General features: G+C 43.7%; 11 protein-coding genes and 1 long non-coding RNA gene across 25 annotated transcripts in view; 10 read left to right on the top strand and 2 right to left on the bottom strand.

Moving 5' to 3' along the window:
* The window catches only part of COL22A1 (collagen type XXII alpha 1 chain), a 185,145-nt gene extending 151,139 nt beyond the window's left edge, over nucleotides 1–34,006 (bottom strand). Inside the window, exons 1-3 of the mRNA XM_083516504.1 lie at nucleotides 33,901–34,006; nucleotides 11,980–12,144; nucleotides 8,976–9,542 (exon numbers count right to left, since the gene is read on the bottom strand). Coding sequence (XP_083372630.1) covers nucleotides 8,976–9,542; nucleotides 11,980–12,070 — 658 coding nt within the window. The 5' untranslated portion in view covers nucleotides 12,071–12,144; nucleotides 33,901–34,006. The remainder of the gene's footprint in view (nucleotides 1–8,975; nucleotides 9,543–11,979; nucleotides 12,145–33,900) is intronic.
* Nucleotides 34,007–46,156: 12,150 nt separating this feature from the next.
* On the top strand, nucleotides 46,157–49,805 carry LOC310713148 (proto-oncogene Mas-like; the record flags this gene model as incomplete). 4 transcript variants are annotated; one of them, XM_083516972.1, is made up of 3 exons in its annotated part: nucleotides 46,157–46,478; nucleotides 46,582–46,650; nucleotides 48,770–49,805. In XM_083516972.1, the coding sequence occupies exon 3, from the start codon at nucleotides 48,813–48,815 to the stop codon at nucleotides 49,803–49,805; it is 993 nt and encodes a 330-aa protein (XP_083373098.1). In that variant the 5' UTR covers nucleotides 46,157–46,478; nucleotides 46,582–46,650; nucleotides 48,770–48,812. The 4 variants fall into 4 exon arrangements, with proteins under 4 accessions (XP_083373098.1, XP_083373096.1, XP_083373097.1 ...); XM_083516970.1 differs by having other exon boundaries at nucleotides 48,767–49,805; XM_083516971.1 differs by lacking the exon at nucleotides 46,582–46,650.
* Nucleotides 49,710–64,725, bottom strand: LOC310713243. Its single transcript, XR_014529135.1, has 3 exons — nucleotides 64,690–64,725; nucleotides 50,293–52,419; nucleotides 49,710–49,841 (listed from the first exon to the last, which is right to left on the bottom strand). It is a non-coding gene; the product is annotated as an uncharacterized lncRNA (long non-coding RNA).
* Nucleotides 54,702–61,158, top strand: LOC310713547 (mas-related G-protein coupled receptor member H-like; the record flags this gene model as incomplete). The annotated part of the gene is made up of 2 exons (XM_083517831.1): nucleotides 54,702–54,779; nucleotides 60,112–61,158. Exon 2 carries the CDS (start codon nucleotides 60,151–60,153, stop codon nucleotides 61,156–61,158), a length of 1,008 nt encoding a protein of 335 aa, XP_083373957.1. The 5' UTR covers nucleotides 54,702–54,779; nucleotides 60,112–60,150.
* A 5,140-nt stretch (nucleotides 64,726–69,865) lies between the features above and the next one.
* LOC310713127 (mas-related G-protein coupled receptor member H-like) lies at nucleotides 69,866–112,948 on the top strand (the record flags this gene model as incomplete). Its single annotated transcript, XM_083516940.1, has 2 exons — nucleotides 69,866–70,040; nucleotides 111,948–112,948. The coding sequence occupies 2 exons, from the start codon at nucleotides 69,866–69,868 to the stop codon at nucleotides 112,763–112,765; spliced, it is 993 nt and encodes a 330-aa protein (XP_083373066.1). The 3' UTR covers nucleotides 112,766–112,948.
* Nucleotides 78,322–80,440, top strand: LOC310713154 (mas-related G-protein coupled receptor member H-like). The gene is made up of 3 exons (XM_083516978.1): nucleotides 78,322–78,340; nucleotides 78,459–78,600; nucleotides 78,831–80,440. Exon 3 carries the CDS (start codon nucleotides 78,870–78,872, stop codon nucleotides 79,851–79,853), a length of 984 nt encoding a protein of 327 aa, XP_083373104.1. The 5' UTR covers nucleotides 78,322–78,340; nucleotides 78,459–78,600; nucleotides 78,831–78,869; the 3' UTR covers nucleotides 79,854–80,440.
* LOC310713809 (mas-related G-protein coupled receptor member H-like) lies at nucleotides 83,736–84,728 on the top strand (the record flags this gene model as incomplete). Its single annotated transcript, XM_083518378.1, has 1 exon — nucleotides 83,736–84,728. A coding segment is annotated over one exon (993 nt), but the record flags the coding sequence as incomplete, so codon positions are not given.
* LOC310713808 (mas-related G-protein coupled receptor member H-like) lies at nucleotides 89,354–94,287 on the top strand (the record flags this gene model as incomplete). The annotated part of the gene is made up of 2 exons (XM_083518377.1): nucleotides 89,354–89,371; nucleotides 93,538–94,287. The coding sequence occupies 2 exons, from the start codon at nucleotides 89,354–89,356 to the stop codon at nucleotides 94,285–94,287; spliced, it is 768 nt and encodes a 255-aa protein (XP_083374503.1).
* On the top strand, nucleotides 97,567–98,559 carry LOC310713807 (mas-related G-protein coupled receptor member H-like; the record flags this gene model as incomplete). The annotated part of the gene is made up of 1 exon (XM_083518376.1): nucleotides 97,567–98,559. A coding segment is annotated over one exon (993 nt), but the record flags the coding sequence as incomplete, so codon positions are not given.
* On the top strand, nucleotides 107,047–108,120 carry LOC310713561 (mas-related G-protein coupled receptor member H-like). The gene has a single exon (XM_083517856.1). The coding sequence runs from the start codon at nucleotides 107,102–107,104 to the stop codon at nucleotides 108,068–108,070; it is 969 nt and encodes a 322-aa protein (XP_083373982.1). The 5' UTR covers nucleotides 107,047–107,101; the 3' UTR covers nucleotides 108,071–108,120.
* LOC310713158 (mas-related G-protein coupled receptor member H-like) lies at nucleotides 110,603–137,055 on the top strand. Of its 11 annotated transcripts, none has more exons than XM_083516989.1 (4): nucleotides 110,614–110,695; nucleotides 119,939–120,080; nucleotides 134,893–135,057; nucleotides 135,486–137,055. In XM_083516989.1, exon 4 carries the CDS (start codon nucleotides 135,808–135,810, stop codon nucleotides 136,771–136,773), a length of 966 nt encoding a protein of 321 aa, XP_083373115.1. In that variant the 5' UTR covers nucleotides 110,614–110,695; nucleotides 119,939–120,080; nucleotides 134,893–135,057; nucleotides 135,486–135,807; the 3' UTR covers nucleotides 136,774–137,055. The 11 variants fall into 11 exon arrangements, 9 of the variants coding, with proteins under 9 accessions (XP_083373115.1, XP_083373114.1, XP_083373116.1 ...); XM_083516988.1 differs by lacking the exons at nucleotides 110,614–110,695; nucleotides 119,939–120,080 and adding exons at nucleotides 124,009–124,162; nucleotides 130,129–130,270; XR_014529099.1 differs by lacking the exons at nucleotides 119,939–120,080; nucleotides 134,893–135,057; nucleotides 135,486–137,055 and adding exons at nucleotides 111,371–111,512; nucleotides 111,743–111,888 and having other exon boundaries at nucleotides 110,603–110,695.
* LOC310713806 (mas-related G-protein coupled receptor member H-like) lies at nucleotides 124,374–126,406 on the top strand (the record flags this gene model as incomplete). The annotated part of the gene is made up of 2 exons (XM_083518375.1): nucleotides 124,374–124,407; nucleotides 125,418–126,406. The coding sequence occupies 2 exons, from the start codon at nucleotides 124,374–124,376 to the stop codon at nucleotides 126,404–126,406; spliced, it is 1,023 nt and encodes a 340-aa protein (XP_083374501.1).
* Nucleotides 137,056–143,363: the final 6,308 nt, after the last annotated feature.

Here is a 143,363-nt window from a genome sequence, read left to right as displayed (position 1 = left end):
GACTTGACTTCGAGGAGCAACTCATAGCACACCGTGTGGTAGACTTTTTTGAGGTTTTTGAAGACTTTGATGATTTTTGAAGCTTTTCCAAAACTTTTCTGACACCGTGCTTCGCAAGACGAAAAAAATCGCAAGACGACAAAACTCGCGGAACGAATTAATTTCGTCTTGCGAGGCACCACTGTATATGGGAATTATTTCCTTCATTTCTCTGCAACCTATCCAGCCTCACAATATGGAACACCCTTTTGAAAATGCACCCATGTGGCACAGCATACCAAATTCATGACAATGGTACCTTGGCTCCTGAACAGTGCAACCCCGGAAGTGAGTGTTCCGGTTTGTGAATGTTTTTCAGAAGCTGAATGTCCGACATGGATTCTTCAGCTTCCGATTGGCTGCAGTAAAGCTCCTGCAGCCAATCGGAAGCTGCGCCTTGGTTTTCGAACCATTTCAGAAGTTGAATGGACTCCTGGAACGGATTCAGTTCGAGAACCAACGTACCAGTGTATCTCTGATTCCCTACAACCAACCATGTCAAAACAACAACAATGTGCACATTTGTATCCCAGGTTGTTGAGACTGTCAGTTTGCTCTAGTGACCTGTAATAGGGTACCCTGCTACATATCATTTTAGTGACATTTTACAGGAAGGAGATACCCCATTAATTATTATTACTACAGTGGTACCTCGGGTAAGTACTTAATTCGTTCTGGAGGTCCGTTCTTAACCTGAAACTGATTTCTGTTCTCATCCTGAAGCAAAGTTCTTAACCCGATGTACTATTTATGGGTTAGCGGAATCTGTAACCTGAAGTGTAAGTAACCTGAAGTATATGTAACCTGAGGTACCACTATATTATTAATTAAACTTGCATATCACCCTTCACCTGAAGATCATAGGTCAGTTTACAACATAAAAATAGAAACGAGCACACAAAAATACATAATAAATACAGTGGTACCTTGGGTTAAGTACTTAATTCGTTCCGGAGGTCCGTTCTTAACCTGAAACTGTTCTTAACCTGAAGCACCACTTTAGATAATGGGGCCTCCTGCTGCTGCTGTGCCACCGGAGCACGATTTCTGTTCTCATCCTGAAGCAAAGTTCTTAACCCAAGGTACTATTTCAGGGTTAGTGGAGTCTGTAACCTGAAGCGTATGTAACCTGAAGCATATGTAACCCAAGGTACCTCTGTAAATACAAATACTAACCAATAACCAACCCCCTCCCACAATCACATTTCAAAGGTCATAGAAGGTTTAAGCAGTACAAGGCCAGATTGAAGAGTAACGTTTTTGCCTGACACCGAAATATATGCAATGAAGGCGCCAGGTAAGCCTTCTTGGGGAGAGCATTCCCAGAGAGGGGAGCCACCGCAGATAAGGCCCATCCTTGTGTTACCACCCTCTGGATCTCTAGCAGAGGAAGCACACAAAGAAGGGCTTCAGGAGATGATCACAAGGTCCAGGTTGGCTCATATGGAGAGAGGCAGTCCTTGAGGTATTGAGGTCATGTAAAGCAACAACAACAACTAGGATAGGTGGCAACATGCTGGTTATTTGGTGGGCAGGCGGCACTTTTGCCCATTCCCACGATCCCAGCACACCTAGTTTCCTTCTAGTCTCAGAACAGTTCCCATCAGATATCTAAACTACTCACCCAGACTTTCCAAGTGCCCTTATTTTCCAGGGACGCCCCTGATTTAGAGAAGCCATTCTGTTTCTGATATGATCCTGGAATGTCCCATTTTTCCTTAGGATGTCCCTATTTTCATAGGAGAAATGTTGGAGGGTATGGTGGGACGTTCCTATTTTCAATGAAGAAATGTTGGAGGGTATGGAGTTATCCAACCCCTGAACTGTCTGAAGGCAATCCTGTATAGGAAAGGTTGTTTTTTTTAAAAAAAAAGTTTAATATTTTATTATGTTTTTATATATGTTGGAAGTTATCTAGACTGGCTGGGGCAACCAGGTAAGATGTGTGGGGTATAAATAGTAAAATTATCATTATGGAATGGGACATCCCTATTTACATTGGAGAAATATTGGAGGGTAAGCTCACCTAGAGTAAGTTCTCCCTACTCTAGACCCTAGGGGGACAACCATCTGTTTTGGAAATCTCTAACGTTGCTTACATCAGAGGGCTTGACTAGCTGCTCCACGAAGCTCTCTCCGACTCTAGGATTCTCTTCAGTAGGAAAACAGGAAGCTGCCTCATACTGTGTCAAACCATTTGTCCAATCAGTACTGTACACAGTGGCTGGCAGTGGTTCTCCAGGGTTTCAGACAGAGGTCTCTCCCAGTCCTATCTGGAGAGCCCAAGTATTAAACTGGGGACCTTCTGCAGAAGATGTTCTTCTTCCTCCATATGCAGCTTCCCTGGGTCCTAAGAGTCCATGACCTTCCAAGGGAGTCCGTTCCACAGCTAAGCAGCCCTTGCTGTCGGAAAGTCCTTCCTAATACTTAGTCAGAATCTCCTTTCTTGCAATTTGAATCCATTGGTTTGGGTCCTACTCTCTGGAGCAGCAGAAAACAAGTTTACACACCTCCCATGTGACAGTCCTTTAGATATTTAAAGGCGATTATCATATCACCTTTAAGGGACGTGGGTGGCGCTGTGGGTTAAACCACAGAGCCTAGGACTTGCTAATTAGAAGGTCGGCAGTTCGAATCCCCACGACGGGGTGAGCTCCTGTCGCTTGGTCCCTGCTCCTGCCAACCTAGCAGTTCGAAAGCACATCAAAAGTGCAAGTAGATAAATAGGTACCATTCCAGCGGGAAGGTAAACGGCATTTCCGTGCACTGCTCTGGTTCGCCAGAAGCAGCTTAGTGTCATGATGGCCACATGACCCAGAAGCTGTACGCCGGCCCCCTCGGCCAATAAAGCAAGATGAGTGCCACAACCCCAGAGTCGGCCACGACTGGACCTAACGGTCAGGGGTCCCTTTACCTTTACCTATCATATCACCTCCCGGTTTTCTCTGCTCAGCGTTGTTCCTTCTATTGCTGGCATTCCTTTCATTAGCATACCTAACTACACTTTGAAAATCCCAAGGAACTTTGCAAAGGAAGGATTTTTAATAAAATAATAATAATAATAATAATAATAATAATAATAATAATAATAATAATAATAATAGTGAAACAGGGAATTTGCATTAGTGGAGCATCTTTGTATTCAGCCCTTGGAGAAGCCAGGAGTGATATGCAAAACCCTTACTCCGTCTCAGTGCTTTCCACTGCACATATTGCTACGAAACACAACTTGGCAGATTCTCAAACCACATTGCCCCTCTGCAGCCTTATGCGCAAGCAAAGTTTTCAGCTTGTTGCCAGTCATCTCCACGGCCCCATGCCTTGCCTTCTAATCAGCAGTGGACGCTTCCACCCACTCCACTATAACCTCTGTTCCTGGGAGGCATCGATTCGCTACAGCTGCTTAAGTAATCAAAGAGACAGAATTACATGTCTAGACTTGAGCAGTACTCTTCCTCCCCTCACCAAGAGTCTGGAAGGTGGGAAGGGAAGTCAGATGTAAGAATCAAAATTTCAGGGGAAGTGACATCCGTTAGATGTTTGGTTAAAAGAGAATGTAGAATTGGAAAGTTCCATTAGAAAGCTGCAGTCCAAAGGGGAGCTGGGCTTCATCAAAAGCAGAATGACATCAGCTAACTTTTTTTATCTCCAAAGGGGCAGTCTTCCATTTTCTCCCGAGACAGACAGATGCCAGCCAAGTTCCGCTTTGTGACTAGGGATAGACAAATCTGTCAATTTGGATTTCTCTCAGTTTAAGTTTTCATCCCCAAATCTTAAGTTTGGTTCTCTACATCAGTTTGCAAAATTCTTTTTCTTTTTATCCTGTGAACTGCCCTGAGACCTGGGAGTACAGGGCGGTATATAAATTCAATAAAAAATACTATTTTTTTGAAATCCTTCTGAGGATTCATCAGCTTTCTATGGCGAATCCTAATATACACATTTTTGCATGCAATTTCCCCTAATATACACATTTCTGCACAACTGTTTCATCTTATACAATGCACTTTTGCATGTTATTGACATTGCTATGTTCCTTCATGAATACCCTTTACCCTAGTACATGCTTTTTGGACACATGATTTGGCTGGGAGACTGAATTGCAAAATTCTCAGAAGTGAAAATTCTGAAGGATAGTGATGTTTCAGTTCACATTTGTTTTGAAAAGTGCAAACTAGGCAAGTTTGCTCTTAAATGTGACCTGGATCATATTTTCCTGCATATCTCCTGCACTTTGTGACTACAAAAATAAGTACCAAACTTTTAGAAGACATTTGAAGGCAGCCCTGTTTAGGGAAGCTTTTAATGTTTAATAGGTTATTGTATTTTAGTGTTCCGTTGGAAGCTGCCCAGAGTGGCTGGGGAAACCCAGCCAGATGGGCGGGGTATAAATAATAAATTGTTGTTGTTGTTGTTGGTGGTGGTGGTGTTGTTGTTGTTGTCGTCATAATCATCCAGCTTAATGCAATCTAGTAGCCACATACTGCTATGCTGGATCTGGGAGAATGCTCAACTGGTATTGGAGTGCAGGGGTGCCAACTTGACCAAAATATTGGGGGCTAAGCCAGCCCAGCCCCACACAATCAATCACATGATGCAGCACATCCACAAAATTGAATGGAAATGCCCATAAACCTTGGAGGGAGGCTGACCTCTTCAAATATTTTATATTTGACCAAAGCGACCTTGACCCTCCAGGAGTCAGCTCCTATGTTGGGATGTATTTATGGATACCGCAGAATGAAATGGGGATGCAGAGGTTGTGAGTATTGTACTATTTCAATTGCTGTGTTAGCTGGTGTGTATTTTTTTTGGGGGGGGGGGCTGCATTTGCATGATCCTATAGAAAAAAACAAAAAGCTTTACAACCAGAAAATAATTGTTTTATTTGGTTTTTATCTCCCTAAGGAGCTGATGGCAGTATACAAGGTGCCATTAGGTTTCCTCCCCCCAAAAAAGCCTACAAGTCCAGGACATCCCAAATACTAGTTGACCAGTTCTGCCCATTAATAGGAAGCTACATTTTGGAGTTCAGCTTTTACAAAATTCCATTGGAAGCTACATACTTAGATGATGGTACCACTCCCATGAGATGGGAAGAACAAATGCTGTCCTCTGTTTCCCTTCCCTAACAAAAAAGCTGAACATCTGCAGTAAGACATCCTGAGATGGGGACAAATTCTTGACTCAGTAGCTCACTGACCCACCCATCATGAATAGCAGGGTTGGTGACCAATGTGACCCCGGTTTCTAGGTTATGTTTGCATTTTGTGGAAGGACAAATCCCATTTTGCACACACAAAAATAAATCCTCCTCTCATTGGAGCTATAAAAAGGGAAGCAAACTAGCCCTCTGGCAATGAGCAAACAAAACTCACAAGAGCCTGGTGTATCCTGGGATCAGCTATCGGTTTGGTACTTTCAAGTAAGCACACACTTTAAGAATGCCACGTAAAGGCAAAACCGGGAGAATCAGCGATTTTAGTTCCTTTTTCAAGTTAACATCAGAGGAACAATTCTAGGAACAACCCCATGCTCAGAATAAAATTTTGTTGGCCCACTGGTAGGAGCCCCACAAAGCTTGCTTCTAGCTATCGCTGCTACTATGATCCTGACATTGAATATTATGCTATGGCTTATTTATATATTGCCTTTTGGTCAACAGACCATTGAAAGCAGTGAACAGCATGTCAATAGGTTCCCAACAATCACAGAGACTGCATTGGCTTGATGACCAGAAATGAACATGAGAATTGGGCCACATGGTCAGCTGAACTGAGTCCCATTCCAGCTGAACAGGACAAACTAAAGGACATGTTTCGCTCTGCCACATTGCCTGTGGTACATGAACACATCTGGGAGAGTGAAACTGTAGAGCCTCAATTCACTCTCCAGATTCCTGTCGAGCCCTCAGGAATTCAGCTAAAATGAGAAAGCATTCATAAAACTGCAAAGCTCCTGGAGGGTTGAAATGAGATACGGTCAAGGAAAAGCCATTTTGGGACCCGCGAGACAGACAAAGATTTTGGACCATTCTGGTTTTGTGTGGGATTTTATGGCTTCATGAGTGACACTGAGGGGGCTGAAAAGTATGCAGAGCTGGGGGGGGGGGAATCACAATTTGTGACATTGCAAGAACTCTGAAACTGGGAGTGGAACTATGGAAAGAGAAGGAAGCCAGTCAGCCCAAGAGAGACATCATTCTCTGGAAGGGTGTCATGAATGAATGGAGCAGAAGGTTTCACTAACCCATAAACTATCATTCCTTGTTCATATCTGCATTATATCATCTAAAGCACCCTTATACCACTTTAAGATTCATGGTTTCCCCCAAAGCACCATTGGAACTGTAGTTGGTTCAAGGTGCTGGGAATTGTAGTTGTCAACAACCCTCACCCCTCTCAATGAACTACGGTTCCCAGGATTCTTTGCAGAAAGCCATAGTTTTCGCTATAGTTCACAGTGTGCTTCTAAACTGCCACTGTTTCCAGTGGGATTCAGTCACAAACAGGTAAATTGAGGTTTCAAAATCAAAGTTGACTTGCAGCTCTCACACAGAAACATATTCTCACACAGACAAACCAGACTTTGCAATAAGGAAAGGGAAACCTGCCCTGGAAAGTGTGGGATAATACTTACTTGATGCAATGGCATACTACCTCCCAGCAAACAATTCAGCATGAATGCTCAATAAACAACTTGTTTGCTAGTGACCGTGCACTTATCAGTTTGGAAGGAAATGGTCTTCTCTTGACATACAGGGTAAGATTCTCAAGAAGTCAAATCTCAGCTCTTCCTTCCAAGGTATGAATTTGCAAGCACAGACCAGGAGTGACGAAATGAATTTTCATCAAACAAAAGTAACTTGTGACGCCCATGGAACCATGATGGACCAGCCATCAATTGGATGCAGTGGTGGAGGAATCCTCTCCGGCACCTGGAGCGGGATGCCAAGGGGCGGGGCAAACCATTCGGCGGTGCATGCATGGCATCCCGTACGGACTGCGCATATGCAGCAGCCCGTACAGACACCATGCGAGCGGTGCCCTCCCTTTGTATGCCCCTGATTGGATGCATCAACCCGACTACACCAGAGGACATTTCAACGTTAAAACCTGAAGATGATCATACTGTAGGCTGAAAGCAGGAAATCCAGCCTTTTGAGTGGAACACCTTGATGTCAGGGGAGTTTGGGACACTAACCCTGCAATTTCAGCTAGAATAAATAACCGGCTGGTTCCAAAACAAGCAGTGTGCTGCACCACCAAGAGGAGAAAGGAATATTCTTAGCCAGCCAGCGCAACCTGAGCTACTTTAATGACCACGTCTCTGTGTTAAGCACATGTAAATCACAACGAGGTTTTGATATCCAGCTATTTTAGAATGCATTGCTGCAATGCATTCCAAAGGCTTACCCAGATTTCTGCATTGTTGAGATGGAGTCCCTGTATCTTCTCCCCATCAGCTTAGAGAGGGGGATTTTGCTGGGAAGGTTTAAAAGGGGAAGAGCTATTAACAACTTCTCTCTGTCACACTTCCTCTAGTCAGATTCTCAGCCTGCCCAGGCAGCTCAGAATACAGGAATGCAGAGGAAAGAATGGTAAGATTTTGCCCAATGTGTAAATTGAACCTCAGCCACATTTGTTTCCTATGTCTGCCTTAAACATCTTCTAGCCTCTCAGCTCTCTGAGAACTGACAACTGCCCAAGACCGAAAGTCTGCTGAATCCTATGACAAGACCTTGCCTGATTCGTCTGTATGAAGACGTCCAAGGAGCATATTTCTGAAACTTCTAAGAGAGCACACAGAAAGGTCTAAATCAGCAGGGACACCTCACACACAGAGAAGGGCAGAAGTTCAGTGATAGAGCATCTGGTTGGCATGCAGATCGTCCTAGGTTCAATCCCTGACATCTGAAGAAAGGACTGGAGATCTCAAACTCTGGAAAACCACTGCCAGTTAGGGTAGACAATACTCAACTTAACTCAATGGAAGACAGCTGTACATCAGGTATGGAAATATTTAGCCCTCCAGACATTGCTGGACTGCAATTCCAATCATCCCTGACCATTGGCCATGCTGGCTGGGGCTTATGGGAATTGGAGTCTAGCAATATGTGGAAGGCCAAAGACTGCTCTGGGGACAAGCCCTCAGATGCAAAATCCAAAGCATTTGGGAGATTCCTGTGGTCTATTTAATGGTGTGTGTGTGTGTGTGTGTGTGTGTGTGTGAAGCTTTTCAATTAAAATAAAATTTAAATGTGAAAAGCTGCTTTCTATCATATGCTGGAGGCTGTCTCCATAATGGCCTTATCATAATGTGCAGTCTGCTTTTTATCAAGTCAGATAATTGGTCCATTTATCTCAGTATTACCAATACTGACTGGCAGAAGCTTTCCAGAGCTTCCAGCAAAAGGTTTTCCCTGTCCTACCTGGAGATACCACAGATTGAACCTGAGACCTTCTGCATGCAGTGCAGATGTTCAACCACTAAACTGTAGGCCTTCCGCCCAACAGAGATCTCTAGATATCAGGCTACTATCCCCTAACTCCCCTAGGTGCCTTTAAGTGAACACATCATCTCTCTTTCAATCTTACAAGTCACATTGAGTGAAGAAAAGCTCATGTGTGATGGCATCATCACATATGAAATAGTCACATGCTGTGTACATTGCTAATTATAATTCCATCAGGTCCACATGAGAGCATGGGTCCAAGGCCACATCCATTGACTTAAATTCAAGTAGAATGCTAAGATAGAAAGAGTACATGTTAAAACATTCTACATAAAATTATTCATTCTTAATCTAAACCTGACATGTGGTGGGACTTCACAGTACCTTCATTTTACCACATCTAATGAAGCCATAGCTCTCCAAACCCATAGAAGATTTGCTGTGAATACCTTTGTGCCAAAGAAATGGCTTTCTTACTTACTTTCACAAAGTCTTCTCCTCAGTTTCCCACGTATCTTGTCAATAGCATTGTAATCTGAGACATGGAACACATGGGCAGACTTGGGCTCTGAAGCAATTTCATCCAGCTCTTCTTTGAGGGCCTCACCAACCCCTACAGCAAAGATCCTTATGCCCGCTTTATGAGCTGCAGTGGCTGGATCCAAGACATAATCCTGGCTCCGGCCATCCGTCAGAAGAATAGCCACTTTTTTGATGGCGCGGTCACTTGGCCTCCCACCAGCCTCCGTGGAAAAGCTGTATGTGTTGATGTACCGTAGGGCATCACCAGTATTTGTATTGCCCCCGTAGTATTTGATATTCCTTGCAGCTTCTTTGATCTCCTCCCGAGTCCGATATTTCCCAAGCTCAAATTCAGTAGTTGGTCTGTCGCTATAGCGGACAACACCAACCCGGGTTTTGTCTGGTCCGATCTCAAACGTGTCTACCAGATTAGCCACCCACTGGCGGACCTTCTCAAAGTCTTCTTTCCCCACGCTGGAGGAGGTGTCCAAGATGAAGACGAGGTCATAGTGGACGTTCTTGCAACCTGCAAGGGGAAAATGAGTATCTCCTGAGACATGGTAGAAGAAGACAGCCACCAACATCACAACATCTGGGGACATTTCTGCTCATCATAGCAATTTCTGCTTGGGGGAATGTCGGGTCAGCCTTCCACGGAACATGTTCCACCTTGGAGAACCATTACCAAGTCTGTCCTTAGAGTTTAGTAAGGCCCAAAGCAGATCTGAAAACAGATTTTGCTTTGTTATGCAAACTTTCTCTCTTTTCTCTCTCTGTTGTGGCTGCTGTGCTTTCGCCTACTCTGTCTGCATGTCTATGAGGCAACTATTTTCTTTTGAAATCTTAACAGACTGCTCTCTGTTCCCCCTCCTTCCATTCCCCTTTAACTCAACATGCTTAAGAACTTTTTGGCAGATCAAGAGTTGCCTGCCTTCAAACCTGCCTTCACAGACAGTAATAGCAAACAGTTGGCATTCCATGTTCTCATTTAAAAGCACCATTATATTTTATTTATTGTCAGCCTGGAGAAATGCTTTCTTTTACAGTGGTGAGAAGTTTTACAAGATTTGTTATATATATACAAACAACAAAACCTAAGTGTTGACAAGGGGGTGAATCACTGGACTGGAGATTGAGTTTTTTGACAACTGAAGAATTCAATTGGTAAGGAAGTGTTGCTACATGCCAGTGAAGAGCGAGTCAAGGATCAAACCGAGGACACCATTTTGAGAGAGCATGAGGGCATCTTGACCTCATATTTCAAAGCATACATGATTATCCCTGAATAAAGCATTTAACTTTGACCAAGTCAGTGCTTTCATGCACTGAATGAATGCAGTTTTAGACTAATGACTTTCAAACTATGTTCCAAAGAGCTTCTTTGGAGGTTTAGCAGAGATTCTTCAGAAAGGCTCAGCCAACATAATGTCCTTGAAGGACTCACTGGACTAAATTAAACTTGCACTGGCTGCTGATATGCTACTAGGCCAGGTTCAAGTTTTGTGAATTAATTTTCAAGGCCCTTAGCAACTTGATACCTTAAGGCTCATCTGATTTTTTTAATCCCTACCCAATCACTGAGGTCTTCTGCATATCTTATATCCACCAGGATCTCATCACTACGGGTCCAATTCTGTGAACTTCCTCCCAGCTGTGATCAGACAGATTCAATCCCCTTTTGATCCTCAGTGAAGACTTCCTTTTTATTATTTCAACTGGGTATTTTAAGGAAGTTTTCCTAATTTTATGGTTAACTGATCTTAAGCTATAAATGATTAAATAAATCAATAAATAAATAAATAAATAAATGCACTTTTGCAATGCATAGCTCCAGAGAAGCATGTTCTAGGATATGATCTCAGTAGTCATGAGGGCAACAGGAAGATTTAGGAGGCCAGGACAGTCTTCTGTGTGAACTGACAGTGCAGTATGGAATAGGCCCCAGAAGCTGTTGCAACATGCAGGGATTCCATACCAGAAACAAGGGACGTATTCAACAAACACATGCATTCCTAACCACAAATCATTTTTTGTCATGCATTTCATTCCTACTGCCAGTTTGTCTCAATCTTACATCTATGACTAATATCACAAGTGTTTATCAGATCATTCGACAATTAATCAAAACAGCACATCCCCCTCTTTCTTCCAGAAGTTTAACAGAGTCCTACATGCTGCCTACAAGATCTACAGTGGAGTAGTAGCTATGCATTTTTCTTTAAATGCAATTCCCACTGGGTTCAACGGAACTCACTTCCAAGTAAATGTACGTGGGATTGCAACCTGACCTACCAATTGAGAAGTCCTTGGTTCACCTGTCACCTTGGCCAAGAACTAGCCAAGTGGTCTTGGGTAAGCCACTAGGTCTCTGCCCCAGTCACCAGAATACAGAGGTAATAAATAATGTTGATCTACCTTATTGGGACGCGGGTGGTGCTGTGGGTTAAACCACAGAGCCTAGGGCTTGCCGATCAGAAGGTCGGCAGTTTGAATCCCCGCGACGGGGTGAGCTCCCATTGCTCGGTCGCTGCTCCTGCCAACCTAGCAGTTCAAAAGCACGTCGAGTGCAAGTAGATAAATAGGTACCGCTCCAGTGGGAAGGTAAACGATGTTTCCGTGCACTGCTCTGGTTCGCCAAAAGCGGCTTAGTCATGCTGGCCACATGACCCGGAAGCTGTACGCCGGCTCCCTCAACCAATAAAGCGAGATGAGTGCCGCAACCCCAGAGTCGGTCACGACTGGACCTAATGGTCAGGGGTCCCTTAACCTTTACCTTTCCTTATAGGGTTGTTGTCTGGATTACTGAAACTCTATATAAGAAATGGTTGGTTTTTTTTAAAAAAATGGCATGTATCATCCATTTCAGATTTTTGATCTGCACGCCACAACACGTGAAAAAAACAAAAAAAGCACAAAATAATTCCTTTGTCTACAATTCAATTACAAAGAGCGCCCCTCCTTACCTGCTCTCTGTGCCTGAACGTTCTCTCCACCCCAAAGGAGCAAAAGCAGAATCAAGGTGGAAGGTATCGAGTATCTTCCTGCAAAGGACATGACTCCCTTCTTCTTCTCCAATATAGTATTCCTTTTTTTCCTTCCACAATGGTAGTTATTCTACATATCCATGTCTAGGAGTGGGGAGAGAAAAAGACACAGGAAAAATTAGAGCAAAATGTAATTATTATGTGAAGGAATCACCAGCCCACAAGAGCAGGAGGAGAAAGGAAGAATATTAGAGGAGGAGAAAATAAGAAATGGTTTTACAACTGAACATCTTTTCATTGGAAAGCTGCTTCCTCTCCTGGTTTTCCTCGAGACGCTGCAAACTGTACACAGACAAAAGCAACAGTGCAGAGTTCACCAGTGTGCAAAAAAGCAGCTTAAAATGTCTTTGTTACAAGCACAAGCCCAGTTATCCGAAGGGAGAAGATTAGCGCATTATTTAGGTTGACACGAGTCCATCTTTGACAGTACACTCAAGGCAACAGACCGGAAATTATCCCCAGGGCTGGGCCCCTCCATGTTAGACTTGTGCTTCCCTGGGATATTTATTTACAATCATTCCCTCTGAACAGAACTGATTGAACATTGTGAGATTATACCCACAGCAGTGTCCCTGGCTGCTGTTGTATATGTTTAACCTAAGTTGCACCCTCCCTGTGTAAATCTTTGTGCCTCCTGCAAAATAAAATAAAAAATAAAAACAGTTTCTTCTGCGAAGTATTGCTGTAAATAGGAGGTGATGTAGGGAAGTGGAAGAGGCAGAATAGGAGCTGATTAAGAACATAATAAGGACTTAGGCCAAAGACCTATATAATTCAACATCCTGTTCTTCCAGTGGCCAACCAGATCCAAGCAGGAGCTACAGTAAGTCCAAATTTTGATTCTCAGTGACTGGTATTCGGAGACATATGAAAGTCAGGCTTGAAGGCTCATGCTGGGCCTACATGTGTAGCAGAACATGGTGGACAACTACATACCGCTCAACCACCAAATTTTTAAGCAGGACGTCCTGGAATTACAGAAGCCAATAAGCTTCTGGCTGGATCCCAGAATGTCCTGTTTTTTGGTCCAGAGCTTGTACCAGTGCACAAGGCCAAAAGATGATCATTCTGGAATGAGTCAACTGGGTTGCGCCGGAATGAAAGCCTCTCACTCTTTGGTCTCCCAAGACCAAAAAAAATGAGTGTTTTTGGTCTCGCACTCCCATGCAAGTGTGAAAGCTCAGAATATACAGTTTTACCTTGGAAGTCAAATGGAATCTGTTCCAGGATGAATGAATGAATCATTATTTGCACCAGCCATCGGCCATAGCAATGAAACAACAATACAATATACAAAGAATAGAAATAAAAAGTCAATTGTATAAAATACATTTTGAGGTTTTGAATCAATAGTCAAATGGTGGATCTTATTCTTATTCCGGAAGTCTGTTCGACTTCCAAAGCATTCGAAAACCAAAGCGCAGCTTCTGATTACCTGCAGGAAGCTCCTGCAGCCAATAAGAAGCCGCAGAACCCTGTCGGATGTTCGGTTTCCAAAAGAACGTTCGAAAAGCGGAACAGTCACTTATGGGCTTTAATCGTTCGGGAGCCAAAATGTTCGAGAACTAGGCTGCTCAAAAACCAAGGTACAACTGTAAAAAGGAGCATCCCAAATTTTGTTCCCAGGATGTTGTAGGGCATGTAATTAGATTGCACATAGTCCAGCTACAAGTGGCTGACTGCTTCTCCACACGCCCTTTACCTCTTCTATCTGAATCTGTTTTCTGTTTGTTTGTTTTAATGTAATTTCCCCATCTGAACTTGAGCAACCCATTCCAGTACTTCTAGAAGCTGTTATCCCATTTTACTCAGTGTATAAACCAGACACCAGAGCCCAGAGACCTTGTAATGAGTGCACTGTGTAGCCATGATCAAAGAGTCTGGAAAGGAAGAAGGCCCAGGGCGTAGCAGAGAAAAACAGAGGTGGTAGAAGAGGCAGTGGAATTAAAGATTCACTGATCACCTCACATCTAAAAAGATATTGTAGAGTCTAGAAAGGTTCAGAAAATGGAAACCAAAATTATCAAGGTCACTGACTCCCCTAATATATTCATTTTATGCACATTTCCCCTAGTATATTCATTTCATACACATTACTTGAGAACTGCAAAATTCATAGAATCATAGAATCATAGAGTTGGAAGAGACCACAAGGGCCATCGAGTCCAACCCCCTGCCAAGCAGGAAACACCATCAGAGCACTCCTGACATATGGTTGTCAAGCCTCTGCTTAAAGACCTCCAAAGTAGGAGACTCCACCACACTCCTTGGCAGCAAATTCCACTGTCAAACAGCTCTTACTGTCAGGAAGTTCTTCCTAATGTTTAGGTGGAATCTTCTTTCTTGTAGTTTGGATCCATTGCTCCGTGTCCGCTTCTCTGGAGCAGCAGAAAACAACCTTTCTCCCTCCTCTATGTGACATCCTTTTATATATTTGAACATGGCTATCATATCACCCCTTAACCTCAAAGAAGTGTCAATTCAGAAAGATGGCTTTGTTTCAGAAAGTGAAAATTAGGTAAGTTCACCTCTAAATGCAAATGGAGTCAATTTTGTTCCCAGTCCTTAGTCATGATATAGTGGCATTCTAAATGGATGTTAGCAGATAGGAACTCTAACTGGGTGTAGTCCAGCAATTCTCCACAAGGTGTCCAAACAGCATCATGAGATCTGAAACTCTTTTTCTAGTCGCAAGCTGCCTAACTCACCGAAACAGAGTTGCAGCACCATAATCCATGAGACAATTCCTGGTGTTTAATATTCTGGAAAACCCTAATCCTGGCTCAAATAAAAACATCACAAGGTTGGCTTCCATGTCATGCTCGTTTTTATAGCAAAGCCACTGAGAAGATCTACTACCCATCATAGCAGACAGGATATTTCCTCTGCTACTGGATACAGGAAAAGTCTGACGGAAACCAGAATGAGAGTTTAAACTCAGAAGGCTTTGTAAGATGGGGCAGTGTCAAGCTGCTTCTGATGCTCTTGGGAGTAAAATAATGAGAATTCTCTTGATTAAAATAGTGGGAGAGGGGACAAAACAGAGAGAGTAAGGGAGAGAGAGAGAGAGAGAGAGAGAGAGAGAGAGAGAGAGAGAGAGAGGTTTTAAGCATATCCAGCGCCGTGGTGCAAAGTTTCCTTCGCTGCTACCCCCCCCCCGAGTTTTTTAGGGAGGACGGCACTGCCGGCAGGGCTGGAGGCGGGCAGCAGCTGGAGGGTGGCTCCTCCGGCAGGGAAAAGGCAGAGGCTGGACATGGCGCCTCCCAGCTCAGCTGGAAGCTTTGTGCTGCGGTGGCCACCGCAGATGGAGGCTCTGGGTGCGGCGCTGCTTCGGCACGGAACGGCAGAGGTGGCAAGGGCGGGAACTGATGATGGGAGACACCGCGTTCAGCCTCTGCCTCTTCCCTGGAGCCCTCCTTAACTTGGCGCCCCGGTGCCCCATGCCAGATAGATTTTTATTTCCTTGACATCTGGTGGGAGGGCGTTCCACAGGGTGGGCACCACTACTGAGAAGGCCCTCTGCCTGGCTCCCTGTAACTTCACTTCTCGCAGTAAGGGAATCGCCAGAAGGCCCTCAGAGCTGGACCTCAGTGTGTGGGCTGAGCAATGGAGGTGGAGACGTTCCTTCAGGTATACTGGGCTGAGGCCGTTTAGGGCTTTGAAGGTCAGCACCAACACTTTGGATTGTGCTCAGAAACATACTGAGATCCAACATAGGTCTTTCAGGACTGGTGTTATATGGTCTCAGTGGCCACTCCCAGTCTAGCTGTTGTATGACTAAGGAGCAAGATACAGTGGTGCCTCGCAAGACGAAATTAATCCATTCCGTGAGTCTCTTCATCTAGCAGTTTTTTCGTCTTGCGAAGCAACCCTATTAGCGGCTTAGCGGATTAGCGCTATTAGCGGTTTAGCGGATTAGCAGCTATTAAAGGCTTAGCGGCTTAGCGGCTTAGAAAGGGGGGGGCGAAAAAAATTGGAACACTCGCAAGACGTTTTCGTCTTGCAAAGCAAGCCCATAGGGAAATTCGTCTTGCGAAGCAGCTCAAAAACGGAAAACCCTTTCGTCTAGCGGGTTTTCCGTCTTGCGAGGCATTCGTCTTGCGGGGCACCACTGTAGTTTTGGTGCATAGCTGTCAGCATTTCCCTTTTTTTAAGGGAAATTCCCTTCCGAATAGGATTCCTCGCAAGAAAAGGGAAAAGTTGACAGCTATGTGCCATAGAGAGGTGAATCCAGCAGCAAACTAAGCAAGAGATGTAGGTGTGGGAATGTTAAGGATGGCAGAAGAGGATATATTGATGAACCTTCCTAACTTATGCAACAAGTTCCTTATGTAGCAGAGTTACATTCCCCTTCTCACACAAAGCAGAAAGCTGGTTGCAGGCTCATTAGAACCTCTTACTATTATGCAATTCAATCTGCCTCAGACTGAATTGTATGTTCCTGGTAAGTTCCCTTGAATCTCTCTTAAAAGAATAAAGACACCACAATCCTATTCATAGTCAACAAAAAGTAAGTTGACTCACGTTCACGCAGTACACATTGTCAGTCCTGAAGGCAGGCTTAAAGACTTAAAGTTACAAATAGCAACATGTGGATTTACGCCATATGGGGGACATTCCAAGTGCTGCCAGGAGGAACAGGAAGTTTCAACTGGCTGGACCAAACATTCCCATGCATGTCCACCCCAGCATTACAAGGAATGTTGTACTTGACTGCTACCCGTGGATCACATCCCACAGTCTGGCCCTTCCAGAAAACCGATATCAATCTCTTGCTCCCTGCACTATGCTCAGGTTGCAATTCACACACATTGATCTCTTGTGTAGATGTGGTGGCTTTCAGAGAAGCTATAAATGCTCCCCCTAGCAGCCCTGAAATTCCAGAGCAAGGACCAGCTGAGACTTTGGAGGTGTATTTTTGCCTGCAGCAGACAGACTCATGGAGTCTAAAGGCTAAACATTAAATGCCCTGGAGTGTGCTCAGCCCAGCTTTTGTGTCCCCAGGGAAAGAAAATAGCTCAACCTTTTCATTCTCCATATATATTAACATCTCCGCGATCACCAGTAGTTGGCTGGGGAGCTAGAAAAGCACTAGTATATCCTCAACATGCATCCAAAACCAGTTCCCAAACCACTACCAGTGTTCAAATATGTTCACACCTGAATCACCATTCACCTGTCCATTAAAAAAAACAAGTTGTTCCAAACCATTTAATACGGGGAGCTATCCGGTGTTCTTTTCACTATATGCAGTATTTAATGACAAAGTAGATAGGTGATATTTTGATTTAGGTGGGAAAGGTGCCAAAATCAGTTTCCTTCCATTTCTCATTTTCTCCAGTCTCAAATTCAATCTGAAATTCTCCAATATTTGCCACATTTACATTTTGAATAAAAAACCCTCTTGAAAATTCACCAGGATTTTAGTACACATTTTTCCTAACTTCAGTATACCCGAAGGAGCGTCTCCACGCCCGTCATTCTGCCCAGACATTGAGGTCCAGCTCCAAGGGCCTTCTGGCTCTTCCCTCACTGTGAGAAGTGAGGTTGCAGGGAACCATGGAAAGAGGGCCTTCTTGGTAGTGGTGCCTGCCCTGTGGAATACCCTCCCATCAGATGTCAAGGAAATAAACAACTATCTGACTTTTAGAAGACTTTAAGGAGACATCTGAAGGCAGCCCTGTTTATGAAAGTTTTTAATGTTTGAAGTTTTATCATGTTTTTAGTGTTCTGCTGGGAGCCGCCCAGAGTGGCTGCAGAAACCCAGCCAGATGGGTGGGGTGTAAATTATTATTATTATTATTATTATTATTATTATTATTAATCTCATAGTTCTTCTTTAGGTGAAAATCAGAGTCAATTTGGAGCTGATTTCTTTATATTGTCCAGTTTGGGCAACATATCTCAGGAATGTTAAGGGATGCAAAAAACAAACAAACAAAAACAACAAAAAAAAACCTTCTAAAAGAACAAGCTAAATTCTTGGGGGGAGGGGGCTTCCCCACCCTTTATTCCCGTCTCGCAGTAGATCCTGAAACTCCCAAGTGAGGGGCTTTTAAAAAGAAACAGATTTCACACACGCCAATCGCTTCATGCTTTTTATATCGGCAAGGAAGTTATTCTGGCTCCATGGATGAAATCTAACCTTTTCTTTTTTAGCGCAGTACAGGATTGTGTTAATGAAAGAGCCAGTGTGTCATGCCTTTTTATAGGAATTGAAGAGCGATGGAGCAACAGGCCTAAATCTGGTTGGGGGGGGGGATACTTGCCTGTTTCCCCTATAAAGGGCAAAATATGAGGAGATGCTTGAGGGCACCTCACCTATGGGCAATACACTAATATCTATCTGTCTGTCTGTCTATCTATCATCTATCTATCTATCTATCTATCTATCTATCTATCTATCTATCATCTATCTATCTATCATCTATCTATCTATCATCTATCTATCTATCTATCTATCTATCTATCTATCTATCATCTATCTATCTATCTATCTATCTATCTATCTATCTATCTATCATCTATCTCTATCATCTATCTATCTATCTATCTATCTATCTATCTATCTATCTATCATCTATCTATCATCTATCTACAGCGAATTTGGTGGTTCTGATCTGAACAAGCTTTCCAACAGTGGACTGCTGCTCCCTCATGTCACAACCAGCGACAGCCCTATGAAGAGGCAGAGTGAAGCAGTTGCCTCAGGTGGCAGATACTGTAGGGACAAGTCGTCTCTCTGCATATGCTTTGGGGAAGGGCGCCATCTTGTCCTTTGCCTCAGGCAGTGCCAGATTTACGTATAAGCTAAACAAGCTGTAGCTTAGGGCCCCACTCTCTTGGGGGCCCCCAAAAAAATTAAAAGGGGGAAAAACCTGGATGTACATTTCCAAAATGTAAGATAAAAAACAAATAAAATAAAACCTGCTGTACATACAGCAACAGTGTTTTGTGTTGTGTTGGCTCCTATGATGTAAGTAATGGGCCTCGCCTGCTAGCCTGCTCCCTAAAATATCACTGTTTTGCTCATTTCTATATATAGGGTGCCTACATTCTGCAGGGACTGGTTGCATGGCAACCTGGGCAGATGGCTTGAGATACCTATTAGGTCCTTAGATAACCATATAGCATATATTCAACACAAAAAGCAGCGACAATTTGTTGTTGACAAAGGACAGCTGGACATATAAAGGGCCCTGTTACCTTCAGTAGCTTAGGGCCTTATCAGACCTAAATCTGGCCATCTTGTCCTTTGCCTCAGGCAGCAAAATGTCTTGAGCCGGCCCTGGTCAGAGCTACCTATGCATCACCAAAGGTTTTTGGTTTGGTTCGTATAAAAGCCAGTGTAGTGTAGTGGTTAGAGTGCCCCACTGGGACCTGGGACAACAGGGTTCAAATTCCCCACTCAGCCATGAAGATTTTGACCTTGGGCCAGTCACCGTCTCTCAGCCTAAGCTACCTCACAAGGCTGTTGTGGGGATTAAATGAGGATGAGAGAGAACCATGTACACCCCCTGGAGCTCTTTGGAGGAAAAAGGTGTGATATGCATGTGTTAAGTAAATAAAGTGTGCTCGAAATTATAGACAAAATTATCATTAGCATTATTATTTCAAGCTATCAGACGCCCTTCATCATTAGGCCCCAGGGAATGTTGCAACAATTTAAAATTCCATATTAAAAATGGTCTTAAACTAATTAAAGTTACCGTATTTTTCGCCCTATAGGATGCACTTTTTCCCCTCCAAAAATGAAGGGGAAATCTGGGTGCGTCCTATGGGGCGAATGCAGGCTTTCGCTGAAGCTTGGAGAGCGAGAGGGGTCGGTGCGCACTGACCCCTCTTGCTCTCCAGGCTTCAGGAAGACATCCGCATCCCCGACCTGGTTTTGGGGGGGAAATAAAGGGAAATTTTTTTCCCTTTATTTCCCTCCAAAAAAACTAGGTGCGTCCTATGGGACGGAGCATCCTATGGGACGAAAAATACGGTACATGTGATATGTGCAAATATAATACATACAATGCACGTATTACATGTGTAATGCATAAAAACGCACAAGCTTTGTGCTATACAGTGGTGCCTCGCAAGATGAAAAGAATCCGTTCTGTGATTCTCTTCGTCTAGTGGTTTTTTCGTCTTGTGAAGCCAGCCCATTGAAGGATTAGCGGATTAGCGCTATTAGCGGCTTTTAGCGGCTTTTAGCGGCTTATAGCGGCTTATAGCGGCTTATAGCGGCTTATCTGCTGATCGGATCAGCTGATAAGCGGCTTAGCGGCTTAGAAAAGGGGGGGGAGGAAAAAAAACCCAGCAGGAACTCGCAAGACATTGTCGTCTTGCGAAGCAAACCCATAGGAAATTCGTTTTGCGAAGCACTTCCAAAACGGAAAACTCTTTCATCTAGCGAGTTTTCCGTCTTGTGAGGCATTCGTCTTGCGGGGCACCACTGTACTATATTTCTACCATATAATTTTATAAATATGAAGCACATTTATACAGTTAAGCATATTGCCATATTTATGTGCTTATGTGCTGGTTGCTTTAGGAAACCTGGAGTGTATACTACTACTTCTACTACTACTAATATGATATACAACAACTGTTTGTATTTTTAGCAGAAATGGGGGGGGGATACTTGCTTTTTGTCAAGATCAAGAAGCAAGATGGGAATGTGGGGGACTTGTGAAAATAAGCCTGACATGGAGATTTAAAAATAAATAAAAAATATTTCATTCAAATCATCACTTGATGCAACATTGGCTTCTTGGCCGCTGACCTAGGCGCTACATTTGTGGCTCAGTGGCTGTCAGACTGCAAACAACAACAAGAACAATTGTGTCTCCATCAACTGTAGTCGCACACTATACCACGACAGCAAATTCTGGATGAGCACCCTTCACCTAGTGCCCAGCAAATGCCTCTGAGAGTCACACGAGTTGAGCGTTACACCCTGATGAAATTGGGTCACAACTCTAGAATTGTGTGCTACATGCAGTTGTGGGTGTGCTTGCTTTGTTTCTAAATGCAGATTAATATGGAATCAGGACAGAATGGATTTATGAATGAACACGTGTGAGATTGACACAGACCAGATATATACTAATCTGACTCTATCGCATGTGACCTGCTTCTCTGCTCAGCAAGCTCTTTGGATAATACAGCTGCAGCAGCTCTTAGTAGTGGTGATAATTACCCCTGCACTGTCAGGGACAAACCTATTATAAAACGAAAGAAGCTTAAGCTTCAGGGGCCCTAACCCTGGAGGGGTCCCAGAAGCAACTTTGATCCACATCACTTTTTTTTTTAAGAGTCTAGCATACCCAATTTGTGTCACACAATTCAAATTGATTCTTTTTTGTTGTTGTCTATATTTCAAAGTTTGAGATTTAGTAGCGTAGATGTTGTAAAGGTTTTGTAACCAAGCCCACTGAGGAAGATAACAATCGTTACCCAGTCCTGGCTTCTATAATAATAATAAAAAAATAGTGACAACAACAGCAATAACAATTTATTATTTATACCCCACCCATCTGGCTGGGTTTTCCCAGCCACTCTGGGCGTCTCCCAACAGAATATTAAAAACACAAGAAAACATCAAACATTAAAAACTTCTCTAAGCAGGGCTGCCTTCAGATGTCTTCTAAAAGTCAGATAGTTGTCAGATAGTCAGATGGAGAGTCAGATAGTCTCACTAAGTTCAATGGGGCTTACTCCAGCCTAAATGGGTAATGGATCGCATCTTAAATCGTGTAGAAGGTGTCAATTAAGTACAAAAAGTAATGTCATAGAAAGAAATGCAACACAATCATGAAGGACATTAGACATTAAAAACTTCCCTTAAACAGGGTTGCCTTCATATGTTTTCTAAAAGTTGGATAGTTGTTTATTTCTTTGACATCTGATGGGAGGGTGTTCCACAGGGCAGGCACCACTACCAAGAAGGCCCTCTTTCCATGGTTCCCTGTAACCTCACGTCTCACAGTGAGGGAATCGCCAGAAGGCCCTCGGAGCTGGACCTCAGTGTCCGGGCAGAATGATGGGGGTGGAGATGCTCCTTCAGGTATACTGGGCCGAGGCCATTTAGGGCTTTAAAGGTCATCACCAAAGGAGCTCCCATAACTGTTCAAGCTTCCAGGCCCCCCAAAATGTCACCAGCCTGGCAACTATAAATATCATGGAGACACGGAGAGAGGTAGCATTGCTGCCAAATCTCACCTAAAGCAAAGCAAAAACTGAAGCTATTTTGATGGTCCTGATCAGAGAAAACATCTGCAAAAACAAAAGAACTCCCACCCCAACCCCCAAAAGTTTCCAGTTAAATTAACCTATACTTAAATAACAATGGCAACTCATAGCTTTGTGGAATTACAGAGTTCTATAATTCTGTACATTGCAAATATGTCGGACTGTTTCTTTTGCCGTAGCTCTCAGAAGCTCTAAAGGGGAATAGTTAGACAAAAGAGTATTTTAAAAAGTCTGGGAACAGGCAGCAAAGAGAAAGAGAGGGAAAACAATACTTTAGAATAGGGCACCAATCTGGGGAAGAAGAAGAAAAAACCTTCCATGTTTATCTCCATGAATTCCTCTGGTTACCTCACTTGATTAAACAGGAGACAGTTGGGTTTCTCTCATAGTCTGGAATTTAGAGAGGAGATAGAGGGGAGAACGAGATGAAGGAAGCAGGAAGGAAAGCTTCTATGGCAAAGCATGTTACAGACAGGGAAAGGACTCCCTGAAAACAAAGTTCTTCTAAGAGCCCACACTGAGATTTCAAGGCCCTTGTTGCTACACAAACAGCATTCATGGAAGAGTCTGTCATGCTGGTAGCTTTGCAGAGGCCTGACCCCTCTGGCACAGGAGCCAAAAGGAGGGTCACCACAACTCATTCTCTGAACAGGCTCTTGGCCACGTCTTGCCCCCACCCCCTGTCTCTGGCAGGTGTTGACGCAAAGACCGGTCAATAGTCCTGACATTCGCTGGAAGGAATTCTAACCATCTTGCTATATGGTTCCATTTTCTATTTCCCTCCTTCTCTCCTCTTGTCCATTCTTTTACTTCTGATTGAATGATTTATTACAGTCACAGGCCAATACAATGAAACACACAATTAAAATTGTACAACTAGTTAAAACACTTAAAAACAAATAAACATATTATTATTATTATTATTATTAAACATTCCTCCTAATCTTCCTTGAAGTCAGTTTTCTTTTGCTTTTTTCAGTTGTCTCAGTGATATGGGAAGAGACATCCCTTGAGTAAAACAATTCCAAATCTACAGAAGAGTTTTTCCTGGGAGAATTCTTAGTTACAATTCCATAGAATGTGATCAACAGACTCTGTTGCTCTAGCTCCACACAAACACATACATATCATCATTAACTGGGATAATGTTGAATTGTTGATTTATCAATGCAGAAGGCGGCACATTAAAACAACTAAGCAATCTGAAATGGGCTTTCAGGGTTTTTAAAGCGAAGCTCGGAAGAAACAGCATCACTTTAATAGGCTTTAAATATCTCAGCAACACAGGGCATGGTTAAACAGTTCCTGTTTGTGATGAACAGAAGGGTCAATTAAAACAACGGGAGGAGGAGGAGAAGCTTAATGTGGATTTTTAGGATATACTTCCCTTGCAGGAAAATTACAAGGCATTGTCATCAGCCAGGGAATTCTGGAGTCTGTCTCACCTTAGAGCAGGGGTCAGCAAACTTTTTCAGCAGGGGGCCGATCCACTGTCCCTCAGACTTTGTGGGGGGCTGGACTACATTTTGAAGGGGATTCCTATGCCCCCCCCAAATAACCCAGAGGTGCATTTTAAATAAAAACACACATTCTACTCATGTAAAAACACCAGGCAGACCCCACAAATAACTCAGACATACATTTCAAATAAAAGGACACATTCTACTCATGTAAAGACATTGATTACCGGACCGTCCGCGGGCCAGATTTAGAAGGCGATTGGGCTGGATCCGGACCCCGGGCTTTAGTTTGCCTACCCATGCCTGAAGACTGAAGATGAACAGCACCAGTTTCCGAGCACCAAAACCACCCCACGTTCAGAGTTTACTGCAGAATTTGCTACTGCAGCTTCACAGATTAACAGAGATAATTTTTATATAATGGCTGAGCTTTACCATTCATAAGTCTGACAGCTTCACAGCAAGCCCACGAGAGAGGAAATTGATTCTCCCCATTTGCCATTATGCAACAAAAACAAATCTTGGGGATAGAAGTTGTCTTCGTGTACATCTCCAAGCATGTGAACTCTGCATTCATGGATTAGGGAGCAGGTTTTACTCTGCTGCATATTTCATGACTTTAAATCTCCGATGGTGTTCTTTCACCAAAGAGTACTTGCCCCAAACCCCAAACTTGCCCCAAGAATACTTGGCATCCAGGAATTCACCTTTCTCTATTTTATTCTTTCCACCAACAAGATTTTCAGTTGAACACCACTTCTTATTTTATCATTGTCAAGTATCTCTGGAAGCCTACTGTGTAAGTGGATTCTTAAGGTTTGTTTTCTTAATCTCATGACAGTATCATTTGTGAGAAAGGGTAGGAGTAGGGCAGTTTGCTCCTAACACACCTGCTGTCGAGGCCAAACCTGGAAGCTTAGCATAACTTATTCAACTCCAATAGAACTGTATCTATAACTGAAAACATTGTCCTTGCAAACCTGACTTGTTCTCCTATGTACGGTAAGTAAATGATCCAAAACAACCAAAGTCGGTTTTTAAGCAAAACAGAGATATCAGAGAAAATGGGGGGGGGGGGAGTTGTGTATCCTCTCATGCCATCCCACCCACCAGGAGACTTTGAACACTGCTACCATTTTGCTCATACTGTCTCATCAGCCTCCAGTCACAAAGTAATGAGGGCTCTCCAGTTGAGAAAAGCTGCTAACTTATTAACTAATGCAAAGTGTGCTTCTTTGAAGTAAGCAAATGATCTCTCACCACACTCCACTGATCACCACAGCAACTTAACCCTCCCTGCTTTGTTTAAGGATCTCTACAAACAATCTTTGTAAAGGCATTTATACCCGCTTCTGGGGATACGCTTGACGTCCCCATTCAACTGATGGTGACACATTTCTTCCTGGCGTGTGCTGCAGTCGGGTTACTGGGGCAACGCCCAAAATTCCTGCCTGGAATCTTGCCTCCTTTCCCCCCACCCACCCGGGGGGGGGGGGAAGGCACCAGATTTGAAACCAAAACTCTCAATCAGTCCTCAAACTTCTACAATAGGTGCTTTGAGAGATCCTTTCCCAGAATATTTAGACCTCCCTTCTCACACTGAGTTCAGACAGAAGGCTGAAGACAGTAATACCGTAAAAAGCGAGATAAATTTGTTGGTTTTCAGAGACTCTTTGTTATATTTGCCTCACGGTTGCTCTCTGTACAGTAATGATTTCTTCTAATAGGGAAAGATGCAATCCTGCCAGTTTTAGCCACGTTGCTCAGCACAGTGCAATCCAGTCTGAAATTGCAGAAGGGCCAATTTGGATGCAGGAAATGTTCAGTAAGAGTGGTGTGGCCGTGTGTAATTAAAATGTAAACCACACCCTGTTTAAAACAGGGTTTTAAATATATCTTGTATACACCCATGCATTTCCCCTCAAACACATGTTGTGCCATTTCCACCACATGCCCCAAACCACCAGTCCTCAGTTTTCATCCTACGCAAGCCTGCCTCACACCTGCGTGTGGTTTCCCCAAAACTGTGTAGAGGTGTCAATTCAAACTTACATTGGAACTGTCCCAAGTTTAGCTCTTGCACTGCAAGAGAATAGGAGGGGTGAGAAAAGAGGGTGAGGGACACAGAGGGAAACATTCAGATTGACTTGCAGTTTAATGCAGACCTCCCTAATTTACACATCTCAAAGCAATATTTGAACTGAAAGACAATTTTCCTTTGAAATTTGCAATTCTCTGAATTTTGCAATGCAGTTCCTTAGCCGTAGTATTTGCAAATAAAATGTGCATATTAATGGGAAGTGTGCAAAAGTATTCACAAACTAGAGACAATAACATGCACAATGCAGGATGGCTCAGTTAGAGTGTGGTGCTAATAACACTGAGGTTGCAGGTTTGATCCCCATATGGGACAGATGCATATCCCTGCATTGCAGAGGGTTGGACTAGATGATCCTTAGGGTACCTTCCAACTCTACAATTCTATGATTCTATGATTATATTTGGGGAAAGTGCTTGCAAAAATCCGTGTAATCTGCAAAACAATTCTGATGGATTTTCATGAGGTCTTTAAAAAAAAAAAAAAACCCACACACCTCATGAACGGTCACAGAATGTAGAGGACTAAACTTAAGGCTGGATAAACGAAGAATGGGAAAATGAGAAACAGAGCAATTAGCATAAATGGATTTGCCCATCCTGCGTGACAAAAGATTTTAAACAGGGCATTCATGGGACACATGAAATCTGCTGGCCATTTGGTCAGTACTGTGGACACTCCGGTTGTGAATGTGATCAGTGCAGGAAACACGTTTGCAACCCAAGCATCCGCAACCCACAGTGCCGCATCTGCGCATGTGCAGGTGTGATTCAGCACTTCTGCGCATGCGCAAAGCGTGATTTAGTGCTTCTGCGCATGCGCAAGCGCCAAAACCCGGAAGTAACCCATTCCAGTATTTTCCGGGTTCAGCGCAGTGCGCAACCCAAAATCGTGCAACCCAAAGCGTCTGTAACCCGATGTATGACTGTACAGTAGACCCTCCAGATACAAACTTAATTCTTTCCGGGGGTCCGTCCACAATCTGAAAAGTCTGTATACACTTCCGGGTTTGCTGTGTTCGCAAGCCGAAGTTTACATATCCAGAGGGATACGTAAGTAGAGGTACAACTATAATAGCTCACGCTATGAAAAGTTTTCTCCAGAGCTTGGAGGCTACCCCCAGATATTTCATTTCACCTAGAAATAATTCAATTCACATAAGTCTATTTTGGTATAGTGTTCTTTTCTCTGACATCTGCCATTAAGCGGCCTGGTCTCTGTGATTATGTGGTCTGTAATGCAGTTGCTAAGTTTGCCCAAATCTGGGAGGGGAAAGCAGGAAGTTCAAAACTCTGTCATTATGTTGTGCTGGATGTACACTTGCTTAAGAGCTTCAGGTGCTGCCCACTTTCAGAAATAGAATTCTGGGCCAAAACGACAATCAACCATCATCTTTGCAAAGCCATGAAAATGGTCCATAAGGAAGAATCACGTACGCTGCTATTGCTACCACCAGGTTGAGTATTGACAAAATTCAGTCTCCCCCAAGATGTAATTCTGGAAGAAGAGGGGATGACCAGCAGGCAGAGCAAAAAATATAGTGCAAACTGAGGGAGCACAGCAGATCTTGGAATTACATAGCAGTCAGGCTGGCTCTTTCTTGGTTGTGGTTGAGTTCTCCTTGGCTTCTTTGGAATTCATGTTATGGAGCTTTTACAGAGAAGCCTTTCAGAGCCTTTTGCAAGAAGGATCTCAAAAAACCAAGGTGAAAGAGTGATTTCACCCAGAATGCCCTCCACCCAAGTTTAACCTTGCAAAATAGTGGTGAGGGGGAGGCCATACCCTTCAAGTGTCCCAGTTTTCTGGGGACAGTCCTGGAATTACGAAAGCCATCTCAGCTTCCAATTTGATCCTAGAATGTCCCTGTTTCCTCTACCTGTGCTGCTGCCACCGAGCTCATGGAAGAGGATGAGCTGGCGCTTGTCCTGAGTGGCAGCTGTGGCTGCGATGGAGAATCCTGTTGTTTCTCCATGGCCTCACTGTGGCCACTGCTGCTGGCCTCCTCCTTTCGGCAGCTCATAGGACATGGGCTGTGATTTCATCTTAAAATAAGGAAGCCTGAAAGCCTTCTGTAGCCAGTCATTTGGAAATCACATGAAAATCTTGCCAACGAAAAACAAGGTAATAGAAAACCAAGGGGCATCAAGGTGAGTAAAAATGAAAATAGAACAGAAAGCGGGCTAGAGAAAAATCAAACACAATAACAAGAGTGATTAAAAATGGGCCTTCCTCCATTGTAACTGTGTACAAGCTTACAGGCCAACCCTGCTCTGGGAAGACTGTTCGCCCCCTTATCAGGTGGGCGGCTTTGCAGGCGGACCCCAGGCCTCCCTAGTAAATCAGCCTATCACAGGCCAGACTGTCTTCCTGCCGCCAAATGGACCAATAGCAGCAGGAGTTAGGGGGCATTCTCCTGGGTGCGGGACCAAACAACCAATTGCGATCCTTGGCACCATGCCCAGAGGAAGTTTAAATGCCTGGCCTGTGGGGGCTTTTGGTCACTCTCTTGCCGCACCTGTTCTCCAACCCACCGTCCCTCAGATTAGGGTTTCTTCCTGGATAGTACGACCTTGTTATAGACAATGTCAGTCACCTACTTTTCAGGGGCAGGGCAGGAATTTTTCCCACTTGGTTAATTGGCACCACCGTTTGGGTTTCCGCCTACCTCATAGCAATCATCATAACTTTTAGGCATTAGGTAAGCCTAGCTTTGGTTAGAGGGAAGGTTGTAGCCTCTGCCTGCCCCTCCATGGGTTAGGGTGTTCAGTTAAAAGGATCCAGTAAGAGTGACTCCTGTCCAATGCCCAGACGGGGGCTAGGGCCAAACCACTCCTCCAGCGGGGACCTCTTGGGGGACTCCCTGATTTGACATAGGGCAGAGGGCACCCCCCCCAGGCTAACCCTTAGAATCACTCCCAGCAGACAAGTGGGAGTGACATGTGCCGTTGCTTACCAGAATGCCTATAGTCAAACCTCACATATGTAACCAATAAAGTTGTGGCCTTATTTGATCCCCAAAACCAATATGCTGTGTGTTGTCTAGTTATTTGCACCTCAGTGAAGAAGGTGGTCATGGGGTCTTGATATGCAGCAAGCCCCGTTGACTTCAATGGGAGTAGACATGTTTAAGATTGCAGCCTGCCCGGGTTGGAGGGGAATGAATTTCAAGCCCAAATGATGCAGTTTTTAATTTCAGGAACTGGACACAAAAAGTGCTTACCCATACAAACTGGGAAGAGTCTGCAGAAAAAGACATAAAAACAGCTCTACGAATTACACTGCAGGGGACCGTGTAATTAAAGCAGGCCCAGGAGGAAAATTACTAAGCGAAGCATTAGGCAAGTTATGAAACACGAGAGCCAACTGTAACAAGTGTCCTCATTCCATCTGAATGAAGGGCTGTCCAGATGGAGATACACATCCTAGAATTTTGCCATTAGCCCGGTTTACTGTGACAATTTATTTTCTTCACCTCAAAGAAGACGAAGCCAAGAATGTCACTTTTGGCATGTCTGTTTAGTTATATGGAAAATTATCCAAGTTTTTCTGCGTCAGCTTTCCTCTGATACACTCCTGGGAGCATCCCACACTTTGAGAGTGGAATGAGCTGTATCTGAAGTTCTCAGAGAGAGAAAGAGAGGGAGAGAGAGCAGCTATCCTCAAGAATTAATTAATGGGGTGGCTTCTGGGTTCCAGTGATGTCTCATGTGAGGCCGCTGAGATATCCTCGAAAGCTGCAACTGCTTCTTCTCCTTTCTTGGGCAGAAGGGGTGGGCCAGGCAGGGGACTGTCCCTGGGATTCCACTGCCCAAGGTGACTGGCTTGTGGGATGTAATCCACTGGGAGCAGTCAAATATAACATTCCTTGTTTTCCTAGAGTAGACATGCAAGGAGATCTTTGGTCCAGCCAGTCGAAACTTCCTTGTTCCTCCTGGCTGGAGCATCCTTCCTTTTGCATGTGATAGAAGGTGGGTGTGACCTAACTTGTCCAGGTAACAAAAGGATGAGTCACGCAGCACACCTATCTCTTTTTCACTTTCTTCTACATTTGATCAGCTTCTAGGTAGGACTGCTCTGCTAGCTAGCAGAAGTTGGGATCATTCCTCCATATGGGGTAGATCCACATGTACATATTTGTAACTACGTCTGCCTTCAGGGATCACACTGTGTTCTGCCTGATGTAAGTAAACTTATTTTATTGACTTTGAATAAGATTTTGGTGTCTTTATTCTTTTAAGAGGGATCCAAGGGAACTTACCATGAATGTACAGTGGTGCCTCGCAAGACAAAATTAATCCGTTCCGCGAGTCTCTTCGTCTTGTGGTTTTTTCGTCTTGCGAAGCTCGGCTATTTGCGGCTTAGCGGCTTAGCAGCTATTAGCGGCTATTAGCGGCTTAGCGGCTATTAACGGCTTAGCGGCTTTAAGAAAAAGGAAACAAACTTGCAAGAACTCGCAAGACGTTTCGTCTTGCAAAGCAAGCCCATAGGGAAATTCGTCTTGCGGAACGACTCAAAAAACGGAAAACTCTTTCATCTTGCGAGGCATTCATCTTGCGAGGTACCACTGTACAATTCAGTCTGAAACAAACTGAATTGTATAATAGTGAGAGGCTTACACAAGCCTGCAACCAGCTATCTGTTATGCATGTAAAAAGGGGAATGTAAACTCTGCTAAGTAAAGGAACTTGCTAGTGCAAGTTAGGAAGGATATTAATAAACAACACATCCTCTCCTGCCACCCTTAACATTTCCACATGCCTCGGTCCACCTCATAGACAAGCTGGCCTTTTCTGAGGTCCTTCTCCTTACACTCTCTCTGAGGGAGGTGCAGAGGTAGCATCACAAGAAGAGGCCTTTTAAGAGTTGCCTCTCAGATGCCTGAGCATACCCAAAGTGATACCCAATCTAGTCTAGTGGTCAGAACAGCCTTAACCACCCTGGTGGTTTGCAGAGGTTTTGAACTATAAATCTCATTATGGTGGGCTAGCATCTGGTGGGCAATGTGGGGAGAGATGGTTTGGTAAGATAATCCCCCTGAAACGGAGATTATGATTCAGAAACCTGAGTCTGACTAGCCACAATGATCACCGAGTTACCCTAGACTCCTGTCAGCCTACTCCACAGGGCTGTTGTCAATAAAAATGTGGAATAGTCCCTGTGCATATTGCCCTCAGTTTTTTTTGAAGGAAAGGTAGGATAGAATCTTAATAGACAGACAAAAGGCAACGGTAGGCTGTAAAGTCAGAGTCAGGATCGAAGGCAAATACCTAATTTGGCTGATATGTTGAGCAGAACCTTTTGACAGCCCCTTCTGGGCACTGTGTTTGGAGGCTTAAAAAGAGTGATAGAGGACATATTGCAGATAACAAGAGTGGCAGGAAATTACAACGTTGATTTACTTTGTCAGCTCTGAGATGGAAGAAGGGGTTTTCCCATCCTGAAAAAAAGGTACTTTCAGGCATGTTTTCCTTAGCAGGGAAGCATGTGAGGGAAGATCTGAGAGTGATTTAAAATGTGATTAAAACATATGCCTCAAGGCAAAATATGACTATGAGACTTTTTAAAAAAAGCAAGTTCCAGGGGAACTTGCCTACAAAACATTCCACAACAAATAGCTATGGAGGAGTTCCCAGCAAAAAGCCACAAGTTATGTTCAAAATATCTACATCTTTCACACATCAAATGTTGCTCTGACATGCAGCACAGAAATGTTTGCCCTGAAACTATCAGTACTAGCAACAGGAGTCACAAAGGAATTTGCTTATAAAGTATTATTAACCCACACATACACAAAAATACACATACATAGTTCAAAAATTACCAGTTTCAGAACATACAGAGATGCTCTGTGGGATAAGGCTAAAGACCCATGTTCTCTATTCTTGCAGAGGCCAACCAGAATCCTGCAATCAGAAACCGAGTGCAACACAGTGCTCTTTCCTCTTGCAATTCCCATCAACTAGTATACAAAGGCATACCACCTCTGACAATGGACAATCATCACGCAGAACAGAAACCTTTTCTCATGCCCACTGCCATTGTTGACATAACCCAATAGGTTCTGTACTTATGCAGGAAGAACCAGATGCACAAAAGAGGATGGGGGACACCTGGCTTACTAGCAGTATATGTGAAAAGGATCTAGGGGTCTTGGTGGACCACAAGCTTGACATGAGTCAACAGTGTGATGTGCCAGCAAAAAAGAAGAAGAAGAAAGGCTAACACTATTCTAGGCTGCATCAACAGAAGTATAGTGTCCAGATCAAGGGAAGTCATAGTCCCACTCTAGTCTGCCTTGGTCAGACCCCAACTGGGTACCGTGTCTTGTTCTGGACATGAAAGGTTAAGAAGGATTTGATTTGATGGCCTCAAGCTGTTTTGCAGCTCTAAAGGTAAAGATAAAGGGCCCCTGACAGTTAAGTCCAGTTGTGAACGACTCTGGGGTTGCGGCGCTCATCTCACTTTACTGGCTGAGGGAGCCAACATTTGTCCACAGACAGTCTTTCCAGGTCATGTGGCCAGCATGACTAAGCCGCTTCTGGCGAAAACAGAGCAGCACACGGAAACATCGTTTACCTTCCCGCTGGAGCGGTACCTATTTATCTACTTGCACTTTGATGTGCTTTCAAACTGCTAGGTTGGCAGGAGCTGCAACTGAGCAACGGGAACTCACCCCGTCGCGGGGATTCGAACCAACTCTATACTGCAAGATATCCCTAGAACAATGTGACCCTTGCCAGATATTGCCAGACTACAATTCCTATCAGCCTCAATTAGCAAGACCAATGGTCAGGGATGATGGGAGTTATAGTCCACAATATCTAGAGGGCACAATGCTGGCTACCCTTGCCCCAATGACAGTGGGAACAGCACCCACATTTGCTGTCTCTAAAAGAGAGCTGAGTTTTTCCTATTTGGCAGACTGTTCTTACATTCACGTTGAAACCAAAGAAGGCTTCATATACAGTGGTACCTCGGGTTAAGAACTTAATTCATTCTGGAGGTCCGTCCTTAACCTGAAACTGTTCTTAACCTGAGGTACCACTTTAGCTAATGGGGCCTCCCGCTGCCACCACACGATTTCTGTTCTCATCCTGAAGCAAAGTTCTTAGCCAGAGGTACTATTTCTGGGTTAGTGGAGTCTGTAACCTGAAGCGTCTGTAACCTGAAGCATCTGTAACCCGAGGTACCACTGTAATTAGTTATAAGTGCAAGTGAAAACCACTTTTGAACCTTTAATAATCTATATTTTGCCTACTTTACTGTGGAACTTTGCTGAAGTGGTGGCATTACCTAAGGCGAAGATTGCAACCCATTTATAGCTTAATGTAGCTGTATGTATTTATTCTATTGGTTATAAGGGTCACATATCAGTTAGTGACTTAGCAGCAGTTGTTTGGATGGGAGGGAAATCTGTATTTTGCAAAAAGCATCCACTGAAAAACACTATCCTTAGACATCTCCTGTGTTTTCTTATACCAGAAACAATTTTGTTGGAGGAAAAATTAAACTAGGATGTTTCTCCTCATTGGTTCAATAGAAGTCACTAGACTTTTCCAGATTAACATTAGCTTGGCTACCTTCTGTTTCCACTCCTAGGCTGCTACCCTTACCACATCTACTCAGAAGTTAGTCCTATTGAATTCAATGGTGCTTACTCCTGAGTAAGCAGGGCTAGACATAGACTAGCAGGTATACACCCACATCTACTCTGAAGTTAGTGCTATTTAATTCAATAGAACTTACTCCCGAGTAAGTGGGATTAGGGTTCCACTCATGTCTACTCAGAATTCATGGGATATTGATTTCAACGGGGCACACTCCTGTGTAAATTGGGTTTGGATTACATCCTTAGACTTTTTTTTTAAACCCCTTCCTTCTAGTATCTAAAAAATTGTGGTTCCTATTTTTATCATCAAGACACACATTCACATCCACGAAGTACCACCTTGTCCCAAGACAAAAGATAGCACCAGCTAACAGTTGTCTTCTGGTTGTTCCAGAGGGTTTCACTTCTGTAATTACAATCGTTCCTCTTACCTGCAGGAGAAAAGGCAGCGGAGATCCTCCAGCCCCCGTTGAACTGAGTAACTTCCAGCACCGATAGATGATGCACTTGCAGCCTGGTCAGAAACTTGCTGTCCTAAAGGAGGCTTGGGGAATAAACTCAAGGCAAGCCAAACCCAGCAGGGTGTTGTGGGGAAACTTTAACATGAAAAGGGAGGAGGGGGGAACTCTCTCTCCATCCTACTTTCCAGAGACTTGAAGACGCTCTCTTGAAAAACGTATACTGAGTTAAGAGAGAGGAAGAGGGAGAGAAATGAAAGACGGGAACAAATGAAGTTGTTAAAACTCCAGAATTTCCACAGTAGCAGCAGCAGCAGCACCCGGGACGGAGCGCTGCGCCCTTGTTGCTCAGAGTGAGGCTAAGTTTGGAAGGATGGGAAGGCGAAGGGGCCAGGGAAGTGAGGAGGTGGTGTTTTTGGGAGGGGTCTGTAGCGGGAATGAAGGGTGTGTGCGAACCGATGCAGAGGGGAAGCAGGAAGGGACCTTGCGGGCGAGGAAGGAAGCCTTAAGAGAAGAAAGAGCCTGAAGGGACATCGGGGATTGTCTCAAATCCTAGGCTCCCTTTTCTAGGGAGTGAGCCTAATGAATGCAGACTTCACTTGCATTTTGCAAGTCCTAGGTTTGCCCTGAGAGAGATCGCAGGACAGGTAGAATGCGGAACAGAAAGGGCAGCCGTGAGGATTTGTCTCTGGGAATGGAGCGGGAAGGGAACTAGTAGCTGAGGAAGAAAGATAAAAGGAGAGAGTTTGGATTGGGGTGGGTGGGAATCATTAACTTCTATGCAGGGTCCCAAGTCAAGCAGTTCTGGGACAAGACCCTCGAATGTAACATTTTGGCTGCCAAGAGTCCAAGAGGTAGAGGATTTAGTTTTCTTTCATTTTGCACTGGGTGCCTTCTTAGTTAGAGGAAGCAAAGCAGGAGCCAGATCTCGGTTTGCATGGAGAAGGTCCCAGGTGTCATTCTTGGCATCTGCCAGTACGGCTAGGAAAGTCCCTGCCTGAAACAGTGGACAGGTGCTGCCAGCCAGTGCCAACCAGTATCTCCCACCTGGCATTCTCCAGATGATTTGGACTACAATTCTCATCATCCCTGACCATTAGTCATGCTGGCTTTGGATAGTGAGAGTTGGAGTTTGCAGGGTATCAGGTAGGGAAAAGGTGTGCAGCAGGTGATATCATATGTGATATCAATTCTGGGGCATGTAAAGAATACATGACTAGAAGGGAACATATGGAGCTCACTTACAGACAGCAAGCCTCTTTAAAGTTGTAAGAACACTCCCAAATTAGTCATAAGTATTATTTTAAAGTTTGACCTCAGTACCGCATTAAATAAAAGAGAAACAGCAGAATAAAAGCAAAAGTTAAATGTTTTCATCACATTCTGATATAATAATGTCCCATGTTTAGGGAAGTTTTTCATGACTGATATTTTAATGTATTTTAGTCTCTGTTGGAACCCAATCTGAGTGGCAGGGGAAACCAGCCAGATGGGCGGGGTACAAATTGTTGTTGTTGTTGTTGTTGTTGTTGTTGTTGTTGTTGTTGTTATGCTTCCAGTGTTACAGCAATAAAAGCAGCCACATTGCAAAACTTAGATACAATGAGCACAGAGGGGTAAAATAATCACATCTACAAATTTTCAAGGCGAAAAAAATTAAAATGCTCTTTGCTTGGTTCTCAGATGAGCCACTTTCTGAACCTCCCTGGGGAGCACTTTCAATACATTGGGTGCCACCACTAAGAAGATCCTTCCTTCCCCCAGGTATCACCATGAATGGTAGGACATCCAGGTCTCTGGTGTAGACCTGAGTGCACAGGTGGATGACATGGAAGTATATGTGCTCATTCAGTCACCAAGCCTATATCCGGCTTCAGAAGGTAAGCACCAGCACTTTGGATTGTGCTATGAAATGGCTCAAGGACCAGTGAATCTGTTTATACCATGGTGAGATAGGTTCACAATGACTGGTCCCACAAACACTGGCAGAGGAACGGGAGTGCGGAGGGAGCAGGCCACCCCTGGCACCACTATTCTGGTAGGGTGCCATCACAGTGCCCCCCGACATGCACTACACTCCCCCACGCGACAGGTGCCACACCCCCACAGGTGGGGCACTGCGCCCCAAGAATGCGTGCTACACCCTTGCGGGATCCATGCCATGCCCCCAGGGGTGACAGCTACCCCCCCAGCTGCCCTCCACCCCCAGTAGTGGAGCATGCAGCTTCGCCACTGCCCACAAAGCAGTGGCTAGTAGCTGTATTTTAAGCTGGCCAGTCTTCTATATTAAATGCATAACACAGGCACCCCCAAACTTGGCCCTCCAGATCTTTTGGGACTACAACTCCCATGATCCCTGGCTAACAGGACCAGTGGACAGGGATGATGGGAACTGTAGTCCCAAAACAGCTGGAGGGCCAAGTTTGGCCATGCCTGGCATAACAGTTGTCTAACTACAGAATAATCATAATGGCTAGGCTACTTGTGCCCAAGAGTGGTCCATACCTGGAATCCCAACTGAACTGATGGAAGACCCACCAAGCCACTGATATCACCTAATCCTCCATCAACTATCTAGGAGGACCCCCAGAGTCCATCAACAACCCTGAGTCCAACCTTGATCTTAAAGAGGAGCATGACTCAATCCAGAGTTGATCACCACCTTTGATCATCACCTTTCCCAGCAGATGTCTCACCTATCAACCAGGTGAGAAAGAACTGAGAGAGATAGAATTCATTGGTGTTGGTTTGAATCAAAAGAAATTAGAGAGAGGAGGAGGAAGAAACCAGCAAGCGGATGAAAAGAGAAGGGAAAATAAAGGAATAAAAGGCACAATTTTCTCTATTAGAGGAGGTGAAGCAGAAAAACCGAGACTGAGAGCTCCCAAGCCAATTTTAGCCCCACTTGGCTAAGTATTTTGGTCTTTTTATAGCTGCTTCTGAAATAACTTACTGTGCAGGGGAGAAGGAGGGGTGTTGGATGGATAGAAATATGACTCTAGGTCTGTAAAAAAAACCCCTCCTCCCCCTTTGAAAATACGGATTCAGGTATTTTGAGCTGAGGTTTAAGCTGAAGAGAGGAAAAACAATGGGGAGGCAGGCTATGCATCTTATCAGATTTGGAGAGGGGTGTGTGTGTTATTTTGAGATGAGAAGATTCTTACCAAATTGCTTTCTAGCTTGTGGTCTAAATTAAAAGGCCCATGGCAGGAATATTTTGGGAGGTAGCTCAGCTGTGGCTTGATGGCTGGAGCCGCCACTCCACCCTTGTAGAAAATTCCCAGGTTCTTATTTTTGGGGCAGCTTTGATCAGAGGCATCTGTTGTGAGGTGCAGAGAGATATCAGCTGGTGCCCCCTAGTTTTGTCTCGTATGTTTCTGCAAGCAGAAAGCAAGGATTAATGATACTTTATGGCCCTATATAATATCCTTTGCCTTCCAGAAGGAAGATTCTGAATAGTTTTTCCCCCCTGATGCAAGTTTGGCTTACCTGTTTATAGCACACACAAAAATGCATTTTTTAATTGATACAAAATCATTCACGCTCATTCTCAACATGCTTCTTTCAATCAAGATTCTGCTATCCAGATTGGTGTGTGTGGTTACTTGGAGCTGTAGTCAATTAACCTTTACCCAGAGCAGACCTATTGAAATTAATGGTCACAACTGACTTGGGTCTATTAATTTCGGTAGATCTACTCTGATTGAAATTTAGTTGAATACACCCCTCCATACATGAGTGAGGACCCTTTGACCCTCCATAGAATCATAGACCAATAACACACACCCCCCCCCCGAGTCATCTAAGGGACATGGGTGGTGCTGTGGTCTAAACCACTGAGCCTAGGGCTTGCCGATCAGAAGGTCTGCAGTTTGAACCCCTGCGACGGGGTGAGTTCCCGTTGTTCGGTCCCTGCTCCTGCCAACCTAGCAGTTTGAAAGCATGTCAAAGTGCAAGTAGATAAATAGGTACCACTCTGGTGGGAAGGTAAACGGCGTTTCCGTGCACTGCTCTGGTTCGCCAGAAGCGGCTTAGTCATGCTGGCCACATAACCCGGAAAAACTGTCTGTGGACAAATGTTGGCTCCCTCAGCCAGTAAAGCGAGATGAGCGCTGCAACCCCAGAGTCGTTCGCGACTGGACTTAACGATCAGGGGTCCTTTACCTTTACCTTTTTAAAGTCATCTAGTCTAAGGTTACCAAACGTCCCTGTTTCCCAGGGACAGTCCCCGGATTTACAAATCAGTCCCCTGACAAAATCCATCTGTTTAATAGGAAGTGAATCCCTGGAGTCACTGAAAAAAATCTGGTAACCTTAATCTTGTCCAACCCCCTGCAATGAAGGCATCTCAGCTTAAAGCATCCATGAGAGATACCACCCCCACACAACTCGCCTTTAAAACTCCTAGTGATGGAGAATCCAGAACTTCCCAAGGGAGTCCGTCCCTCTGTCAAACAGTTCTTAATGTCAGAAAATTATTCCTGATGCTTAGTTGGAATTTTCTTTCTTGTAACTTAAATCCATTGGTTCGAGTCCTATGGTCTGTAGCAGGGGCAAGCAAGCATGCTCTATCTTCCATGTGACAGTCCTTAAGATATGGTACAATTCCCATCATCCCTGGCCATTGGCCATGCTCTCTCTCTCTCTCTCTCTCTCTCTCTCTCTCTCCACACTGTATATATGTGATATTTATGAATTATGTGCATCTCTGCAAAAGGCTTTTAAGTCCAAAGGGCTCACCACTAGGGATGCCTACCCACCATCCATTTAATGCACAATTCAAGCACATGCCTTCTCCCAAACAATTCAGGAAACTGTAAGTTATCCCTCCCAGAGCCACAGTTCCCAGCACCCTCCATCGACTACAGTTTGGAGGATTCTTTGAGAGAAATTATGTGCTTTAAATGTGTGGTGTGCATGCAGCCTATGATCAGTGTTAAATGATACAGAGAGAAGAAAAGGTGGTAGGTTCAAGATCTGAAGGGAACATAATCTTCTTAAATATATAGATTTAATAAAGCATGGGGTGGAGAACTCAGAAATCAGAGGAAGCTTCAATCAGGAAAATCCCCATGGTGTGAATGCTCTCAAATAACACTGGGGAACAAAAATTTTGTTGCATTGGCACCTGCAGTTGTTCTAACCTAATTTCGATGTGCTCATTTCATACCTGAAGTTGATTTTGTTCTGTAAGCTCTAGGTTTTTTTGTAGTTCATGTGTTTCACTTTTCACCATAATCTTTGTTTTTCACAATGCAAGAATCCAATATTTTATTAAACACATAGCCAAAGTAGTACAATATGAGTATAAATGTAAGTGACTTATATAGCATTGAACATGACATGTATAGCATTGAAAATGATGTGCATATCTATGTACAGTTGGAGGTATGCAAAAAAAATGTGTTCCTTTGGAATACATAGTATACACATTACACTTTTTTGTCTACTTGAAGAAGCCATGGTCCGATCTAAAAAATACAAATATTTAGGTTACAAAACTATAAAAATAAAGAAAAATTAAGTTTGCAAAACAATAATTACCATGTGGTTAGGGTAGATCAATGTGTCAGTGTCCACTTATCCCCAGTGTAAATATGGTATATTGGCAAAAGTCAGAAATTGAAAGATAACTATAGCATGTACACGAAAATTGATTTCAGATTTGAATTCAGCATTGAAAGAACATATAAGATCAGTTGAAAAATCTCATGCAACAGAAAATGGAAAAAAAATTGTTTCCCAGTGATAACTCCAGTTTATAATTATCTGAGAATTAATAAACAAGTAAGAAACATAATAAGAGAAAACACTGATGCATAAAAATGATCACCTGGATCATCCAGCCAAGGCTGGATGAGGTACTGATCAAATATAATGCTGACCAATTGACATATACATGATTAAATGGTGACAAGCTTTATGCAGCCCCCTTACCCTGAATGTGGATCTGGCCCTCTGTTGGGTGTGGTGTGGAGACTGGGCACCCCCATCCCTAACAAGGGAGGAGGCAGCTCCATGCTGCTGGTAAACCCATCCCCCCAATGCCCCTCAACAAGAGGCCAGAGGTGGCGACCATATGGGGTACCATCAACCACAACCTAAGGCCACAACCTAAGAAGAACCCTAGGTGTAAGATTTGGTGGGATACAGAGGGAGGATGGCAGACCAACTGGTGATTCCCAATGTCTAAAGGTTAAAAAAATAGGTAAAGGACCTTTGGGCAGTTAAGTCCAGTCAAAGGCAACTATGGGGTTGTGGTGCTCATCTCTCTTTCAGGCCAAGGAAGCCGGCGTTTGTCTGCAGGTCATGTGGCCAGCTTGAGTAAACCGCTTCTGGTGCAACGGAACACTGTGATGGAAGCCAGAGTGCATGGAAATGCTGTTTACCTTCCTGCTGCAGCACTACCTAATTATCTACTTGCACTGGCGTGCTTTTGAGCTGCTAGGTTGGCAGGAGCTGGGACAGAGCAACAGGAGCTCACCCCGTCACGGGGATTCAAACCGCTGACCTTCTGATTGGCAAGAAGCTCAGTGGTTTAGACCACAGTGCCACCCACATGCTCCCCCCCCCAAGTCTATGACAAGGTGAGTGACCATGTGATTGGCCTTGTGGGGTCTGCTGGAGAATCCAGCGATTCGCCTCACTTTCCCCCTCCCCATCGCCAAGTTTTAATTCAGTTACTTTTCCTTTCGCTCTCTTCCTTTGCTCTGGGCTGCTGGTTTCCTTGGGAAGATAAAAAGGACTTTTTCATAGCACCTTCCTTACTCAAAAGTATTAAGGGAACCCCAACTTTAGCTAATAGGCATTCACGTGACAACCCCCCCCCCCCAATTTATTACATGATCCCCAGTGATGTGCTCTGTTGGGAGCTGGCTTCAGACACTTGGCCCATTGACAGGCCAACTCTTCATTACAAAGATGTCTGCAAACATGACACGAAGCCTGGCAACGTCAAACCCACCATGTGAGAGCCAGTGTGGTGTAGTGGTTAAGAGCGGTAGTCTCATAATCTGGTGAACTGGGTTCACTTCCCCGCTCCTCCACATGCTGCTGCTGGGTGACCTTGGGCCAGTCACACTTCTCTGAAGTCTCTCAGCCCCACTCACCTCACAGAGTGTTTGTTGTGGGGGAGGAAGGGAAAGGAGAATGTTAGCCTCTTTGAGACTCCTTTGGGTAGTGATAAAGCGGGATATCAAATCCAAACTACTACTACCTTCTTCTTCTTCTTCTTCTTCTTCTTCTTCTTCTTCTTCTTCTTCTTCTTCTTCTTCATCTTCTCTGCAGATGAGCTCAGTGCCTGGAGGCAAATAGCCAGGTTGTGCATCCACAGCAGTGACCAGAGGAAGAATGACCACCTGGAGGAGCACAAAGAGAAGAATCGCATCTGCAGCAGTATAACTGGATGCCTTCATCTGCCCCAACTGCAACAGAACATGTCCCTCCTGTATTGGTCTCTACAGCCGCAGCAGGCGCTGTAACTCTCCAACAGTTTGACTTCACCCACAAAGGTGAAATCTTCCATTGTTTCCTGGGACAGATGGGTGGTAGCAGCAAGACTACATCAACATGATGCTTGTCTTAGTCCTTTGATTATCCCTTTTCTCCCCAATTTAAAGAGTACCCTTTCTGAAATATCTTATAGCAGCTTGGAAGCAAAGAATGGGGTTGGTGGAATGATGAGGAGCTCCAAAGTTCTTGCAACAGGTGTGTTAGTTAAAAGTAAACATATGTGTGGGAGAGAGGAGGAGATATTAATTTCCAAGATATAGCCTTCTGCAGAATCATGCATTCAGGACACCCATTAACTTTCCAAGTATAAACCATCCCTTGGAAAACTATTTGGAAATAAATTTCCTTAAAACTTAATGATGTTGCTGAAGCAGCCAGGAAAAATAGCAGAGTCTGGCAGAGCAGGGCAAAGACATGTTGCTGCCAGAGGCGAAGGACAAGATGACATCCACTTTTCATTCCATGTGTTAGAAATTTGATGGTGGGATGATGTCTCCCACTGCAGCTGATCTCAGAAGGGGTATAGGCATGTCATATGACATGCACACAACTCTGTCTTCAAACATCCTACCCCTCTCCCCAGCACCCACCACCTGCAGCTGCCACCTCACCCTGTCAAATGGTAGGGCTGACCTTGCAATCTGTCAATGGCAAATGAAGGCAGGGGCCAAGGATTGAACCTGGAGCCTTCTGCACGCTAGGCAGTTGTTCTACCACTGAGCTATGGTGCTTTCTCCTAATCCCTTTCCTGGTTTTTAATTTTATATGGCTGATTTCAAGCAACTGCCTATGGTTCTTCAACATACTAAGACGTGTAAGCATCCTTGAATGTAAACTGCTGGTTTAAAATCTTTTAATGTATTTCAACTATTGTTTTTAACTAGTTTGTTTTTACTGCTTTGTATTTTATAATGTGTTCCTAAATGTTGCAAGCTGTCTTGAATCCCAGCTTGGGAGAAAAGTGGGAAAACAACAACAACAACAATTCAAATCCAGCCAGCAATAACATTATTTGGAAAACCTTGTAGCCGTACCAGAAGATGGCCTGTATTGGAATTGGTTAGTGTCTAAGAGAAGGAAGTTCCCCACAGCTATAGAAACAGTTGCTAGGAATGTCTTTGAGGATAAATTTTATTAAAAGTAAATTGCTATAGCAAGATAGGATTATATTCTGCCAACAATGTACTTACCGTAACTGTTATGATGAATATTGATACTGATTTGCTGATGCATTTATTATCTTCTTCTTCTTTTTTTTTTTTTACTATGCCTTCAGGCTTGCAATAAGCCTGATTGATTGATCTAGCAAAATGTCAGCTGATGATCTGCAGGGCTGATTGACACAATCAGGTTTCCTAATAGAATGGGCATTGCAATGCAGCCCTGCAGATGTCCGCTCAGGTATAAGTCTCACTAAGTTCAATGCGGCTTAAAAGGTAAAGGGACCCCTGACCATTAGGTCCAGTCATGGCCGACTCTGGGGTTGTGTTGCTCATCTCGCTTTATTGGCCGAGGGAGCTGGCGTACAGCTTCCGGGTCATGTGGCCAGCATGACTAAGCCGCTTCTGGCGAACTAGAGCAGTGCATGGAAATGCTGTTTACCTTCCCGCTGGAGCGGTACCTATTTATCTACTTGCACATCAACGTGCTTTCAAACTGCTAGGTTGGCAGGAGCAGGGTCCGAGCAATGGGAGCTCACCCCGTTGCGGGGATTTGAACTGCTGACTGATCGGCAAGTCCTAGGCTCTGTGGTTTAACCCACAGCACCACCTGCGTCCCATTCAATGCGGCTTACTCCACCCTAAATGGGTAGTGGATTGCAGCTTACAATTAAGTGCAAAAAGTATGTCATAGGAAAATGCAACACAATTACAAAGGATGGGTAGAGAACCAATAGTCCTATGAGAAAGGCATGGTCTCAAAGTTCAAAAATCATGTTCCGTATAAACTTAAATATTGGGAAGTTCAGTGACCTGCATCTGCTTAGGAGCTGGCCAAAATGCGGCTGGGGGGGAGTGGGTGACAAGGGTCATTTCAACAGGCAAATGCTGCCATCTACTGGACCCTCCATAATATAGCTTTCCATTGCACTTGGACCTAGTGGGCAGCACATAGGATCCTAGGGTCTTCTTTCTCTCCATCCAACACCCCTCCCTCTCCTCTGCACAGTATGTTATTTCAGAAGCAGCTATAAAAAGACCAATGTACTTGGCCAAGTGGGGCTAAAATTGACCTGGGAGCTCTCAGTCTTGTGCTCCCCCCTCCTCCTTCACCTCCTCTATTAGTAAAACTTGTGCTTTTTATTCCTTAATCTTCCCTTCTCTTTTCATCCCCCTGCTGGTCTCTTCCTCCCCCATTTTCTAATTTCTTTCAAATAATACTTAGGAATAAATGGGAAATGTTTTTACAGCTAGTTTCAATCCATTGAACACTTACTGTACAAGGTTATCACCCCCCCAAAAAATATTACACACACTTGGTAAAGTGATCCCTTGTCACTTTATTTATATTTATGTTTTCTATATCTGAATTTACAGTGTTTACACTTGGTTTTTGCTAGGGACTGTAGTTGGGTTTTTTGGATGTTTGTGTGTGTGTATTTAATAATAATAATAATAATAATAATAATAATAATAATAATAATAATAATAATTTATACCCCACCCATCTGGCTGGGCTTCCCCAGCCACTCTGGGTGGCTTCCAACAAAATATTAAAATACAGCAATGCATCAAACATTAAAAGCTTCCCTAAACAGGGCTGCCTTCAGATGTATCCTGAAAGTCTGGTAGTTGTTGTTCCCTTTGACATCTGGTGAGAGGGCGTTCCACAGGGCGGGTGCCACTACTGAGATGACCCTCTGCCTGGTTCCCTGGAATAATTTTTACATTGAGAGAGTGGTATAAAAAGAAAGAACAAAAGGATGGGATATAAATACAACCAGCCTACCAATATTCAGATAGGGCAAGAAAATTCACAAGATCATCTCTGTTACTAGGTGGGTATCCATTCAGTGAGAAGAGGACCTCTGGGCAAGGGTGGCTGATACCCATTAAAACCATTGAGGTGGATGCATTGAGCCCAATAATTGGTGGAGCCAGAACCAATGACAGGCCGAGTCAACAAATTTCGGTTTTCTGTTCCATCTTCCTCCCTGTTGAGTTCTACAAGGGTCAACTAAGGCGAAAGAAGTTGAAAGGCAGACAGAAATAGGTTGGTGGGGTATTGACTCATTTGCCCTAACTGAACAGCCTCCACTTTCTCCGGGGCAGCCACTTGCAGCTTCTGAAGCAGTAATTTTGTTTCCTGCAAGTAGCTAATAAATTAGGATAGAGGAATCTCCTTTATATCGTATACAATTATAGTGATTTGGATCCAAACTGTGCTGCAAACAGGCTTTCTTTCCCCTTTTAGACCGAGCAGAGCACGGAACTCGATCTCGTGGGTTTGAGCCCCATGCTAGACAAAATATTGTTGCAGTGCAGAGGGTTGGACTAGATGGAGCATTCCAGCTCTACAATTCTATGATTCTATGACTTTGCAGACAGGTTGGCAAGTGTGAAAAGGGGAGTGAGGAACCATCCATTTGAAGCCAGGATTTGCGGCCAAATCCTTCCAGCAAAGAGACAACTTTAAAGGGGCTTGCTGTCTGTACCAAACAGCTGACTGTGAGCTCCACATGCCAAACCTACCTCCTGATAGTTCCTTTCTAGTCATGTATTCTTTACATGCTCCACAGTTGATATCACATATGATATCATGTGTGTGACAGGCAAATGAGGTTTGGGAGAAACAGCCTTACCAGCAAAATTAGGTCTCGTCGTTTGGCCTGCTGGCTGGAGGCTCCTCACTCCTAGCACACCTTTTCTCTACCTGAAACCCTGCAAACTCCAACTCCCACTATCCACAGCCAGCATGACTAATGGTCAGGGATGATGAGAATTGTAGTCCAAATCATCTGGAGAATGCCAGGTGGGAGATGCTGGTTGGCACTGGCTGGCAGCACCTGTCCACCATTTCAGGCAGGGATTTTCCCAGCCCTACCTGCAGATGCCAATAATGACACCTGGAACCTTCTCCATGCAAACCGAGATCTGGTTCCTCCTTTACTTCCTACAACCAAGAATGTGCTCAGAGCAAAGGTAGCAAAGCTAATCCTTCACGTTTAGAAGCTAGACTCTTCACAGTCAAAATGTTACAGACAATGTCTCTGAACTGCTTTGCTGAGGACTGCATAGAAATTGACTATTCCCACAATAAATTAGATTTTATTTTTATTTTATTTTTAAAAAATCTCTCCTTTTCTCTTTCTTCCTCACCTGCTAGTTCCTTCCCTGTTCCATTTCCATTAACAAATCCTCACTACTCTCCTTTCGGATATTCGACCTGTCCTGGGATCTCTCTCTGTGCAACCCTATGACTTGTTCACTGCAAAGGAAGTCTGTGCTCAATAGACTCACTTCTTAGAAAGGGTGTTTAGGGTTGTCTAAAATTTGCAACAATCCCTGAGGTCCCTCCAAGTGCCTCTTCAGACTTTCTTCCTTACCCACAAGGTCCCTTCCAGCTTCCACTCTAAATCCTTTCACACACAGCCTTCATTCACGCTGCAGACCCTTCACAGAGGCACCGCCTCCTCACCTCACTTCCCTTCCCATTTGCCTGCCAAACTTAGTATCTTCCTTCCAAAATTAGCCTCACTCTGAGAGCAATGGGGTCGCATAGCTCTGTCCCGGTTGCTGCTGTTACTACCGTGAAATTTCCTGAGTTTGAACTATTTCATTTGTCCCTGTCATTCATTTCCTAACTCGGTCGGTATCGGTTTTTCAAGAGAGCGTCTTCATATCTCTGCAAAGTAGGATGGAGGAAGGTTTTTCCCGCCGTCCTCAAATACCCTGCTGGGTTTGGCTTTCCTTTCGCTTGCTCCCCAAGGCTCCTTTTGGATAACAAGTTACTGATCTGGCTGCAAGTGTATCTCTCAGTGCTGGAAGTAACGCAGTTCAACCGGGGCTGGAGGATCTTCGCTGCTTTTTCTCCTACAGGTAAGACGAATGGTTGTCGTTATGGAAGTGAAACTTTCTGGAACCACCAGAAGATAACTGATAGGTGCTTGATGGAGTTTCCTTCTATCTTTTGATTCCTCAGGGGGGAGAAATAAGACAAAATCACTATCCTTTGTGGATGTGAAGGAAGTACCCAACGTGGGACTTGATGGTACAGTACTTTGAAAAATAAAAAATAGGAACCACAAATTTTGAGATGCTAGAAGGAAGTTTTTATTCATGTCTAAGCATGGGTGTAGCCAGGGGGGTGTAGGGAGCAGCTGCCCCCCCCCACCCAATCAAGTAAATAAAAAAAAAACACCTAAATGACTAGTTGTATTGCAGATAACTTTGTTCTGGCACCTCCAAACATAAAGCCTGCCTCCTTGTCTAAGGATGTAATCCTAACACAATTTAATCTGGAGTGAGCCCCATTGTAGTACAGATGGCTCCCCATTTACACGGGGGTACCATTACTAGCCCCTGCGCGTGCGCAAAATCACGTATAATGGGGAGCACCCTGAAATGACCCACCCCAGAGCCCCAAGAGCCCCCCCAAGCCTCCCTGACCCCGTCTGTCAGTTCTGCCAGTCCAGCGAGCTGCTCTTCCTCTCCGGCTGGTGCGTGCAAATAGGAGTGACAGGGCAGCTTCCAGGTGGCAGAGGGACTCAGGAGCAGCAGCAGTTTCACCTGCGATACACCTCCAAGTGAAACCGCCACCTGGGAGCAACATGGACGGAGGAGGAGGAAGCGGCAGCATCAAATGACTCCGCTTGGTACTGCGATGCAAGCCCCCAGACTTTGCAGAGGAGCCCTGAGCTTCCGTGATGATGACGCACATGGCGAAAAGGAGGAGTACTAGATTCTGATGGGTGCTAGATCCTGATGGATCCCCTTGCCCACGCGTGTTTGGCCAAGTGGAGAACCAATAAGAATAATAATTGGAGAAAAGTTCAGGCCAAAGAAAGCTCTGCTCTGGCACAGTATAGGGCCATTGTTTTGTTCAGAGGGACAAACAGAGGGAGAGAACATTAGATCCAGAATCATTGAGTCCTTTGAGTGTTAGCAGATGTTGCAGAATAAACTGGGTCAGGTCAAGGGTTGTAACGTTGGGTGAGAACCAAAAGAGGACAAAGAAGAGATACAATGTTTTGTCTCACTGTATGACCTCTCTCGCTCATGTGGCACTCAGCAATCTGAGCTGAGGCTCCTTGGACTGAATTCTACGTAAGTCCTAGAAAAGGCATGTTCTGGGGTTCTTCTCAGGATGGGGCCAGAGAGCAGGGATTTCAGCTGGATCCTAAGCCCATCCAGCTCAGTCATGTAACTGGGTAACTTAGCATAGAATATGTTCTTAAAGGCTTGTTTTCCTTCTGCCAGGCTTAGAAAGTGCAGAAGCAGCACAGCTGATGGGCAGGGTTTGAATCTGACATAACTTTATACCAGCTGAATTTGAATCTGCTTGATTTACGACCGCTTCTAGTCCAAAGAGTTGCTCCCTAAGATACTAACGTCACTGAAGCGAGATCTCAGCGCTCCACAGTGATGTCTCCCCTTTCAATTGACAATGAGAACAAAAGTGAAAAATTTATAACCAACTGCAGGAAGCAGTGAAATATTTTTCAGCTTAATAATAATAATAATAATAATAATAATAATTTATTATTTATACCCCACCCATCTGCCTGGGCTTCCCCAGCCACTCTGGGTGGCTTCAAAAAAAATATATAAAAATACCATAATGCATCAAACATTAAAAGCTTCCCTAAACAGGGCTGCCTTCAGATGTCTTCTAAAAGTCTGGTAGTTGTTGTTCTCTTTGACATCTGGTGGGAGGACATTCCACAGGGAGGGTGCCACTACCAAGAAGGCCACTGCCTGGTTCCCTGTAACTTGCCTTCTTGCAGTGAGGGAGCTGCCAGAAGGCCCTCGGCGCTGGACCTCAGTGTCCGGGCAGAACAATGGGGGTGGAGACGCTCCTTCAAATATACTGGACCGTGGTCATTTAGGGCTTTAAAGGTCAACACCAACACTTTTAATTGTGCTCAGAAACGAACTGGGAGCCAATGTAGGTCTTTCAAGACTGGTGTTATGTGGTCTCGGTGGCCGCTCCCAGTCACCAGTCTAGCTGCCGCATTCTGGATTAGTTGTAGTTTCCAGGTCACCTTCAAAGCCTCACGTAGAGTGCATTGCAGTAGTCCAAGTAGGAGATAACCACATGGCGTGCATGCACCACTTTGGCGAGGCAGTCCATAAACAAACTTCACTTTTTTCTCTTTGATTCCCAGTAGGTGACTCTGCAAGAAGTAGCTGAAAGAGAAGAGATTGAACATCATGGCCAATAATGGCCTGCACTCTCCAATCCCTTTGGGTGCTGAAGAGGAATATAATAGAGTACACAATGCAACTGGGCTCCCAGACTATACTGATTATTTTGACGAAATACCATCATATGACGTAACGATTATTATTCTCCTTGTCTGCATTTTCCTCATTAGTGTCCTTGGACTTTTAGGGAATGGAACTGTCATCTGGATTCTCGGATTTTGCATGAAAAGGACTGCTTTCGCAACCTATATCCTGAATTTGGCTGTTGCTGACCTTGGGGTCCTCCTAGGCTCAGTTCCTTGGAGGATAATTGTCTTCCTCGATAATTCTCGTTCGCATCTTGTCAATTTCGATATTTACTATTTAGTGATCATAAGTGCCTATTGCTTTTTCTCCACAAACCTCATCGGTCAATTTCTGCTGACAGCCATCAGCATCGACAGCTGTGTTTCTGTCGTCTTCCCCATTTGGCATCGATGTCGCCGACCACCCAACCTGTCCATCATTGTGTGTGCCATCATATGGAGCCTTGCTTTCCTGCTCACTCTCGTGAACATCCTTAATGACATTGTAGACTCTGGAGTATCTTTTGGTTGGTACCAGTTGCTGGTGAGTGCTGTGTTGTGCCTCCTGCTCATGAGTGTCTCCACTCTGATCCTCTTCATCAAACTTTGCTTGAGATCACAGCAGAGGCAGCAAGGAAATGTTTTAATAGCCATCCTGATGGTGCTCCTCTTTTCCCTCTTGTTTGCTTTCCCATTTACTTTCCTTTATTTAATATTTTCTTTCCCCCATCTTACATTTCGTAATGCCCTACACGTTGGGGCCTTATGCTCCTGCCTAAACAGCAGCATTAAGCCACTGATTTATTTCCTGGTTGGGAGGAGAAAGAGCGGTCAATCTAGGGAGAGCATGAAAGTCATACTCCAGAGGCTTTTCAAGGAGGAGGAAGGCTGCAGAGAGGAGTCCAATAATGTCCCAATCCAGACCCAGGTGTGATACATTCAAAATAATCAGAGAGCTCCACAATTACACCTCTTGCTATGGTTCCAGTTACAGATAGGTAGCCGTAGTAGCTGTTTTACTACAAAGGAATTTCAGAAATAGACTGGAAAGAGACGCTGCTGAATTGCAACTCATTACCAAACTTAAAACCATGGAGAGACCTGGTCTGAACAGAGACATTGGATTCTTATCTCATTATACATGACTAAGCCATCTTTCACCTTCTCACCCCTTGCCTTTTCCTGTAGACCTATTGCAGTCATTAAGAGTCGTCAACAGGCTCATCTCAGTTATCTGCCAATCTCCCATTCCCACCACCCTTCTGAGTGATACCCCTCCCCACCTTCTCACTATATAGAAGGATCTGGCAACTTCTGTCTCAGTGTATCTGAAGAAGTGTGCATGCACACGAAAGCTCATACCAAGAACTAACTTAGTTGGTCTTTAAGGTGCTACTGGAAGGAATTTTTTTTATTTTGACCTCTTGCTATGACAATCTATGTTCCCTTTAGCCCTCTTTTTTTTTTTTTTTTGTAAACCTGCTGCTTTTCACTGTTGTTTCTATATGCCTGGGGAGGAACAGAGATGAACCCTCATCTCATTTCTTCAACTGCTGATATGTGATGCTTTTAGTACTTGGTGTTTCCTTCACTTTCTGATTGCTCTTTGCTTAATTTAAAGTGATTTCCTGTGGCTATTTTTTGGTGCCATTTCAGGGATATAGTAAAAGTCTCCTGGACTGAAGGACATTAAAAAAAAATCAACTTGAAATATTTCCTTAAGAGATGTAATGGGAGGGGGGGAATCATGCCACTTCAATCGTCTGCAAGGAGATTCTAAATTATGTAGAAAATAGGTTCTTTGCATAGTGGATGAATACACACACACACACTATACACACACAATGCTCCCAAACCTTTGAAAATACATCAGATAACTCCTTTGAAAATACTCCAACTGATAATAAAAATAATAAAAATAAAACTACTAAAAATAAAATATCTAAAAATACAGTGGTACTTCAGGTTACAGATGCTTCAGGTTACAGACGCTTCAGGTTACAGACTCAGCTAACCCAGAAATAGTACCTCAGGTTAAGAACTTTACTTCAGGAAGAGAACAGAAATCGTGCGGTGGTGCGGCGGCGGCAGCATGAAGCCCCATTAAGTAAAGTGGTACCTCAAGTTAAGAACAGTTTCAGGTTAAGAACGGACCTCCAGAATGAATTAAGTTCTTAACCTGAGGTACCACTGTAACAATATTAAAAATAATAATAAAGAGATAATAGAACATGGCAATAGCAGTATGTGTTAGGATTCACTCCCTGTGTTGCAGTCATGAGGTTGTTTTTATCACATGGCGGTGTATGTTTTCATTCCACATTGTGGGAAGTGACTGAGACAGGATGTCTTTATTACTGTGTTTCCATGTTGTAGGATTTTTATCCCTTGTTCTCTCTCTTTGCTGTCTACTTCTGAGGAGGAAGGAGCTGAGTTACAATGCTCCGAGTGTATATATGTAATTAGAAGTAGTTTGGCCAAATTGCTGTGCTACTGAGTCTGAACACTGATGGCCTTTATGCTACTGATCCTGAAGTGTGCTGATGCATCTTGGTATCAGTCGCTGTGATGTTCAGACTGGAGAAAGCTTTTGAAGCTCCCAAACGAATGACCAGGAGGGAGAGAACTTACCAGTCGGGCATGTGCCTCTGCCAGACTCCTACTCATGTGTAGGACCTCCTGACAGTATGGATATTAAAAGATATTTTTTAACAACAACAACAAATATCAATAGACCATTGTGAAGGAAGTACTTTAATTGCTCGTATAGGCCTGGTGGAACAGAAAAGTTTTCAGCAGAACCTTAAAAGTTGACAGAGAAAGTGGCTACCAAATCTCTATCAGCAGGGTGTTCCACAGGACCAGGCTTATATTCTATTTCTTGTCAAATGAACCTCAACAACAGAGAGAAAGACCAAAGATGCTCATGCAAATGGTCTGATTCCTCAAGCTGGAATATGAGGGTTCAGGTGATCCCTGAGGTATCCTAGAGCCAAGTTGTTTGGGGCTGTGTAAATCAATACAAGAATCTTGAACCCGGCTCAGGAGCAGCCAGAACAGCTGTTTTAATAATGGCATCACATGTTCTCAACGAGAAGCTCCCATCAGCAATCTGGCAGCAGCATTCTGCATCTGCTGGAACTTCCAAACCAGACCCAAGAGCAGCCCCACATCAAGCACATCACAGTAATCTAGCCACATGCTCTTGCAGTGGTCAGGCTATCCCTGTCCAGGAATTCCATAGCTGGAAAAGGCCCTCCTAGTCACAGAGGACACCTGAGCATCTAGTGACAAAGATGTACCCAGAAGTACCGCCAAACTTAACGCTTGCTCCTTCAAAGAGAGTGCAACCCCACTCAGAACAAGGAAATTGCCAATTTCCAAAACACGGAAACCACCCACCCAAAGAGCCCCCATCTTCATAGAATTCAACCCTCATCCAGACCACTACTGCATCCAGAGACTGGTTCAAAGCTTTCACAGCCTCTCACAATTCCTATGTTATGGAAAGGGAAAGCTGCGTGTCAGCATCATTACACTGCTGATACCTTGCTGATACCTTGCTCCAAAACTCCTAATGGCATCCAATGGCTTCATATAGATATTAAATAGATATTAATGTTAATTGGAGTTCAAATGATAATACTGTAAGCACACTATATCATGTAAAGAAGCTTAACATATATTGGATCTGCTTCCGTATTTTAACTTTTGCATGTTTTAAAGTATGGTTGTGATTGTTCTTGATTTTTCTGTTTATTCATTTGTAAGCTGCTTTGGGGTGTTTTTTCTTTCTTTTTTTACAATCAAGCAGTGTATAAATTTTATGAAATCAATGAAAAATTTATGAAATCAATGAAAAGAAATAAATGTGACATTGATGTGGCATTTGCCCATTCCTTGTGGTTATGTTTGTATAGGGGATGGAAATGGTTAATGTAGATTGACCAATGAGAAAGCTCAGAGGCAGAGCCTACCTGGTTTTGAGGCTCAGCCCAGGGGTTTACCATAGAGAGATAGAGGAGTGAGGGTCAGAGAGAGGCAGAAAAAGTTGAACATGGTGGTTGTGACAGTTAGAGTGAGAGGAAGGGGGTTACCATGGAATTACCTGCTAATGAAGGTGGGGAGGAGAAGGATGACATGGTGGATCTGCTCCTTGCCACGAGTCACAGCAAATGACTCTGAATGCTTGCCCCCTCCACCTAATTTGCGTAACCTATCGCCCTTGGTAATCATGTCCCCCCATCAATAGACACTTCTGCCACCCAATAAAAGACCCATACGGGACAAATGCTTTTGGCCGTTAAAAGGCCAGGAAGTTGTTATCTTGCTTAGACAGCCTTGATTAGAAATCTGGGGATGAGGTCTTGAGTTATTCCATTTGTCTGGTACAGATAAAGAAGTACATGAGACATGAGCTGCTTCGTCCAGAACCAATTACAAACCTAGTCTTCATGACTGTAGCCTTCTGGGACATAAATGGCAATAGTCTCCTCCTCCTTGGTGAACTGATAATTATCTTCATATCCAATTAAAGAGCATCCTCTTCTCCTACGAGGCAGAGAATCAAATTAAACCCAGACGAAGAACAGGAGGGACCGTTTTGCACATTTGAGTGAGACTGGTAAGATTTAACATTTTCTCCATGGGGCATGAGTGGGGCCACATTTTTTTCTCTTAAGTCCTTAGGACCTGCCATTCCAGTGCTATGATATGTCCTTAATCTCTTGTATTCACCATTTCTGAAGACTGTTGATCTGCAGTTAGTCACAAGGTTGGGTGAAACATTTACAGGAGAAGCTAGAGCTGTGATGCTTGCAGAAGGTTAATTCCAGGTAGGGTTGGAAAGACCACTTTTTAACATGCTACAGAGTGGCACTGAGAGTCTGTTTGACAAGTCCTGATCTTGATAGACCAATAGTCTGGCTCAGACTCAGGAAGGTGACTTCCTGAGGTTTTGCCAAGGGAGAGAACAAACATTGTATCCAGACACAATGAGATTAATGTATTCTGACAGGCACGCAGAACAGACTGGGTCATTTCAACTGATGCAAGTCCAGTGCAGGGAATTCACCTCTGATTGATCAGTGAAGTCTTGGGAAAGTTGGTCTTATTAAGGCGATATGAAGAGAGCAGATATCCATGTTCCTAGAAGCAAACACAATGAGGGGAATACGCTTAATATATAAACATATACACTCTCTTGAATTCCTTTCTCTGTTCTGTGAGTGACTAAACCCTTAGCGTGAAGCTACAGAACAATAGTTATCCCACTGAAGAGTTCGCTTCTCCCCTTACTCTTGGTCCTTACAAATGAAGGCTAATTAATCCCCACCCCATCACCAGAGGTCTTCACATTAGCTACTTGAGTTTCTTGACTGCTCTTGGAAATTTTCCCATCAACCTCAGGACTACAGAAGAAGAGAACCTGGTAGGCAAGGAGGACTGCTAAGTCTTCCCATCATGCTGTGTATGAGGCTACAGTTTCCTTGCACTAGGAAATTGGCTGGGGCATTTGGACGGGAGAATAATATAAATCTTCTGAATCACCACCACCAGGGGTGTCTATTTATTTATTTATCTATAAAGTATGTTTGCTTCTTAAAGGTGCTACTACTACTTGGGCAAATCCCCTGCCCCCTCCACCATGTGTTTGCTTCCCATCCATCAAAAACAGCCTCCTTGGTTAGGGGGGAGCCAATATAGATATATCAGAAAGCTTGCTCTATTTGGGGAAATATCCTAGGAACCGAACAACGAAAAGAAAACTGAGTGATAAGTAATAAGAAACAATGTGACATTACTGCCTGACCTCTCTTTCAGAACCTCCTGCACACCCTCATTCATTCCTAGCCTGATCTTATTGCATTGGAAGATAGTCCCACCCACCTGGATGAATGTGCAGTAGGTAAGGGAAATTCACTGCTATAAAACTTTATATCAATCTTTCGCTAAACAAGGTGGTGTCTTTCTCATTCTGTCTCAGTCCATCTCCTTCATCCTTACTGATATATCTTCCTAAGCAGGAATGATGAGCTTGGCCATAGCAAAAGAAATATGACTGAACCTGAAATATACTCAGAGTCGCAAAGTGATTTCATGCTCTTTATTCAGCTCATAGTGGTGAGGAGGAATGAATGAAAGTCCCCTCACAGTATCTGCTTTATATACACTATTTACACAATGGGCTGCACATGATTGGCTAATTCCGGAATTCTACTGTAAGCCAATCAGGTTGTGGATTCACTTCTATCTGGAGCATGATTGGGTGGTTCCTGCCAACCAATCATACTGCTGCATTGTTCTAGGACCAATCAGACTGCTGCATTCTGAATCCTATTGTTCTAGGACTAATCAGACTGCTGCAATTTGGATCCTATTGTTCTAGGACCAATCAGACTGCTTCAGTTTGGATCCTATTCAACTCAGTACATAACACCCCTCCCCTCTAAGTTCCAGTCCTGCCCGGGAGGTCGCATTCATAGTCCTCAAGGTATGCCGGCGGCCTACGTGTGCGTTGCGGCCTGGGGTGTTCTCTGGTCCGGGCTCCAGGTTCTGGCTCGTGTTCCAAGGATGCTGGCTGTGATGGGGCTGTTTGGTCTGGTGCAACCGGCTCGCTCAGTCGTGCTTCTGGTTCCGGTGTCCTTTCGGCCTCACGGGTCCTCTCTGTATTTACTGATTCTGCCTCTCCTGCTGGCCCCTCCTGCTCTATGGGCCTCACTGCCCCGCTGTTCCCTTGGGACTCCTCTGACCTGTCCTCCTCCTGGGTTTCTCCCGGGAATCGTCGCCGTATCTGGTCGCAGTGGCGGCGCCAGCATTGTCCCCCATCCGTTAGCACCTCGTAGGACACGGGGCCAGTGACCCTGGTGACTGTGGCGGGTACCCATGCTGGGCCTGCCCCAAAATTCTTTGCGTACACTGGGTCCTGGGCCTCGAAGGTCCGGGGGTTCCTGCCTTCCCCCACCACTACCTCATCCTGAGCTCTATCAGGGTGAAGGCGGTCCAATCTGATTGCAAGGCGCCGACCCATTAGTAGTTCAGCGGGGCTCCGGCCAGTCGTTGAGCTGGGGGTGCTGTGCTGTGCTAGAAGGAATGTGGCAAGGCGGTACTCCCAGTCCCCTTGTGTCATGCGGCGAAGGGTGTCCTTGGTGGTCCGCACCATGCGTTCTGCTTGGCCATTGGTGGCAGGGTGGAACGGCGCCGAACGGATGTGGCGGATGGCGTTCTGTGTTGTGAAGGTTTGGAATTCTCCTGACGTAAATGCAGTCCCGTTGTCTGAGACGAGAGTGTCAGGGAGCCCGTGGGTTGCAAACAGCCTGCGTAGTACCCGGATGGCTGCGGACGTGGAAGTGGATGGTACCAGTGCGACTTCCAGCCATTTGGTGTAGGAGTCTACCACTATGAAGAATGTTTTCCCCTGAAAGGGGCCAGCGAAATCCACATGCAGGCGTGACCATGGTGCTCGGGCGGACTCCCAGGACTGGACTGGGGCCCTTGGGGGATCTGGGCGGGATTCTTGGCAGGCCTGGCAGTGTTTGACCCAGGCCTCTATCTCTCCATCGATCCCCGGCCACCACACATAACTCCTGGCAAGGGCCTTCATTCTTACTACCCCTGGATGTGTCTCGTGTAGGGCTGTGAGGACCCTTTTGCGGAGCGGCTGGGGAACGACGACTCTGCTTCCCCATAACAGGCACCCCTTGTGGCCCGACAGTTCATGTTTGCGGGTTGTGTAGCCGGCGAATTCTGGCCCAGGGCTGCTGCTGGGCCATCCCCTCCACACCCAGTCCAGGACCCGGGAGATGACCCTATCTTTCTTGGAATGGTGGGCAACTTCTGGTGCCTGGATGGGGCGGTCGGGAAGCAGCTCCAGGCTCATAACCTCTTCTGCAGGTGCTGGGTCAGGGCCTGTTTCCGGTAGTGGTAGCCTGCTGAGGGCGTCCGCATGGCCCATCGCCTTCCCAGGTCGGTGAATCAGTTCATACTGGTAGCTGGCAAGGAAAATTGACCACCTGAGGACGCGAGGAGACAGCACTTGGGGGGTCTGCTTTTCAGGGGCAAACAAGCCAAGCAACGGCTTGTGGTCAGTCACCACGGTGAAGGGCCGCCCGTACAAGAAATCATGGAATTTTTTTACTCCCTTCACGATTGCCAGACCCTCCTTGTCGATTTGCGAGTAGTTCCGCTCGGTTGCGTTGAGTGTCTGGGAAAAGTACGCCACCGGTACCTCTCTTCCATCCGGGAGTTGGTGCCCCAGGACAGCGCCAATGCCATAGGGTGAGGCGTCGCATGCTAGCACCACCGGCAGCCTCTCGTCGAAGTGTGCCAAGACAGAGTTTGAGACAAGCAAGTCCTTGACTGCCTGGAATGCGGCCTCCTGGCGCTGGCCCCACACCCAAGGGGCCCGCTTGTCCAGGAGTCTGTGTAGGGGCTCCGCTACCGCCGCCTTGTGGGGAAGGAAGGAATGGTAAAAGTTCAATAGTCCCAAGAAGGCCTGAAGTTCAGTCTTGCTCTTGGGCGCTGGGGCATCACAAATGGCCCGTACCTTGTCCCCAGTCGGGTGGACCCCTTCTGCGTCCACCATAAATCCCAGAAAGTCCACCTGAGGCACTCCTAGTAGACATTTTTCCCGCTTTACCTTGAGACCTGCTGTCTGGAAACGGTGCAGAACGGTGCGGAGGCGGTCCTCGAACTCCTCTGGTGTGGGCCCGGCAATCAACACATCATCGAAGAAGGGGGTGACGCCAGGAATCCCTTTAAGGAGAGAGTCCATTAGATTCTGGAATATGCCTGGTGCCACGCTGACCCCGAATTGCAGCCGCTTTACCCTGAACGCTCCTCTGTGCGTCACAATCGTCTGTGCCTCTGCTGTGGCCTCATCTACTGGCAGCTGTTGATATGCTTGGGCCAAGTCCAGCTTGCCAAAAATTTTCGACCCAGCCAGGGTGGCAAGGACATGGCTGACCACTGGCACTGGGTATGCGTGGGCCGTGAGGGCCTTGTTTATGGTACATTTGTAGTCTGCGCAGATGCGGACCGAACCATTAGGCTTGACGGGTGTGACGATTGGGGTTTCCCAGGGGGCATTAGGCACTGGCTCCAGCACTCCTTGCTCCACGAGTCGGTCCAATTCCTCGTCTATACGGGGTTTCAAGGCGAACGGGACCCGGCGGGCCTTGAGCCTGACCGGTCGTACTGCGGGGTCAAGCTGTAGCGCAATGGGGGGGCCCGTATACTGTCCCAATTTCCCGTCGAAAACCCCTGGAAATTCCTTGCATATGGCGTCCACGTCCACTTGTAAGCTAGTGTGGTTCACCCCAGTGACAGCTAGCCCCAGTGGTCCAAACCATGCCAATCCCATTAAGCTAATGTAGGGGCCCTTGACCACAAGCAAGTCCAGTTGCCGCGTCCGCCCTCGGTATTGCACCCTGAAGGTCCCCACCCCCATTGTGGGGACCTTACGTTTCTGGAAGTCCCGTAGGGTGAATGGGGCCGGCCTGAGTTTGGGACCCCCAGTAGGACACAGTTTCCTTAAGGTCCTTGCCGAGATTATGGATAGAGTTGAACCCGTGTCAAGCTCCATGCGGCATGGGGCCCCCTCTATCTGCACCTCTACATAAATTTTCTCTACGTTGGGGTGGGGCAACTGGTATACCTGGCAGTCCGTGAGCTCCGTCGAGTTGCCTTGGTGCGTTGGGCCCCGGGACCTGGGGCTCTTGGGTTGGTCATCTGATGCCTGGTGTCGGGTGAGCCGAGCCCGACACACCCGGGCGATGTGTCCCGATTTTCTGCACTGCCTGCACTCTGCGTTGCGGAAACGGCAGGTCCTCCTCTCGTGACTCTCCCCGCAGCTTGCGCAGTTTCCTCCTTCTCGTCGAGGCAGCTGTGGTTTGTGCGCTGCTTGAGTGCGCTGCTGTACTCGGTGCACTTCCTCCCTGTCGGATCCTGAGTCGTCGATGAGGTCTTCGTGGTGGACCCTCGGTTGGGATGGCAGGCTCGGCCGTGCCTCTTGCGTCGACCTCTCGGCAGCTTCCGTTGCCAGTGCCTCCTCCAGAGCGACCTGGAACGTTAGGTCCTTCTTAGCGTAGAGGCGTCGTTGCAGCTTCTCATCCTTCAGGCCACCGACGAGGCGGTCACGAAGCATGTTCTCCAGCTCTGAGAAGTTGCAGAACCGGGCGGCTTGGCGGAGAGAGGTCACAAACCCAGTTATGGTTTCCCCAGGGGCTTGTCGCTTTGCGTAGAAGGCATTTCGACGAGCCACCACTGAGGGCTGCGGCGAAAAGTGCCCCTTCAGCTGTTCCATTATTGTTTTGTATGGAACAGTAGCGACGTCTTCAGGCGCAAGGAGAGCCCGGGCGATTTCAAACGTCTCTTCTCCGCAGACACTGAAGAATATCGCCCTCTTCTTGGCGTCTTCTTCATCGGTGACCCCTTTGGCTTCTAGGAGGAAGGTGAAACGGGAGGCGTACGCTTCCCAGTCTCCAGATGCTGGGTTGAACGGCGAGAAGCTGCTGTCGGTTGCCATTCTGAGTTCCTTGTGTCCCGGAGCTGAAGCCTGGATACACGGTGCGAGGCAGCGGTGCGGCAGGTGGCGGTGCTGCGGTGCTGTGTGTGGCAGTCAGCTCAGCGGGATCCCACCTTCGTCGCCAGTGAAATATACTCAGAGTCGCAAAGTGATTTCATGCTGTTTATTCAGCTCATAGTGGTGAGGAGGAATGAATGAAAGTCCCCTCACAGTATCTGCTTTATATACACTATTTACACAATGGGCTGCACATGATTGGCTAATTCCGGAATTCTACTGTAAGCCAATCAGGTTGTGGATTCACTTCTATCTGGAGCATGATTGGGTGGTTCCTGCCAACCAATCATACTGCTGCATTGTTCTAGGACCAATCAGACTGCTGCATTCTGAATCCTATTGTTCTAGGACTAATCAGACTGCTGCAATTTGGATCCTATTGTTCTAGGACCAATCAGACTGCTTCAGTTTGGATCCTATTCAACTCAGTACATAACAGAACCCCAATTTTGGAGAGACATTACATATCAGACAATACTGCCAGAAGACCAGGGAATTCAGTCATATTGCAGATATATTGCAAATATATGACTTTTGGCTTGATAGACAGATGTTGTAGGTTTATGTGTTGTTCAATGGGCTCCTGGCTCTCACAGTTCTGGTTTTGCATGGAATTCTAGCTGAGTCAAACATCTTTGTGATATTTTCCATTTCTTAGAGGAAACTTCTGCTCCAGAAGAGGAGACAAGGATTCCACATGCAGTCATTCAGCATGGAAATAAATATCAAGGGGACTTTGCAATCTACTGTGGATGCTGTGACATATAAGGAGTACAATGGCACTTATAATAGCTCATCTAATGACCAAGGAAATTTCCAATATAAGGGATATGAAGAATCTATAATATATGGCTTTATTTTAATTATCTGCTGTGTGGGATTATTGGGGAATGGAACTGTCATCTGGCTTCTTGGTTTCCGCATTAGGAGGAAACCATTCACCACCTACATCCTTAATTTGGCTCTTGCTGATTTTGCATTCCTCCTGAGCCTACAGTTCCGTACTTTTATTACGTTTACTCACTTTGGTTATGTTTTTTATATTATTTCTAGTCGTGTCTTAACCGTCACATACAACACTGGCCAACTTCTTCTGACAGCCATCAGCATTGACAGATGTGTGTCTGTCCTCTTCCCTATCTGGCATCGGTGTGTTCGGCCGACACATTTGTCCACCACTGTGTGTGCCCTCATATGGGTCCTCTCCTGTCTGCTCTCCATACTCCTCTACATTCTCAAAGAAACATTTCCCCTTACACCAGATAACATCTATCATTATATCCTCACAATATCTTTTCAATTTCTCTTGACTGGACTGCTTTGCCTCCCACTCATGACAATTTCAGCTGTGATCCTTTTCATCAAAGTCTGTTTTAAATCACACCCACGAAAGCGGGGAAGGCTTTTAATGGTTATTTTACTTACACTCCTCTTCTTCCTCATGTTTGCTTTCCCACTGAATGCCATTTATCTCGGTATATTAATTTTAGGCCTGAATATACGCGTTCCAATCCATTATCCCTTTTTGTGTGCCTCCCTCAACAGCTGTGTGAACCCCTTGCTTTATTTTCTGGTTGGGAGGAAGAAGGGAGGTCAATCTAGGGAGAGCCTACTGGTCATCCTCCAGCGAGTTTTAAATGAGGAGGAGAATGAGAGACAGGAAATGAACCCTCCTTGTTCAATCCCACTTAGGAACCTTTCGTAAGAGTTCTTTGGCTGTTTTATATCCTTGGACTGCATTGATGACTCTTCCTCACCAGAAGAAGTTTTGGTTTTGTTGAAAATTTTGAGGTTTGTGTATTTGAAATGTATCCTACTCTACAAAGGCAGGAGTCATGTTTTTTCTTCTCCCAATTTTTCTTCTGTGCCCCCCCCCCCATGGTATACGGCCCCTGAAATGTTGGCCTTGCAGATATAATGCCCTATAGCTCAAAATGCTCCACACTGTGCACCTATATTGCAGAAGCTGAAATAGATAAAACAAAGATCAGGTGGAATCATCTGTACAACTTGGACTGAGAATAGAAAAATTGTACATTCTCCTTTGGAACACAACTGGTACCGTATGTTTTTTCCACAAGTCCTTAGCACCTGCCATCCCAGCAGGCTTCTCTTGTCCTGTGCTCAAGAAATCTGAAGATTGCTCATCTAATCTTAGTCTCTAGGTTTTTAAAAAATATACCGTTGAATGAGAGAGTTACTGGGAAGCTCCCTTGTTATTTTTGAAGTTGGAGGCTATATGCTGTTTAGGTAACATTGTTATAGTATTGAAATGTGATTTATTTTATGTTATTATATATTTGTTTTCCCATGTTATCGTGATATTATCACTATGTTGTTGTTGTTGTTTTGTTATTATGAAATTGCTTTTGTAGGGTTTTTTTGAAATGCATTCCTGTTTTTTTTTTTTTGTTGTAAGCCACTTTGGGCATGGGTTTTTGTATGGAAATATTGGGGGGGGGGTAAAATGAATGAAATTGAGTTTTAGACTCCATAATCTCAGCAAATCTTGGGTTTGGATTGCATTGTTAATGTACCTGCAAGAAATGACTGTGGGCAGGGAATTAACTAATCTGTTTCCCTGAGTCAATGGAGCTTGCCCAACACTTTGAAGTGATAGGTACAAGAACATTATGCCTCAGATGTATAGGAGCTCATGCCACTGGAAATTCCTTTATATCCATTTGCAGAACAGGGAACTTGCTAATTTCCAAAATATGGGGAACCCCATATCTTGTCATTTTATTTTTATTAGTAGCAGCAGTAATAGTAATAGTAATAGTAATAGTAATAGTAATAGTAATAGTAATAGTAATAGTATACTGTTGGGTGCCACCCAGAGTGGCTGGTGTATCATTATTAATTAATTAATTAATTAATTATTATTTTTATCATCACCATCATCAACAACAACATCATTAAAGAGAAGAGATGGGTGACCTGGTGGATCAGCGCCCTTCCACCAGTCACAGGAAATAATAATAATAATAATAATAATAATAATAATAATAATAATAATAAATAATTTTATTTATATCCCACCCTCCCCAGCCAAAGCCGGGCTCAGGGCGGCTAACAACACTAAAATAGTGCAACATTATAAAACATCATAAGAATTAATTAAAATCAAAATTGATGGCAACCATAAACTAAAGTATTGTAAAGATTGCCAAAGGAGGGAGTCAGGCTGTGCCCTAACCAAAGGCCTGGTGGAACAGCTCTGTCTTGCAGGCCCTGCGGAAAGATGTCAAGTCCTGCAGGGCCCTTGTCTCTTGTGACAGAGCGTTCCACCAGGTTGGAGCCGCAGCTGAAAAAGCCCTGGCTCTAGTTGAGGCCAGCCTAACCTCTCTGTGGCCTGGGACCTTCAAGATGTTTTTATTTGAGGACCGTAAGTTCCTCTGTGGGGCATACCAGGAGAGGCGGTCCCGTAGATACGAGGGTCCTAGGCCGTGTAGGGCTTTGAAGGTTAAAACCAGCACCTTAAACCTGATCCTGTACTCCACCGGGAGCCAGTGCAGCTGGTATAGCACCGGATGAATGTGATCCCGCGGCGAAGACCCCGTAAGGAGTCTTGCTGCGGCATTCTGCACCCGCTGGAGTTTCTGGGTCAGTCTCAAGGGCAGCCCCACGTAGAGCGAGTTACAATAATCCAGTCTGGAGGTGACCGTCGCGTGGATCACAGTGGCTAGGTCAGGGCGAGAGAGGTAAGGAGCCAACTGCTTAGCTTGGCGGAGATGAAAAAATGCCGCCTTTGTTATAGCTGCAATCTGCGCCTCCATGGAGAGGGAGGTATCGAAGATTACACCCAAACTCTTAACGGACGGTGCTGGCACTAATTGCACCCCCGCAAGAGATGGGAGTTGCCCCCTCAATCCCATATCGTCCCGTCCCAGCCAGAGGACCTCTGTCTTCGAAGGATTTAACTTCAACCGGCTCCCACGTAACCATCCAGCCACAGCTTCCAAGCATCTGATCAGTGTGTCTGGGGCCGAGTCAGGATGGCCATCCATCAACAGATAGAGTTGGGTGTCATCAGCATACTGATGGCAGCCCAGCCCAAAACTCCGGACAAGCTGGGCGAGGGGGCGCATAAAGATGTTAAAAAGCATCGGGGAGAGAATCGCACCCTGAGGCACTCCACACACCAAGGAGTGGCGGGATGACAGTTCCCCCCCAAGCGCCACCCTCTGTCCCTGACCAGAGAGAAACGAGCGCAGCCATTGAAGGACTGTGCCCTGGATCCCCACGTCGGCGAGGCGGTGGTCCAGAAGTTCATGATCAACCATGTCGAAAGCTGCTGACAGATCTAGAAGAATCAGCAGCCCCGACCCGCCTCGATGCAGCTGTCTACGAAGATCATCTGTTAGGGCGACCAGAGCCGTCTCGGTCCCATGACCAGCGCGGAAGCCGGACTGGAATGGATCCAGAGCCGATGTTTCATGGCTCTGACACCTTGGTCCCTCCACATACTTGGGTACTCTAGAGCAACCCCCCACTCTGCCGTAGGCAATCATGTCTTTCCACCAATAGTCACCTCCCCCACCCAATAAAAAACACATATGGGACAAATGCTTTTTTGTAGTGTGTGTGTGTGTGTTTTACTGTATCCCTGTTTATTTCTTTTTTTGTAAGAGATTTTGGGCATGGGTTTTTGTGTGTGAAAATGGGGAAGAACAAAATGAATAGTAAGAAATTTTAAACTCATTAATCCTGGCAGTTCTTGGGTTTGGACTGTACTGTAAATGTACCTCCAAGGAATGACTATGAGCAGGGAATAAAGTACTCTGGAGCTTGTGTTTATATAGTAACTGTTACCCATTTGTAGACCTTTACAGTAGCTGTGTTAAATAAACACTTCTCATTTTAAGTCCAAGCATTGTTTTCACGTCTCATCACTAGCAAATGACTTGGCGCAAGTGTAAACTAAACTATGATCCAGAGTTGTGAACGGTGGACACAGAGGACACCTGAGCATCTAGTGACAGAGATGTATCCAAAGTACCCCCATACTTTACACTCGCTCCTTCAAAGGGAGTGCAACCGCACTCAGAAAAGGGAACTTGCCAATTTCCAAAACATGGAGCCCCATCTTCCTAGAATTCAAACACAGTTGATTAACCCTCATCCAGACCATTACTGCATCTCTACACTGGTTCAAAGCTTCCACAGCCTCTCCCGATTCATATGTCATGGAAAAGGAGAGTTGTGTGTTAACATCATATAGCACTGTGGATACCTTGCTCCAAAACTCCTAATGACCTCATCCAATGGCTTCACATAGATCTTAAATAAATATTAATGTTGACTGGAGTTCAAATAATATGATCGTAAGCACAACATATCATGTAAAGAAGCTTAGCGTATATTTGATCTGCTTCAGTATTTTAACCATTGAATTGCCTGCTAATTACCTGAAAGAGCATCTCCATCCCCATATTCTGCCCATACACTGAAACCTTACTCCGAGGGCCTTCTAGGAATTCCCTCACTGCAAGAAGGAATAAAGTACTCTGGAGCTTGCCCAACACTTTGAAGTGACAGGTACAACAACATTATGCCTCAGATGTATAGGAGCTCATGCTGTTGGGAATTCTTTATATAGTAACTGTTACCCATCTGCAGAACTTTAACTGTGTTAAATAAGCCTGACACATTTTAAATCCAAACATTGCTTTCACATCTCATCACTTGCAAATGTCCTGGTTCAAGTGTCAAGCAAAATATGACCCGGGGTTGTGAATGGGGGACACAGAGGACACTTGAGCATCTAATGACACAGATGAATCCAGAACTACCCCCAAACTTCACACTGGCTCCTTCAAAGGGGATCACAATCCCACTCAGAACAGGGAACTTGCCAATTTCCAAAACATGGGGAACCTCTCCCCACCAAAAGAACCCCCATTATCTTCCAATTCAAACACAGTTGATCAGCCCTCATCCAGACCACTACTGCATCAAGACACTGGTTCAAAGTTTTCACAGTCTTTCCCAATTCATATGTTATGGAAAAGGAGAGCTGTGTGTCAACATCATCACAGTGCTGACACCTTGCTCCAAAACTCATAATGACCACATCCAATTGCTTCATATATATGTTAAATGCAGTGGTACCTCGGGTTAAAGAGGCTTCAGGTTACAGACACTTCAGGTTACAGACTCCGGTAACCCAGAAATAGTACCTCAGTTAAGAAATTGCATGGCGGCAGCAGCGGGAGGCCCCATTAGCTAAAGTGGTACGTCAGGTTAAGAACAGTTTCAGGTTAAGAATGGCCGTTCGGAACGAATTAAGTTCTTAACCCGAGGTTCTACTGTAGATATTAATGTTAATTGGAGTTCAAATAATATTACTGTAAGCACAATATATCATAGCAAAGCTTAGCATCTATTCAATCTGCTTCAGTATTTTAACTTTTGTATGTTTTAAAGTATGGTTGTGATTTTTCTTGATTTTTCTGTTCATTCTTTTGTAAGCTGCTTTGGGTTGTGTGTTTTTTTCTTTTTTCCCCAATCAAGCAGTGTATAAATTTTATGAAATAAGTGAAAAGAAATAAACATTACATTGGTAACCATGGAATTGCCTGCTAATGAAGGGGGGCATGACAGATGACATGGTGGATCAGGTCCCTTCCATGGGTCACAGCAAATGGCTCTGACTCCTTCCCCCCTCCACCTAGTTGGCCTACTCAAGAGCAACCTTCCCTCCCACCATAGGTAGTCATGTCTCCCCACTAATAGTCAACTCCCCCACCCAATAAAAGGCTCATAGGGACAAATGCTTTTGGCCGTTAAAAGGCCAGGAAGTTGTTATCTTGCTTAGACAGCCTTGATTAGAAATCTGGAGATGAGGTCTTGATTTATTCCATTTGTCTGGTACAGATAAAGAAGTATGTGAGACATGAGCTGCTTCGTCCACAACCAATTACAAACCTAGTCTTCATTACTGTAGCCTTCTGGGACATAAATGGCAATAGTCTCCTCCTCCATGGAGAACTGATAATTATCTTCATATCCTATTAAAGAGCATCCTCTTGTCTTATGAGGCAGAGAATCAAATTAAATCAGACGAAGAACAGGAGGGACCGTTTTGCACCTTTGAGTGAGACTGGTAAGATTTTACATTTTCTATTTGGGGTATGTGGGGCCATATTTTCTGTCACTTAAGTCCTTAGGACCTGCCTTTCCAGTGCAAGTTGTTGTGTCCTTGTTCTCTTGCACTCACCATCTCTGAAGACTGGTGATCTGCAAAATAAAAAAATTCCTTCCAGTAGCACCTTAAAGACCAACTAAGTTAGTTCTTGGTATGAGCTTTCGTGTGCATGCACACTTCTTCAGATACTTGGTGATCTGCAGTTAGTCACAAGGTTGGGTGAAACATGCACAGGAAAGGCCGTAGCTGCAGTGCTTGCAGAACGTTGATTCCCAAGTACCTCCAGGTAGGGTTGGAAAGACCACTTTTTAAAATGCTAGAGAGTGGCACTGAGAGTCTGTTTGACAAGTCCTGATCTCGATAGACCAATAGTCTGACTCAGACTCAGGAAGGTGACTTCCTGAGGTGTTGCCAAGGGAGAGAACAACCATTGTATCCAGACACAGTGAGATTAATGTATTTTAACAGATACACAGAATAGACTGGGTCATTTCAAGTGATCCAGGTCCAGTGCAGGAAATTCACCTATGATTGATCAGTGAAGTCTTGGGAAAGTTGGTCTTATTAAGCCAATACAAAGGGAGCAGATATTCATGTTCCTAGAAGCAAACACAATGAGGGGATTCCGCTTAATATATAAACACATACACTCTCTTGAATTCTTGAATTCCTTTCTCTGTTCTGTGAGTGACTAAACCCTTAGCGTTAAGCTACAAAACAATAGTTATCCTACTGAAGAGTTCGTTTCTCTCCTTTCCATAAGTCACTCTTTGAGTTAACACTCAGAATGCCAGAAGAGCACTTTCCTTACTCTTGGTCCTTACAAGTGAAGGCTAATTACATCCCCACCCTATCACCAGAGGTCTTCACATTAGCTACTTGGGTTTCTTACCAGCTCTTGGATATTTCCTCATCAACCCAGGACTACAGAAGAAGAGAACCTGGTAGGCAGGGAGGACTGCTAAGTCTTCCCAGCATGTTGTGTATGAGTCTACATACATTGTGTATGTACATGTAAACAGCTGTCTGGATTAGGGCCAGGCTTAAAGTCAGGAAGGTGTGATGCCACCAGCTATCAATTGCACCTAAAGCAACAGCCCAAGTGCTAATGCTCAGTTTCCTCCTCCCCCCCCCCGTTTTTAATAAATTTTTATTCAATACAAGTTAAAATACATACCGTATTTTTCGCTCTATAACACGCACCTGACCATAACACGCACATCGTTTTTAGAGGAGGAAAACAAGGGAAAAAATATTCTGAATGAAACAGTGGACGTATCATTTTTGTGCTTCATGCTGTGGCCACAGACATGTGATCTGATGGTGAATTTGGGGTGACCCAATGCAAAAATCCTGAGAATCCCTGTGGCTTTGTAACCACGTTTTTGCACCATTGCAGCCCCAGGCAACAGTGGGTGCGTGATTTTTTTGGGGGGGCAGGCTGTAGCCATGGACATGCTGTGTGCTCTGATGGTGAATTTTGGCTGACCCAATGCAAAGATCCTGAGGATCCATGTGGATCCATGCTTTGTAACCACATTTTAAGTGGGGAGGGAAGGAAAAACACAGAAGGCTAAGAATGCAGGAGAGGGCTATAACGTGAGGAAAGGAAGGCAAAAGTTTCCCCCCACCCACCCACACAAGCCAGCCAGCGTGCTCTCTCTCTCTCTCTCTCTCTCTCTCTCTCTCTCTCTCTCTCTCCCTCTCCCTCCCACCAGCATGACAGAAGAAAGCATTTTAACTGCATTAAGAACTATTTAGCAGCGAAACCTAAGCTTTGCCATCCCTTAAGAGGTACAGACACTGTAATCTTCCAGATCGCATGAATTTACAGGCAAAACACTGTTTAAGGATTTCATCCTTTTAAATGGAAGAAAGCATATTTAAATGCTGTGTGTCTCCAAAAACAAAAAGCAGGAAGTCAAATCAGAATTTTAAGCTGAACCTGTAATCTCTCTTCCCTTCACAAACATTGTTCCCTCCGGAGCAGGGAGAGGATAGAACGAAGGACGCTCTGCTTTCCTCTCTTCTTGCCTGGAGGGGAGGGGCTTTCCCTGCTCTTTGTTCCGTTTGAGCAAACACAGTAACGAAACAGAGCAGGGTGGGCAGTAAGACCCTGAGGCAGAATGCAGGAAAGCAACAGCTTCCTCTCTCACGGAGCTCCCTTCTCCCTGAAGCGCGGTTTGATTTTTGCCTCATTTTTCGGCTCCAGGGAGCACACATTCGCTGCATAACACGCACAGACATTTCCCCTTCCTTTTTAGGAGAAAAAATCTGCGTGTTATAGAGCGAAAAATACGGTACATAATCACAACAAAAGAAAATACAAAAGAGAAAAACAAATACATCTATCCAAGGAAAAGGATTTCCTTGCACTAGGAAAATGGCTGGGGCATTTGGAGGCGAGACTAATATAAATCTTCTGAATCACCACCACCAGGTGTATCTGTTAAAGGTGCTTCTTAAAGGTGCTACTACTACTCGGGTAAACACCTGTCCCCTCCCCACGTGTTTGCTTCCCATCCATCAAAAACAGCCTCCTTGGTTAGGGGGGAGCCAATATAGACATATCAGAAAGCTTGCTCTATTTTGGGGGGAATCCTAGGAACTGAACAACAAAAAGAAAACTGAGTTATACTTAATAAGAAAAAAAATGTGACATTACTGCCTGACCTCTCTTTCAGAACCTCCTGCACACACTCATTCACTCCTAGCCTGCTCTTATTGCATTGGAAGATAGCCCCACCCACCTGGATGAATGTGCAGTAGGTAAGGGAAATTCACTGCTATAAAACTTTATATCAATCTTTCTCTAAACAAGGTGGCATCTTTCTCATTCTGTCTCAGTCCATCTCCTTCATCCTTACTGATATCTCTTCCTAAGCAGGAATGATGAGCTTGGCCATAGCAAAAGAAATATGACTGAACCCCAATTTTGGAGAGACGTTACATATCAGACAATACTGCCAGAAGACCAGGGAATGCTGTGCTGTCTTCGTCTCTTGGCACCAATCAAAACTCAATGAGAAAAAATCCAGAGGGGTGTGGCCCATGTGGGGGATTCAGTTATATTGCAGAGAATTGCACATATATGACTTTTGGCTTGATAGACAGATGCTGTAGGTTTATGTGTTGTTCAATGGGCTCCTGGCTCTCACAGTTCTGAGTTTTGCACAGAATTCCAGCTGAGTCAAACATCTTTGTGATATTTTCCATTTCTTAGAGGAAACTTCTGCTCCAGAAGAGGTGACAAGGATTCCACATGCAGTCATTCAGCATGGAAATAAATATCAATGGGACTTTGCAATCTACTGTGGATACTGTGACATATAAGGAGTACAATGGCACTTATAATAGCTCATCTAATGACCAAGGAAATTTCCAATATAAGGAATATGAAGAATCTATAATATATGGCTTTATTTTAATTATCTGCTGTGTGGGATTTTTGGGGAATGGAACTGTCATCTGGCTTCTTGGTTTCCGCATTAGGAGGAAACCGTTCACCACCTACATCCTTAATTTGGCTGTTTCTGATTTTGCATTCCTCCTGAGCTTAGAGATCTATGCTTTTATTAGGTGTACTCACTTTGGTTATGTTTTTTATATTATTTCTATTCATGTCTTAAACGTCACATACAACACTGGCCAACTTCTTCTCACAGCCATCAGCATTGACAGATGTGTGTCTGTCCTCTTCCCTATCTGGCATCGGTGTGTTCGGCCGACACATTTGTCCACCACTGTGTGTGCCCTCATATGGGTCCTCTCATGTCTGCTCTCCATAGTCCTCTACATTATCTCAACAACATTTCCCCTTACACCAGATAACATCTATCCTTATTTCCTCACAGAAAATTTTCAATTTCTCTTGACTGGACTGCTTTGCTTCCCACTTATGACAATTTCAACTGTGATCCTTTTCATGAAAGTCTGTTTTAAATCACACCCACGAAAGCGGGGAAGGCTTTTAATGGTTATTTTACTTACACTGCTCTTCTTCCTCATTCTTGCTTTTCCACTCAATGCCATTCTTCTTGATATATTAATTGTACCCCTGAATATTCCCCTTCCATTCCATTATGCCTTTTTGTGTGCCTCCCTCAACAGCTGTGTGAACCCCTTGCTTTATTTTCTGGTTGGGAGGAAGAAGGGAGGTCAATCTAGGGAGAGCCTACTGGTCATCCTCCAGCGGGTTTTGAATGAGGAAGAGAATGAGAGACAGGAAATGGACCCTCCTTCTTCGATCCCACTTAGGAACCTTTCATAAGAGTTCTTTGGCTGAATTATGTCCTTGGGCTGTATTGATGACTCTTACTCACCAGAAAAAGCGGATTGGGTTTTGTTGAAAATTTTGAGGTTTGTGTATTTGAAATGCATCCTACTCTACAAAGGCAGGAGTCATGTTTCTTCTCCTCCCAATTTTTCTTCTGTGTCCCCCCCCCCCAACCATGGTATACGGCCCCTGAAATGTTGACCATGGAGATATTAAGCCCTACAGTTTAAAATGCTCCATGCTGTGCATCTATATTACGCAAGCTGAAATAGTCAAGACAAAGATCGGGTGGAATCATCTGTACAACTTGGACTGAGAATAGAAAAATTGTACAATCTCCTTTGGAACACAACTGGTACCGCATTTTCCCCCACAAGTCCTTATCACCTGACATCCAAGCAGGCTCCTCTTGTCTTGTGATCAAGAAATCTGAAGATTGCTCATCCAACCATAGTCTCAAGGTTGTAAAAAAATATAACTTTGAATGAGAGAGTTACTGGGAATCTCCCTTATTAGTTTTGATGTTGGAGGCTACATGCTGTTTAGGTGACCTTGTTATAGTATTGACATGTGGTTTATTTTATATTATTATAACTTTGTTTTCCCATGTTATCATGATATTATCACTATATTGTGTTTTTTTATTATTATTATGAGATTGTTTTCGTATGGTTTGTTTGAAATGCCTCCCTGTTTTTTGTTGTTGTAAGCCAGTTTGGGCATGGGTAGGAATTTTGGGTGCCTATCTTTTAATATAAAAAACCCACCTGTTTTGTATTTTTGGTGGTTGTCATTTTGTACTTGCACAATGCTATCTGAATAGTTGGCTTCCTGAAAATCAGTCTATATCTGTGTTCAACAAACAAGCAAAGAATGATACCATATTGAGGCAAGAACTTGTATTAACTGCTGGCATATACATTACGATGCATGGTATTTTCTCCCCCCCCTTCTTTTGTGTCTGTTTCTATCTGCTTTCTCTTTTTGTTGTCCTGTACTCTACACATAAATAAAAACCATTCTGGAAATGCTTTTTTTAAAGCGTTTTTAAAAATACATTGAATTTTCCATAAGCATCTCCATCGCCATCTATTGTCACTTTGTCTATTGAACTTAAAACATTTTATTTGCAACTGCATGGCTGAGTCCTGGCTTAAGGAAATAATTGCATGCAGATGAGGCTGATGGACAGCTAGTGAAGGACCCTGAGTGAAAAGCAGGGAAGGGGCGATCTCCCAGGGTGAGAGAAACTCCCAGGTAAAACTGGGGGGGGGGGGACACTTTTTTCTGTCTGGTATAAAAGTTAAGATATATCTGTGAGACAGGACTTTGAATTGTACTATCTCTTTCTTTCTCCTTGTTTCTTTTCCTTCTGATTAGAATAGTTTGTTTTTCATTGTATTATGAAATTTCTTAATAAAATTTCATTTTAATAAAGAACACATGGTATTTGCATATAACTTGGGTGTCTGCCTTACCCAATCTCCTGTTAAGGAGGACAGCTGGCTTAAGTTAAGGTGGGCTTCAGTGACATGTAGCTAGAAAAGAACTGTCACTCTCATTGCCTGTTCACCTGTAGAAAGAAATAATAATAATAATAATAATAATAATAATAATAATAATAATAATAATAATAATAATAATATTTTTTTCCAGGGATGTAAAGACTGCAGAGAGAATAATTGGGTGCACTCTTCCCACATTAGATCAAATCTATGCTGCCAGGTGCCATAAGAAAGCGGCAGAGATAGCACAGGATAGTACACACCCCGGAAATGATCTCTTTCAGATTCTGCATTCTGGAAGAAGGTATAGGGTTATAAAGACCAGGACTAGCCGCCTGAGGAACAGTTTCTACGCAAATGTAATTCTGGTTCTAAACACAGCATACGGGGTTTCTACAGTATAGTGTATTTTAAAATAGGGTTTTAGAGTTTTTAGAGGGTTTTGAATGTTTTATGTAGTTTTATGTAGTTTTGATGTAGCTTTATGTAGTTTTGTGGTAGTTTTATGTAGTTTTTATATAGTTTTATGTAGTTTTGCAATTTCATTGTCCTGCATGGGACAATGACAATAAAGATATATCTATATCTTTATACCCTGCCCATCTGGCTGGGTTTCCCCAGCCACAGTGGTGGGCTTCCAACAGAACACTAAAATACAATAACCTATTAAACATTAAAAGCTTCCCTAAACAGGGCTGCCTTCAGATGTCTTCTAAAATTTGGTAGTTGGTTTTCTCTTTGACTTCTGGTGGGAGGGAGTTCCACAGGGTGGGTGCCACTACTGAGAAGGCCCTCTGCCTGGTTCCCTGTAACTTGGCTTCTCGCAGCAAGGGAACTGCCAGAAGGCCCTCGGCACTGGACCTCAGTGTCCGGGCAGAACGACGGAGGTGGAGACGCTCCTTCAGGTATACAGGACTGAGGCCATTTAGGGCTTTAAAGGTCAGCACCAACACTTTGAATTGTGCTCAGAAATGTCCTGGGAGCCAGTGTAGGTCTTTCAAGACTGGTGTTATGTGGCCTCGGAGGCTGCTCCCAGTCACCAGTCTACAGAAGTCTTCTTATAATTTTTATTAAATTTTCTGTTTTACAGTTTAAAAAACTCATTTTGACATCCTTAAGAACCAACTGCTCTTGCATCCCACTCCACTTCTCACCTATGGATTTACACAGGGAAGAAACAGCAAAACATTTAGGAAAATCTTATTTTCCCTTCTGTGCTCACCCCCTCCCTACAAAATGTGCATATTGGGCAAATGTTTTTTGCTGTTAAAGTGCAAGGATGGTTTTATCTGTTATCATGAAAGGTCCAGAGACGGTTTATTTGGCTGTTACAGATAAAGAAGCACATGAGACATGTGTTCAGTTTCCCTTTCAGTACTCTTTACAAACTGGCATTTGGGGACATAGGTCTTTAAATGACAAGAGTCTCCTCCTCCTAGGCCAGATGGCATTTATCCTCACAACCACTAAAAGAACATGATCTTGCTACATGAGGCAGGGAAACGGATTAAGCCAAGACAAAGAATGGGTGGGATCGGCATGTGATTGGTAAGATTTTTCCATTTTTCTTTGAGGAATCATTGGTGCCCCATTGCCTTGCTAAGTCCTTAGTACCTACCATTTTGTTGCAGGATACTTTGTCCCTGTTGTCTTCTGATCACCATATCTGAAGACACCCAATCCATACTTTGTCAGCAAGCTGTAAAATAAGCACCCTCTGGGTGGTTGGGTGAAGCTTATTGACAGAGCAAATTAGAAGCATGCATGGGAAAAGATGAAGGAAGAAATGGCCAAGTAGCTCAGTGCTTTGCATATGGAATGTCTCCATTTTAGACTCCAGAAGGGATCAGAGACAACCTTCTTTGAAATCCCTAGGAGTGTCTGGTAGTCAATGTGACCAATACTAAACTATGTAGATGGACAAATGATCGGAATCAGTTTAAGGCAGATTCTTAGGGGAGAGAGGGGCGAGGAGAGAGAACATGCTTGTTCCTTCCCCATTCCATTTCCTGTGACAAATCCTCATCACTCTCCTTTCGGATATTCTACCTGTCCTGGGATCAGAGACAACCTTCTTTGAAATCCCTAGGAGTGTCTGGTAGTCAATGTGACCAATACTGAACTAGACTCCCTTTTATTGTATCCTAATTAATAGTTATCTCAGCAAATCCTTTCCATAATTCATAGTATTCTGTCATTACATTACCTTAATCTATTTTCATCTTATTTTATAGAAAACCCTAAAGCTTAAAACTGAAATCTTATTTTTACCAACTTCTCATAACCATAACATTCTTACCTAATTCTTTAAACATTTTTACAAGAGCCAAGTAATTTCATTTCAACATTTTTCTAACATTCATCAATTTTATAAAACCATCCTAATGATAAAAAAAGAAATAAAAACAATCCAATCTTCATCCAGCGTCCCTTCCTCCTGGTTTTGTCAGTCCTTTTTATCCCATTGATCTAGCACATTAACCTGGTAATCTTATATCCGAGGCCCTCAAGTCTCTTCCATGTCCCTTCCGCAGCTCTTCTTCATATTTTCCTTTCACTCGTGGGAACTCCAACTTAGTAATGTTTTTGACCCTTTTCAACAAATCAGCCCCTTTTCCATAGTCCAGACTAGACTCCATGTGGTATTTAAAGACATGTTTCAGATTCCATCCAAAATTGAGAGCCCCCAGAGCTCCAAACATCTGACGGCCCATTGCCAGACTTGAAAAGTCCAAACCTCCCTGCATGGGGGGGGGGGGCTATCCAACCCCCATTTCCAAGCCAAACCAAACTTTATCTTTCCAAATCTGGCTTTTTCCAAGTTCATTTGTCAAATCCAAAAATTCATGTTCTTGCTGGGCCGCAGCTCCCTCCATCTCTGGCGCCCAGGATTCGGCAGCATCCTCTTCTCTCAACTGTTCTGTCATTGGAACACTCCTGTTTTAGTTCCTGGGTGGACTCCATATAGTCTCCCACTACCTGTTCAAAAGCTCTGACCACATTAGTCATCAAATCCGTCTTCTGACTTAACTGATCCAAGGCAGTGTCCGGGCAGAACGATGGAGGTGGAGACGCTCCTGCAGGTATACAGGACTGAGGCCATTTAGGGCTTTAAAGGTCAGCACCAACACTTTGAATTGTGCTCAGAAATGTCCTGGGAGCCAGTGTAGGTCTTTCAAGACTGGTGTTATGTGGCCTCGGAGGCTGCTCCCAGTCACCAGTCTACAGAAGTCTTCTTATAATTTCTATTAAATTTTCTGTTTTACAGTTTAAAAAACTCATTTTGACATCCTTAAGAACCAACTGCTCTTGCATCCCACTCTACTTCTCACCTATGGATTTACACAGGGAAGAAACAGCAAAACATTTAGGAAAATCTCATTTTCCCTTCTGTGCTCACCCCCTCCCTACAAAATGTGCATATTGGGCAAATGTTTTTTGCTGTTAAAGTGCAAGGATGGTTTTATCTGTTATCATGAAAGGTCCAGAGACGGTTTATTTGGCTGTTACAGATAAAGAAGCACATGAGACATGTGTTCAGTTTCCCTTTCAGTACTCTTTACAAACTGGCATTTGAGAGAAAAGAAAGATTAATAAAATAAATTACCTCAACTTTTCATTTTAAAAAAAAAAACAAAAAAAAAACCTCTCTCCATTTCTCTTTCTTCCTCACCTGCTTGTTCCTTCCCCATTCCATTTCCTGTGACAAATCCTCATCACTCTCCTTTCGGATATTCTACCTGTCCTGGGATCTCTGTGAAACCCTATGACTTGTTCATTGCAAAGGAAGTCTGTGCTCAATAGACTCACTCACTTCTTAGAAAGGGTGTTTAGGGTTGTCTAGAATTTGCGACAATCCCCGAGGCTCCTCCAAGCGCCCTCTTCTGTTCAGGCTTTCTTCCTTACCCACAAGGTCCCTTCCAGCTACCACTCTAGATCATTTCATGCACACCCTTCATTCCCGCTGCAGACCCTTCCCAAAGGCAGCGCCTCCTCACCTCACTTCCCTTCCCATTTGCCTTCCAAATTTAGCCTCACTCTGAGAGCAATGGGGTCGCATCGCTCTGTCCCAGTGGTTGCTGTCCTTACCGTGGAATTTCCGGAGTTTGAACTATTTCATTTGTCCCTGTCATTCATTTCCTAACTCGGTCAGTATCGTTTTTTCAAGAGAGCATCGTCATATCTCTGGAAAGTAGGATGGAGGGAGGGTTTTCCCTGTCCTCAAATACCCTGCTGAGTTTGGCTCTACTTTTGTTTCTTCTGCAAGGATCTTTTTGGATAATGACCGCTCCCCGCATAAAACAGGGGGCACTCTTTGCGTGGACGCGCACAGCCCCTGGATCTGGAGCGGCTCCATCAGCATAGGCTTGGCTTTGCCTTTCCTCACGTGGGATACCTGGAGGTCTCCACCTACCCCAGTCAGTTGTCCAATCTCACCTGGGGGAAGCGTTGCCAAGGAGACCAGGCCAGGTAGGGGAGGGATTACCTGCCCACGCAATAGAGGGAGGATCTTACCTGGGAATCCTCACTTAGCTCCAGAGCTTCTCCCACCCTACCCACCCTCAGTTAATGTCTTATTTTGCAGGTTAACTTTTCTTCACAGGTTTTGCCGGTTAACTTTTTTTCACAGGTATGCAGGCGCTGCTACGTTAAGGTCGCTGTTAAAGGGCTGGAAAGGAATTTCCCTGCATTGACAGGTTTTGCCTTTCCCGTAGCAAAACATCAAAACTTTGGCCATATCAGGCCTTGGGCGGAATCCTTTATTCCATCTTCCTCTTTGCAGCGGCGATACCAGGGTTCCCCGTTAAAGGGGTTTCTGAAGGGAGGCACTGACCGTATGCCGAAAGGTCGTCATTGCTCTCCCCTGCGGCGGCAGCGTAACGGGGGCGGCTATCTCTGCTTGAACATATGATCTCCAGAGCTGGCCTACCCCCCCCCACTGGATAACCCTGATGCTCCCTAGGTCCCTGGCTGGGGACTGGGGAGAGAGAACGCCCAATGCCTGAGCCAAGGTCTACCCACATTTGAAATTTAATAAAGTTGTGGCCAATTTAATCCCATAGCACGTTGTCTTGAGTCATTATTCCACATGACGGGGGGGGGCTCTCGGGATCTGGGGACTCCGCCTGTCCACGCAACAAGTTTCTGATCTGGCTGCAAGTATATCTCTCAGTGCTGGAAGTAACACAGGTTAACCGGGGCAGGTGGCAAAGGGACTCAAGAGCAGCAGCAGTTTCATCTGTGATACACTGCCAAGTGAAACCATCACCTGGCAGCAACATGGGCGAAGGAGGAGGAAGCGGCAACATCAAGTGGCCCCGCTCCTCTTGGCGGTGGGATGCAAGGCCCCAGACCTTGCAGAGCAGCCCTAGGTTGTGTGATGATGACACACGTTGCGAAAAGGAGGAGTGCTAGGTCCTGAAGGGCCATTCTCTTGCCCACTCGTGATTGGCCAAGTGGAGAACCAATCAGGACTAATAATAATAATAATAATAATAATAATAATAATAATAATAATTGGAGAAACATTCGGGCCAAAAAAAGCTCTGCTCTGGCACCATATAGGGCAATTGTTTTGTTCAGAGGAACAGAGGGAGGGAGAGAACATTAGATCCAGAATCATTGAGTCCTTTGAGTGTTAGCAGATGTAGCAGAATAAACTGGGTCAGGTCAAGGGTTGTAACGTTGGGTGAAAAACAAAAGAGGACAAAGAACAGATACAATGTGCAGGACTCACATCTTTTCTAATCCTAATTTTTCATCTATGCTTGCTCTATTTTAGGGAGAAGCCTAGGAACGGAACAACGAAAAGAAAACTGAGTTATACGTAATAAGAAAAAATGTGACATTACTGCCTGACCTCTCTTTCAGAACCTCCTGCACACCCTCATTCATTCCTAGCCTGATCTTATTGCATTGGAAGATAGTCCCACCCACCTGGATGAATGTGCAGTAGGTAAGGGAAATTCACTGCTATAAAACTTTATATCAATCTTTCGCTAAACAAGGTGGCGTCTTTCTCATTCTGTCTCAGTCCATCTCCTTCATCCTTACTGATATCTCTTCCTAAGCAGGAATGATGAGCTTAGCCATAGCAAAAGAAATATGACTGAACCTCAATTTTGGAGAGACATTACGTATCAGACAGTAATGCCAGATGATCAGAGAATGTTGTTCTGACTTCTCCTCTTGGCACCAATCAAACCAAGTTTCCAGGTAAACTAACTCACTATAGTCCAAAAAAAACCTCAATGAGAAAAAATCCAGAAGGGTGTGGCCTATGTGGGGGACTCAGTTATATTGCAGAAAACTGCACATATATGACTTTTGACTTGATAAACAGATGTTGTGGGTTTATATGTTGATCAATGGGCTCCTCACTCTCACAATTCTGAGTTTTGCACAGAATTCCAGCTGAGTCAAACATCTTTGTGATCTTTTCCTAGAGGAAACTTGTGCTCCAGAAGAGGCAACAAGGATTCCACATGCCGTCATTCGACATGGAAATAAATACCAATGGAACTTTGCAATCTGCTGCGGTTGCTGTGACATATAAAGAGTATAATGACACTTACAATAGCTCATCTAATGACCAAGGAGATTCCCATGATAACCCATTTGTAGTATTTATACTACATGTCTTCATTTTAGTTACCTGCTGTGTGGGATTTTTGGGGAATGGAACTGTCATCTGGCTTCTTGTTTTCCACATTAGGAGTAAACCATTCACCACCTACATCCTTAATTTGGCTGTTGCTGACTTTGCATTCCTCCTGAGCTTAGAGATCTATGTTTTTACTGACTTTCCTGATTATGTTTTTCATAGTATTGTTGTATGTCTCTTATGCTTCACATACAACACTGGCCAACTTCTTCTGACAGCCATCAGCATTGACAGATGTTTGTCTGTCCTCTTCCCTATTTGGCATCGGTGTGTCCGGCCGACCCATTTGTCCACCACTGTGTGTGCCCTTATATGGGTCCTCTCCTGTCCGCTCGGCGTAATGCTCTACATTCTTGAAAACTATTACAACTTTCCATATTGGTTATCTCAAACAGGCCAGTATGTCTTGACTGGACTGCTTTGCCTGCCACTGATGACAATTTCAACTGTGATCCTTTTCATCAAAGTGTGTTTTAAATCACACCCACGAAAGCGGGGAAGGCTTTTAACGGTTATTTTACTTACACTCCTCTTCTTCCTCGTGCTTGCTTTCCCAATCAATGCCCTTCTTCTTGCCATATCCATCATGCGCTGGAATATTCGTTATCTATTCCATTATGCCTTTTTGTGTGCCTCCCTCAACAGCTGCATGAACCCCTTCCTCTATTTTCTGGTTGGGAGGAAGAAGGGAGGTCAGTCTAGGGAGAGCCTACTGGCCATCCTCCAGCGGGTTTTAAATGAGGAGGAGAATGACAGACAGGAAATGGACCCTCCTTGTTCGAACCCACTGAGGAACCTTTCCTAAGAGTTCTTTGGTCTGGCTGTAATGTGTCCTTGGACTGCATTGATGACTATTGCTCACCAGAAAAAGAGGCTGGGGTTTTGTTGAAAATTTTGAGGTTTGTGTACCTGAAATGTATCCTACTTTACAAAGGGAGGAATCATGTCTTTTGTTATCTCAATCTTTCTTCTGTGCCCCACTCACTTATTGTATACAGCCCCTGAAATGTTGACTACGAAGATATGAAGCCCTTTGGCTGAAAGATGCTCCACACCATTTAACTGTACTCTACCAGCTGCACCACTTTCTACAGCAAACCAAAGTCTACTTGGAAGTTCTGATGGTGACCTTTAAACCTTGCCTATTTAGAACTTGGGTATTTCAAGGACTGACTTCACTCCTGTGAGACCACTTGCACCGTATGATTTAATTCACAGACTCTACTTAGGTGCCTGTCAGCAATCATAAGCAGAACCAGGCAGAGGGCCTTCTAGGTAGTGGCACCGTCCCTGTGTAATGCCCTCCTACCAGATGTCAAAGAGAACAACAACTACCAGACTTTTAGAAGACATCTGAAGGCAGCCCTGTTTAGGGAAGCTTTTAATGTTTGATGTATTACAGTATTTTAATATTTTTTTGGAAGCCACCCAGAGTGGCTAGGGAAGCCCAGCCAGATGGGCGGGCTATAAATAAATTATTATTATTATTATTATTATTATTATTATTATTATTATTATTATTATTCAAATAGGCCACATTTGCAGAATTTAATTCCATGTTTGATTAAACAACCTCGTGGTGCTTTAGTTGAGATTCCTGGGTTGCAGGAGACCAGATGCCCCTGGATGCCCCTTCCAACTCTACAATTCTATGAGTGTAAGATTCCAGGAGTTTCTGATTTCAATTCTCTGCAAGAACAGGCAAGGTCCATTCTTTTAGAGATTTAAGCCTTTCCTGAAGACCACACACACACACACACACACACACTTCGTAGTGTGTTCAGCTTCATCTATCACTCTTTAGATATTTTTAGTGAATAGTAGGAATTTTGGGTGCCTATTTTTTAATGTAAAAAACCCACCCGTTTTGTATTTTTGATGGTTGTCATTTTGTACTTGCACAATGCTATCTGAAGAGTTGGCTTCCTGAAAATCAGTCTATATTTGTGTTCAATAAACAAGCAAAGAATGATACCATATTGAGGCACAAACTTGTACTAACTGCTGACATATACATTACGATGCATGGTATTTTCTTTTTTTTTTTGCCCTGCGTTTGTGTCTGTTTAGATCTGCTTTCTCTTGTTGTTGTCTTGTACTCTACACATAAATAAAAACCATTCTGGAAATGCTTTTGTAGAAGCGTTTTTAAAAATACATTGAATTTCCCATAAGGCTCACCATTGTCATCTATTGTCACTTTGCATATTGCACTTAAAACTCACTTAAAACGTTTTATTTGTAACTGCATGGCTGAGTCCTGGCTTAAGGAAATAATTGCATGCAGATGAGGGTAATGAACAGCTAGTGAAGGACCTTGAATGAAAAGCAGGGAAGGGGAGATCTCCCAGGGTGAGATAAAGCTCCCAGGTAAAGCTGGGGGGGGCACACCTTTTTCTGTCTGGTATAAAAGTAAAGATCTATTCGTGAGACAGGGCTTTGCATGGTACTATTCCTTTCTCTTTCTTCTTTCTTTCTTTCTTTTCTTTTTGATTAGAAGTGTTTGTTTTTTATTGTATTACGAAATTTCTTAATAAAATTTCATTTTAAAAAAGAACACATGATATTGGCATATATCTTGGGTGTCTACCTTACCCAATCTCCTTTTAAGGAGGTGGAGGAAGAAGAAGAAGAGTTTGGATTTGATATCCCACTTTATCACTACCCGAAGGAGTCTCAAAGCGGCTAACATTCTCCTTTCCCTTCCTCCCCCACAACAAACACTCTGTGAGGTGAGTGGGGCTGAGAGACTTCAAAGAATTGTGATTAGCCCAAGGTCACCCAGCAGCTGCATGTGGAGGAGCGGAGACGCGAACCCGGTTCACCAGATAACGGGTCTACCGCTCTTAACCACTACACCACACTGGCTGAAGTAAAGGTGGGCTTCAGTGACATGTAGCTAGCAAAGAACTGTCACTCTCATCGCCCATCCACCTGTAGAAAAAAAATACAGGAGTCTTTTTATAATTTCTATTAAATTTTCTGTTTTACAATTTTAAAAAACTCATTTTAAGATCCTTAAGAACCGACAGCTCTTTTATCCCACTCACCTTCTGACCTATGATTTTACACAGGGAAGAAACAGCAAGACATTTCAGAAAATCTTATTTTCCCTTCTGTGCTCACCCCCTCCTTACAAAATGTGCATATTGGGCAAATGTTTTTTGCCGTTAAAGGGCAAGGATGGTTTTCTCTGTTATCATGACAGGTCCTGAGATGTTTTATTTGGCCGTTACAGATAAAGAAGCACATGAGACATGTGTTCAGTTTCCCCTTCAGTACTCATTACAAACTGCCATTATGGGACATAGGTCTTTAAATGACCAGAGTCTCCTCCTCCTAGGCCAGATGGCATTCATCCTCACAACCAGAAAAATAACATGATCTTGCTACATGAAGCGGGGAAACAGATTAAACGAAGACAAAGAATGGGTGGGATTGTCATGAGATTGGTAAGATTTTCCATTTTTCTTTCCCATTTCCTTGCTAAGACCTTAGTACCTACCATTCTGTTGCAGGATACTTTGTCCCTGTTGTCTTCTGATCACCCTATCTGAAGACTCCCAATCCATACTTTGTCAGCAAGTTGTAAAATAAGTACCCTCTGGGTGGTTGGGTGAAGCTTAGTGACAGAGCAAATTAGAAGCATGCATGGGAAAAGACAGAGGAAGAAATGGCCAAGTAACTCAGTGCTTTGCATATGGAATGTCTCCATTTTAGTCTCCTGCTGGGATCAGAGACAACCTTCTTTGAAATCCCTAGGAGTGTCTGGTAGTCTGTGTGACCAATACTGAACTAGATGGACCAATGATCAGACTCAGTTTAAGGCAGATTCTTAGGGGAGAGAGAGAACATGGGATCCAGAGTCAATAAGTGCATGGTGTGTTGCAAGTATTGTAGAATACATCATAGAATTGTAGAGTTGGAAGGGACCATGAGGACCATCTTGTCCAAGCTTCTGCAATGCGGGAAACTTTCAACCAAAGTGGGGCTCAAACTCACAACCCTTCGGAAGCAGTGATTTTGTTTCCTGTAACTAGCTAGTAAATTAGGATACAGTAGTATCTCGGGTTATGAACTTAATTCATTCCGGAGGTCCTTTCTTAATCCGAAACCATTCTTAACCTTAGGTGTACTTTCGCTAATGGGGCCTCCCACTGCCGCCACGCCACGGCTATAAAATTCACTGCTATAAAACTTTATATCAATCTTTCCCTAAACAGGGTGGCATCCTTCTCATTCTGTCTCAGTCCATCTCCTTCATCCTTACTGATATCTCTTCCTAAGCAGGAATGATGAGCTTGGCCATAGCAAAAGAAATATGACTGAACCTCAATTTTGGAGAGACATTACGTATAAGACAGTAACGCCAGAAGATCAGAGAATGTTGTACTGACTTCTTCTCTTGGCACCAATCAAACCAAGTTTTCAGGTAAACTAACGCACTAAAGTCCAAAAAAACCTCAATGAGAAAAAATCCAGAGGGGTGTGGCCTATGGGGGGGTTCAGTTATATTGCAGAGAACTGCACATATATGACTTTTGACTTGATAGACAGATGTTGTGGGTTTATATGTTGTTCAATGGGCTCCTCGTTCTCACAATTCTGTGTTTTGCACAGAATTCCAGCTGAGTCACACATCTTTGTGATATTTTCCTAGAGGAAACTTGTGCTCCAGAAGAGGTGACAAGGATTCAACACGCCATCATTCAACATGGAAATAAATACCAATGGAACTTTGCAATCTGCTGCGGTTGCTGTGACATATAAAGAGTATAATGACACTTACAATAACTCATCTAATGACCAAGGAGATTCCCATTATTACACATTTGTAGTATTTATACTAAATGTCTTCATTTTAGTTACCTGCTGTGTGGGATTTTTGGGGAATGGAACTGTCATCTGGCTTCTTGTTTTCCACATTAGGAGGAAACCATTCACCACCTACGTCCTTAATTTGGCTGTTGCTGACTTGGCATTTCTCCTGAGCTTAGAGATCTATGCTTTTACTCACTTCCCTGTTTATGTTCTTCATAGTATTGCTGTTTGTTTCTTATCCTTCACATACAACACTGGCCAACTTCTTCTGACAGCCATCAGCATTGACAGATGTTTGTCTATCCTCTTCCCTCTTTGGCATCGGTGTGTCCGGCCGACCCATTTGTCCACCACTGTGTGTGCCCTCATATGGGTCCTCTCCTGTCTGCTCTGCCTGATGCCCTACATTCTTGGAAACTATTACACATTTCCATATTGGTTATCAGAAACAGGCCAATATGTCTTGACTGGACTGCTTTGCCTCCCGCTTATGACAATTTCAACTGTGATCCTTTTCATCAAAGTCTGTTTTAAATCACACCCACGAAAGCGGGGAAGGCTTTTAACGGTTATTTTACTTACACTCCTCTTCTTCCTTGTGTTTGCTTTCCCACTCAATGCCCTTCTTCTTGCTCTATCCATCGGAGGCTTGAATATTCATTATCTATTCCATTATGCCCTTTTTTGTGCCTCCCTCAACAGCTGCATGAACCCCTTCCTCTATTTTCTGGTTGGGAGGAAGAAGGGAGGTCAGTCTAGGGAGAGCCTACTGGCCATCCTCCAGCGGGTTTTGAATGAGGAGAATGACAGACAGGAAATGGACCCTCCTTGTTCGAACCCACTTAGGAACCGTTCATAAGAGTTCTTTGGTCTGGCTGTAGTATGTCCTTGGACTGCATTGATGACTATTGCTCATCAGAAAAAGAGCCTGGGGTTTTGTTGAAAATTTTGAGGTTTGTGTAGCTGAAATGTATCCTACTTTACAAAGGGAGGAATCATGTCTTTTGTTATCTCAATCTTTCTTCTGTGCCCCACTCACCTATTGTATACAGCCCCTGAAATGTTAGCTAGGAAGATATGAAGCCCTTTGGCTGAAAGATGCTCCACACCATTTAACTGTACTCTACCAGCTGCACCACTTTCTACAGCAAACCAAAGTCTACTTGGAAGTTCTGATGGTGACCTTTAAACCTGCTGATTTGGACCTTGGGTATTTCAAGGACTGACTTCACTCCTGTGAGACCACCTGCACCGTATGATTTAATTCACAGACTCTACTTAGGTGCCTGTCAGCAATCATAGGCAGAACCAGGCAGAGGGCCTTCTAGGTAGTGGCGCCGTCCCTGTGTAATGCCCTCCTACCAGATGTCAAAGAGAACAACAACTACCAGACTTTTAGAAGACATCTGAAGGCAGCCTTGTTTAGGGAAGCTTTTAATGTTTGATGTATTACAGTATTTTAATATTTTTTTGGAAGCCACCCAGAGTGGCTAGGGAAGCCCAGCCAGATGGTCGGAACATAAACATATTATTATTATTATTATTATTATTATTATTATTATTATTATTATTATTATTATTATTATTATTATTATTATACAAATAGGCCACATTTGCAGAATTTAATTCCATGTATCATTAAACAACCTCGTGGTGCTTTAGTTGAGATTCCTGGGTTGCAGGAGACCAGATGCCCCTGGATGCCCCTTCCAACTCCACAATTCTTTGAGTGTATGATTCCAGGAGATTCTGAATTCCATTCTCTGCAAGAACAGGCAAGGTCCATTCTTTCGGAAATTTAAGCATGTCCTGAAGACCACACACACACACACACACACACACACACACACACACAAACACACACACTTCATAGTGTGTTCAGCTTCATCTGTCACTCTTTAGATATATATTTTTAATGACTAGTAGGAATTTTGGATGCCTATTTTTTAATATAAAAAACCCACCCGTTTTGTATTTTTGATGATTGTCATTTTGTACTTGTACAATGATATCTGAAGAGTTGGCTTCCTGAAGATCAGTCTATATTTGTGTTCAACAATCAAGCAAAGAATGATACCATATTGAGGCAAGCACTTGTATTAACTGCTGACATATACATTACGATGCATGGTATTCTCTTTTTTGCCCTGCTTTTGTGTCTGTTTAGATCTGCTTTCTCTTGTTGTTGTCCTGAACTCTACACATAAATAAACACCATTCTGAAAATGCTTTTTTAAAAGTGTTTTAAAAAATACATTGAATTTCCCATAAGGCTCATCATCGGCATTATTGTCACTTTGTATATTGCACTTAAAACTCACTTAAAACGCTTTATTTGCAACTTCATGGCTGAGTCCTGGCTTAAGGAAATAATTGCATGCAGATGAGGGTGATGGACAGCTTGTGAAGGACCCTGAGTGAAAAGCAGGGAAGGGGAGATCTCCCAGGGTGAGAGAAACTCCCAGGTAAAGCTGGGGGAGCCACACCTTTTTCTGTCTGGTATAAAAGTTAAGATATATTTGTGAGACAGGGCTTTGCATGGTACTATGCCTTTCTCTTTCTTTCTTTCTTTCTTTCTTTCTTTCTTTCTTTCTTTCTTTCTTTCTTTCTTTTCTTTTTGATTAGAAGTGTTTGTTTTTTATTGTATCATGAAATTTCTTAATAAAATTTCATTTTAAAAAAGAACACATGATATTGGCATATATCTTGGGTGTCTACCTTACCCAATCTCCTTTTAAGGAGGAGGAGGAAGAAGAAGAGTTTGGATTTGATATCCCACTTTATCACTACCCGAAGGAGTCTCAAAGCGGCTAACATTCTCCTTTCCCTTCCTCCCCCTCAACAAACACTCTGTGAGGTGAGTGGGGCTGAGAGACTTCAAAGAATTGTGATTAGCCCAAGCTCACCCAGCAGCTGCATGTGGAGAAGTGGAGACGCGAACCCGGTTCAGCAGATTACGGGTCTACCGCTCTTAACCACTACACCACACTGGCTTAAGTTAAGGTGGGCTTCAGTGACATGTAGCTAGCAAAGAACTGTCATTCTCATCGTCCATCCACCTGTAGAAAAAAATACAGGAGTCATTTTATAATTTCTATTAAATTTTCTGTTTTACAATTTTAAAAAACTCATTTTAACATGCTTAAGAACCGACAGCTCTTTTATCCCACTCACCTTCTGACCTATGATTTTACACAGGGAAGAAACAGCAAGACATTCCAGAAAATCTTATTTTCCCTTCTGTGCTCACCCCCTCCTTACAAAATGTGCATACTGGGCAAATGTTTTTTGCCGTTAAAGGGCAAGGATGGTTTTATCTGTTATCATGAAAGGTCCTGAGATGTTTTATTTGGCTGTTACAGATAAAGAAGCACATGAGACCTGTGTTCAGTTTCCCCTTCAGTACTCATTACAAACTGGCATTTGGGGACATAGGTCTTTAAATGACCAGAGTCTCCTCCTCCTAGGCCAGATGGCGTTTATCCTCACAACCACTAAAAGAACATGATCTTGCTACATGAGGCAGGGAAACGGATTAAGCCCAGACAAAGAATGGGTGGGATCGGCATGAGATTGGTAAGATTTTTCCATTTTTCTTTGAGGAATGATTGGTGCCCCGTTGCCTTGCTAGGACCTTAGTACCTACCATTCTGTTGCAGGATACTTTGTCCCTGTTGTCTTCTGATCACCATATCTGAAGACTCCCAATCCATACTTTGTCATCAAGTTGTAAAATAAGTACCCTCTGGGTGGTTGGGTGAAGCTTAGTGACAGAGCAAATTAGAAGCATGCATGGGAAAAGACGGAGGAAGAAATGGCCAAGTAGCTCAGTGTAGAGCAGCTGCTTTGCATATGGAATGTCTCCATTTTAGTCTCCAGCTGGGATCAGAGACAACCTTCTTTGAAATCCCTAGGAGTGTCTGGGAGTCAATGTGACCAATACTGAACTAAATGGACCAATGATCAGACTCAGTTTAAGGCAGATTTTTGGGGAGAGAGAGAACATGGGATCCAGAGTCAATAAGGGCATGGTGTGTTGCTAGTATTGTAGAATACATCATGGAATTGTAGAGTTGGAAGGGACCACGAGGATCATCTTGTCCAAGCTCCTGCAATGTGGGAAACTTTCAACCAAAGTGGGGCTCAAACTCACAACCCTTCTGAAGCAGTGATTTTGTTTCCTGCAACTAGTTAGTAAATTAGGATACAGTAGTATCTCGGGTTACAAACTTAATTCATTCCGGAGGTCCTTTCTTAATCCGAAACTGTTCTTAAACTGAGGTGTACTTTCGCTAATGGGGCCTCCCACTGCTGCCACGCCACGGCTATAAAATTCACTGCTATAAAACTTTATATCAATCTTTCCCTAAACAAGGTGGCGTCCTTCTCATTCTGTCTCAGTCCATCTCCTTCACCCTTACTGATATCTCTTCCTAAGCAGGAATGATGAGCTTGGCCATGGCAAAAGAAATATGACTGAACCTCAATTTTGGGGAGACATTATGTATCAGACATTAATGCCAGAAGATCAGAGAATGTTATACTGACTTCTTCTCTTGGCACCAATCAAACCAAGTTTCCAGGTAAACTAAAGCACTAAAGTCCCCAAAAAACCTCAATGAGAAAAAATCCAGAGGGGTTTGGCCTATGTGGGGGGTTCAGTTATATTGCAGAGAACTGCACATATATGACTTTTGACTTGATAGACAGATGTTGTGGGTTTATATGTTGTTCAATGGGCTCCTGGCTCTCACAATTCTGAGTTTTGCACAGAATTCCAGCTGAGCCAAACATCTTTGTGATATTTTCCTAGAGGAAACTTGTACTCCAGAAGAGGTGACAACCTGATAGCCAGTGTGGTGTAGTGGTTAAGAGCAGTAGTCTCGTAATCTGGGGAACCGGGTTCGCGTCTCCGCTACTCCACATGCAGCTTAAAGGGCGTGAAAGGCTGGATATCAAATCCAAACTCTTCTTCTTCTTCTTCTTCTTTCTGGTCATGTATTCTTTACATGCCCCACAGTTGATATCACATATGATATCATGTGTGTGACAGGCAGATGAGGTTTGGGAGAAACAGCCTTACCAGCAAAATTAGGTCTCGTCATTTGGCCTGCTGGCTGGAGGCTCCTCATTCCTAGCACACCTTTTCCCTACCTGATACCCTGCAAACTCCAACTCCCACTATCCACAGCCAGCATGACTAATGGTCAGCGATGATGAGAATTGTAGTCCAAATCATCTGGAGAATGCCAGGTGGGAGATTCTGGTCAGCACTGGCTGGCAGCACCTGTCCACTGTTTCAGACAGGGAGTTTCTCAGTCCTACCTGCAGATACCAAGAATGACACCTGGTACCTTCTCTATGCAAACCGAAATCTGGTTCCTCCTTTGCTTCTCCAACCAAGAAGGTGCTCAGAGCAAAGGTAACAAGCTAAATCCTTCAAGTTCAGAAGCTAGACTCTTCGAGGCCAAAATGTTTCGGACAATGTCCCCGAACTGCTTGGTTGGGGACTGCATAGAAGTTTGCTATTTCCACAATAAATTGAATTTTTTAAAAAAATAAAATAAAAAAACTCTCTCCTTAGAGATAACAGACTTGGAAGGACATGATAATAGGTTTGGATGGCATGCCTACCTATGGTACGGGAAGACAAAAATTCATAAAGGATTTCATAATCATATAATAAGCAGAGTGTTGTTCAAGGTATGGGATAAATATAAAGAACTATTAGAACCTGAAACACCTTGGTGGTTATCACCTATTGAAGTATTATCATTAAAAACATTGGGAGGAAAGGGAGATTAGCTGACATATAGAGAATTGTTAGTAGAACAGGAAAGGAAACTGGAATTGAAAGAATATGAGGAAATAAAGGAACATCTACAAAGTTGGTTACATCATAGGCGGTTAAAAGATATTTTCAACGAGGATAATAAGAAAAGCTTTTCATACACGGTTTAAAAATTGCAAAAGGGAGCAATAGAAGAGAACACAAACTTATTAAAGAAAATCTATGACATCCTTTTGCAATGGGAAATGAAAGATGAGGAAGTGAAATCAGTAACGATTAAATGGGCACAAGACATAGGCCACAACATACAATTTGGAGATTGGACAAAACTTTGGAAAGTAAATTTGAAATTCCCAGACTGTATATTGTTAAAGGAAAATTATATGAAGATGATGTATAGATGGTATATCTCACCTGTGAAACTAGCCAAAATATATAAAAATGAACAGAGGAAATGTTGGAGGTGTAAGGAGGTTGAAGGGAATTTTTATTATATAATAATAATAATTTTTTATTTATACCCCGCCCTCCCCAGCCAAGGCCGGGCTCAGAGCGGCTTACAAGCAATAATAAAAACAAGATGAGTGATTACAACTTAAAAACAAAAATAAAATACAACATTAAAATAATGGAACATTAAAATATTAAAATGAAGCCTCATTGCAGGAGAAGGAAAAGAAAAAAGAAAAAGGGGGCGGAGGGAATCAAATTGGCTCCAATCCAAAGGCCAGGCGGAACAACTCTGTCTTACAGGCCCTGCGGAAAGAAATCAGATCCTGCAGGGCCCTGGTCTCATGAGACAGAGCGTTCCACCAAGTTACGGCCAGTGCTGAAAAGGCCCTGGCTCTGGTTGAAGCCAATCTAACTTCCTTAGGGCCTGGGACCACTAGGGTGTTGTTATTTATGGACCTTGATGCTCTCCGTGGGGCATACCAGGCGAGGCGGTCCCGTAGGTACGAGGGTCCTAGGCCGTGAAGGGCTTTAAAGGTCAAAAGCAGCACCTTAAATCTGACCCTGTACTCCACCGGGAGCCAGTGCAGCTTGAAAAGCACTGGATGAATATGCTCCCATGGCAGAGACCCCGTGAGGAGCCTCGCTGCAGCATTCTGTACCCGCTGGAGTTTCTGGGACAGCTTCAAGGGCAGCCCCGCATAGAGCAAATTACAGTAGTCAAGCCTGGAGATGACTGTCGCATAGATCACTGTGGCCAGGTCGGGGCGGGAAAGGTAAGGGACCAACTGCTTGATGCGGCGAAGGTGGAAAAATGTTGCCTTGGCTGTTGCTGTGACTTGCGCCTCCATGGAAAGGGAGGCGTCAAGGATTACACCCAAACTCTTAACGGAAGGCAATGGCACTAATTGAGAAGGGAGTTGGTCCCTCATCCCCATGCTATCCCGACCTAGCCATAGGACCTCTGTCTTCGAAGGATTTAGTTTCAATCGGCTCCCACGAAACCATCCAGCCACAGTTTCCAAGCATCTGGTCAGTGTGTAAGGGGCCAAGTTGGTGTGGCCATCCATCAGCAGATAGAGCTGAGTGTCATCAGCATATTGATGACAGCCCAGCCCAAAGCTCCAGATAATCTGGGCAAGGGGGCGCATAAAGGTGTTAAAAAGCATTGGGGAGAGAATTGCGCCCTGCGGCACTCCACACACCAAGGAGTGGCGTGACGACATTTCCCTCCCTAGTGCCACCCTCTGTCCCCAACCAGAGATAAAAGAGCACAACCAGTTACGGGCTATGCCCTGTATCCCCACGTCTGCAAGGCGAAGGTCCAGAAGATCATGATCGACCATGTCAAAGGCTGCTGACAAATCTAAAAGGATCAGCAGTCCTGACCCGCCTCGATCCAGTTGTCTACGGATATCATCTGTTAGGGCAACCAGAGCTGTCTCCGTCCCAAAACCAGGACGGAAACCGGACTGAAATGGATCTAATGCCGATGTTTCCTCCAGAAACCTACCAAGCTGTTCAGCAACCGCTCTCTCAATTACCTTACCCAGGTATGGAAGATTTGAAACTGGGCGGTAATTGGATAGGTCTAAGGGATCTAATGAAGTTTTCTTTAAGAGTGGACGCACCACTGCTTCCTTCAGTTCCCCTGGGAATGTCCCCGTGTCAAGTGACAAATTGATAATTTCAACCAGGGGGGTCCGCGCAACATCTGGACACTCCCTAATCAGCCAAGACGGGCACGGATCAAGGAGGCAGGTGGTGGGCCTACCAACTTGGAGGAATCTATACACATCATTAGGGAGTATCCGATCGAAATGGTCCAACACTGGACCTGAAGTCAGTCGATGTGGTGGGATTGTAAAAAGGTTAAGGTATACTGGGAAATGATTTACAATGAATTTTAAAAAAATGTTTAAAATAGCATTTGTTAAACAACCAGAAGCCATCCTGTTGGGTATTTTAGGGCAAGACCTGCCAAAAGAGAAAAGGACACTATTTATGTATGCAATGGCGGTGGCGAGAATACTGCTAGCACAGAATTGGAAGACTGGAGAAATTCCAACAAAAGAACAATGGCAAGAAAAACTGATGAGTTATGAGGAGATGGTGAAGCTGACACACAGACTTTGGGAAAAGGACAATAGGGATTTTGAAAAAGAGTGGGAACCTTTTATATTATATTTGCAGAAACAAAGGAAGAACACTGATCTGATGGTAGGATTTAAATAAGCATTCACAATTTTATGGATAGGGAATAGGTAATGTAATAAAAGGAAAATGTATGGTATAACAAGGTTCTGATCTGGCTGCAAGTGTCTCTCTCAGTGCTGGAAGTAACGCAGTTCAACCGGGGCAGGTGGCAAAGGGACTCAGGAGCAGCAGCAGTTTCACCAGCGATACACTGCCAAGTGAAACCACCACCTGGGAGCAACATGGGTGGAGGAAGGGTTGACATCGTGTGATGTCTCTGAGCATGAGACAGGAAGTCTCAGCCAGTTCTCAGAGTTACTGAGTGTGGCTTTCGCTTCTGAGTCGAAGCTAGAGTCAAGTCGGAGACTCTTGTGTTCTGCTGCTCAGGAGAGCAGACATGTTTGTACAGTCTTAATAAAGTAGCAGTAGACTACAGACTGTCTCTTTCTTCTGGGATGGATTGGCAGAAGATTGCGAGTGTGCTCCTCTCAGGAGGGAGGTGTCGCTTATTGCCGGTCTCTTTGGTCTGAGGGTGGATTCCAGCCAGAGAGTGACCATCAGAGAAAGGCCCCGGAGTGCCTGGGATGTTGGCAACCCTCCCCGGCAGGTGTTTTTCCAAAAGAAGCGGCAGCATCAAGTGGCCCTGCTCCTCTTCGCGCTGGGATGCAAGGCCCCAAACTTTGCAGAGAAGCCCTGAGGTTGTGTGATGATGACACACATTGTGAAAAGGAGAACCGCTAGGTCCTGAAGGGCCATTCCCTTGCCCACATGTGATTGGCCAAGTGGAGAACCAATCAGGACTTTTAATATTAATAATAATAATTGGAGAAAAGTTTGGGCCAAAAAAAGCTCTGCTCTCGCAAGTATAAGGCAAATGTTTTGTTCAGAGGGACAGAGGGAAGGGGAGAACATTAGATCCAGAATCATTGAGTCCTTTGAGTGTTAGCAGATGTAGCAGAATAAACTGGGTGAGGTCAAGGGTTGTAACGTTGGGTGAAAAACAAAAGAGGACAAAGAGGAGATACAATGTGCAGGACTCACATCTTTTCTTCTCTCAATTTTTCTTCTATGCTTGCTCTATTTTAGGGAGAAGCCTAGGAACTGAACAACAAAAAGAAAACTGAGTTGTATGAAGAAAAAAAAAACAACTGTTACATTACTGCCTGACCACTCTTTCAGAACCTGCTGCACACCCTAATTCATTCCTAGCCTGCTCTTATTGCATTGGAAGATAGTCCCACCCACCTACATCCTTAATTTGGCTATTGCTGACTTTGCATTCCTCCTGAGCTTAGAGATCTATGCTTTTACTCAGTTTCCTGTTTATGTTCTTCATAGTATTGCTGTTTGTCTCTTATCCTTCACATACAACACTGGCCAACTTCTTCTGACAGCCATCAGCATTGACAGATGTGTGTCTGTCCTCTTCCCTATTTGGCATCGGTGTGTCCGGCCGACCCATTTGTCCACCACTGTGTGTGCCCTCATATGGGTCCTCTCCTGTCTGCTCTGCCTAATGCCCAACATTCTTGAAAACTATTACACCTTTCCATATTGGTTATCAGATACAGGCCAATATGTCTTGACTGGACTGCTTTGCCTCCCATTGATGACAATTTCAACTGTGATCCTTTTCATCAAAGTCTGTTTTCAATCACACCCACGAAAGCGGGGAAGGCTTTTAATGGTTATTTTACTTACACTCCTCTTCTTCCTCATGCTTGCTTTCCCACTCAACGCCCTTCTTCTTGCTCTATCCATCGGGGGCTTGAATATTCATTATCTATTACATTATGCCCTTTTGTGTGCCACCCTCAACAGCTGCGTGAACCCCTTGCTTTATTTTCTGGTTGGGAGGAAGAAGGGAGGTCAATCTAGGGAGAGCCTACTGGCCATCCTCCAGCGGGTTTTAAATGAGGAGGAGAATGACGGACAGGAAATGGACCCTCCTTGTTCGAACCCACTTAGGAACCTTTCGTAAGAGTTCTTTGGTCTGCCTGTAATGTGTCCTTGGACTGCACTGATGACTATTGCTCACCAGAAATAGAGGCTGGGGTTTTGTTGAAAATTTTGAGGTTTGTATAGCTGACAAAGGGAGGAATCATGTCTGTTATCTCAATCTTTCTTCTATGCCCCATTCACTTGTTGTATACAGTCCCTCAAATGTTAGCTACGAAGATATGAAGCCCTTTGGCTGAAAGATGCTCCACACCATTTAATTGTACTGTACCAGTTGCACCACTCCTGAATTCCATTCTCTGCAAGAACAGGCAAGGTCCATTCTTTTAGAGATTTAAGCATTTCCTGAAGACCACACACACACACACACACACACACACACACTTCGTAGTGCGTTCAGCTTCATCTATCACTCTTTAGATATATATTTTTAGTGAATAGTAGGAATTTTGGGTGCCTATTTTTTAATATAAAATACCCACCTGTTTTGTATTTTTGATGGTTGTCATTTTGTACTTGTACAATGCTATCTGAAGAGTTGGCTTCCTGAAAATCAGTCTATATTTGTGTTCAATAAACAAGCAAAGAATGATACCATATTGAGGCACGCACTTCTACTAACTGCTGACATATACATTACGATGCATGGTATTTTCTTTTTTGCCCTGCGTTTGTGTCTGTTTAGATCTGCTTTCTCTTGTTGTTGTCGTTAACTCTACACATAAATAAAAACCATTCTGAAAATGCTTTTTTAAAAGTGTTTTTAAAAATACATTGAATTTCCCATAAGGCTCATCATCGGCATCTATTGTCAATTTGTATATTGCACTTAAAACTCACTTAAAACGCTTTATTTGCAACTTCATGGCTGAGTCCTGGCTTAAGGAAATAATTGCATGCAGATGAGAATGATGGACAGCTTGTGAAGGACCCTGAGTGAAAAGCAGGGAAGGGGAGATCTCCCAGGGTGAGATAAAGCTCCCAGGTAAAGCTGGGGGGGCACACCTTTTTCTGTCTGGTATAAAAGTAAAGATCTATTCGTGAGACAGGGCTTTGCATGGTACTATTCCTTTCTCTTTCTTCTTTCTTTCTTTCTTTTCTTTTTGATTAGAAGTGTTTGTTTTTTATTGTATTACGAAATTTCTTAATAAAATTTCATTTTAAAAAAGAACACATGATATTGGCATATATCTTGGGTGTCTACCTTACCCAATCTCCTTTTAAGGAGGTGGAGGAAGAAGAAGAAGAGTTTGGATTTGATATCCCACTTTATCACTACCCGAAGGAGTCTCAAAGCGGCTAACATTCTCCTTTCCCTTCCTCCCCCACAACAAACACTCTGTGAGGTGAGTGGGGCTGAGAGACTTCAAAGAATTGTGATTAGCCCAAGGTCACCCAGCAGCTGCATGTGGAGGAGCGGAGACGCGAACCCGGTTCACCAGATAACGGGTCTACCGCTCTTAACCACTACACCACACTGGCTGAAGTAAAGGTGGGCTTCAGTGACATGTAGCTAGCAAAGAACTGTCACTCTCATCGCCCATCCACCTGTAGAAAAAAAATACAGGAGTCTTTTTATAATTTCTATTAAATTTTCTGTTTTACAATTTTAAAAAACTCATTTTAAGATCCTTAAGAACCGACAGCTCTTTTATCCCACTCACCTTCTGACCTATGATTTTACACAGGGAAGAAACAGCAAGACATTTCAGAAAATCTTATTTTCCCTTCTGTGCTCACCCCCTCCTTACAAAATGTGCATATTGGGCAAATGTTTTTTGCCGTTAAAGGGCAAGGATGGTTTTCTCTGTTATCATGACAGGTCCTGAGATGTTTTATTTGGCCGTTACAGATAAAGAAGCACATGAGACATGTGTTCAGTTTCCCCTTCAGTACTCATTACAAACTGCCATTATGGGACATAGGTCTTTAAATGACCAGAGTCTCCTCCTCCTAGGCCAGATGGCATTCATCCTCACAACCAGAAAAATAACATGATCTTGCTACATGAAGCGGGGAAACAGATTAAACGAAGACAAAGAATGGGTGGGATTGTCATGAGATTGGTAAGATTTTCCATTTTTCTTTCCCATTTCCTTGCTAAGACCTTAGTACCTACCATTCTGTTGCAGGATACTTTGTCCCTGTTGTCTTCTGATCACCCTATCTGAAGACTCCCAATCCATACTTTGTCAGCAAGTTGTAAAATAAGTACCCTCTGGGTGGTTGGGTGAAGCTTAGTGACAGAGCAAATTAGAAGCATGCATGGGAAAAGACAGAGGAAGAAATGGCCAAGTAACTCAGTGCTTTGCATATGGAATGTCTCCATTTTAGTCTCCTGCTGGGATCAGAGACAACCTTCTTTGAAATCCCTAGGAGTGTCTGGTAGTCTGTGTGACCAATACTGAACTAGATGGACCAATGATCAGACTCAGTTTAAGGCAGATTCTTAGGGGAGAGAGAGAACATGGGATCCAGAGTCAATAAGTGCATGGTGTGTTGCAAGTATTGTAGAATACATCATAGAATTGTAGAGTTGGAAGGGACCATGAGGACCATCTTGTCCAAGCTTCTGCAATGCGGGAAACTTTCAACCAAAGTGGGGCTCAAACTCACAACCCTTCGGAAGCAGTGATTTTGTTTCCTGTAACTAGCTAGTAAATTAGGATACAGTAGTATCTCGGGTTATGAACTTAATTCATTCCGGAGGTCCTTTCTTAATCCGAAACCATTCTTAACCTTAGGTGTACTTTCGCTAATGGGGCCTCCCACTGCCGCCACGCCACGGCTATAAAATTCACTGCTATAAAACTTTATATCAATCTTTCCCTAAACAGGGTGGCATCCTTCTCATTCTGTCTCAGTCCATCTCCTTCATCCTTACTGATATCTCTTCCTAAGCAGGAATGATGAGCTTGGCCATAGCAAAAGAAATATGACTGAACCTCAATTTTGGAGAGACATTACGTATAAGACAGTAACGCCAGAAGATCAGAGAATGTTGTACTGACTTCTTCTCTTGGCACCAATCAAACCAAGTTTTCAGGTAAACTAACGCACTAAAGTCCAAAAAAACCTCAATGAGAAAAAATCCAGAGGGGTGTGGCCTATGGGGGGGTTCAGTTATATTGCAGAGAACTGCACATATATGACTTTTGACTTGATAGACAGATGTTGTGGGTTTATATGTTGTTCAATGGGCTCCTCGTTCTCACAATTCTGTGTTTTGCACAGAATTCCAGCTGAGTCACACATCTTTGTGATATTTTCCTAGAGGAAACTTGTGCTCCAGAAGAGGTGACAAGGATTCAACACGCCATCATTCAACATGGAAATAAATACCAATGGAACTTTGCAATCTGCTGCGGTTGCTGTGACATATAAAGAGTATAATGACACTTACAATAACTCATCTAATGACCAAGGAGATTCCCATTATTACACATTTGTAGTATTTATACTAAATGTCTTCATTTTAGTTACCTGCTGTGTGGGATTTTTGGGGAATGGAACTGTCATCTGGCTTCTTGTTTTCCACATTAGGAGGAAACCATTCACCACCTACGTCCTTAATTTGGCTGTTGCTGACTTGGCATTTCTCCTGAGCTTAGAGATCTATGCTTTTACTCACTTCCCTGTTTATGTTCTTCATAGTATTGCTGTTTGTTTCTTATCCTTCACATACAACACTGGCCAACTTCTTCTGACAGCCATCAGCATTGACAGATGTTTGTCTATCCTCTTCCCTCTTTGGCATCGGTGTGTCCGGCCGACCCATTTGTCCACCACTGTGTGTGCCCTCATATGGGTCCTCTCCTGTCTGCTCTGCCTGATGCCCTACATTCTTGGAAACTATTACACATTTCCATATTGGTTATCAGAAACAGGCCAATATGTCTTGACTGGACTGCTTTGCCTCCCGCTTATGACAATTTCAACTGTGATCCTTTTCATCAAAGTCTGTTTTAAATCACACCCACGAAAGCGGGGAAGGCTTTTAACGGTTATTTTACTTACACTCCTCTTCTTCCTTGTGTTTGCTTTCCCACTCAATGCCCTTCTTCTTGCTCTATCCATCGGAGGCTTGAATATTCATTATCTATTCCATTATGCCCTTTTTTGTGCCTCCCTCAACAGCTGCATGAACCCCTTCCTCTATTTTCTGGTTGGGAGGAAGAAGGGAGGTCAGTCTAGGGAGAGCCTACTGGCCATCCTCCAGCGGGTTTTGAATGAGGAGAATGACAGACAGGAAATGGACCCTCCTTGTTCGAACCCACTGAGGAACCGTTCATAAGAGTTCTTTGGTCTGGCTGTAATGTGTCCTTGGACTGCACTGATGACTATTGCTCACCAGAAAAAGAGGCTGGGATTTTGTTGAAAATTTTGAGGTTTGTATAGCTGAAATGTATCCTACTTTACAAAGGGAGGAATCGTGTCTTTTGTTATCTCAATCTTTCTTCTGTGCCCCACCCACCTGTTGTATACAGCCCCTGAAATGTTAGCTAGGAAGATATGAAGCCCTTTGGCTGAAAGATGCTCCACACCATTTAACTGTACTGTACCAGCTGCACCACTTTCTACAGCAAACCAAAGTCTACTTGGAAGTTCTGATGGTGACCATTAAACCTTGCTGATTTGGACCTTGGGTATTTCAAGGACTGCCTTCATTCCTGTGAGACCATAGGAAGAACCAGGCAGAGGACCTTCTCGGTAGTGGTGCCCTCCCTGTGGAATGCCCTCCCACCAGATGTCAACGAGAATAACACCTACCAGACTTTTAGAAGACATCTGAAGGCAGCCCTGTTTAGGGAAGCTTTTAATGTTTGATGTATTACAGTATTTTAATATTTTTTTGGGAAGCCACCCAGAGTGGCTGGGGAAGCCCAGTCAGATGGGCGGGATATAAATAATAATAATAATAATAATAATAATAATAATAATAATAATAATAATAATAATAATAATTGTTGTTGTTGTTGTTGTTGTTGTTGTTGTTGTTGTTGTTGTTGTTGTTGTTATACAAATAGGCCACATTTGCAGAATTTAATTCCATGTTTGATTAAACAACCTCGTAGTGCTTTAGTTGAGATTCCTGGATCTCAGGAGGTTGGACCAGATGCCCCTGAATTGTCCAACTCCACAATTCTATGAGTGTCTGATTCCTGGAGATTCTGAATTCAATTCTCTGTGAGAACAGGCAAGTTCCATTCTTTTGGAAACTTGAGCCTTTCCTGAAGACCACACACACACACACACACACACACACACACACTTCATAGTGTGTTCAGCTTCATCTATCCCTCTTTAGATATATATTTTTAATGACTAGTAGGAATTTTGGATGCCTATTTTTTAATATAAAAAACCCACCCGTTTTGTATTTTTGGTGGTTGTCATTTTGTACTTGCACAATGCTGTCTAAAGAGTTGGCTTCCTGAAAATCAGTCTATATTTGTGTTCAATAAACAAGCAAAGAATGATACCATATTGAGGCAAGCACTTGTATTAACTGCTGACATATACATTACGATGCATGGTATTCTCTTTTTTGCCCTGCTTTTGTGTCTGTTTAGATCTGCTTTCTCTTGTTGTTGTCCTGAACTCTACACATAAATAAAAACCATTTCAAGGACTGACTTCACTCCTGTGAGATCACCTGCACTGCATGATTTAATTCACAGACTCTACTTAGGTGCCTGTCAGCAATCATAGGCAGCACCAGGCAGAGGGCCTTCTCGGTAGTGGCGCCCTCCCTGTGGAATGCCCTCCCACCAGATGTCAAAGAGAACAACAACTACCAGACTTTTAGAAGACATCTGAAGGCAGCCCTGTTTAGGGAAGCTTTTAATGTTTGATGTATTACAGTATTTTAATATTTTTTTGGAAGCCACCCAGAGTGGCTAGGGAAGCCCAGCCAGATGGGCGGAACATAAATTATTATTATTATTATTATTATTATTATTATTATTATTATTATTATTATTATACAAATAGGCCACATTTGCAGAATTTAATTCCATGTTTGATTAAACAACCTCGTGGTGCTTTAGTTGAGATTCCTGGGTTGCAGGAGGTTGGACCAGATGCCCCTGAATGCCCCTTCCAACTCCACAATTCTATGAATGTCTGATTCCAGGAGTTCAATTCTCTGCAAGAACAGGCAAGGTCCATTCTTTTAGAGATTTAAGCATTTCCTGAAGACCACACACACACACACACACACACACTTCGTAGTGTGTTCAGCTTCATCTATCACTCTTTAGATATATATTTTTAGTGAATAGTAGGAATTTTGGGTGCCTATTTTTTAATATAAAATACCCACCTGTTTTGTATTTTTGATGGTTGTCATTCTGTACTTGTACAATGCTATCTGAAGAGTTGGCTTCCTGAAAATCTGTCTATATTTGTGTTCAATAAACAAGCAAAGAATGATACCATATTGAGGCAAGCACTTCTACTAACTGCTGACATATACATTACGATGCATGGTATTTTCTTTTTTGCCCTGCGTTTGTGTCTGTTTAGATCTGCTTTCTCTTGTTGTTGTCGTTAACTCTACACATAAATAAAAACCATTCTGAAAATGCTTTTTAAAAAGTGTTTTAAAAAATACATTGAATTTCCCATAAGGCTCATCATCGGCATTATTGTCAATTTGTATATTGCACTTAAAACTCACTTAAAATGCTTTATTTGCAACCTCATGGCTGAGTCCTGGCTTAAGGAAATAATTGCATGCAGATGAGATTGATGGACAGCTTGTGAAGGACCCTGAGTGAAAAGCAGGGAAGGGGAGATCTCCCAGGGTGAGAGAAACTCCCAGGTAAAGCTGGGGGAGCCACACCTTTTTCTGTCTGGTATAAAAGTTAAGATATATTTGTGAGACAGGGCTTTGCATGGTACTATGCCTTTCTCTTTCTTTCTTTCTTTCTTTCTTTCTTTCTTTCTTTCTTTCTTTTTTTCTTTCTTTCTTTCTTTCTTTCTTTCTTTCTTTCTTTCTTTCTTTCTTTCTTTCTTTTCTTTTTGATTAGAAGTGTTTGTTTTTTATTGTATCATGAAATTTCTTAATAAAATTTCATTTTAAAAAAGAACACATGATATTGGCATATATCTTGGGTGTCTACCTTACCCAATCTCCTTTTAAGGAGGAGGAGGAAGAAGAAGAGTTTGGATTTGATATCCCACTTTATCACTACCCGAAGGAGTCTCAAAGCGGCTAACATTCTCCTTTCCCTTCCTCCCCCACAACAAACACTCTGTGAGGTGAGTGGGGATGGGAGACTTCAAAGAATTGTGATTAGCCCAAGCTCACCCAGCAGCTGCATGTGGAGAAGTGGAGACGCGAACCCGGTTCAGCAGATTACGGGTCTACCGCTCTTAACCACTACACCACACTGGCTTAAGTTAAGGTGGGCTTCAGTGACATGTAGCTAGCAAAGAACTGTCATTCTCATCGTCCATCCACCTGTAGAAAAAAATACAGGAGTCTTTTTATAATTTCTATTAAATTTTCTGTTTTACAATTTTAAAAAACTCATTTTAACATCCTTAAGAACCGACAGCTCTTTTATCCCACTCACCTTCTGACCTATGATTTTACACAGGGAAGAAACAGCAAGACATTCTAGAAAATCTTATTTTCCCTTCTGTGCTCACCCCCTCCTTACAAAATGTGCATACTGGGCAAATGTTTTTTGCCGTTAAAGGGCAAGGATGGTTTTATCTGTTATCATGAAAGGTCCTGAGATGTTTTATTTGGCTGTTACAGATAAAGAAGCACATGAGACCTGTGTTCAGTTTCCCCTTCAGTACTCATTACAAACTGGCATTTGGGGACATAGGTCTTTAAATGACCAGAGTCTCCTCCTCCTAGGCCAGATGGCGTTTATCCTCACAACCACTAAAAGAACATGATCTTGCTACATGAGGCAGGGAAACGGATTAAGCCCAGACAAAGAATGGGTGGGATCGGCATGAGATTGGTAAGATTTTTCCATTTTTCTTTGAGGAATGATTGGTGCCCCGTTGCCTTGCTAGGACCTTAGTACCTACCATTCTGTTGCAGGATACTTTGTCCCTGTTGTCTTCTGATCACCATATCTGAAGACTCCCAATCCATACTTTGTCATCAAGTTGTAAAATAAGTACCCTCTGGGTGGTTGGGTGAAGCTTAGTGACAGAGCAAATTAGAAGCATGCATGGGAAAAGACGGAGGAAGAAATGGCCAAGTAGCTCAGTGTAGAGCAGCTGCTTTGCATATGGCATGTCTCCATTTTAGTCTCCAGCTGGGATCATAGACAACCTTCTTTGAAATCCCTAGGAGTGTCTGGGAGTCAATGTGACCAATACTGAACTAAATGGACCAATGATCAGACTCAGTTTAAGGCAGATTTTTGGGGAGAGAGAGAACATGGGATCCAGAGTCAATAAGGGCATGGTGTGTTGCTAGTATTGTAGAATACATCATGGAATTGTAGAGTTGGAAGGGACCACGAGGATCATCTTGTCCAAGCTCCTGCAATGTGGGAAACTTTCAACCAAAGTGGGGCTCAAACTCACAACCCTTCTGAAGCAGTGATTTTGTTTCCTGCAACTAGTTAGTAAATTAGGATACAGTAGTATCTCGGGTTACGAACTTAATTCATTCCGGAGGTCCTTTCTTAATCCGAAACTGTTCTTAAACTGAGGTGTACTTTCGCTAATGGGGCCTCCCACTGCTGCCACGCCACGGCTATAAAATTCACTGCTATAAAACTTTATATCAATCTTTCCCTAAACAAGGTGGCGTCCTTCTCATTCTGTCTCAGTCCATCTCCTTCACCCTTACTGATATCTCTTCCTAAGCAGGAATGATGAGCTTGGCCATGGCAAAAGAAATATGACTGAACCTCAATTTTGGGGAGACATTATGTATCAGACATTAATGCCAGAAGATCAGAGAATGTTATACTGACTTCTTCTCTTGGCACCAATCAAACCAAGTTTCCAGGTAAACTAAAGCACTAAAGTCCCCAAAAAACCTCAATGAGAAAAAATCCAGAGGGGTTTGGCCTATGTGGGGGGTTCAGTTATATTGCAGAGAACTGCACATATATGACTTTTGACTTGATAGACAGATGTTGTGGGTTTATATGTTGTTCAATGGGCTCCTGGCTCTCACAATTCTGAGTTTTGCACAGAATTCCAGCTGAGCCAAACATCATTGTGATATTTTCCTAGAGGAAACTTGTACTCCAGAAGAGGTGACAACCTGATAGCCAGTGTGGTGTAGTGGTTAAGAGCAGTAGTCTCGTAATCTGGGGAACCGGGTTCGCGTCTCCGCTACTCCACATGCAGCTTAAAGGGCGTGAAAGGCTGGATATCAAATCCAAACTCTTCTTCTTCTTCTTCTTTCTGGTCATGTATTCTTTACATGCCCCACAGTTGATATCACATATGATATCATGTGTGTGACAGGCAGATGAGGTTTGGGAGAAACAGCCTTACCAGCAAAATTAGGTCTCGTCATTTGGCCTGCTGGCTGGAGGCTCCTCATTCCTAGCACACCTTTTCCCTACCTGATACCCTGCAAACTCCAACTCCCACTATCCACAGCCAGCATGACTAATGGTCAGCGATGATGAGAATTGTAGTCCAAATCATCTGGAGAATGCCAGGTGGGAGATTCTGGTCAGCACTGGCTGGCAGCACCTGTCCACTGTTTCAGACAGGGAGTTTCTCAGTCCTACCTGCAGATACCAAGAATGACACCTGGTACCTTCTCTATGCAAACTGAGATCTGGTTCCTCCTTTGCTTCCTCCAACCAAGAAGGTGCTCAGAGCAAAGGTAACAAAGCTAAATCCTTCACATTCAGAAGCTAGACTCTTTGAGGCCAAAATGTTACGGACAATGTCCCCGAACTGCTTGGTTGGGGACTGCATAGAAGTTTGCTATTTCCACAATAAATTGAATTTTTTTAAAAAAATTAAAAAAACTCTCTCCTTAGAGATAACAGACTTGGAAGGACATGAAAATAGGTTTGGATGGCATGCCTACCTATAGTATGGGAAAACAAAAATTCATAAAGGATTTCAGAATCATATAATAAGCAGCGTGTTGTTCAAGGTATGGGATAAATATCAAGAACTATTAGAACCTAAAACACCTTGGTGGTTATCACCTATTGAAGCATTATCATTTAAAACATTGGGGGGGGGGGAGATTAGCTAACATATAGAGAATTGTTAGTAGAACAGGAAAGGAAATTGGAATTGAAAGAATATAAGAAAATAAAGGAACATCTACAAAGTTGGTTACATCATAGGCAGTTAAAAGATATTTTTAAAGAGGATTATAAGAAAGGCTTTTCATACACGGTTTAAAAATTCCGAAAGAATGTAATAGAAGAGAACACAAACTTATTAAAGAAAATGTATAACATCCTTTAGGAATGGGAAATGAAAGATGAGGAAGTGAAATCAGTAACGATTAAATGGGCACAAGACATAGGCCACAACATACAATTTGGAGATTGGACAAAACTTTGGAAAGTAAATTTGAAATTCCCAGACTGTATATTGTTAAAGGAAAATTATATGAAGATGATGTATAGATGGTATATCTCACCCGTGAAACTAGCCAAAATATATAAAAATGAACAGAGAAAATGTTGGAGGTGTAAAGAGGTTGAAGGGAATTTTTATTATATGTGGTGGGATTGTAAAAAGGTTAAGGTATACTGGGAAATGATTTAAAATGAATTAAAAAAAATGTTTAAAATAGCATTTGTTAAACAACCAGAAGCCATCCTGTTGGGTATTTTAGGGCAAGACCTGCCAAAAGAGAAAAGGACACTATTTATGTATGCAATGGCGGTGGCGAGAATACTGCTAGCACAGAACTGGAAGACTGGAGAAATTCCAACAACAGAACAATACCAAGAAAAACTGATGAGTTATGAGGAGATGGTGAAGCTGACACACAGACTTTGGGAAAAGGACAATAGGGATTTTGAAAAAGAGTGGGAACCTTTTATATTATATTTTCAGAAACAAAGGAAGAACACTGATCTGATGGTAGGATTTAAATAAGCATTCACAATTTTATGGATAGGGAATAGGTAATGTAATAAAAGGAAAATGTATGGTATAACAAGGTTCTGATCTGGCTGCAAGTGTCTCTCTCAGTGCTGGAAGTAACGCAGTTCAACCGGGGCAGGTGGCAAAGGGACTCAGGAGCGGCAGCAGTTTCACCAGCGATACACTGCCAAGTGAAACCACCACCTGGGAGCAACATGGGTGGAGGAGGTGTTGACATCATGTGATGTCTCTGAGCGTGAGACAGGAAGTCTCAGCCAGTTCTCAGTGTCACCGGAGAGTTACTGAGTGTTGCTTTCGCTTCTGAGTCAAAGCTGGAGTCGAGTCGGAGACTCTTGTGTTCTGCTGCTCAGGAGAGCAGACATGTTTGTACAGTCTTAATAAAGTAGCAGTAGACTACAGACTGTCTCTTTCTTCTGTGATGGATTGGCAGAAGATTGTGAGTGTGCTCCTCTCAGGAGGGAGGTGTCGCTTATTGCCGGTCTCTCTGGTCTGAGGGTGGATTCCAGCCAGAGAGTGACCATCAGAGAAAGGCCTGGGATGTTGGCAACCCTCCCCGGCAGGTGTTTTTCCAAAAGAAGCGGCAGCATCAAGTGGCCCTGCTCCTCTTTGCGCTGGGATGCAAGCCCCAAACTTTGCAGAGAAGCCCTGAGGTTGTGTGATGATGACACACATTGTGAAAAGGAGAATTGCTAGGTCCTGAAGGGCCATTCCCTTGCCCACATGTGATTGGCCAAGTGGAGAACCAATCAGGACTTTTAATAATAATAATAATAATTGGAGAAAAGTTTGGGCCAAAAAAAGCTCTGCTCTCGCAAGTATAAGGCAAATGTTTTGTTCAGAGGGACAGAGGGAAGGGGAGAACATTAGATCCAGAATCATTGAGTCCTTTGAGTGTTAGCAGATGTAGCAGAATAAACTGGATCAGGTCAAGGGTTGTAACGTTGGGTGAAAAACAAAAGGGGACAAAGAGGAGATACAATGTGCAGGACTCACATCTTTTCTTCTCTCAATTTTTCTTCTATGCTTGCTCTATTTTAGGGAGAAGCCTAGGAACTGAACAACAAAAAGAAAACTGAGTTGTATGAAATAAAAAACAACAACTGTTACATTACTGCCTGACCACTCTTTCAGAACCTGCTGCACACCCTCATTCATTCCTAGCCTGCCCTTATTGCATTGGAAGATAGCCCCACCCACCTGGATGAATGTGCAGTAGGTAAGGGAAATTCACTGCTATAAAACTTTATATCAATCTATCCCTAAACAAGGTGGCGTCTTTCTCATTCTGTCTCAGTCCATTTCATTCATCCTTACTGATATCTCTTCCTAAGCAGGAATGATGAGCTTGGCCATAGCAAAAGAAATATGACTGAACCTCAGTTTTGGAGAGACATTACGTATCAGACAGTAATGCCAGAAGATCAGAGAATGTTGTACTAACTTCTTCTCTTGTCACCAATCAAACCAAGTTTCCAGCTAAACTAACTCACTAAAGTCCCAAAAAAACCTCAAAAAATCCAGAGGGGTGTGGCCTATGTGGGGGATTCAGTTATATTGCAGAGAACTGCACATATATGACTTTTGACTTGATAGACAGATGTGGTGGGTTTATATGTTGTTCAATGGGCTCCTCGCTCTCACAATTCTGAGTTTTGCACAGAATTCCAGCTGAGTCAAACATCTTTGTGATATTTTCCTAGAGGAAACTTGTGCTCCAGAAGAGGTGACAAGGATTCCACACGCCGTCATTCAACATGGAAATAAATACCAATGGAACTTTGCAATCTGCTGCGGTTGTTGTGACATATAAAGAGTATAATGACACTTACAATAACTCATCTAATGACCAAGGAGATTCCCATTATAACACATTTGTAGTATTTATACTAAATGTCTTCATTTTAGTTACCTGCTGTGTGGGATTTTTGGGGAATGGAACTGTCATCTGGCTTCTTGTTTTCCACATTAGGAGGAAACCATTCACCACCTACGTCCTTAATTTGGCTGTTGCTGACTTTGCATTCCTCCTGAGCTTAGAGATCTATGCTTTTACTCACTTTCCTGTTTATGTTCTTCATAGTATTGCTGTTTGTTTCTTATCCTTCACATACAACACTGGCCAACTTCTTCTGACAGCCATCAGCATTGACAGATGTTTGTCTATCCTCTTCCCACTTTGGCATCGGTGTGTCCGGCCGACCCATTTGTCCACCACTGTGTGTGCCCTCATATGGGTCCTCTCCTGTCTGCTCTGCCTGATGCCCTACATTCTTGGAAACTATTACACATTTCCATATTGGTTATCAGATACAGGCCAATATGTCTTGACTGGACTGCTTTGCCTTCCGCTTATGACAATTTCAACTGTGATCCTTTTCATCAAAGTCTGTTTTAAATCACACCCACGAAAGCGGGGAAGGCTTTTAACGGTTATTTTACTTACACTCCTCTTCTTCCTTGTGTTTGCTTTCCCACTCAATGCCCTTCTTCTTGCTCTATCCATCGGGGGCTTGAATATTCATTATCTAATCCATTATGCCCTTTTGTGTGCCTCCCTCAACAGCTGCATGAACCCCTTCCTCTATTTTCTGGTTGGGAGGAAGAAGGGAGGTCAATGTAGGGAGAGCCTACTGGCCATCCTCCAGCGGGTTTTGAATGAGGAGGAGAATGACAGACAGGAAATGGACCCTCCTTGTTCGAACCCACTGAGGAACCTTTCCTAAGAGTTCTTTGGTCTGGCTGTAATGTGTCCTTGGAATGCATTGATGACTATTGCTCACCAGAAAAAGAGGCTGGGGTTTTGTTGAAAATTTTGAGGTTTATATAGCTGAAATGTATCCTACTTTACAAAGGGAGGAATCATGTCTTTTGTTATCTCAATCTTTCTTTTGTGCCCCATTCACTTATTGTATACAGCCCCTGAAATGTTGACTATGAAGATATGAAGCCCTTTGGCTGAAAGATGCTCCACACCATTTAACTACTCTACCAGCTGCACCACTTTCTACAGCAAACCAAAGTCTACTTGGAAGTTCTGATGGTGACCGTTAAAGCTTGCTGATTTGGACCTTGGGTATTTCAAGGACTGACTTAACTCCTGTGAGACCACCTGCACCGTATGATTTAATTCACAAACTCTACTTAGGTGCCTGTCAGCAATCATAGGCAAAACCAGGCAGAGGGCCTTCTAGGTAGTGGCGCCGTCCCTGTGTAATGCCCTCCTACCAGATGTCAAAGAGAACAACAACTACCAGACTTTTAGAAGACATCTGAAGGCAGCCCTGTTTAGGGAAGCTTTTAATGTTTGATGTATTGCAGTATTTTAATATTTTTTTGGAACCCACCCAGAGTGGCTGGGGAAGCCCAGCCAGATGGCGGCATATAAATTATTATTAAATTATTATTATTATTATTATTATTATTATTATTATTATTATTATTATTATTAATTCCATGTTTGATTAAACAACCTCGTGGTGCTTTAGTTGAGATTCCTGGGTTGCAGGAGGTTGGACCAGATGCCCCTGAATGCCCCTTCCAACTCCACAATTCTAAGAGTGTCTGAGTCCAGGAGATTCTGATTTCAATTCTCTGCAAGAACAGGCAAGGTCCATTCTTTTAGAGATTTAAGCATTTCCTGAAGACCACACACACACACACACACACACACACACACACACACACACTTCGTAGTGTGTTCAGCTTCATCTATCACTCTTTAGATATATATTTTTAGTGAATAGTAGGAATTTTGGGTGCCTATTTTTCAATATAAAATACCCACCTGTTTTGTATTTTTAATGGTTGTCATTTTGTACTTGCACAATGCTATCTGAAGAGTTGGCTTCCTGAAAATCAGTCTATATTTGTGTTCAATAAACAAGCAAAGAATAATACCACTTGTATTAACTGCTGACATATACATTACGATGCATGGTATTTTCTTTTTTGGCCTGCGTTTGTGTCTGTTTAGATCTGCTTTCTCTTGTTGTTGTCCTGTGCTCTACATATAAATAAAAACCATTCTGGAAATGCTTTTGTAGAAGGGTTTTTTAAAATACATTGAATTTCCCATAAGGCTCACCATTGCCATCTATTGTCACTTTATATAATGCACTTAAAACCACTTAAAACGCTTTATTTGCTACTTCATGGCTGAGTCCTGGCTTAAGGAAATAATTGCATGCAGATGAGGATGATGGACAGCTTGTGAAGGACACTGAGTGAAAAGCAGGGAAGGGGAGATCTCCCAGGGTGAGAGAAACTCCCGGGTAAAAGCTGAGGGGGGGGGGCACACTTTTTTCTCTCTGGTATAAAAGTTAAGATATATTTGTGAGACAGGGCTTTGCATGGTACTATCCCTTTCTCTTTCTTTCTTTGTTTCTTTTCTTTTTGATTAATAGTGTTTGTTTTTTATTGTATTATGAAATTTCTTAATAAAATTTCATTTTTAAAAAGAACACATGATATTGGCATATATCTTGGGTGTCTACCTTACCCAATCTCCTTTTAAGGAGGAGGAGGAAGAAGAAGAATTTGGATTTGATATCCCACTTTATCACTATCCAAAGGAGTCTCAAAGCGACTAACATTCTCCTTTCCCTTCCTCCCCCACAACAAACACTCTGTGAGGTGAGTGGGGCTGAGAGACTTCAAAGAATTCTGATTAGCTCAAGGTCACCCAGCAGCTGCATGTGGAGAAGTGGAGACGCGCCGGTTCACCAGATAACGGGTCTACCGCTCTTAACCACTACACCACACTGGCTTAAGTTAAGGTGGGCTTCAATGACATGTAGCTACCAAAGAACTGTCACCCTCATCACCCATCCACCTGTAGAAAAAAATACAGGAGTCTTTTTATAATTTCTATTAAATTTTCTGTTTTACAATTTTAAAAAACTCATTTAAACATCCTTAAGAACCGACAGCTCTTTTATCCCACTCACCTTCTGACTTATGATTTAACACAGGGAAGAAACAGTAAGACATTTCAGAAAATCTTATTTTCCCTTCTGTGCTCACCCCCTCCTTACAAAATGTGCATGTTGGGCAAATGTTTTTTGCCGTTAAAGGGCAAGGATGGTTTTATCCGTTATCATGACAGGTCCTGAGATGTTTTATTTGGCCGTTACAGATAAAGAAGCACATGAGACCTGTGTTCAGTTTCCCCTTCAGTACTCATTACAAACTGGCATTTGGGGACATAGGTCTTTAAATGACAAGAGTCTTCTCCTCCTTGGCCAGATGGCGTTTATCCTCACAACCACTAAAAGAACATGATCTTGCTACATGAGGCAGGGAAACGGATTAAGCCAAGACAAAGAATGGGTGGGATCGGCATGTGATTGGTAAGATTTTTCCATTTTTCTTTGAGGAATCATTGGTGCCCCGTTGGCTTGCTAAGTCCTTAGTACCTAGTAGAGCATCTGCTTTGCATATGGAATGTCTCCATTTTAGTCTCCAGCTGGGATCAGAGACAACCTTCTTTGAAATCCCTAGGAGTGTCTGGTAGTCAATGTGACCAATACTGAATTAGATGGACCAATGATCATACTCAGTTTAAGGCAGATTCTTAGGGGAGAGAGAGAACATGGGATCCAGAGTCAATAAGGGCATGGTGTGTTGCAAGTACTGTAGAATACATCATGGAATTGTAGAGTTGGAAGGGACCATGAGGATCATCTTGTCAAAGCTCCTGCAATGCGGGAAACTTTCAACCAAAGTGGGGCTCAAACTCACAACCCTTCTGAAGCAGTGATTCTGTTTCCTGCAACTAGTTAGTAAATTAGGATACAGTAGTATCTCGGGTTACGAACTTAATTCATTCCGGAGGTCCCTTCTTAATCCGAAACCGTTCTTAACCTGAGGTGTACTTTCGCTAATGGGACCTCCCACTGCCGCCACGCCGCGGCTATAAAATTCACTGCTATAAAACTTCATATCAATCTTCGCTAAACAAGTTGGCGTCCTCATTCTGTCTCAGTCCATCTCCTTCATCCTTACTGATATCTCTTCCTAAGCAGGAATGATGAGCTTGGCCATAGCAAAAGAAATATGACTGAACCTCAGTTTTGGAGAGACATTACGTATCAGACAGTAATGCCAGAAGATCAGAGAATGTTGTACTGACTTCTTCTCTTGTCACCAATCAAACCAAGTTTCCAGGTAAACTAACTCACTATAGTCCAAAAAAAACCTCAATGAGAAAAAATCCAGAGGGGTGTGGCCTATGTGGGGGATTCAGTTATATTGCAGAGAACTGCAGATATATGACTTTTGACTTGATAGACAGATGTTGTGGGTTTATATGTTGTTCAATGGGCTCCTCGCTCTCACAATTCTGTGTTTTGCACAGAATTCCAGCTGAGTCAAACATCTTTGTGATATTTTCCTAGAGGAAACTTGTGCTCCAGAAGAGGTGACAAGGATTCCACACGCCGTCATTCAACATGGAAATAAATACCAATGGAACTTTGCAATCTGCTGCGGTTGTTGTGACATATAAAGAGTATAATGACACTTACAATAACTCATCTAATGACCAAGGAGATTCCCATTATAACACATTTGTAGTATTTATACTAAATGTCTTCATTTTAGTTACCTGCTGTGTGGGATTTTTGGGGAATGGAACTGTCATCTGGCTTCTTGTTTTCCACATTAGGAGGAAACCATTCACCACCTACGTCCTTAATTTGGCTGTTGCTGACTTTGCATTCCTCCTGAGCTTAGAGATCTATGCTTTTACTCACTTTCCTGTTTATGTTCTTCATAGTATTGCTGTTTGTTTCTTATCCTTCACATACAACACTGGCCAACTTCTTCTGACAGCCATCAGCATTGACAGATGTTTGTCTATCCTCTTCCCACTTTGGCATCGGTGTGTCCGGCCGACCCATTTGTCCACCACTGTGTGTGCCCTCATATGGGTCCTCTCCTGTCTGCTCTGCCTGATGCCCTCCATTCTTGGAAACTATTATACATTTCCATATTGGTTATCAGATACAGGCCAATATGTCTTGACTGGACTGCTTTGCCTCCCACTCATGACAATTTCAACTGTGATCCTTTTCATCAAAGTCTGTTTTAAATCACACCCACGAAAGCGGGGAAGGCTTTTAACGGTTATTTTACTTACACTCCTCTTCTTCCTTGTGTTTGCTTTCCCACTCAATGCCCTTCTTCTTGCTCTATCCATCGGGGGCTTGAATATTCATTATCTAATCCATTATGCCCTTTTGTGTGCCTCCCTCAACAGCTGCATGAACCCCTTCCTCTATTTTCTGGTTGGGAGGAAGAAGGGAGGTCAATGTAGGGAGAGCCTACTGGCCATCCTCCAGCGGGTTTTGAATGAGGAGGAGAATGACAGACAGGAAATGGACCCTCCTTGTTCGAACCCACTGAGGAACCTTTCCTAAGAGTTCTTTGGTCTGGCTGTAATGTGTCCTTGGACTGCATTGATGACTATTGCTCACCAGAAAAAGAGGCTGGGGTTTTGTTGAAAATTTTGAGGTTTATATAGCTGAAATGTATCCTACTTTACAAAGGGAGGAATCATGTCTTTTGTTATCTCAATCTTTCTTTTGTGCCCCATTCACTTATTGTATACAGCCCCTGAAATGTTGACTATGAAGATATGAAGCCCTTTGGCTGAAAGATGCTCCACACCATTTAACTACTCTACCAGCTGCACCACTTTCTACAGCAAACCAAAGTCTACTTGGAAGTTCTGATGGTGACCGTTAAAGCTTGCTGATTTGGACCTTGGGTATTTCAAGGACTGACTTAACTCCTGTGAGACCACCTGCACCGTATGATTTAATTCACAGACTCTACTTAGGTGCCTGTCAGCAATCATAGGCAAAACCAGGCAGAGGGCCTTCTAGGTAGTGGCGCCGTCCCTGTGTAATGCCCTCCTACCAGATGTCAAAGAGAACAACAACTACCAGACTTTTAGAAGACATCTGAAGGCAGCCCTGTTTAGGGAAGCTTTTAATGTTTGATGTATTGCAGTATTTTAATATTTTTTTGGAACCCACCCAGAGTGGCTGGGGAAGCCCAGCCAGATGGCGGCATATAAATTATTATTAAATTATTATTATTATTATTATTATTATTATTATTATTATTATTATTATTAATTCCATGTTTGATTAAACAACCTCGTGGTGCTTTAGTTGAGATTCCTGGGTTGCAGGAGGTTGGACCAGATGCCCCTGAATGCCCCTTCCAACTCCACAATTCTAAGAGTGTCTGAGTCCAGGAGATTCTGATTTCAATTCTCTGCAAGAACAGGCAAGGTCCATTCTTTTAGAGATTTAAGCATTTCCTGAAGACCACACACACACACACACACACACACACACACACACACACACACTTCGTAGTGTGTTCAGCTTCATCTATCACTCTTTAGATATATATTTTCAGTGAATAGTAGGAATTTTGGATGCCTATTTTTTAATATAAAAAACCCACCCGTTTTGTATTTTTGATGGTTGCCATTTTGTACTTGTACAATGCTATCTGAAGAGTTGGCTTCCTGAAAATCAGTCTATATTTGTGTTCAATAAACAAGCAAAGAATGATACCATATTGAGGCAAGCACTTGTACTAACTGCTGACATATACATTACGATGCATGGTATTTTCTTTTTTGGCCCTGCGTTTGTGTCTGTTTAGATCTGCTTTCTCTTGTTGTTGTCCTGTACTCTACACATAAATAAAAACCATTCTGGAAATGCTTTTTTAAAAGTGTTTTAAAAAATACATTGAATTTCCCATAAGGCTCATCATAGGCATCTATTGTCAATTTGTATATTGCACTTAAAACTCACTTAAAACGCTTTATTTGCAACTTCATGGCTGAGTCCTGGCTTAAGGAAATAATTGCATGCAGATGAGAATGATGGACAGCTTGTGAAGGACCCTGAGTGAAAAGCAGGGAAGGGGAGATCTCCCAGGGTGAGAGAAACTCCCGGGTAAAAGCTGAGGGGGGGGGGCACACTTTTTTCTGTCTGGTATAAAAGTTAAGATATATTTGTGAGACAGGGCTTTGCATGGTACTATCCCTTTCTCTTTCTTTGTTTCTTTTCTTTTTGATTAGAAGTGTTTGTTTTTTATTGTATTATGAAATTTCTTAATAAAATTTCATTTTAAAAAAGAACACTTGATATTGGCATATTTCTTGGGTGTCTACCTTACCCAATCTCCTTTTAAGGAGGAGGAGGAAGAAGAAGAAGAGTTTGGATTTGATATCCCACTTTATCACTACCCGAAGGAGTCTCAAAGCGGCTAACATTCTCCTTTCCCTTCCTCCCCCACAACAAACACTCTGTGAGGAGAGTGGGGCTGAGAGACTTCAAAGAATTGTGATTAGCCCAAGGTCACCCACAGCTGCATGTGGAGAAGCGTAGACGCGAACCCTGTTCACCAGATAACGGGTCTATCGCTCTTAACCACTACACCACACTGGCTGAAGTAAAGGTGGGCTTCAGTGACATGTAGCTAGCAAAGAACTGTCACTCTCATCGCCCATCCACCTGTAGAAAAAAAATACAGGAGTCTTTTTATAATTTCTATTAAATTTTCTGTTTTACAATTTTAAAAAACTCATTTTAACATCCTTAAGAACCGACAGCTCTTTTATCCCACTCACCTTTTGACCTATGATTTTACACAGGGAAGAAACAGCAAGACATTTCAGAAAATCTTATTTTCCCTTCTGTGCTCACCCCCTCCTTACAAAATGTGCATATTGGGCAAATGTTTTTTGCCGTTAAAGGGCAAGGATGGTTTTCTCTGTTATCATGACAGGTCCTGAGATGTTTTATTTGGCCGTTACAGATAAAGAAGCACATGAGACATGTGTTCAGTTTCCCCTTCAGTACTCATTACAAACTGGCATTTGGGGACATAGGTCTTTAAATGACCAGAGTCTCCTCCTCCTAGGCCAGATGGCATTTATCCTCACAACCACTAAAAGAACATGATCTTGCTACATGAAGCGGGGAAACAGATTAAACCAAGACAAAGAATGGGTGGGATTGTCATGAGATTGGTAAGATTTTCCATTTTTCTTTCCCATTTCCTTGCTAAGACCTTAGTACCTACCATTTTGTTGCAGGATACTTTGGCTCTGTTGTCTTCTGATCACCCTATCTGAAGACTCCCAATCCATACTTTGTCAGCAAGTTGTAAAATAAGTACCCTCTGGGTGGTTGGGTGAAGCTTAGTGACAGAGCAAATTAGAAGCATGCATGGGAAAAGACGGAGGAAGAAATGGCCAAGTAACTAAGTGCTTTGATTATGGAATGTCTCCATTTTAGTCTCCTGCTGGGATCAGAGACAACCTTCTTTGAAATCCCTAGGAGTGTCTGGTAGTCAGTGTGACCAATACTGAACTAGATGGACCAATGATCAGACTCAGTTTAAGGCAGATTCTTAGGAGAGAGAGAGAACATGGGATCCAGAGTCAATAAGTGCATGGTGTGTTGCAAGTATTGTAGAATACATCATAGAATTGTAGAGATGGAAGGGACCATGAGGACCATCTTGTCCAAGCTTCTGCAATATGGGAAACTTTCAACCAAAGTGGGGCTCAAACTCACAACCCTTCTGAAGCAGTGATTTTGTTTCCTGTAACTAGCTAGTAAATTAGGATACAGTAGTATCTCGGGTTACGAACTTAATTCATTCCGGAGGTCCTTTCTTAATCCGAAACCATTCTTAACCTTAGGTGTACTTTCGCTAATGGGGCCTCCCACTGCTGCCACGCCACGGCTATAAAATTCACTGCTATAAAACTTTATATCAATCTTTCCCTAAACAGGGTGGCATCCTTCTCATTCTGTCTCAGTCCATCTCCTTCATCCTTACTGATATCTCTTCCTAAGAAGGAATGATGAGCTTGGCCATAGCAAAAGAAATATGACTGAACCTCAATTTTGGAGAGACATTACGTATAAGACAGTAACGCCAGAAGATCAGAGAATGTTGTACTGACTTCTTCTCTTGGCACCAATCAAACCAAGTTTTCAGGTAAACTAACGCACTAAAGTCCAAAAAAACCTCAATGAGAAAAAATCCAGAGGGGAGTGGCCTATGGGGGGGTTCAGTTATATTGCAGAGAACTGCACATATATGACTTTTGACTTGATAGACAGATGTTGTGGGTTTATATGTTGTTCAATGGGCTCCTCGCTCTCACAATTCTGAGTTTTGCACAGAATTCCAGCTGAGTCAAACATCTTTGTGATATTTTCCTAGAGGAAACTTGTACTCCAGAAGAGGTGACAACCTGATAGCCAGTGTGGTGTAGTGGTTAAGAGCAGTAGTCTCGTAATCTGGGGAACCGGGTTCGCGTCTCCGCTCCTCCACCTGCAGCTGCTGGGTGACCTTGGGCTAGTCACACTTCTTTGAAATCTCTCAGCCCCACTCACCTCACAGAGTGTTTGTTGTGGGGGAGGAAGGGAAAGGAGAATGTTGCCCGCTTTGAGACTCCTTGAAGGGCGTGAAAGGCTGGATATCAAATCCAAACTCTTCTTCTTCTTCTTCTTCTTCTTCTTTCTAGTCATGTATTCTTTACATGCCACACAGTTGATATCACATATGATATCATGTGTGTGACAGGCAGATGAGGTTTGGGGGAAACAGCCTTACCAGCAAAATTAGGTCTCGTTCCGCCTGCTGGCTGGAGGCTCCCCATTCCTAGCACACCTTTTCCCTACCTGAAACCCTGCAAACTCCAACTCCCACTATCCACAGCCAGCATGACTAATGATCAGGGATGATGAGAATTGTAGTCCAAATCATCTGGAGAATGCCAGGTGGGAGATGCTGGTCAGCACTGGCTGGCAGCACCTGTCCACCATTTCAGGCAGGGATTTTCCCAGCCCTACCTGCAGATACCAAGAATGACACCTGGTATCTTCTCTATGCAAACTGAGATCTGGTTCCTCCTTTGCTTCCTCCAACCAAGAAGGTGCTCAGAGCAAAGGTAACAAGCTAAATCCTTTATGTTCAGAAGCTAGACTCTTCGAGGCCAAAATGTTACGGACAATGTCCCCAAACTGCTTGGTTTTGGACTGCATAGAAGTTTGCTATTTCCACAATAAATTGAATTTTTTAAAAAAAAAATTAAAAAAACTCTCTCCTTAGAGATAACAGACTTGGAAGGACATGAAAATAGGTTTGGATGGCATGCCTACCTATAGTATGGGAAAACAAAAATTCATAAAGGATTTCAGAATCATATAATAAGCAGAGTGTTGTTGAAGGTATGGGATAAATATCAAGAACTATTAGAACCTAAAACACCTTGGTGGTTATCACCTATTGAAGCATTATCATTTAAAACATTGGGGGGGGGGGGGAGATTAGCTAACATATAGAGAATTGTTAGTAGAACAGGAAAGGAAATTGGAATTGAAAGAATATAAGAAAATAAAGGAACATCTACAAAGTTGGTTACATCATAGGCAGTTAAAAGATATTTTTAAAGAGGATTATAAGAAAGGCTTTTCATACACGGTTTAAAAATTCCGAAAGAATGTAATAGAAGAGAACACAAACTTATTAAAGAAAATGTATAACATCCTTTAGGAATGGGAAATGAAAGATGAGGAAGTGAAATCAGTAACGATTAAATGGGCACAAGACATAGGCCACAACATACAATTTGGAGATTGGACAAAACTTTGGAAAGTAAATTTGAAATTCCCAGACTGTATATTGTTAAAGGAAAATTATATGAAGATGATGTATAGATGGTATATCTCACCCATGAAACGAGCCAAAATATATAAAAATGAACAGAGAAAATGTTGGAGGTGTAAAGAGGTTGAAGGGACTTTTTATTATATGTGGTGGGATTGTAAAAAGGTTAAGGTATACTGGGAAATGATTTAAAATGAATTAAAAAAAATGTTTAAAATAGCATTTGTTAAACAACCAGAAGCCACCCTGTTGGGTATTTTAGGGCAAGACCTGCCAAAAGAGAAAAGGACACTATTTATGTATGCAATGGCGGTGGCGAGAATACTGCTAGCACAGAACTGGAAGACTGGAGAAATTCCAACAACAGAACAATACCAAGAAAAACTGATGAGTTATGAGGAGATGGTGAAGCTGACACACAGACTTTGGGAAAAGGACAATAGGGATTTTGAAAAAGAGTGGGAACCTTTTATATTATATTTTCAGAAACAAAGGAAGAACACTGATCTGATGGTAGGATTTAAATAAGCATTCACAATTTTATGGATAGGGAATAGGTAATGTAATAAAAGGAAAATGTATGGTATAACAAGGTTCTGATCTGGCTGCAAGTGTCTCTCTCAGTGCTGGAAGTAACGCAGTTCAACCGGGGCAGGTGGCAAAGGGACTCAGGAGCGGCAGCAGTTTCACCAGCGATACACTGCCAAGTGAAACCACCACCTGGGAGCAACATGGGTGGAGGAGGTGTTGACATCATGTGATGTCTCTGAGCGTGAGACAGGAAGTCTCAGCCAGTTCTCAGTGTCACCGGAGAGTTACTGAGTGTTGCTTTCGCTTCTGAGTCAAAGCTGGAGTCGAGTCGGAGACTCCTGTGTTCTGCTGCTCAGGAGAGCAGACATGTTTGTACAGTCTTAATAAAGTAGCAGTAGACTACAGACTGTTTCTTTCTTCTGGGATGGATTGGCAGAAGATTGCGAGTGTGCTCCTCTCAGGAGGGAGGTGTCGCTTATTGCCGGTCTCTCTGGTCTGAGGGTGGATTCCAGCCAGAGAGTGACCATCAGAGAAAGGCCCCGGAGTGCCTGGGATGTTGGCAACCCTCCCCGGCAGGTGTTTTTCCAAAAGAAGCGGCAGCATCAAGTGGCCCTGCTCCTCTTTGCGCTGGGATGCAAGGCCCCAAACTTTGCAGAGAAGCCCTGAGGTTGTGTGATGATGACACACATTGTGAAAAGGAGAACCGCTAGGTCCTGAAGGGCCATTCCCTTGCCCACTTGTGATTGGCCAAGTGGAGAACCAATCAGGAATTTTAATAATAATAATAATTGGAGAAAAGTTTGGGCCAAAAAAAGCCCTGCTCTCACAAGTATAAGGCAATTGTTTTGTTCAGAGGGACAGAGGGAAGGGGACAACATTAGATCCAGAATCATTGAGTCCTTTGAGTGTTAGCAGATGTAGCAGAATAAACTGGATCAGGTCAAGGGTTGTAACGTTGGGTGAAAAACAAAAGAGGACAAAGAACAGATACAATGTGCAGGACTCACATCTTTTCTAATCCTAATTTTTCTTCTATGCTTGCTCTATTTTAGGGAGAAGCCTAGGAACTGAACAACAAAAAGAAAACTGAGTTATAAGTAATAAGAAACAATGTGACATTACTGCCTGACCTCTCTTTCAGAACATCCGGCACACCCTCATTCATTCCTAGCCTGCTCATATTGCATTGGAAGATAGTCCCACCCACCTGATGAATGTGCAGTAGGTAAGTGAAATTCACTGCTATAAAACTTTATATCAATCTTTCCCTAAACAAGGTGGCGTCTTTCTCACTCTGTCTCAGTCCATCTCCTTCATCCTTACTGATATCTCTTCCTAAGCAGGAATGATGAGCTTGGCCATAGCAAAAGAAATATGACTGAACCTCAATTTTGGAGAGACATTACGTATCAGACAATAATGCCAGAAGACCAGGGAATGCTGTACTGACTTCTTCTCTTGCCACCAATCAAACCAAGTTTCCAGGTGTGGCCTATGTGGGGGATTCAGTTATATTGCAGAGAACTGCACATATATGACTTTTGAATTGATAGCCAGATATTGTGGGTTTATATGTTCAATGGGCTCCTTGCTCTCACAATTCTGAGTTTTGCACAGAATTCCAGCTGAGTCAAACATCTTTGTCATATTTTCCTAGAGGAAACTTGTGCTCCAGAAGAGGTGACAAGGATTCCACACGCCGTCATTCAACATGGAAACAAATACCAATGGGACTTTGCAATCTACTGCGGTTGCTGTGACATATAAAGAGTATAATGAGACTTACAATAGCTCATCTAATGACCAAGGAGATTCCCATTACAACCCATTTGTAGTATTTATAGTAAATGTCTTCATTTTAGTTACCTGCTGTGTGGGATTTTTGGGGAATGGAACTGTCATCTGGCTTCTGGTTTTCCACATTAGGAGGAAACCATTCACCACCTACATCCTTAATTTGGCTGTTGCTGACTTTGCATTCCTCCTGAGCTTAGAGATCTATGCTTTTACTCACTTTCCTTTTTATGTTCTTCATAGTATTCTTGTATGTCTCTTATCCTTCACATACAACACTGGCCAGCTTCTTCTGACAGCCATCAGCATTGACAGATGTTTGTCTGTCCTCTTCCCTATTTGGCATCGGTGTGTCCGGCCGACCCATTTGTCCACCACTGTGTGTGCCCTCATATGGGTCCTCTCCTGTCTGCTCTGCCTAATGCCCTACATTCTTGAAAAATATTACACCTTTCCATATTGGTTATCAGATACAGGCCAATATGTCTTGACTGGACTGCTTTGCCTCCCACTGATGACAATTTCAACTGTGATCCTTTTCACCAAAGTCTGTTTTAAATCACACCCACGAAAGCGGGGAAGGCTTTTAATGGTTATTTTACTTACACTCCTCTTCTTCCTTGTGTTTGCTTTCCCACTCAATGCCCTTCTTCTTGCTCTATCCATCGGGGGCTTGAATATTCATTATCTATTACATTATGCCTTTTTGTGTGCCTCCCTCAACAGCTGCGTGAATCCCTTCCTCTATTTTCTCGTTGGGAGGAAGAAGGGAGGTCAATCTAGGGAGAGCCTACTGGCCATCCTCCAGCGGGTTTTGAATGAGGAGGAGAATGACAGACATGAAATGGACCCTCCTTGTTCAAACCCACTTAGGAACCTTTCGTAAGAGTTCTTTGGTCTGCCTGTAATGTGTCCTTGGACTGCATTGATGACTATTGCTCACCAGAAAAAGAGGCTGGGGTTTTGTTGAAAATTTTGAGGTTTGTATAGCTGACAAAGGGAGGAATCATGTCTTTTGTTATCTCAATCTTTCTTCTCTGCCCCACTCACTTATTGTATACAGTCCCTGAAATGTTAGCTACGTAGATATGAAGCCCTTTGGCTGAAAGATGCTCCACACCATTTAATTGTACTGTACCAGTTGCACCACTTTCTACAGCAAACCAAAGTCTACTTGGAAGTTCTGATGGTGACCTTTAAACCTTGCCTATTTAGAACTTGGGTATTTCAAGGACTGCCTTCACTCCTGTGAGGCCATAGGCAGAACCAGGCAGAGGGCCTTCTCCGTAGTGGCTCCCTCCCTGTGGAATGCCCTCTCACCAGATGTCAAAGAGAACAACAACTACCAGACCTTTAGAAGACATCTGAACGCAGCCCTGTTTAGAGAAGCTTTTAATGTTTGATGTATTACAGTATTTTAATATTTTTTTGGAAGCCACCCAGAGTGGCTGGGGAAGCCCAGTCAGATGGGTGGGGTATGAATAATATATTATTATTATTATTATTATTATTATTATTATTATTACTACTACTACTACTACTACTACTACTACTACTACTACTACTGTACTATTATACAAATAGGCCACATTTGCAGAATTTAATTCCATGTATGATTAAACAACCTCGTGGTTGGACGAGATGCCCCTGGATGCCCCTTCCAACTCTACAATTCTTTGAGTGTATGATTCCAGGAGTTCCTAAATTCAATTCTCTGCAAGAACAGGCATGTTCCATTCTTTTAGAGATTTAAGCCTTTCCTGAAGCCCACACACGGACTTCATAGTGTGTTCAGCTTCAACTATCACTCTTTAGATATATATTTTTATTGACTAGTAGGAATTTTGGGTGCCTATTTTTTAATATAAAAAACCCACCTGTTTTGTATTTTTAATGGTTGTCATTTTGTACTTGCACAATGCTATCTGAAGAGTTGGCTTCCTGAAAATCAGTCTATATTTGTGTTCAATAAACAAGCAAAGAATGATACCATATTGAGGCAAGCACTTTTATTAACTGCTGACATATACATTACGATGCATGGCATTTTCTTTTTTGCCTGCGTTTGTGTCTGTTTAGATCTGCTTTCTCTTGTTGTTGTCCTGTACTCTACACATAAATAAAAACCATTCTGGAAATGCTTTTGTAGAAGCGTTTTTAAAAATACATTGAATTTCCCATAAGGCTCACCATTGCCATCTATTGTCACTTTGTATATTGCACTTAAAACTCACTTAAAACGTTTTATTTGTAACTGCATGGCTGAGTCCTGGTTTAAGGAAATAATTGCAGGAAGATGAGGGTGATGAACAGCTAGTGAAGGACCCTGAGTGAAAAGCAGGGAAGGGGAGATCTCCCAGGGTGAGATAAAGCTCCCAGGGTGAGATCTCCCAAGGGTGAGAAATACCCACTTAGGATCCTTTCCTAAGAGTTCTTTGGTCTGGCTGTAATGTGTCCTTGGACTGCATTGATGACTATTGCTCACCAGAAAAAGAGGCTGGGGTTTTGTCCAAAATTTTGAGGTTTGTATAGCTGAAATGTATCCTACTTTACAAAGGGAGGAGTCATATCTTTTGTTATCTCAATTTTTCTTCTGTGCTCCACCCACCTATTGTATGGAGTTTGTTTTTCATTGTGTTACAAAATTTCTTAATAAAATCTCAGTTTTAAAAAGAACACATGGTATTTGCATATATATTGGGTGTCTGCCTTACCCAATCTCCTGTTAAGGAGGACAGCCTGCTTAAGTTAAGGTGGGCTGCAGTGACATGTAGCTAGAAAAGAACTGTCACTCTCATTCATCTGTAGAAAGAAATAATAATAATAAGAAGAATAGTAATAATAATAATAATAATAATAATAATAATAATAATAATTTATTATTCATACTCTGCCCAGCTGGCTGGGTTTCCCCGGCCACGGTGGTGGGCTTTCAACAGAACACAAAAATACAATAACCTATTAAACATTAAAAGCTTCCCTAAACAGGGCTGCCTTCAGATGTCTTCTAAAATTTGGGAGTTTTTTTTCTCTTTGACTTCTGGTGGGAGGGCGTTCCACAGGGCGGGTGCCACTATGGAGAAGGCCTCTGCCTGGTTCCCTGTAACTTGACTTCTTGCAGCAAGGGTACCACCAGAAGGTTCTCAGCGCTGGACCTCAGTGTCCGGGCAGAATGATGAAGGTGGAGACGCTCCTTCAGGTACACAGGACCGAGGCCATTTAGGGGTTTAAAGGTCAGCACCAACAATTTGAATTGTGCTCAGAAATGTCCTGGGAGCCAGTGTAGGTCTTTCAAGACCGGTGTTATATGTTCTCAGAGGCTGCTCCCAGTCACCATTCTTAAGAACCGACAGCTCTTGCATCCCACTCCACTTCTCACCTATGGTTTTACACAGGGAAGAAACAACAAGACATTTTGGAAAATCTTATTTTCCCTTCTGTGCTCACCCCCTCCCTACAAAATGTGCATATTGGGCAAATTTTATATGCTGTTAAAGGGCAAGGATGGTTTTATCTGTAATCATGACAGGACCTGAGATGCTTTATTTGGCCGTTACAGATAAAGAAGCACATGAGACGTGTGTTCAGTTTCCCCTTCAGTACTCATTACAAACTGGCATTTGGTGACATAGGTCTTTAAATGACCAGAGTCTCCTCCTCCTAGGCCAGATGGCGTTTATCCTCTCAACCACTAAAAGAACATGATCTTGCTACATGAGGCAGGGAAACAGATTAAGCCAAGACAAAGAATGGGTGGGATCGGCATGAGATTGGTAAGATTTCCCATTTTTCTTTGAGGAACGATTGGTGCCCCATTTCCTTGCTAAGTCCTTAGTACCTACCATTCTGTTACAGGATACTTTGGCTCTGTTGTCTTCTGATCACCCTATCTGAAGACTCCCAATCCATACTTTGTCAGCAAGTTGTAAAATAAGTACCCTCTGGGTGGTTGGGTGAAGCTTAGTGACAGAGCAAATTAGAAGCATGCATGGGAAAAGACAGAGGAAGAAATGGCCAAGTAACTCAGTGCTTTGCATATGGAATGTCTCCATTTTAGTCTCCTGCTGGGATCAGAGACAACCTTCTTTGAAATCCCTAGGAGTGTCTGGTAGTCTGTGTGACCAATACTGAACTAGATGGACCAATGATCAGACTCAGTTTAAGGCAGATTCTTAGGGGAGAGAGAGAACATGGGATCCAGAGTCAATAAGTGCATGGTGTGTTGCAAGTATTGTAGAATACATCATAGAATTGTAGAGTTGGAAGGGACCATGAGGACCATCTTGTCCAAGCTTCTGCAATGCGGGAAACTTTCAACCAAAGTGGGGCTCAAACTCACAACCCTTCGGAAGCAGTGATTTTGTTTCCTGTAACTAGCTAGTAAATTAGGATACAGTAGTATCTCGGGTTATGAACTTAATTCATTCCGGAGGTCCTTTCTTAATCCGAAACCATTCTTAACCTTAGGTGTACTTTCGCTAATGAGGCCTCCCACTGCCGCCACGCCACGGCTATAAAATTCACTGCTATAAAACTTTATATCAATCTTTCCCTAAACAGGGTGGCATCCTTCTCATTCTGTCTCAGTCCATCTCCTTCATCCTTACTGATATCTCTTCCTAAGCAGGAATGATGAGCTTGGCCATAGCAAAAGAAATATGACTGAACCTCAATTTTGGAGAGACATTACGTATAAGACAGTAACGCCAGAAGATCAGAGAATGTTGTACTGACTTCTTCTCTTGGCACCAATCAAACCAAGTTTTCAGGTAAACTAACGCACTAAAGTCCAAAAAAACCTCAATGAGAAAAAATCCAGAGGGGTGTTGCCTATGGGGGGGTTCAGTTATATTGCAGAGAACTGCACATATATGACTTTTGACTTGATAGACAGATGTTGTGGGTTTATATGTTGTTCAATGGGCTCCTCGTTCTCACAATTCTGTGTTTTGCACAGAATTCCAGCTGAGTCACACATCTTTGTGATATTTTCCTAGAGGAAACTTGTGCTCCAGAAGAGGTGACAAGGATTCAACACGCCATCATTCAACATGGAAATAAATACCAATGGAACTTTGCAATCTGCTGCGGTTGCTGTGACATATAAAGAGTATAATGACACTTACAATAACTCATCTAATGACCAAGGAGATTCCCATTATTACACATTTGTAGTATTTATACTAAATGTCTTCATTTTAGTTACCTGCTGTGTGGGATTTTTGGGGAATGGAACTGTCATCTGGCTTCTTGTTTTCCACATTAGGAGGAAACCATTCACCACCTACGTCCTTAATTTGGCTGTTGCTGACTTTGCATTCCTCCTGAGCTTAGAGATCTATGCTTTTACTCACTTCCCTGTTTATGTTCTTCATAGTATTGCTGTTTGTTTCTTATCCTTCACATACAACACTGGCCAACTTCTTCTGACAGCCATCAGCATTGACAGATGTTTGTCTATCCTCTTCCCTCTTTGGCATCGGTGTGTCCGGCCGACCCATTTGTCCACCACTGTGTGTGCCCTCATATGGGTCCTCTCCTGTCTGCTCTGCCTGATGCCCTACATTCTTGGAAACTATTACACATTTCCATATTGGTTATCAGATACAGGCCAATATGTCTTGACTGGACTGCTTTGCCTCCCGCTTATGACAATTTCAACTGTGATCCTTTTCATCAAAGTCTGTTTTAAATCACACCCACGAAAGCGGGGAAGGCTTTTAACGGTTATTTTACTTACACTCCTCTTCTTCCTTGTGTTTGCTTTCCCACCCAATGCCCTTCTTCTTGCTCTATCCATCGGAGGCTTGAATATTCATTATCTATTCCATTATGCCCTTTTTTGTGCCTCCCTCAACAGCTGCATGAACCCCTTCCTCTATTTTCTGGTTGGGAGGAAGAAGGGAGGTCAGTCTAGGGAGAGCCTACTGGCCATCCTCCAGCGGGTTTTGAATGAGGAGAATGACAGACAGGAAATGGACCCTCCTTGTTCGAACCCACTTAGGAACCGTTCATAAGAGTTCTTTGGTCTGGCTGTAACGTGTCCTTGGACTGCATTGATGACTATTGCTCATCAGAAAAAGAGCCTGGGGTTTTGTTGAAAATTTTGAGGTTTGTGTAGCTGAAATGTATCCTACTTTACAAAGGGAGGAATCATGTCTTTTGTTATCTCAATCTTTCTTCTGTGCCCCACTCACCTATTGTATACAGCCCCTGAAATGTTAGCTAGGAAGATATGAAGCCCTTTGGCTGAAAGATGCTCCACACCATTTACTTGTACTGTACCAGCTGCACCACTTTCTACAGCAAACCAAAGTCTACTTGGAAGTTCTGATGGTGACCTTTAAACCTTGCCTATTTAGAACTTGGGTATTTCAAGGACTGACTTCACTCCTGTGAGACCATCTGCACCATATGATTTAATTCACAGACTCTACTTAGGTGCCTGTCAGCAATCATAGGCAGAACCAGGCAGAGGGCCTTCTAGGTAGTTGCGCCGTCCCTGTGTAATGCCCTCCTACCAGATGTCAAAGAGAACAACAACTACCAGACTTTTAGAAGACATCTGAAGGCAGCCTTGTTTAGGGAAGCTTTTAATGTTTGATGTATTACAGTATTTTAATATTTTTTTGGAACCCACCCAGAGTGGCTGGGGAAGCCCAGCCAGATGGGCGGGATATAAATAAATTATTATTATTATTATTATTATTATTATTATTATTATTATTATTATTATTCAAATAGGCCACATTTGCGGGATTTAATTCCATGTTTGATTAAACAACCTCGTGGTGCTTTAGTTGAGATTCCTGGGTCGCAGGAGACCAGATGCCCCTGGATGCCCCTTCCAACTCTACAATTCTATGAGTGTATGATTCCAGGAGTTTCTGATTTCAATTCTCTGCAAGAACAGGCAAGGTCCATTCTTTTAGAGATTTAAGCCTTTCCTGAAGACCACACACACACACACGCACACACGCACACTTCGTAGTGTGTTCAGCTTCATCTATCACTCTTTAGATATTTTTAGTGAATAGTAGGAATTTTGGGTGCCTATTTTTTAATATAAAAACCCCACCTGTTTTATATTTTTGATGGTTGTCATTTTGTACTTGCACAATGCTATCTGAAGAGTTGGCTTCCTGAAAATCAGTCTATATTTGTGTTCAATAAACAAGCAAAGAATGATACCATAATGAGGCAAGCACTTGTATTAACTGCTGACATATACATTATGATGCATGGTATTCTCTTTTTTGCCCTGCGTTTGTGTCTGTTTATATCTGCTTTCTCTTGTTGTTGTCCTGTACTCTACACATAAATAAAAACCATTCTGGAAATGCTTTTGTAGAAGCGTTTTTTAAAATACATTGAATTTCCCATAAGGCTCACCATTGCCATCTATTGTCACTTTGTCTATTGCACTTAAAACCTTTTATTTGCAACTGCATGGCTGAGTCCTGGGTTACGGAAATAATTGCATGCAGATGAGGGTGATGGACAGCTAGTGAAGGACCCTGAGTGAAAAGCAGGGAAGGGGAGATCTCCCAGGGTGAGAGAAACTTCCGGGTAAAGCTAGGGGGGCACACCTTTTTCTGTCTGGTATAAAAGTTAAGATATATTTGTGAGACAGGGCTTTGCTTGGTACTATCCCTTTCTCTTTCTTTGTTTCTTTTCTTTTTGATTAGAAGTGTTTGTTTTTTATTGTATTATGAAATTTCTTATTAAAATTACATTTTAAAAAAGAACACATGATATTGGCATATATCTTGGGTGTCTACCTTACCCAATCTCCTTTTAAGGAGGAGGAGGAAGAAGAAGAAGAGTTTGGATTTGATATCCCACTTTATCACTACCCGAAGGAGTCTCAAAGCGGCTAACATTCTCCTTTCCCTTCCTCCCCCACAACAAACACTCTGTGAGGTGAGTGGGGCTGAGACACTTCAAAGAAGTGTGACTGGCCCAAGGTCACCCAGCAGCTGCATGTGGAGGAGCGGAGACGCGAACCTGGTTCACCAGATTACGAGACAACCGCTCTTAACCACTACACCACACTGGCTTAAGTTAAGGTGGGCTTCAGTGACATGTAGCTAGCAAAGTACTGTCACTCTCATCGCCCATCCACTTGTAGAAAAAAATACTGTATTTTTTGCTCTATAAGACTCACTTTTTCCCTCCTAAAAAGTAAGGGAAAATGTGTGTACGTCTTATGGAGCGAATGCAGTCTGTGCAGCTATCCCAGAAGCCAGAACAGCAAGAGAGATTGCTGCTTTCACTGCACAGCGACCCCTCTTGCTGTTCTGGCTTCTGAGATTCAGAATATTTTTTTTCTTGTTTTCCTCTTCCAAAAACTAGGTGCGTCTTGTTGTCTGGTGCGTCTTATAGAGCGAAAAATACGGTACATGAGTCTTTTTATAATTTCTATTTAAATTTCTATTTTACAATTGTAAAAAACTCATTTTAAGATCCTTAAGAACCGACAGCTCTTTTATCCCACTCACCTTCTGACCTATGATTTTACACAGGGAAGAAACAGCAAGACATTTCAGAAAATCTTATTTTCCCTTCTGTGCTCACCCCCTCCTTACAAAATGTGCATATTGGGCAAATGTTTTTTGCCGTTAAAGGGCAAGGATGGTTTTCTCTGTTATCATGACAGGTCCTGAGATGTTTTATTTGGCCGTTACAGATAAAGAAGCACATGAGACATGTGTTCAGTTTCCCCTTCAGTACTCATTACAAACTGCCATTATGGGACATAGGTCTTTAAATGACCAGAGTCTCCTCCTCCTAGGCCAGATGGCGTTTATCCTCACAACCAGAAAAATAACATGATCTTGCTACATGAAGCGGGGAAACAGATTAAACCAAGACAAAGAATGGGTGGGATTGTCATGAGATTGGTAAGATTTTCCATTTTTCTTTCCAATTTCCTTGCTAAGACCTTAGTACCTACCATTCTGTTGCAGGATACTTTGGCTCTGTTGTCTTCTGATCACCATATCTGAAGACTCCCAATCCATACTTTGTCAGCAAGTTGTAAAATAAGTACCCTGGGGGTGGTTGGGTGAAGCTTATTGACAGAGCAAATTAGAAGCATGCATGGGAAAAGACGTAGGAAGACATGGCCAAGTGCAGCTGCTTTGCATATGGAATGTCTCCATTTTAGTTTCCTGCTGGGATCAGAGACAACCTTCTTTGAAATCCCTAGGAGTGTCTGATAGTCAATGTGACCAATACTGAACTAGATGGACCAATGATCAGACTCAGTTTAAGGCAGATTCTTAGGGGAAAGAGAGAACATGGGATCCAGAGTCAATAAGTGCATGGTGTGTTGCAAGTATTGTAGAATACATCATGGAATTGTAGAGTTGGAAGGGACCATAAGGATCATCTTGTCCAAGCTCCTGCAATGCGGGAAACTTTCAACCAAAGTGGGGCTCAAACTCACAACCCTTCTGAAGCAGTGATTTTGTTTCCTGCAACTATTTAGTAAATTAGGATACAGTAGTATCTCGGGTTACGAACTTAATTCATTCCGGAGGCCCTTTCTTAATCCGAAACCGTTCTTAACCTGAGGTGTACTTTCGCTAATGGGGCCTCCCACTGCCGCCACGCCACGGCTATAAAATTCACTGCTATAAAACTTTATATCAATCCTTCCCTAAACAAGGTGGCGTCCTTCTCATTCTGTCTCAGTCCATCTCCCTCATCCTTACTGATATCTCTTCCTAAGCAGGAATGATGAGCTTGGCCATAGCAAAAGAAATATGACTGAACCTCAATTTTGGAGAGACATTATGTATCAGACAGTAATGCCAGAAGATCAGAGAATGTTGTACTGACTTCTTCTCTTGTCACCAATCAAACCAAGTTTCCAGGTAAACTAACTCACTAAAGTCCCCAAAAAACCTCAATGAGAAAAAATCCAGAGGGGTGTGGCCTATGTGGGGGATTTAGTTATATTGCAGAGAACTGCACATATATGACTTTTGACTTGATAGACAGATGTGGTGGGTTTATATGTTATTCAATGGGCTCCTCGCTCTCACAATTCTGTGTTTTGCACAGAATTCCAGCTGAGTCAAACATCTTTGTGATATTTTCCTAGAGGAAACTTGTGCTCCAGAAGAGGTGACAAGGATTCCACACGCCGTCATTCAACATGGAAATAAATACCAATGGAACTTTGCAATCTGCTGTGGTTGCTGTGACATATAAAGAGTATAATGACACTTACAATAGCTCATCTAATGGCCAAGGAGATTCCCATTATAACACATTTGTAGTATTTATACTAAATGTCTTCATTTTAGTTACCTGCTGTGTGGGATTTTTGGGGAATGGAACTGTTATCTGGCTTCTTGTTTTCCACATTAGGAGGAAACCATTCACCACCTACGTCCTTAATTTGGCTGTTGCTGACTTTGCATTCCTCCTGAGCTTAGAGATCTATGCTTTTACTCACTTTCCTGTTTATGTTCTTCATAGTATTGCTGTTTGTTTCTTATCCTTCACATACAACACTGGCCAACTTCTTCTGACAGCCATCAGCATTGACAGATGTTTGTCTATCCTCTTCCCACTTTGGCATCGGTGTGTCCGGCCGACCCATTTGTCCACCACTGTGTGTGCCCTCATATGGGTCCTCTCCTGTCTGCTCTGCCTGATGCCCTACATTCTTGGAAACTATTACACATTTCCATATTGGTTATCAGATACAGGCCAATATGTCTTGACTGGACTGCTTTGCCTCCCGCTTATGACAATTTCAACTGTGATCCTTTTCATCAAAGTCTGTTTTAAATCACACCCACGAAAGCGGGGAAGGCTTTTAACGGTTATTTTACTTACACTCCTCTTCTTCCTTGTGTTTGCTTTCCCACTCAATGCCCTTCTTCTTGCTCTATCCATCGGGGGCTTGAATATTCATTATCTATTCCATTATGCCCTTTTGTGTGCCTCCCTCAACAGCTGCATGAACCCCTTCCTCTATTTTCTGGTTGGAAGGAAGAAGGGAGGTCAATCTAGGGAGAGCCTACTGGCCATCCTCCAGCGGGTTTTAAATGAGGAGGAGAATGACGGACAGGAAATGGACCCTCCTTGTTCGAACCCACTTAGGAACCTTTCCTAAGAGTTCTTTGGTCTGCCTGTAATGTGTCCTTGGACTGCACTGATGACTATTGCTCACCAGAAAAAGAGGCTGGGGTTTTGTTGAAAATCTTGAGGTTTGTATAGCTGACAAAGGGAGGAATCATGTCTTTTGTTATCTCAATCTTTCTTCTATGCCCCATTCACTTATTGTATACAGTCCCTCAAATGTTAGCTACGAAGATATGAAGCCCTTTGGCTGAAAGATGCTCCACACCATTTAATTGTACTGTACCAGTTGCACCACTTTCTACAGCAAACCGAAGTCTACTTGGAAGTTCTGATGGTGACCTTTAAACCTGCCGATTTGGACCTTGGGTATTTCAAGGACCTCCTTCACTCCTGTGAGGCCATAGGCAGAACCAGGCAGAGGGCCTTCTCCGTAGTGGCTCCCTCCCTGTGGAATGCCCTCTCACCAGATGTCAAAGAGAACAACAACTACCAGACCTTTAGAAGACATCTGAACGCAGCCCTGTTTAGAGAAGCTTTTAATGTTTGATGTATTACAGTATTTTAATATTTTTTTGGAACCCACCCAGAGTGGCTGGGGAAGCCCAGTCAGATGGGTGGGGTATGAATAATATATTATTATTATTATTATTATTATTATTATTATTATTATTATTATTATTATTATTACTACTACTACTACTACTACTGTACTATTATACAAATAGGCCACATTTGCAGAATTTAATTCCATGTATGATTAAACAACCTCGTGGTTGGACGAGATGCCCCTGGATGCCCCTTCCAACTCTACAATTCTTTGAGCGTATGATTCCAGGAGTTCCTAAATTCAATTCTCTGCAAGAACAGGCATGTTCCATTCTTTTAGAGATTTAAGCCTTTCCTGAAGCCCACACACGGATTTCATAGTGTGTTCAGCTTCAACTATCACTCTTTAGATATATATTTTTATTGACTAGTAGGAATTTTGGGTGCCTATTTTTTAATATAAAAAACCCACCTGTTTTGTATTTTTAATGGTTGTCATTTTGTACTTGCACAATGCTATCTGAAGAGTTGGCTTCCTGAAAATCAGTCTATATTTGTGTTCAATAAACAAGCAAAGAATGATACCATATTGAGGCAAGCACTTTTATTAACTGCTGACATATACATTACGATGCATGGCATTTTATTTTTTGCCCTGTGTTTGTGTCTGTTTAGATCTGCTTTCTCTTGTTGTTGTCCTGAACTCTACACATAAATAAAAACCATTCTGGAAATGCTTTTTAAAAAGTGTTTTAAAAAAATACATTGAATTTCCCATAAGGCTCACCATTGCCATCTTTTGTCACTTTGTATATTGCACTTAAAACTCACTTAAAACGTTTTATTTGTAACTGCATGGCTGAGTCCTGGTTTAAGGAAATAATTGCAGGCAGATGAGGGTGATGAACAGCTAGTGAAGGACCCTGAGTGAAAAGCAGGGAAGGGGAGATCTCCCAGGGTGAGATCTCCCAAGGGTGAGAAATACCCACTTAGGATCCTTTCATAAGAGTTCTTTGGTCTGGCTGTAATGTCTCCTTGAACTGAATTGATGACTATTGCTCACCAGAAAAAGAGGCTGGCGTTTTGTTGAAAATTTTGAGGTTTGTATAGCTGAAATGTATCCTACTTTACAAAGGGAGGAGTCATATCTTTTGTTATCTCAATTTTTCTTCTGTGCTCCACCCACCTATTGTATGGAGTTTGTTTTTCATTGTGTTACAAAATTTCTTAATAAAATCTCAGTTTTAAAAAGAACACATGGTATTTGCATATATATTGGGTGTCTGCCTTACCCAATCTCCTGTTAAGGAGGACAGCCTGCTTAAGTTAAGGTGGGCTGCAGTGACATGTAGCTAGAAAAGAACTGTCACTCTCATTCATCTGTAGAAAGAAATAATAATAATAATAATAATAATAATAATAATAATAATAATAATAATAATTTATTTATACCCTGCCCAGCTGTCTGGGTTTCCCCAGCCATGGTGGTGGGCTTTCAACAGAACACTAAAATACAATAACCTATTAAACATTAAAAGCTTCCCTAAACAGGGCTGCCTTCAGATGTCTTCTAAAATATGGGAGTTTTTTTTCTCTTTGACATCTGGTGGGAGGGCGTTCCACAGGGCGGGTGCCACTACTGAGAAGGCCCTCTGCCTGGTTCCCTGTAACTTGGCTTCTTGCAGCAAGGGAACCGCCAGAACGCCCTCAGCGCTGGACCTCAGTGTCCGGGCAGAACGATGAAGGTGGAGACGTTCCTTCGGGTATACAGGACCGAGGCCATTTAGGGCTTTAAAGGTCAGCACCAACACTTTGAATTGTGCTCAGAAATGTCCTGGGAGCCAGTGTAGGTCTTTCAAGACCGGTGCTATATGGTCTCGGAGGCTGCTCCCAGTCCCCAGTCTACAGGAGTCTTTTTATAATTTTTATTAAATTTTCTGTTTTACAATTTTAAAATAACTCATTTTAACATCCTTAAGAACCGACAGCTCTTTTATCCCACTCACCTTCTGACCTATGATTTTACACAGGGAAGAAACAGCAAGATATTTCGGAAAATCTTATTTTCCCTTCTGTGCTCACCCCCTCCCTACAAATTGTGTATATTGGGCGAATATTTTTTGCCGTTAAAGGGCAAGGATGGTTTTATCTGTTATCATGAAACGTCCTGAGATGTTTTATTTGGTCGTTACAGATAAAGAAGCACATGAGACATGTGTTCAGTTTCCCCTTCAGTACTCATTACAAACTGGCATTTGGAGACATAGGTCTTTAAATGACAAGAGTCTCCTCCTCCTAGGCCAGATGGCATTTATCCTCACAACCACAAAAAGAACATGATCTTGCTACATGAAGCGGGGAAACAGATTAAACCAAGACAAAGAATGGGTGGGATTGCCATGAGATTGGTAAGATTTTCCATTTTTCTTTCCCATTTCCTTGCTAAAACCTTAGTATTTACCATTCTGTTGCAGGATACTTTGTTCCTGTTGTCTTCTGATCACCATATCTGAAGACTCCCAATCCATACTTTGTCAGCAAGTTGTAAAATAAGTACCCTCTGGGTGGTTGGGTGAAGCTTAGTGACAGAGCAAATTAGAAGCATGCATGGGAAAAGACGTAGGAAGAAATGGCCAAGTAGCTCAGTGCTTTGCATATGGAATGTCTCCATTTTAGTCTCCAGCTGGGATCAGAGACAACCTTCTTTGAAATCCCTAGGAGTGTCTGGTAGTCAATGTGACCAATACTGAACTACGTAGATGGACCAATGATCAGACTCAGTTTAAGACAGATTCTTAGGGGAGAGAGAGAACATGGGATCCAGAGTCAATAAGTACATTGTATGTTTTTGCAGGTATTGTAGAATACATCATAAAATCACAGAATTCTAGAGTTGGAAAGGAACACGAGAATCATCTACTCCAAGCCTCTGCAATGCAGGAATCTTTCAGCCAAAGTGGGGCTCAAACTCACAACCCTCAGATTAAGAGTCTCTTGCTCAACCAGTCTCATGCTCTAGGTGGGAGCATGATATGGAATAACTGTTATTATCTTCCCTGGCTGGTAGTGAATCTCAATGGTTCAGGGAGGACATTCCCATATCTACCTGGAAATGCTGAGGGTCAGTTTTTGTACCTTCTGAATACAAAGCAGACATGTTCTCTATGAGCTTCAGACCTTCTCATATGGGTGGAAGAGAGAGAGGGAAAGCAGATGTGGGTGGATGGGGTGGAAATCAATATGGTATCTCAAAAGGGGTGGACGTGAATAAAGGGGGACTAAATAATGAATACCTTGTAAAGCGATGATGATATATTTAAGGAGGCAAATGGAAATTAATTGGTTAGGTTCAGCCATACCTACTTTGACATTTGTCTCCCAGAGGACTGGTGATGGGTCATTGTGTCTATTGGCAATCAAAATGTTCCACCAATCTTATTCTTATAGGTTGTTGGAGGGAATTGCCCCTATACAGCATCTATTCTGGAAGGATATTGAAAGGGATCTGCTAGAGTGTCTACTGGTGGGAGTGGATTTTGATCGAAGTAAGACAGCATGGACTACAATGACCTTTTCTGATTCCTTTGCAATAGCACCACCCTCAAGTCTCTGAGCAAAGCCAAACTGAGAAGAACACATCATTCTGGGTCATGTATGGAATTCCACTTGAACTGTTCCACTTGAAATGTTCTCTGTAACATTTTATTTCTCTTAGCGGGCACTCATACTCTAGAAGAAGAGATAAGGATCCCACAAGGAGCAAGTGAGCATGATGGTAAATAGCAGCTGGACTTCCAGTTCTGATATGGAGGCTTGGACAGGTTCTGAGCATGATAATAGCTCATATACTGGCCAAGAAAATGACTGGTATAATCCATTGAAAGAAGCTATTTTCTATATGTTCAGTTTGGTTATCTGTTGTGCTGGATTTTTGGGAAATGGAACCACCATCTGGCTTCTTAGCTTCTGCACTAAGAAGAACCAGTTCACCACCTACATACTGAACTTGGCTGTTGCTGACTTTGCGTTCCTCATGACTGTAGAGATATATCATTGTATTGCTTTGACACGACTAGGCGAAGATGCTTCTTTAATAACTCTTCATCTCTTAATGTTCACTTACAACACTGATCTACTTCTCCTGACAGCCATCAGCATTGACAGATGTGTGTCTGTGCTCTTTCCTATTTGGCATCGGTGCCACCGGCCGACACATCTGTCCACCACTGTGTGTTCCCTCATATGGGTCCTCTGCTTTCTGTTCACCATAATTCTCTACATTCTCCAGTTAGTTAGCATATTTAGCTATTACTTCACAGCAAGCTTCCAATTACTCTTGTCTGCCCTGCTTTGCCTTGCACTGATGACAATTTCAACGGTGATCTTATTCATCAAAGTCTGCTTTAAATCACGCCAGCGAAAGCGGGGAAGGCTTTTAATGGTTATTTTACTTACTCTTCTCTTCTTCCTCGTACTTGCTTTTCCACTTGATGCCCTTATTGCCCTTAATCATTTTCTAGCTTTTGACATTCCTGATCTACACCATTATGCCTTTCTGTGTGCCACCCTAAACAGCAGTGCTAACCCCTTGATCTATTTTCTGGTTGGGAGGAAGAAGCGAGGTCGATCCAAGGAGAGTCTGCAGGTCATTCTCCAGAGGGCTTTGAATGTGGAGGAAGACAACGGACAGGAAATGGGCCGTCCAGTTTCAAATCCGCTTATGATCCTTGCATAATAATGCTGTAATATTTCTTTATGCTGTGATGATATAGCTTGCTTATCTCAATAAGGGATGAAAAGAGGTGTACGCAGAAATCATTGACTTTTCCATGGATGAAATGTAGACTCCTCTGCAAAGTCACATTGGTTGCTCTGCCAAAGATTTGCATGACTATTATGAATTTTTAACTTTCTCTTCTTCTTGTGGTGCTTATTGCCAGATATATATTGTGAGCGGAATATTTCTCTCTCATCTGACTCTTGCGCAGAAATAAATTCTTCAACACAAGAAAAATAAGTTTTCAAGCTTTCCTTGCTGAAACTTGGTTCCAATGTTACAAAAACAATAAGTCTTTTGCAATTGTTCCAGTCTTACAAACTCTATCTACACTGGCCCTAGTGTGATTATTCTAAACATATTTACAGAAGAAAATATAGCTACCCAGCTAGAAACCAAAGTATTCTCTCCCTCTTGTTCACCTCTGTGCTTCAGCCGATGCCCAGGGAGAGACACTACCTGTGTGCTGTTTCTGTTCATCTTTGCTCTGAGGAAAACCCTATTAGAACATGCAAACTTTGGTATAATACTCAAGTTACAGCCCTAACACTTGTGATCTAAGTCACAACACCTAGATTGCCTCACCCTTGTGTGGAAATACATCAAAGAAAAATATATTATTATTTTTACAACTCAAACATAATGTGCTTTTAAATACTGCATTTTATGTAACACTAAACATAATTCCAGCAGCTGAACTCTACTATATGAAGTGTTTGTTCCAAGAGAAGCATGATACTGAATTATTAGATTCTATTCCAGCTAGTAAGGGTGCTAGGTTGTGGAAATTAAATGTTAGAGAACACAAAGACTTTCATGGCTAGAATCTCCTCTTAAACTCATTGATGGTTATCTTGACAGCCAGTAAAAGGATAACTTCTTGTCAGAGGTTGTTGGCCAACTGATTAAGCCAAGACATAAACCATAACGTACATCTTTCAGCTCCTTTCATAAGATATCACGAATAATAAGTGCAAATGCTTCTCTATAAATCATGCCATCATCTGCCATTCCAACTAGGGATACAGTGGTACCTCAAGTTACAAACACCTCAGGTTACAAATATTAACTCTGCTAACCTGGAAGAGTTACCTCGAGTTGAGAACTTTGCCCCAGCATGAGAACAGAAATCGTGTGCCGGCGGCGCAGCGGCAGCAAGAGGCCCCATTAGCGAAAGCATGCTTCTAGCTAAGAACAATTTCAGGTTAAGAACGGACCTCCGGAAAATATTAAGTTCATAACTAGAGGTACCACTGTATTAGAAATTCACTTTTTTTTTTTTTTTTTTGGGAAGATTGCTGGTCTGTACTGCTGAGTAGAACTTGCATACAGGTGTGTAAGAAACTCCAAATGTTACAGCTTGAAGAATGTGTGATTTTACAGTGGCAAATTGTATGGGATGTTGTATGGGATGTTGGGGGTGGGGTAGTATCTCTGTTGGGGGACAAGTCATGCTCCTTTTGTGGTAGTTTGGCAACCTTTGGTCCCCCCCCCTGCAGTCAGCTCTCACCTGTGGCACCTAGAAGCTGCCAGCAAGTGAAAACAGTCACACCCTGGGAAATGGCTTCAACTGGCTGGCTAAACCAGGTGAGGGTAGCCAATGGATCTCAAACCCTCAGTGAATTGGGACTTCCTTTGCCCTGAAAAAAACAGGCTCCAGCAAATTGAGTGTGCAAAACCAACAGTGGGTCCAATGGTCAAAAATGTGGTTTCTGAACATCCTTCTCAGGGAACTGGTTGAGGGGTTGTAGAATAGAAAGTGCGGTCTACTAGGGAGTTTGGAGAAATAACTGCTGGCAAGTTCTGCCTAGGAGGTTAAGGGCAAAGGGGAGGTATATAGGGTCATTATCTCAGTGTTGGGTCAAAAGGACAGCGGCACATGTTAGGACAGGCGGCCCCTGGATCTTAGAAAGAAACTGTATGGCTGAAACCCTGATATTACATGGAGCATTTAGATATGTTACCAAAGTATGAACTCAATACCATAAGAGGCTTATCTGTTCTTTCTGATAGAGAAGAAACAGACCAGGATTATGAAGGCACTTGACACCCTCAGGGTAGGTTATAGGCAGTGCAGGAGCACCACAGAGAACAGGTGGGGGCATGTCTGGTGTACGTCCCAGGGGTGTGGTGCGCCGCCCACATGGCGCCCAGTGCGGGGGTTGAGCGGTGCACATCAAGGTGGCGTGCGGTGCATGTCAGGGATGGCGGCCATGATGGCACCCCACCTGGGATGGTACCCAGAGCAAACCACTCCCCTGCCCCCACCTTCCTCCCCCAGTGGTTGTAGGTAACAGAAAATCAGGGATGATGGGAGCTGGAATCTGATATCTGAAGGGTCAAAAGTTAGATACCCTTGTACTAGAGGTTGAACATTGTGTCCTTGCAGGAACTGAATCCACATCTGCCTTGTTTCTTATAGCAAGATTGTCTCAACAGCAAGGGAAGGAAACCTTTTCTGGCTGGCAGGCCAGATGCTTCTCTACCACCAATGGCAGATCACATTTGGCGAGTGGGCAGGGCCTTTTGCAAACATCCCTGTCCTGCACTTTGAACCTCAAATTTTCAGAGGTACAAGGAGCAGTTCTTGCAGTGGCGTAGCGTGGGGGGTGCCAGGGGTGCCAGCCGCACCGGGCGCAACATTTTGGGGGGCGCGTTTGGCCGGCCCCCCTCAAGGAAGCGGGAACCTCTCCAAGGCACAGCGCGCCGTTGGTAGAGGAAAAAAGCCGAGCAGCAGCAGCAGCAAAGTCGGGAGGTGGAGCGAGCCTGCTAATTCCTTGCAAAGTCGGGAGGAGGAGGAGGTGGAGCGAGCCTGCTAAGAATTCCTCGCAGCTGGCCATCCAACCTCCAGCGAAGGAGGGCCCCGCTCCACCTTCCGAGGGAGCCTGCTAGGACCCCCGGCTCCCTGCAGGTGGCTCACAACCCCCGCTAGCCCGGCCGGGGCTCGGGGAGGATGGGAGCCGCCTGCTGGGCTGGCACAGCTGCGTGTGAAGGCGCGGAGGGAGGCGCTCCCAGGGCTGCCGGCGGCCTTTCCCCGCACGCGAAGGAGCAAGGGCGGCGGCGGCGGCGAGGCTGCGCAACAGCCGCTGCGTGAGAACGAGCCCTTGCCCAGCCCGGGGGACGATCCGGAGGCCCTCTCCGAGCGCGTCGCGTGTAGCCAGTCTGCCAGCCTGCCTGCCAGGGTGGAGCAAAGCGGCGGAGTGGGGAGAGGTTGCCCTTCTTCGCACGCAACCCCCCCCCCGCGTCACGCCTTAAATCCACCCTCCCACAAACTAGGAGCGAGCAGCTGAGAGGGAACAGCTGAGAGCCACGAGCAGCTTTTTCTGAAAATGCCCTTTAAAAAAAAAAATCCTAAAATCTATAAACCGCTTGACAGCTACAAAAGCGGTTTGCCAAGAGAATAAAACTGCCAGGAAGCAGTGGCGTAGCGTGGGGGGTGCAGGGGGGCCGGCCGCACCGGGCGCAACATCTGGGGGTTAGGGTTAGGGGGCGCAAATCCACGGGTTAGGGGGCGCAAATTACTTGCCTTGCCCCGGGTGCTGACAAGCCACGCTACGCCACTGAGTTCTTGGAATGGGAAGCAGGTTCCATTCAACTGAAACAGCTTCTCTCTTCTGCCGCCCAGTCCCAGCTCACATAGGACCAGCTCACATAGGACCAAGTCAGCCAGCGTTCAGTTTCAAAGAGTCTTTATTGGATTACAGGTTCCATTTCCAAACTGCAACGTGCAGCCCTACTTCTTCTAGGTCAGAACGACGAAGACCCGTCTGAGTCTCCGCCTCTAGCGCACCAGCTTAATACCCTAGCCTTGCTCCACCTCCTGCGCCTTTCCTTCCGTCTCTGGGTCCTCCTGCCCCCCTGGGTCTCTCCTTTCCTACTCTCTTCTGGCGCGGACCCCCCTGACCCTTCCGCCTCCTTGCGGCGGGCTTTGGGACTCGGTTCACTCTCTGGGCTGCTGGCTGCGCCAGCTTCCGTTACATTTGAACTTGGCGCGCGCGCCCAACTCTCCACTTTCCTCTTGATCGTTTCCTCGCTCCCCGAGGTGGGCGTGACTACTCCTGACTCATGCCCTCCCTCCTTCTGAAAGTCTCCGGAGCCCGATATCTGGTCCCCTTTCTCCCCGCTGCTCCCGGCTGGGAACGTGGGTCCCGATCTCCAACTGCTGCTTTCTGATCCCTCTCTGGACCCTTCTTCCTGGGGTGTCCCCCTGCTCTCCCCCCTTGCTCTGGCTGCTGGCGCTCCCTTCTGGGAATCCTCGGACTCGCTAGACAGGCTCGGTGATCTCGGGTCGTCATCCCCACTCATCCTTCCTTCGTATTCCTCCCCCTCGCTCTCTGTCTCCTCCCTTCTCTGCGTCTCTGCTCCTGAACCCCTGACATCCATCCCCCCCTCGAAGCCCCCCCTTCCCCCCTCCCCGCTTTCAAGGGTGGTTGGTGGGTGCTCCGTCATCACGGGAGTGAATGTCGGATACAGTTCGCTCCCCGTTGCTGGCCGCCAACTGAAGACCTCCGAGTCTTCCTCCCCGCGTTCGTCAACGGTGGTCTCCTCCGCCTCCATCTCGGTGCCGCCGTGCTCGAAACCAAGGTCCTCCCCGCAAACGTCCATGTCCGTCTCTGCGTCTGTCGCTGGACCTGGTGTCTCCTGCCACTTCCGGCGCCACTGCTCCTCTGGCCGATCGTCCCACCAATACGAGTTGTCGGACGCCGAACCCTCCGGTGACCCCTCTGGGGAACGTGTGCGCGGTGCGGGTTCCCCTTCCGAGTCGAAGCCATGGAACGTGCTGGAGGAAAGCGTGGGCGTGAACAACCAGTCGTCGAAGAAGCCCGCTGGCATAGGTCTGTGTGGGAAAAGGGCATGAAACTCATCCTTGAGCAGGGGTTCCTCCAATGCGTAGTCCGGCACCCAGCTATTAGTACTGGCCCGGGTGCCCTCCCTTGCTAGTAGATATTCTACTCCGTCTTCCCCCCATCTGGAGTCCAAAATCTCCGTGACTTCGTTGATGGGGTCCTGCTGTGGCAATCTTCCCACCTCCATCCGCTCCGGAGACTGACTCGGTGCCGTTCCTGGTTCCTGGAACCTGTGCGGTGCCCTGTAGGGAGTGAGCACCGACCTGTGGAACACCGGATGCATCCTGGAACCCTCTGGTAGCACCAGCCGGAAAGCCACCGGGTTGATCTGCGCTTCGACTCGGTATGGACCGAGTTGCTTGTGCCCTAGCTTCCTCTTGGCTAACGATCGGGTCGGCACCGCGTGGGCTGCCAACCAGACCCAGTCTCCCACTCGGATCTCCTCGCCAACTCGCCTGTGCTTGTCAGCTTGGACTTTGTATGCGTGCTTCGCCAGCTCCAGCTGCCGTCTGAGTTGATCGTGGACCTCTTGCAACTCAGATGCGAAAGCGTCCGCCGTCTGTGGTTCCCCTTCCCCCACTCTGTCCAGTCCCGGGAAGGTTCTGGGATTCCTCCCATTGTTGGCGAAGAACGGCGTCACCCCTGTGGATACGTGTTTCGTGTTGTTGTAGGCGAATTCGGCGAGCGGCAGGTAATCCACCCACGTCGCCGGCTGTTGATTGGCATAGCATCTCAGGTACTGCTGCATGATGGCATTGACCCTCTCCGCTTGCCCGTTGGTCTGCGGGTGCCTTGCCGATGTCAGGTTGATCTTGACGTTCAGGAAGCCCATCAGCTTTTGCCAGAAATTCGAGATGAACTGGCGTCCGCGGTCGGACAGTATAGACCGTGGCAGCCCGTGCACTTTGAACACGTGATCTATGAACAATTTGGCTGTTTGTTCTGCCGTGGCCACCTTCGCACACGGTATGAAATGTGCCATCTTGGTGAACAAGTCCACCACCACTAGTACAGCTGTCTTGCCTCTCGAGCTGGGTAGATCCGTGACAAAGTCCAGGGCCACCCTCTCCCATGGTTCAAACGGCGTTTGCAGCGGTTCCAGCAGTCCCGCCGGTGGTTTGTGCACTGGCTTGGCCCTCTGGCAGGTGTCGCACCTCGCGACGTAGTCCGCGACTTCCCCCCTCAGTCTGGGCCACCAAAAGTCTCTTGCGACCAATTCCACCGTTTTTTCTGTGCCAAAGTGCCCGGCCGTGGGTGCGTCGTGCAGCTGCTGCAGTACCCGGGCGCGAAGTTCGTCTCCCGGCACGTAGACGGCCCCTTTACGTAAGAGCAAGCCGTCTCGTATCTGGAACTCGTCGCCCTTCGCCGTGCCCTTGTGCACCTCTGCCATCTTCGCCTGCGCGAATGAGTCGTCCGTCAACGCCCTTCGCACCGCATCCAGGTCTACTGTGGCTGAAGCGCACGCCCACGCTGTTGGCGCGAAGATGTGCATGGCCGCCGCTGGCGTCGCCTCTTCGAGGTACTGCGGTTTTCGGGACAGGGCATCCGCCATGATGTTGGTGTCGCCCGGGACGTACTCAATTCGGAAATTGAAGTCAGCAAAGAACTCCGCCCAACGGATCTGCCTCTGGTTCAGGAACCGAGCCGTGCGCCAGTGCTCCAGATTCTTGTGGTCCGTGCAGACCTGCACCGTGTGCTTGG

Source organism: Podarcis liolepis, assembly GCF_965112155.1.
Source record: "Podarcis liolepis genome assembly, chromosome: 8".
Taxonomy (NCBI): Eukaryota; Metazoa; Chordata; class Lepidosauria; order Squamata; family Lacertidae; genus Podarcis; species Podarcis liolepis.
Note: the sequence above shows the minus strand (reverse complement) of the source record. Positions and strands in the feature narration are given on the sequence as shown.

What these genes read in the sequence shown, in the direction of transcription:
- LOC310713154 (XM_083516978.1), top strand. Translation starts at nt 78,870, where the DNA reads ATGCCGTCATTCGACATGGAAATAAATACCAATGGAACTTTGCAATCT.
- LOC310713561 (XM_083517856.1), top strand. Translation starts at nt 107,102, where the DNA reads ATGGAAATAAATACCAATGGAACTTTGCAATCTGCTGCGGTTGTTGTG.
- LOC310713158 (XM_083516985.1), top strand. Translation starts at nt 130,555, where the DNA reads ATGGAAATAAATACCAATGGAACTTTGCAATCTGCTGTGGTTGCTGTG.